Genomic DNA, 144,179 nt, shown 5'->3' on the forward strand with positions numbered 1-144,179 from the left:
TTTGGAGCTTCCCTTGCTCTTGGAGTCATTGTAAAATGTCTACCTTCATTTCGAGCATTATCAAATTGTGGTCTTCTTGGAGTTTCAATAATTTCACAATTATTTGGATAAAGCTTTGGAGTTTCATTTATTGGAGGTGCACTCGGTGAAGTTTCAGTAGAAACCACCGGAGTAGACCATGATCTAGGAGGTCTCAAAGGTTGATTCTTTCTAGCTGTAGTGTATATTTCTTCCATAACTGCATCTTCAGATTCGCTTTCTATAGATTTCCCAGCAGGAGTACCCATAACCATTTCCTGAATTAAATACAATCCTTCACTCATGTTTCCCTGCCTCCACATTCGCAACCTATCTTCATGAGTATCTCTTCTCCAAGCTGGAGTTTTAGTAGGTCTTTTAATTCCACTAGCTTCTCTTTGTAATTGATACATCTCATCTTCCCACTCAACTAAAGCTTCAAATTGAGTTGGTCTCGGTTTCGGAATAAGAGCATTCATTTTCTCTCGTAAATTTCTCAAGACTTTTACATTAAATGAACCATCATCAGGCCAAGTTAAAACACCGTCGTTCTTTGTATAGCGTTTCCAGCTATCAAACCATAAAACAGTATGATATCCATATTCACCTTCCATGTACGCTGCAGGTGTTTTATACTTATGAAGTAATTTACCACCTCGCGTTTCGATTTTCTTGTCAGGTGAAAATAAATTTTTAAACTTCTGAAATAATGTTGGCTTTTTCTCAACATGTTTAAAATGATAACTCATTTTTAAAAGTTAAATTTAATTTGTAAAATCGTTCGTAAAATATTTCCGGGATGTTCCGCAAAGCAACCAATCCGTGCGCGAAACACACCAACAAGCCAATGACAGTTGAGCTACGTCACTTTCCTGCTCAACGAATAAATTTGGAGTTTTTCTGAAGGACCAATCAGCTTACAGGTCGTCAGAGACTCAAGAGCCAATCAGAATATAGCTTGTGACGTAGGTCACCCAATCCTAGCGCGGCTCTGTGACGTACACAGCAGCTGCGGTTTCTCGCTTCTCACTCCTAGCGCTTACCCCTCCTTCACAAAATCTTTTCACAGCGCCATTTTAAGGGCACTTTTCAGTGTAAATTAATTCTTAAACAATGACAATAAGGACTCATCTGTTTGTTTCACTATTTAGGATAGTTTACATACATTCAAGTATCCACACTTCGGAATAGTCGGCGCTATTCACACTAAGGATAATTTTCAATTGTCAGTAGAGTAACTCTTACCCCACCCTTCTAACACGTAAAATTATGAACTCGTTTTCCTCTGAACGCACCGCGAAGTGACAGTTCTAAGAGTTCCACTTGAACATAAATTACAAATCAAATTCGCACTTTCACACGGAAAATTCCCTAATTTCAAACACACATGAAATCCGTACAGGACTCTCACCTGTTTATAGAAATCATGCACCGTTAGCAAAATAACGACGTTATCCGTACAGGACTCTAACCTGTTTATAGATATAAAACATGTACCCCTACAGGACTCTAACCTGTTTATAGATAATCATGCACCGACGCTACTCTGCCCTTCATTCAAGCTCGGATATAACTAATACTTTTATCACAGTGAGTTTTAATGAAGGCGCTTTGTCCCTATTCTCATGCTGCTCTAATTTCTTAGAAAACCCTCACTTTACAAGATTCACACCTAGCCCTAACACTGTGCTGCACGGCGACAACACTATGGTACACGGCGATACCACTTGTGATACTCGGCGATATCACTGCAAACAGAACAGATGACTTGCGTGACTAATTTCTCGCCACACAATCTATACCGGTATAGCTTACAGATAGCACTAAAAACAAACTCGACATGTGTTAAAACATCGATCCTATTTCCATACCATAACACTTTAGTAACCCTTAGCAACCAACATATTACCTTGGTTACCCTTAGCAACCATCAATTTCTGCTACCAGAGAATTGATCCAGCGGCCTATAGGAAATATATCATAAACAACGCTACCCAACTTCATAACCTATAAACAAAATTCTACACTAACTTATGGACCCATTTATAAACATGACATATTTGGGGCCTACTGAATCAGGTGGTCAGATTAAATCTATATACACATTATTTACAAAATATATACAATTTTATACATCTGCGGAAAGAATATTGTCATTAGAATAAATCCTAACCATTTAAACGACCACCATTGGCGATGGGATCTAGCTAATAGTAACCTACACTTCTGAATAACCAAGACCAGCTTGTTTGTCAAAAGTAAGATTTTATTTACTAAATTATGGTATTTCAAAATGTAATTTTATTATTGTAATTTAATTAACATTAAGATAAGCATGTTTGAAAAGCTTCATAAGAAAAATTAAGTTTAAGTAAGAAATTCAAAGTTTAAGTAAGATTTTAACAGTTTTGCATTTCTAAAGCCTAAGTCCCTAGCTAAGCTAAATAAATGAAATTAAAGTAAAGTTCTTTGAGGATTCTTACGTGCTCCACGCAAAGTCCAGCAGCACTTCACCCTCATCGGAAAGTCAGAAAGCAGCAGCCAGCCCATCCCTAAGGGCATGACTTTTTATAACTTTCTATGCTAGCTAAATTAAGCGAAGGAAAGTTTTCAAAAATCCACGAAGTCCCATTGGTTGAGAGTGACAAGTGACATGTCACCCACATTTCAAAAGTTCCATTAGGTCACGTTTCTTAAAGACCATTGTCTTTTCCGAATGCAACCAGGAGCTTCCTTGGTTTGCAACAATTGTAAATTAATGTTCTCACAGTGTTCATTTCATTTCCGCGGGTGCCAAGTTAGAGCTGACAAAATTGTCCTTTATCACTGACTTCCGACCTTGGCCACGTCCGACAAAATGGTGACAGCATGTCAGATTTGCTTAGTGAATGCAGCTTCGACGAACACTTTTTCAGAATGGGCATCTCGTGACTTGTGCAGAAGTAAAATTCAGTTTTAGTAAACTCGAGCAAACTAGGCCCAAAAGCAGGCAACTTATGCTTTCTAGTAATAAACAAACACAAGAAAAGTATTAATGTAAGAAATAATATTGATTCTGTATCCACCCTAGGTTTACTAATTAATTAACCCTCCCGATTAGTCTAATGTTACCTAGCAAAATGCAAACAAATAAAGCAGCGTTTATATCTACCAGTCTTCATGAATCCATGAAACTTATATGCACCTAGAATAGTAGAAATGACATCACATAGACAAGGGAAAGCAAAATAAGCACATGCTTCTTTTAAGTTTGCTGCAGTTAATAATGACAAAAACGAAAACAACAAATTATTTTTATTATTTTGCACAAACAAAAAGATGCAACATTTATGCACGTTTATGAGCACACATGTTAGTCCCCCCATGTGTAAAGTTTAATCTAGGTTGTATTAACACGATACATCACAAATCATTAATAATATTATTCATGTTATGGAAATGTGACTTTGCGAGTTTAAACAAAATTTTGTTTTCTATCTCGCTCCATCAAGTGGGACAGCCTCGGTGCTGAGTAAATGGAACTATGGACCCCGCAGACTGAAGCCTGATTTAGAGTTCAGCGGGCGGGTTACTTTGTCACAAGCGTGATGGATATCCCACCTGCAGTATAACAAGTGCCGTAGGCTATGAAGCACTTGTAGTACGGTGGACAGGATATCAGTCACTTTTGTGATGGAGTTACCGTCTCCAAACTCAGCGGGGCAGATTTACTACTTCTGGCGCATCTCTGCTAATCAGCAGGGATGTGCCAGAAGAGTTGCGACGCATCTGCCCACCTGTGCACCACCACTGATGCGCCGCATTTACAATGCGGCGCACAGTGGCGCACGGAGGGGCAGATGCGTGTCGCATCCCGGGGGAGTGGTAAAGACGACGCATTGCTGGAGTTGCATCGCAAGCGTGGGGCAGCTCCAGCCAGGCTTGGGGTGCCCCTATCCCTAACATGCCACGTCAATCCTTACGCCTGCTTCAAGCAGGCGCAGGGTTTTGACGCAGCATGGCCTTAAAAGTGACTGAGTGAAATCTTGTAGATTTCACTCAGCCACTTTTAGGAGGCGTTCCTGCGCCGGAACGACCCCCCCTGCGCAGGATCGCCCACATGTGGCGCAGGGCATTACAACGTGACACATCTCCCAGATGCGCCACGTTGAAAATAGCCCGCAGCATGGTGCGGGCTTTGCGCCGCCGCTGCATCACAAAAGTGATGCAATGGTGGCGCAAATCTGGCGTAAGGGGCTTGTAAATTTGCCCATGGATCAGGCCCTGAGTTTCTAATCCTTCGCGTATGTCATTGGACCTCCACTGTGGGAACCCCACACCACCACCTTAGTCTTCATCTGTTGTCCATTATAATATGTTAATCCTCTTTCAGTTGCAAACTTTCTATCATTCTCATGTAAATATTCTAGTGAAATCATGATTCATCCAAAATTGCACCCTCTGCATGATTTTATCATTGATCCTGATCATCGCGTCCCTGGTTGGGGCATTTGTGCAACTTTTATTTCACAGTTCCATTGATTTCTTTGGAGGTATTCCTGGTAAGAAGATGGATGATGGCCGTGGTCGGTTAATCGTAACCATCTGGGCTGTGACTGCTACACTGGGGCTGGTCAAGCAGTGGCATGACTCTGAAACACTGTGTCTACCCTCGTACCACTGGACAGCTGAGCCACTATCAATTCAGTGGCTGTTCCAGAACCAACTGGTCAGCCGCCCAGACCAGACTTTCTGTCTGAGGGGGATATACAAATCTTTGTGTTTGGCATCTTTGTATTATAAAGAGTCAACCAGGTGGAACTCTCCCTACACACCCCGGCCTTGAGGTGAGCATGGCAGAAGACTAACCTTTTGAAGAAAGCATAGAGCCTTGGACCTACTAAGCGGCCTCTGTTGCCTGGTTCTTTGTGCCTATTTTTCCTTGCTGTTAGCAGTACTCCCATGTGGGCACTTTGCAACAAATAAAATGAATAAATATATTGTATTTGGGCAGAACGTGCTTGTTCTCAGGTCTGAAATCTCCACCTCTGAGTTAGGCGGCTCTCCATGAGATTCACGCTCACATGGTTTAGCCTTGAGGTGGCTGCAGTGAACATACCTCTGGATTCTGGCGGTCAGTGGAGAGGACCTTGACAGCTGCCGGGTAAGCTCAGAGGTGGCTTCCATGGCTCTGATCAGATGAGACTGCAAAGCACTAGGTCGATCACGCTGATCACAGAGACCTGTAGGAATACATGAGTAAGCTCAAGTCTTAGTGCTTGTCCAGCGCATCTGATCTGCTGTTAGAATACGCTGCGCTTTGTCCATTTCTTCCTCCCAGCCCGGTTTCTTTTCTCCACGGTTTGATGTGTCTTTAGTTGCAAGCTTTGAAAACCATGTTTGTAGGCACCCCTTTGCTCAGAGCAAAAACTTCAACTCCTTGGGAAGTCAAGTAAGTGCTCCTGCCAGAGGTGAAACCCAGCCAGTAGGGGCCCCAGCCAACCATGGTTGCACAGACATACAGACAAAGCCCGACTGTTCTCATTCAGAACAGGCCATTGACCCTCACAAAACTGTCTTGGCATACCAAATGTGTATTACGAAGCCATTTCTATGATGGCATACACCCCATGTGGTTAAAACAGCGTAGTGCCTGATGTGTTTAGTCAATAGGCGGAACACCAGCAGACATCCCAAACCCACCATGATGAGGAGATGTTCCCAGGGACCACATCAACTCTCAGAAACGGAACCACACAGTGTGGTTATTGGGACTGAAATTCCAATGTGGCCCTGAAGAGCGTGCTCCCCTGCCTTATGTAATTAGGTTGAAGCATTCCAGACAGCACAACTGTCTGGTTGCGAAAAGATGTCTTGGGGACACTCTGAAAGATGACCTAGAAATGCATTGCACCCATTGCCCACCATGGGCTTTGTAACTCACATTTGCTTGCTCTCTATTTGCTGTCTTTATTTGTTTTTGGCAGCCCAGCATGTCTTTGTTCCTCACGTGGAGAATAGTCTGTTTACTATATTCTTCCATGAGTGCTTGCTTTCTGTAAACAGGCCTTTAAATTTTGTTCTTATCTTTTCACATTGGTTGTGCATTCAAAGACAGAGGTCAAATGTCAGGCTCGATCTCCAGAGGGAGCTTGATGTTTGCTTTTCTTTCTCTGACTTCAAAGTGAGAGGATTTATGTGACAATTTTGTTGGGTACTGGGGGTGGGAAAGGAAAGCTTTTTGTTTAGCACAAAAGAACATTGAAATGTCTGTAAATGAACTGTGAAAATATTTCAGAATATATTAGAATTAGGAAAGCACAAATGAAGCCATTTTTTTGTAAATCTGAAGAGTGGTGCAAAGAAATATTTGAATACAATCAAAACAAATTAATACACTAGGTGATACCATTTCCACATATTACTGTTTGTGCGCTGTATAGTTTTATCAGTACAACTGTGAGTGCAAATTTAATGGTAATTTCAATTAAAAATGTATTGTCTGTAATGGCATTAGCTACCACACTACTCCACTTTAATTCTCCAGAGCACAAGGCTTCTCTGCACAGTTGCTTGAAGATACCATGGACCTCCATCTGTCTGCATCACTCAGGAACCTTTGGGAAATGTTATTGCTTTCATTATCTGTTGGTGAACCCACTATGTCCCTGGCTCTGTCCTGCCGCACACACAGACCTAATGTGCCCTGGCTGCATCACCCACACTCATTTTAGGGGCCTTGCAACTTATATTACTTTATCAGACTTTGTCTAAGAGCGCAAGAGAAAAAGGCAAGAAAAGGAGAAAGATGGAGGAAAACAAACATAGGAATACAGTGACATAAGGAGCAGGCAGGTGCGAAAAAGAACCTCAGGAAGAGGAGAGTAGCGGAGGAAAGAAGCATGAGATAAAATCAAGATAAACTCCCAAGAATTTTTTTTAGCTGCTGGAGGCACTCTTCGAGGACGTCATCGGTTCCATCCTCTGATCTGAGCAAGTCAGAGGAGTGATGTGAGGCTACGCCGATTCAAGAACCAGTGACCTGGTGTCAATCTGTCAATTGGTTTCTGTGATAATAGCATTTAATCACAGGTGCATGCCACACGGACTGGACAGTTGTGGGCAGTCCATGGTCCAGTGGGCTCCCTGGCACTGTAAACATACAGCAGCAACAGTAGTACCTAATATAGAGTCCTGGGAAGGAACTGTGCCTGGGCATGGGAAATCCACCCGAACGCCAGTCAACATCTGTCTCCTTCAAGGCTAGTAGACTTCCATGGATTGTTCTCAGGGGGCGGGCACTATCCCCTGTAAACCTCCCACCCCAGAGAGAGTTTGGGATGCATACTTAAGTGCGGATTGTCAGCTTATTTTGGGAGGCATCATACCAGGCCAGAGCAGTACTGTAAGTTGTGCATTGAAACATCATGAAGACATTCTAACTTTGAATGGTGGCACAAATCTCAGAAGAGTAAACTAGGTACACGGTCCAGCTTTAAAGTCTAGCGGTCATCCCAGCTGGTTAATGAAGTGTCATGTTTTTAGTGCTGAGATTGTGCATTCTGCTTTTGACTATTGTAGCTGTGCTGGCAACCACTTTGTGTGAACCGTGCCAACTGGAGTAATGATCTGTAAGCTTAGGTTCCATTGGTGTGGTTCAACGTACACAAAGTCAAGAACTGATCACGAACCTCTCATTCGACTAGCATTGGGCACACACTCCAATCTTAAAGGAAACGATAGTGCTTAGAATGTAGCTACTGTAACATCTGGGGTCATATCTCTGGCTACGGAGGAGCTAGAGAGTTCAGATTTCCTTTTTGTATCCTTGTTTTATATATAAAATCTAGCTTGTGTGTATGAAAGTACTATCTGAAAAGGAAAGCGCCGACTGTACTTTCAGTTATTAATGGCAGTGTTGTTTTACTGTGTTCTGAGCGTCTAACCCCCAACACCTCATTGAGTAACTTTTGGACTGCCTGTCTAATTAGCAATGAGTCAAGTAGAAAGAGCAGCACTTGGTAATTAAATTTGGGGTTCAAAAGTATGGTGGTCCAAGGACATCAGTGGTTAACTACGCCAGTTGTCAAACTTCGTGCCCATTAACCTCTGATTGCCTCGGGATTACCCAAACTAGTTTTGACAGGAAGCACCAAGCCAGTCCCTTCTATGAGGAGTTCACATTTCGAAAATATCTGCATAGGAACAGCTGCATCGTTTACAAAGCCATCCCAACCAACATCCCCTCTTATCTTGAGGAGAAGCTCACCATATCTGGTGGTCCTCAGTGCACCTGCCTAGGACGCCATCAGAACGCTGATTAAGAAGTGTAAAAAAAGAAAAGAAAGACGGCATCCAGCCTTTTCAGTATCTTCCCTCAGGATCTGGAATAACATCCCAATATCACTCAGGAGCACCCTAATGCTGCTCTAATTTAGATTTGAAGACGTGCCTCTTTAAAGAAGACTTCATCACAATGCATTTTTCATCCGCAACACAGCCACCTCCTCTATCCCTTGTTGGATTTATGCCTGTCTTTGACCTTGTACAGCTCTCCTCTACCTTTTGTCTAGGTTTGTGCTATAGAAATGCCACATACATAATAGCAGATGTATGACATTACAACGCATGCTTTTACCACGCAAGCCTTTACAACGCTGTTTTTACAACGCATGCCTTTACAACGCATAGTGCTTTGGGGTGCTGGATAGTGAATAGTTTAATTTACTATTCCAACTCCAGTCCCCGTGGATAGTAGGGAAGGTGTTGGATAGTAAATTAAACCTATTCCCTATCCTAGAGCGCCCCCAGCGCAATGCGTTGTAATGGTTTGCGTTGAAAAAGTTGCGTCGTAAAGGCACTGCGTGGTAAAAGTTGCGTTGTAAAGGATGTTTCCCATAATAGCATACGGTAGGAGGACAAGAAATCAATTCTCCTGAGCCCTTTTCCCACTCACCAAGATGGAGAAGGATTACATTCTGTAATCTGTCTCCACCAGAGCTTTGCCAACAAGTGAATAAAACCACTGTTAATTGTGGTGACCAGTGATATTTGTTTCTTGTGGGCATTTGAGACTCACTTAAGACATTCGTTCCACACACGGGAAGAAAATCTGACTTTCCTCCAGGACAGCTGCCCACCAACTTTAATCGAGTCTGACTCCAGTCCATCACAACTAATCCCAAAGACTCTCCAAGAGTTTTACTCCTGTTTAGCTTCAGTCATCACAGAGGCAATGATACAGATTTGTATCTTTTAGCTACTCTCAAAGGCCCCAAGGACATGAATAAATACTCCTAACTAGCTTACTTCTATGGTCCAAAAGACTTTTAAGGAATCTTAAATCTAGCTAATTTTAAGGGTACAAATATAACCTAGCTATAAATCATGAGTAAGGTGAAGCAGCGCTAACTGCTAAATTACCTACTCTGCGCCCGGGAGGCGTTCCATGGGCATTGCAGTGGGTTTTCCCATGGAATCTGAGACTGCCCCAGATTTAAAAAGTGATTTAAACCTGGGGAAGCGTCAATTCCATAAGCCTTTATGAGAGCCCTACATCACGCATGTACTATTTATGGGGTGCAGAAGCGATGCAGGGCTCTCATAAATAAGTACCCTATATTGTACAGTGTGTAGGTAAATAAAGGCGTGACGACCTTTAGGGCTGTCGAATGCGATGATCATCATTTCTGATACAAATCCAATACTACTGTGTGTGGAGTTTGTCACGTGCGATAATTGTTACATATTCAGAGCTTTGGAACAATAACATGTGGATTGTTGGTGCTTACTGCAACAAAATCTGCATAGCCAAATAAATACTAGTCTTTTCCCCTTCTTAAATTCCAGCAAGTCTGACTTGTAATTGCGGGCGTTAGATTTGACTGATCCATCCTCTATGGTGGGATTTCAAACCTCCGCAGCGTTGGATATTGACGAATAATCAATTCAATTCACGATTGGCCAGTGTATGTGCGGGAGTTGTGTTGTGAGAGGAGGTGGGGAGTTAAATCTTAGTGACTTTTTCCACTTATTCTTTTGATTATCCTTATTCGTAATTGAATTCAATAATAAAAACGATTGAAAAGTAAACTATTTTTGCAGCACCTCTAAATGATCTCCCTTGACTTTCTCCCTTTATCTCCATCTTTGTGTCTGTCTCTCTCTCTTGCTCATTCTCCTTCTTTAAGTGTTTTCACAGGGATCACGGTTTAAAGGGCCACTTGTAATCAGACACTAAGTATTACAAAATCCATGGGCCATTACATTGTGATTACCTACACTCCTTGTCTGAAGTTTAGCAAGAGTGTTAGCAAAGGGCTACTTTTCTTTGCCCTGCCTAGAGCTCTGGGCCTCACAGTTCATTGTCCCCACCTAACACCTAATTGTCCATAGGCCTAAGAAGGCCAAATACCTGCCTTTAAAGGCTTGCTGGACTATGAGCTGCAAGAAAGAAGAACACTTCATTTCAACCACTCAGGCCGCACAAACGTGTAAAAGGTGGTACAATACTTGGGGCAATATTATCAAGAAAGGGCGATACATTATCGCTGCTTTTATCGGCAGGAAACTGCCACTAAAACAGCGATAGTGGGCTTGATAATATGCCCTTGTGAATTCCTATAGAAGCCCAGGTTCTGGTGTTAAGCTGGGCTTCTATGGGAATTCACAAGGGCGTATTATCAAGCCCATTATCACCGCTTTATTGGCAGTTTCCTGCCGATAAAAGCGGCGATAATGTATCGCCCTTTCTTGATAATATGGCCCTTGGTTCCTCTGTCTAAAGGGATTCACTCAGGTAAGCACAAACCTTCACACACTGGGACCGTAGCAGCTTGCACCTGGAGATCCTTGGGGGAGTTTGGAGAGAGATGGAGAGATGTAAAAGGGAGTCAGGGTGATGAAATATTGAAGGGACTCTGGGACATCATTGTAGTAAAGAATATGTCTGAAACAGTCCCTGCTGAAAATATTAGGCATTGAAACTGACAAATCTAGTTTGGTGAGCCCTTTTCATTTTTCCAAAGTACATTCATAAGTACTTTCAAATGCCTTCATTGTCTTCAGCAATAGTCAAATAAAATGGATTGGGAGTGCCTTTATTTGTTGTGAAACCACGAATAGCTCACATGCATAAGCATGAAAAAAATGAGTGTTGCAAATTATATTTTAAAGATCTTCCTTCACAACCCTCCAATAATACATCCCAGACATTGACAAACACTGGTGTCATCAGGACTATACCCACATATAATCCATTTACACTTTCCTTAATATGACATATCCGTTCATGAATGCTAATTTGGGTGTTCATTATGTAAGGACAGCACTGCACTCAGCACTCAGCACTTTGGTTCAATTGCAAAGAGACCGGTCCTAATGAGACAGCCCAGGCATTTGCCACTTCCTTTAAGATTTTAGCATTGTCATGTCTCGCTGATAGCTTGCTCTACTACATAAATGGGAAAGAGAATTGTAAAAAAACAGCTGGTTTCGGAAATCTCTTTGACAATATGAAAACTGAGCAGGGGTTTGACATATTGCAGGTACAACATAACCAGGAAAGTCCTGGACCAGCCCAGAGGCAACCAGAGTAACCTTGTTCACCTCAGTTAAAATGTATTCCATACTCTTTGTTGGGCTGTGGAAATACAGGACTCTTAAAACAAATTGAAAGTTATGCGGAGGCACATAGCCTGGGATCATATCAAGCACAATGTCTCGCTCAGTGGTCAGCCTACAAAGATATACAGAACATGCCACGCACACTGTAAGCAAGACAGTTAGCAGCAAGAATGACACGCGAATCAGGAAAATGGAAGCCATCTTGATGCACAGGTCTTTCTATAGGGAATTGGCCACATTACTCTATGCGATGCCCAGGAACGTAAAGTCAAGAGAAGCATCTTCTTTGCTCAAGGGTGCAGGAATCATTGGCAAGCCTCTTGAACAGAGGTGGGCAAATTAATGCATCTCGAACAAGAAGAAAGATTCAAACCTCATTGCCAGGTCTTGCCTTGGTAGACAACGCAGCAGTTTCGTAGATGGGCAGAAGGCAGAGTACAACAGCTTTGGACTCATGTGACCTCCCTCACTTTTAAAAGGTATGAGTCAGAGATCAAAAGGACAAGACTTGCTGCAAAGATGGACGGCCAGAACCACAGCGGGATCCGGTATCGGGACACCAGACAGTCATAGTGGACGAGGTCTATAATAGGGTCTGCAGTCATTGACAATAGAGGCTGCAAAGATTCAGATGCCATTCTGTGATTTTGATGCAGACAGGTTCAGAGGAGCAGGCCTGGCAGCTGGAGGCTGGTTGGCAGATGGAGTCACAATACAGGTAGCCAGAATGGAGTCTGGAGGGGCAGGTGATTGCCTGCAGTCGGAAGAATGTATCCAGGCGGGGAGACCTCAGCACTTAACAGTCGTGTTGGTAGTCAGCAGCCCTTGGTAATTTTCTTTCCAACATGGCTTAAGGGCAGATGTTTGGTGCTGCTCCTTCATAAAGATCAAATTGTGGAAGGCTTCCGTAGGTCAGTGAGTAAAACCTGAGAACAGAAACTGAAGAGACAGCAAATCAATGGCCTAAAATAAAAATAAGTCAGCCCACAAACACTTCGTAGGGGCTCAGCCTAGACCTTTGTGTGGGAATAGCTCGGATTGACCAGAGTGCCAAGGGTAGAGCATCGGGCCATTTAAGGTGTGTCTCCGAGCATCATTTGGCTATCTTATTCCTTGGCATTCAATTATAGCGTTCTATTTAGCCAGCAGATAGGGGGTAGGTGCATAGGAACTGCTGTTTAACCCCTCCCCTAGAGCTATTCATACTTCCTGAATTACAGAGGAGACAAAGTGGGTACCACAGTGACTGGAAATGCAGAGTGGCATCCCCGGCCTGAGTCTGAAGCCTCTCAATAGCTTTGTGGCCACAAAAACTGCATCAGCGCATGAATGAGCATGGGGATAGGAATAACATGTGGGCATCTGGATAAAGTGAATCTTCAAATGGAGAAAGGACCATCAAGAAGGTGGGTGGGCAGCAGGGTGATTTGAACCCTATGCCAATACTGCGGGCTTGGTAGATAACACAGGAGTGGCCATAGTTTTGGGCAACTGAAGGAGAGATGGATGTGCACCAATGGGTCACTGCCGTACGAATTACACCATCGTTTCTGACAAGGGCAATAGCATGATCCAGGCATGCCAGGTTTGGAAGCAAGAATTTCAGGGCCAACACTTCCCTAGTGTAGGTTTGCCACACCCCTTTGGGGTCCCTTCTATAGTTCTTTTTGATGCATTCCTGTTTTTCAGATGCATGCTTATATAACACACACAAAGTTTAATAATAAACACAGGAAATATATCAGTGTTCAAAACATACATTGTGGCATCTCCATTGAGAACAGCATTTTACGCAACTTGACCTGCGAGTGTCTTTCTTCGGGACACTTCATCATGGGTATATTGATGGGCAGTGCATTCCAGAGTGGCAACTTTAAGTGACAGCATGAGAGCATTGATCATATTTTGTAAATGCATTCCGTTTTTGATAGTGGCTCCTGCAGAAATTAGGAAGCCCTGCTGCATCCACAATGGCTCAAAATCATGGGCAACTCCAAATGCATACTTGAAATCTGTAACTACGAAAACAATTGTCTTAGTAGCAAGGATAGCGGTGCTATTCAAGACAACAAGCTCAGCTACCTGGACCATGTGAACCTGGTCTACTTTCAACAATTTCATGTAGGCCACACAGCACATCCTGTCACTAGGGCTCCAACATAATTTCTAAGACAAGAACGATCAATAAAATAGACAGATTTGCTGTTGGGCTTTGGTGAACCTCAATGCAAAGTTTGGTCAAATGTACAGTGGCTAGAAGGCAATCATATGGTTCGCCTTCTTGGAAGGTGGGCTTCAATGAGGCAGGATTCAAAGTAGGACACCATATCATAGTGAAGCAGAACATATTAACATCTCATGTCAGGATAATCTGGCAGTGGAAAGTGTTGTTTTGTAGTGAGCAGAAGGGTAGCTACAGCATGGGGAACTGTAACAAATAAGGTGGGACCTAACACAATGTTTTCTGGTGCTGCTACAAGTTGCAGCGATAGAATCCAGGCATAGTGAAAGCCTCCCAGCTACATGGTCAAGGACAGAGGAATAGTAATAGGTCTTCTCTGCTCAAAGTGATCTTACACCAATGTTCAGAGATCATACCCATTCCATTTGTGACAATACAATGTGAAAGGCTTACTGTAATTTGGGAGTCCCAGTGTGGGTGGAGAGGTTAATGCCCGCTTCACTCACACAAAAACGTACTCTGCTTCAGCAGTCCAATGCAAGGGCTCTGGGTGTTCTTTTTGATATCATTTTGCAAAGGTTACACTATGCCAGGAAATCCCAAAATACTTTGTCTGCAATATCCTGCCATTCCCATGAAAGTGCATACCTGAGAGACAGTCACAGGTAAAGGTAACTTACAAATAGACCACATTTGGTAAGTCGATAGATGGCACTCCTCAATTGATATTTCATGACATGTAGCTCTGTGAACCTTGCATTGTTCTAAGGTAGCAGATGCAAGTAATAAATCACCGACTTATTGTACTAAAAATGATATTCGGGGAAGACTACGGTATCTAGATCTCAGTTTAGAAAAAGATTGAAGGAGGCCCTGTGAAGCCTCGAGGAAGCACCTGCCGTGTTACCTGATATCCGCTGAATGAGAACACAAAGAGAAACTGACTCTCTTTGTGAATGAGATGGAGAAGAAGGGGAAACACACATCTACTACAGTGAACCATTGGGTATTAGCTGGGCTGCAAGGAAAGATGGTGGCAGAGCTGGGCACTACAGAGAAACTGGGAATCACCACACTACTGATGGCGTGACGATCTTGGACAAAGTGTTACACATTCGTCATTTTGATAGGAAGAATATGAGTAATAATTCCGCTTTCAGCAGTCACTATGACACTTTGGTTAATAAGATCAGCAGTAAGAAGTTGAACTCCAGCTTCTGTTTCAGGATGTAAAGGACACTGTACAATGCAGAGTAATTTCTTCATAGGATTTGCCTTAATCATATCAGGATTATTTCTGATGTTATTTGCATTGGCAGACCACAAAGCAGAGGGAAGTTTTCAGGCAACTCTATTCATTCTTCAGCTATTTGAGACTTACAAATGACATTGGGCCCGATTCACAAAAGTAATCTGGGAGAAATTCCTGATTTTACAACTAGGATTTTGTCTCAGTTAAACGTAAGTTTGTCTTAAATTTAACTTAAAACCAAAACTTAAGTTTGACTGAGACAAAATCCCAACTTTAGTACTCCTAAATGCCTTCTGTGAATACCGAAAGTCGTAAAGTTAGGATTTTGTCTCAGATTACTTTTGTGAATCGGGCCCATTCTGATTATATGATTTACATACCACTGATAAAACGTAATTTTTGTTAGTTTTCTGACTGTTTAGAAACACACTGGGCCAGATGAACGACCATTGTGATTTACGATTCTCTAATTGCGACTTGCGATTTGCGTGTCACAAATCACAATGTATAACAGTGTCTCAGACATTGTTAGCGATTCCCAATGGGGTCGCAAAATACGAGGCTCCTGAATATTAATGAGCCACTGCAATTTGCGACCCCATTGGGAATGACTGGTCCTCCCAGGGATGGTGGCCGGCTGGGCTCAGCAGACCACCATGTCTGGGACTGCTTTTCAATAAAGCAGGTTTTTTTTTTAAATCCAGCCCGTTTCCTTAAAGTGAAATGGAATGGATCTAAAAAAAAATGAATTGTTTTCATTTCATCTGCCAAATGCGATGCAGCACGTGCAACGAAATTCGTTTTATTTATTTGTTTGTGTACTTACCTCTGTGCGGCTGTATTCCGGAGTTTAATACCCCCCACCCTGCCCCTCCCTTGCCCCACGTCAGCGCCCGGCAGCACTCCACCACGGGCCGCTACTGCTGCATGGGGTGGTAGGTAGAGCCGCTACTATTAAGGAGGATGCGTTAGTGGTGTCGCTAGATGCACATATGGTGTTCGAGACGGTGCATTGGCCATTTTTATATGCAGTATTAGAGATACTGGGCTTTGGGACGAAATTTTTTAATTGGATTAAACTCTTGTATGCGGAGCCCTTGGCACAGTTCACGGTAAATGGAAATGTATCCAGAGTGTTTGAGCTCCGGAGGGTAACAAGGCAGGGATGCCCGCTGTCCCCCCTGTTGTTCGCATTGGTCCTAGAGCCCTTAGCGACCTGAATTCGGGGACATCCTATGATCCGCGGACTACGATGGACGCCAGAGTGGGAAAATTAAATTACCCTATATGCAGACGATATCCTTATGTATGAAGCAAACCTGAGGGCCCCGATTTATAGGATGCTGCATATATTTGAGCTGTTCCTTAAGTATTTGGGGTACACAATTAACTGGGGCAAATCAATGATATACACCATAGCAGGAAGTCAGCCTGCACTTCCCAGTGGATGTCAACTCCAAATAGATACAAAGGGGACATATGTTGTATCCCGAGCAATAAAAGTCCAGAGTATTAGGTATGATTCAACATGTGTCCACAAGTGTTCGTTTTCTTCTTCCTTTATTTCTCAAAAATCTTTCAATTGGGTCCTAGCCAACACGTGTTTCTTCTTAAAGCGAAGTACGCCACAGACTTCTTCAGGGCTACAATACGTAACAAAAAGCCAATGTTACAATCTCCACATGAAGTAGCAAAGCAACTTTAAAGAGTCAAAAACAACTACACCATGTTTGTATAAAGATTTAAGTGAAAACAAAGATGCCCTATTCCTCACAACATGCACAGATACAAAAAATAATTTTATAAACTCATCACAATGACATAACAGGCAAAAGCCCGCTATGTACCAAATGGAAATCACCAAAACTTGATAAAGATATAATGTGTAAAGCAGACATGAGAGGTTTTCTTTAAAGAGATCCCAAGATTGTTATTAAACAAAAGAAAATTATAAGAGAGCTAATAGGATATAAAGGCAAGAAGAGACCAATAAATAAGAAACCAAGGGAAGAACCAATGTCCAAAGCATAGCACAAAGAAAATGAACTGCAAGTACCACCATTGTAATAGTAGCTTGTTCAACCGCACTCACTAGAGATCTCACGATGTATTCCATAAACCATAACTCAATAACCGCACTGTACAGCAAAGTATATCATACAGAACTTCAAGTAAAAGTCAATGAAATCTAAAATCATGGAGACAATAAATGCATAGCAACCAATCAGTCTTCTCCTATGTCAAGAGCTTTCACAGACACATATTTAAGGATATACATTCCAATGTAACACTCACGTATTGATAGAAAAAACTCCAACACTAGTGACAGCAAACCTCCACAATCTCCTGTTCAACGTGTATTCACAGAAGACCTCCTCGTTTAGGAGTGTTTTAGTAGCTGTGGCATTGCCATTATGCTATGGATATAATTTTGACTATTATAGCGTAATATTGAATTGAAATATGTCGTTCTCAAGCTTGTGATTAGATCATGGCTTTACATTGAGGTCAGAATGTTAGCATGCAATAGTTTACACGGGTTGGTTTTATTGCAGGTCTTATGAGTGTGAGGTCAGTCCACCTATACGACAATATATATATCTTATTAGCTCTCTTATAATTTTCTTTTGTTTAATAACATTCTTGGGATCTCTTTAAGGAAATTCTCTCATTTCTGCTTTACACATTATATCTTTATCACGTTTTGGTGATTTCCGTTTGGTACATAGTGGGCTGTTGCTCGTTATGCCTTTGTGATGAATTTATAAAATGATTTTTTGTTTTTTGTATCTGTGCATGTTGTGAAGAATAGGGGATCTTTGTTTTCACTTAAATCTTTATACACACATGGTGTAGTTGTTTTTGCCTCTTTAAAGTTGCTTTGCTACTTCATGTGGAGGTTGTAACATTGGCTTTTTGTTACGTATTCTAGTCCTGAAGAAGTCTGTGGCGTACTTCGCTTTAAGACGAAACATGTGTTGGCTAGGATCCAATTGAAAGCTTTTTGAGCAATAAAAGAAGAAGAAAACGAACACTTGTGGACACATTTATTTTGAATCATACCTAATACTCTGGACTTTTATTGCTCGGGATACAACATACTTGTCTTTAATTGTGTTGACTTTGTCTACATATTTGGTGATGGTTGGATGGACATTACCTATATCCCTTTGAGCATCCTAATATTGTGAAACTTACTACCAACAACTCAGCGCATCGAATACCCAACCATCTCTTTTTTGTTGCTTCATTAGATACAAAGGGGTTTCGATGCTTGGGCATAAACATTACTAGAGACTCCACAAGTTTATACGAACAAAACTTGGCTCTCCCATTGAACCACCTGAAAAGTGATATTCAACACTGGCCCTCATTGCCGCTGTCCCTTTCGGGTAGAGCAGCACTTTTTAAATTGATGGCATTGCCCAGGTTTCTCTATGTGCTTCACAATATGCCTTACCCAGTACCCCCACGGTATTTCCAGCAAATAGTTGCAGCACTACGACAGCTGTTTTGGGACGGGGCATCACAAATCTCATTAGCAAAGCTGACCAGGGTATGGTACAATGGAGGTATAGCACTCCCTTCACTCCAACACTACCACTGGGCAACCTAACTCACAGTAATCAACCACTGGCTATATAAACCCCAGATTCAGCCTGCATACCGCATGGACCGTCATCATATGTGTTAGACCTGGCACCTTGGCGTGAGTTTCCCTCCCACTTTTTGCTGTTGTGCCTCCAATGTTTTGATGGTGTCTGCTACTCAGGGCACTGCGCCACGGCCAACCCGTGCCGCAGTGCAAGTGCTCCCTACTGTAAAGTGTACATGTGATTGATGTCCATGATTGGTTCATTGGATTTACTGTTAGTCCCTAGTAAGGTGCACTAGGAGTGCCAGGGCTTGTGAATGCCAATACTGCTAGTGGGCCTGCAGCGCTGGTTGCGCCACCCACAGAAGCAGCCTTAAAATGTGTCTAGGGTCTGCCATGGCAGAACCTGCGTGCAGTCTGGTACTGTCACCCTGGCTGGGCAAGTGCACACACTTGCCAGCCCCCAAACCTTCCCTTAAACTTCATATTAGTCACCCCTCTGGTAGGCCTGAGGGCAGGGTGCATTGTGAGTATAAGGTATGTGGCATGTGTGTGGCATGCTCTAATAGTGAATTACTGCCAAATTCGTTTTTCACTATTGTAAGGCTACCTGTTCCCTTCTAGGCCAGATGGGCTGCTGGAATTATTACACCCTATAATCCCAGCAGGCTCAGGGAACATGGTAGAAAGTCGTGTTTAGTATGCCTGGACTCAGAATAATAAAATACTTCTTTTAGTAAAGGTTATTTTAATATCCTGGGTTTGCAAATGCTACTTTTAGAAAGTTAGCATTTGCTGGCCTAACCATTTCAGCCCGCCTCTGCTTGGATGTGGATCTGACTGTCTGGTGTGTGTGAGTGACAGGGCTGGGAGTTGACAGGTAGTGATTAGCAGGAGGACCCCTTAATGGGTGGTGGGAGTTTCCCCTGAATGATGCATCAGGCTGTGCCCCTGCCACCACAATGCTGGCTCCGCCCTCCTGGGGAGCGACTGATGACTCAGCCTGCACCTGGCCCAGGAAGGACCGAAGCTTGTAAACAAAGTGCTCAGGCCACTCCTGCCCTCTCAATGCCGGCTCCGCCCCCCTGGGGAGCGGCTGATGTGCCTGCCCTCACACTGAATGCAGAAGTCATAAGTACCCACAACAAGTACTCAGAGACTGGAGCAGTTATGCAGAGGCCCCCCTGGCTTGCTAGAACAAAAGAAACTGGGTATAAAAGTAGGAGCCCTGCTCCTTGTAAATTAGATCCTGTTTGCGCTACAGAAGAAACTCTGCCCGAAGAGAAGGACCTGGAAGGACTACAAGGAGGAGTGCTGACTCTGGCCTGTGTCTGGTGCCTTGCTGCCAAAGGAGAGGAAAAGAAGAGACTACAAGAGACTTTTGCTTTTATTGAACTTTGTGCCAAACTCTGCTAAAGATCTCCAAGGGCTTGCCTGTGAACTTGCCCCCTGACCAGCGCTCCAGGAACAGTGAGCGCTACCCCCTGACAGCGGAACCACTACAAGACGCTGATTCCCTTTTGCGAGCCTCTCCAGGAAAAGCAGAGCGCGCTCTGATAATCGCGCTTTCTAGCACCACTCTGGGAGCTGCCCACGCTCTGAACAAAGTAACTGCCGCCTGCCTGGCCCAGAAGCAACGTGAGGACCAGCCCGGCTGATCTAAACACCGTGACTGGCCCCGAGCGGCAGCTCGCATCGTGAAGAGAGGGTGGCGCCCGGTGCCTGCTTGCACCCCTTCGAGTCTTGTGCCCCTGAACGCGCCGCCGCTGACACAGCTGTTGCGTGGGGTGCCTGATCGTCGCCTGGAACCAAAGAGGCCTGCCCCGAGGATCACCGCCCTCTGTGTGTGCCCTCCCGTCAGGAAATCCGGAGGCGCTTGTCCAGAGCAGCCCGGCCCGCGCCGCACCGCCAACCCCCGAGCCAGAGCCGAGCCGCCGCTCGCTCCTGACCTCGGACGGAAGACAAACGCAACGCGGACTACAGCGCTGACCTGCGCCCAGCCGACTCCCCAGCGAAGGTACTGTTTCTCTCCCTCTGTCCGCCCAGCCTCGGAGCTGCGTGTGGAGCGCTCCCAGGGCCCCCGCTCTCTCCCCCTGTCAGCCGCGCCGCCGCCCGGCGAGGCAGGCACTGATTCCCCGGCCGCCGCTCCCCGCCAGAAGCGTGAGAGGAGGCCGACCGGGCCCGTATGTTGATCACGGAGTAACGAAGGGGCACAGAGAGGCCACGGGCAGCTGGGGGAATCCTGGTTAACAATCAGAAAGGAGAAAAGTATCGTGAGGAGCCTGGAATCCCCGTTTTTGGGGAAATAAGCCGAATAAGAACTATTTGTAAGAAACCCTAAAGAAAGAACTGTGACATTGATAAAAGAGTAACTGGTACCTGCTTTGAAAAGTAACCAAGACTGTATTTACAAGCCTGCTTGAGATTTATATAAAGAGATATATTTTCACAAATACAGTTTGGTGTCATTGTGTGGTGGGTTGGTTGTGATGGTGTAATATTGCAAATGTTTAACCCTACATGCCCCAGAGATTAGCCTAAGACTGCTTAAGCCACACTACCTAGAGGGTAAGCAGAGGTTGTCTTGAAGGTAACCCTCAGCCCTGACGAGGAAGAGAGAGGCCCTGCTTGTCGCCAGTGTTGCACTGCGCCAACCAGAGACTCCCCCTTCCTACATTGGTGGCAGCGGTGGGATTCGCGAATTTACATTTGCAGTGTTTTACCTTAGCTACTGACCATTGCATAGTGATTACAGTCCAGTAACTTAGCCACAGACTTTTTGATTTTTTGATTTTGCTAAAGAAGAAGATCCCTAGTGTTGCAAACATGCCTGGCACAAACAGCATTGATGGAGGAGAGTCCATAGCCTCTAGTGCGCAGGGGCTAGAATGGGATGCATCAAAGCTGGATGACTACACAAAGAAGCAGTTGAGTTATTTTTGCAGGAAACTCAAGGTTCCACACGCAGGATGCAGAAACAAACCTGAGTTCTACAAGGCCATGAGAGCCTGGATTGAATCTAGGAAGGCACCTGAGGATCAGAATGCACCTGTGGATCCTGTGGGTCTGGAAAAACCAGACAGCGTTCTTAGCTTTGGCAGAGGCCTGTCGCCAGAGGAGCTGGCAGACAGACAGGCAACCAGGGATCATGAGATCAAGATGGCAGAATTGAATTTGAAGGGCCAAATGGAGCTTGAAAGCAAAAAAATGGCTCTGGAAGAAAGAAAACTCCAGTTTGAGTTTGATATGAAAATGAGGGAGATGAGTCTAAAAGAGAAAGCCTTGGATCGTCCTCCCTCTGGTGGCAGCACAACGCCGGTGCAGGTAGAGTCAAGAGTGCACATCCCCAAAGATGTAGTTAAAGAGTTCTTTAAGGGGGATGACATAGGACAGTGGTTTAGGGCATATGAGGTAGCCATGCTTTCCCACCGGGTCCCTGAGAAGGATTGGGGAGCGGGGTTATGGGGAAGGTTCCTTAGCGAAGGAAGGGACACCCTGCTAGATTTGCCCACTGAAGACCAGAGATCCTATCCCCATATGAAAGAAGCTTTAATGACCAGGTATGGGCTTACCCCTGAAATGTATAGGCAGAAGTTTAGGGGGTGTAATAAGCGGCCTGGGAATACGTATGTGGAGTTTGTGACTTTTTTTTGCAGAGCACTGGATGGTTGGGTGAAGGGTAACAAAGTGAATGATTTTCAAGGTCTCTTTGATTTAATTGCATGGGAGCACTTGTCTGATCAATGTTTTCCTGAGTTACGCCAGCACCTGATTGATAGCAAGTTGTCCAACCCGAGGAAACTTGCTGAGGAGGCGGACCGCTGGCTCAGCACCAGGGTCCACAAGGGTCCAGTGGGAGACTCCGCCAAGGGTGGGCAGGGTCCCCAGCAGAAGAGTGGGGGGGACAAGGGAAAACAGAAAGGGTTCCAAAAAGGCCCCCAAAGTAATCCCCAAGGGGACCAGCAGAAAGGTTCTCAGCCTCCCCCACCCCCTAAGCAGAATGGGGCCCCGACAGGTCGACCTGTTCCAAAGGGGCCCTTCAATTGTTACAAATGTGGTGACCCGGGGCACATAGCCAGTGACCCCAAGTGTCGCCTGTTTGGAAAACCAGCACCCACTGGTGCTCCGCCCCGACAAGTGACCAGTGTTCACTTAGGAGAAGAAGTGATGGTCCCGGGGGGTGGAGATCCTGTTCAGATGACCCTAGTCTCACTAGGAGACAGTGAGATGGTCCCTACAAGCTACCTGCCCTCTAACACTAAAAAGTATGGGCAGGTGGTTACCATCAATGGTAAGAAAGCTGAGGCTCTTAGAGACACAGGAGCCAGTGTGACTGCAGTGAGGCATCACCTGGTGTCTCAGGAGCAGGTTGTACCCCATGCCTACTGTAGGGTTGTCAACGCTGACAATTCAGAGAGTCAGTGTCCGATGGCTCAAGTTCCCTTCGAGTGGGGGGGGGTCTCTGGTACTCTGCAGGTCTGTGTGAGGAAAGCCATGCCTGTTGACTGTTTGCTAGGGAATGACTTGGAGGACTCCCCTTGGGAAAAGGTGGAGAAAACGACTCACCTGAGGATGGTGGGTCTACCTGACTGGGCGTGCGTGACCACCCGGTCAATGGCAGCCAGTAGGGGTGATCAAGAGGTCCTGGGGCCTGACGGAGAGGCCCAGGAACCGGCCTTAGGGAGAAGGCGCAGGGTGCGCGGGAAACCGGCCCCTGAAGTTCCCACGGTCCAGGAGGAAGCAGACCTTGAGGGGGATGCCCTGGAGCCTACTGGGGAACAGATTGCCGAACTGGGGGACCTGCCTGAGCTGACCCATTGGCAGCAAGAAGGAGGCCCCTCCAGGGAGGAATTCTGCAGGGAGCAGAAAGAATGCCCTTCTCTCGTGGGTATGCGGCAGCAGGCTGCAGACCAGGCCAATGGTGTTCAGGCCAAAACACATTATGTGTACTGGGAGAATGACCTCCTGTACTCAGAGCCTAAGGCTGCTGAACCTGGGTCAGCCCGTGTGCTGGTGGTACCCCAGAAGTTCAGAGCCTTCCTACTGGGACTGGCTCATGATGTGCCTTTAGCAGGACATTTGGGGATGGACAAGACCTATGACAGGCTTGTCACCCACTTCTACTGGCCCCAAATGCACAAGAGCTCAGATGCTCATTGTAGGACCTGTCCAACTTGCCAGGCAAGTGGGAAGAGCGGAGGGAAGAACAAGGCTCCCCTCCAACCCTTCCCTGTGGTCAGTACGCCATTCCAACGAGTGGGTATTGATATTGTTGGGCCTCTGGACCCCAAGACAGCCATGGGCAACAGGTTCATCCTGGTCTTGGTGGATCATGCCACCCGGTACCCTGAAGCCATCCCTCTGAGGACAGTGACGGCCCCCGTGGTGGGGCGTGCACTAATGGGAATTTTCTCCAGAGTGGGGTTCCCTCTAGAGGTGGTGAGCGACAGGGGGACCAACTTTATATCCAAGTATATGAAGTCCCTTTGGCAAGAGTGTGGTGTAACCTACAAGTTCACCACACCTTACCATCCCCAAGGAAATGGGTTGGTTGAAAGATTCAACCGAACCCTGAAGGGCATGATCATGGGCCTGGAAGGTCCAATGAGGCGTAAGTGGGACGTCCTCTTACCATGCCTGCTCTTTGCATACCGCGAGGTGCCACAGAAGTCTCTAGGGTTCAGCCCCTTTGAGCTGCTGTATGGCCACCCCGTGAGAGGACCACTGAGTTTGGTAAAGGAAGGCTGGGAGCAATCTCCCAGGAAACCTCCCCAGAATGTATATAGCTACATGCTGGCCTTCAGAAACCAAACCAGGCGCTTCAGACAACTTGCTGAGGCAAATCTGGAAGCAAGCCAGGAGGAGATGAAGCGGTGGTACGACCAGAATGCCACTCTGGTAGAGCTTCAGCCTGGACAGGAGGTGTATGTCTTGGCCCCAGTGGAACCCTGTGCACTTCAGGATAAGTGGACAGGCCCATTTGAGGTTGTGGAGCGCAAGAGCTCAGTGACATACTTGGTGGACATGAAGACGCCCAGGAATCCTTTAAGGGTCTTACATGTCAACCGCCTCAAGCCCCACTTGAAAAGGTCCGAAGTGGGCATGCTGTTGGCCACTGATGATGGAATGGAAGAGGAGTCTGAGCCTCTTCCTGACCTCTTGGTGGCCTGTGAGAAAGATGGGTCAGTGGATGGAGTTAACCTCTCACCCACCCTGACCCCTGAGCAACAGGAAGACTGCCGCCAGTTGCTGGGGCAGTTTCCAGACCTGTTCTCCCTGGTTCCTAGTGTCACAGATTGGTGCGTCCATGATGTGGACACAGGAGACAGCTTACCTGTGAAGCATAAGGCTTACAGGGTGACTGACAGGGTCCGGGCCTGCATCAAGGAGGAGGTCTCCAAGATGCTTGCTCTTAGGGTGGTTGAGTCTTCCAGCAGTCCTTGGTCCAGCCCCGTGGTCTTGGTCCCAAAGGCTGCTGCGCCGGGAGCCACACCTGAACTCCGGTTCTGTGTGGACTACAGAGGACTCAATTCAGTCACCAAGACTGACGCGCACCCTATCCCCAGAGCTGATGAGCTCATTGATCGGCTAGGGGCTGCCCGGTTCCTCAGCACGTTTGATTTAACGTCTGGGTACTGGCAGATCGCCTTGACCGATGGGGCAAAGGAGAGGTCAGCATTCTCCACACCAGATGGGCATTTCCAGTTCCGGGTTATGCCATTTGGGATGAAGAATGCCCCTGCCACCTTTCAGAGGTTGGTCAACCAGGTGTTGGTTGGGCTGGATGAGTTCAGTGCCGCCTACCTGGATGACATCGCAGTGTTCAGTGGCACCTGGCCAGAACACCTGCGGCACCTCTGGGAAGTGTTGATGGCGCTGCGCAAGGCAGGCCTCACAATCAAGGCAAGCAAGTGCCAGATTGGGCAGGGTTCAGTGGTGTACTTGGGACACCAAGTGGGGAGTGGCAAGGTGGCACCCTTGCAACCCAAAATTGAGACCATCCTGGCTTGGGAACCCCCCAAGACCCAGACTGCAGTGAGAGCCTTCCTGGGGCTCACTGGGTATTACCGGAGGTTTGTCAAGGGCTATGGCACTATTGTGACCCCCTTGACAGAACTGACTTCGAAGAAGCAGCCCAGGAATGTGATTTGGACTGACACCTGTCAGAAGGCTTTTGACACCCTGAAGACTGCCATGTGCACGGCGCCCGTGCTCCTGGCTCCTGATTTCTCCAAGGAATTCATAGTGCAAACAGACGCTTCAGAGCATGGTGTAGGGGCTGTTCTCTCACAGATGACTGAGGAGGGCTGGGACCAACCCGTAGCCTTCATCAGTAGGAGGTTACTTCCACGGGAAAGTAGGTGGAGTGCAATAGAGCGAGAAGCATTTGCTGTGGTCTGGGCGCTGAAGAAGCTAAGACCCTACTTGTTTGGGTCTCACTTCCGGGTTCAGACGGACCACAGGCCCCTCAGATGGTTGATGCAAATGAGGGGTGAGAACCCAAAACTGTTGAGGTGGTCCATCTCCCTACAGGGTATGGACTTCACGGTGGAACACCGCCCTGGCACAGATCACGCCAACGCTGATGGTCTGTCCAGATTTTTCCGCCTTAGTGATGAGGAACTCCCTGGGGAAGGGTAGTTCTCCCCACATTTCAGCTGGAGGGGACACGTGTTAGACCTGGCACCTTGGCGTGAGTTTCCCTCCCACTTTTTGCTGTTGTGCCTCCAATGTTTTGATGGTGTCTGCTACTCAGGGCACTGCGCCACGGCCAACCCGTGCCGCAGTGCAAGTGCTCCCTACTGTAAAGTGTACATGTGATTGATGTCCATGATTGGTTCATTGGATTTACTGTTAGTCCCTAGTAAGGTGCACTAGGAGTGCCAGGGCTTGTGAATGCCAATACTGCTAGTGGGCCTGCAGCGCTGGTTGCGCCACCCACAGAAGCAGCCTTAAAATGTGTCTAGGGTCTGCCATGGCAGAACCTGCGTGCAGTCTGGTACTGTCACCCTGGCTGGGCAAGTGCACACACTTGCCAGCCCCCAAACCTTCCCTTAAACTTCATATTAGTCACCCCTCTGGTAGGCCTGAGGGCAGGGTGCATTGTGAGTATAAGGTAGAACATGCCCTGATGTGTGTGGCATGCTCTAATAGTGAATTACTGCCAAATTCGTTTTTCACTATTGTAAGGCTACCTGTTCCCTTCTAGGCCAGATGGGCTGCTGGAATTATTACACCCTATAATCCCAGCAGGCTCAGGGAACATGGTAGAAAGTCGTGTTTAGTATGCCTGGACTCAGAATAATAAAATACTTCTTTTAGTAAAGGTTATTTTAATATCCTGGGTTTGCAAATGCTACTTTTAGAAAGTTAGCATTTGCTGGCCTAACCATTTCAGCCCGCCTCTGCTTGGATGTGGATCTGACTGTCTGGTGTGTGTGAGTGACAGGGCTGGGAGTTGACAGGTAGTGATTAGCAGGAGGACCCCTTAATGGGTGGTGGGAGTTTCCCCTGAATGATGCATCAGGCTGTGCCCCTGCCACCACAATGCTGGCTCCGCCCTCCTGGGGAGCGACTGATGACTCAGCCTGCACCTGGCCCAGGAAGGACCGAAGCTTGTAAACAAAGTGCTCAGGCCACTCCTGCCCTCTCAATGCCGGCTCCGCCCCCCTGGGGAGCGGCTGATGTGCCTGCCCTCACACTGAATGCAGAAGTCATAAGTACCCACAACAAGTACTCAGAGACTGGAGCAGTTATGCAGAGGCCCCCCTGGCTTGCTAGAACAAAAGAAACTGGGTATAAAAGTAGGAGCCCTGCTCCTTGTAAATTAGATCCTGTTTGCGCTACAGAAGAAACTCTGCCCGAAGAGAAGGACCTGGAAGGACTACAAGGAGGAGTGCTGACTCTGGCCTGTGTCTGGTGCCTTGCTGCCAAAGGAGAGGAAAAGAAGAGACTACAAGAGACTTTTGCTTTTATTGAACTTTGTGCCAAACTCTGCTAAAGATCTCCAAGGGCTTGCCTGTGAACTTGCCCCCTGACCAGCGCTCCAGGAACAGTGAGCGCTACCCCCTGACAGCGGAACCACTACAAGACGCTGATTCCCTTTTGCGAGCCTCTCCAGGAAAAGCAGAGCGCGCTCTGATAATCGCGCTTTCTAGCACCACTCTGGGAGCTGCCCACGCTCTGAACAAAGTAACTGCCGCCTGCCTGGCCCAGAAGCAACGTGAGGACCAGCCCGGCTGATCTAAACACCGTGACTGGCCCCGAGCGGCAGCTCGCATCGTGAAGAGAGGGTGGCGCCCGGTGCCTGCTTGCACCCCTTCGAGTCTTGTGCCCCTGAACGCGCCGCCGCTGACACAGCTGTTGCGTGGGGTGCCTGATCGTCGCCTGGAACCAAAGAGGCCTGCCCCGAGGATCACCGCCCTCTGTGTGTGCCCTCCCGTCAGGAAATCCGGAGGCGCTTGTCCAGAGCAGCCCGGCCCGCGCCGCACCGCCAACCCCCGAGCCAGAGCCGAGCCGCCGCTCGCTCCTGACCTCGGACGGAAGACAAACGCAACGCGGACTACAGCGCTGACCTGCGCCCAGCCGACTCCCCAGCGAAGGTACTGTTTCTCTCCCTCTGTCCGCCCAGCCTCGGAGCTGCGTGTGGAGCGCTCCCAGGGCCCCCGCTCTCTCCCCCTGTCAGCCGCGCCGCCGCCCGGCGAGGCAGGCACTGATTCCCCGGCCGCCGCTCCCCGCCAGAAGCGTGAGAGGAGGCCGACCGGGCCCGTATGTTGATCACGGAGTAACGAAGGGGCACAGAGAGGCCACGGGCAGCTGGGGGAATCCTGGTTAACAATCAGAAAGGAGAAAAGTATCGTGAGGAGCCTGGAATCCCCGTTTTTGGGGAAATAAGCCGAATAAGAACTATTTGTAAGAAACCCTAAAGAAAGAACTGTGACATTGATAAAAGAGTAACTGGTACCTGCTTTGAAAAGTAACCAAGACTGTATTTACAAGCCTGCTTGAGATTTATATAAAGAGATATATTTTCACAAATACAGTTTGGTGTCATTGTGTGGTGGGTTGGTTGTGATGGTGTAATATTGCAAATGTTTAACCCTACATGCCCCAGAGATTAGCCTAAGACTGCTTAAGCCACACTACCTAGAGGGTAAGCAGAGGTTGTCTTGAAGGTAACCCTCAGCCCTGACGAGGAAGAGAGAGGCCCTGCTTGTCGCCAGTGTTGCACTGCGCCAACCAGAGACTCCCCCTTCCTACAATATGCTACCAGGCAGATATCTTAGGGCACTATACGTGGGAGGTGCGGTTGATTCCTTCCACCCTCTGACTTCAACCACACTCTAAATTTGGCAAGAGGGTACCAGAGCACTGGGCTCGCACATCAGACTCATCTTGATGACTCCATTGTGGGACTCAAAGAGGCTGGGCCTGTTGATACACCAAGCAGGTTTCAACAGGTGGGACACGATTGGGATCTCGAGGGTGGGTGATCTTTGGGAGAGGGGGGACATCAAGACCTTCTCAGCTCTACATAAGGAATACCAGATGCCACAACCTGACATTTTTAGATACCTCCAAATTACCCAAGCACTAAGTGCAACAATATCCATGGGGACAAAATTGCCAGAGGCCTCCCCACTTGAGGATAGACTATTGATTATTTAACAACAAAAGCGACATCGCTGGTAACCGTAAACTTATAAACAATCCATCAATCCCCTTGACAATGCTTCGGAACAGGTGGGAGGGAGACCTGGGTGCTCTGTGTGATGAAGAATGGGTGGAGGCCATGGCATCCCCCAGAGAGGTGGCCATATGCCTGCTTTTCGAACTAATACAGATCAAGATCCTACACAGGGCCTACTGCACATGTTTCACCCAGGTGAAAATGGGGATGCTCACCTTGCCACTATGCCCTAGAGGGTGTGGACAGGAAAGTACCTTCTACCACCTGCTGTGGAAGTGCCCACCACTCCGAAAATACTGGGCAGCAATACTAACGAACATGAGGGAAGTTTGTAATGTAGAGGAGAATAAATTACAGAGATGGTGTCTGTTAAACATCTGGGAAGACGCGTACCTTTCAAACCCAGAGCGCTTGTGGGTAACACTGGGATTCATGATTGCAAAATGTAATATTGAAAGGAAATGGAGGGCTATAGATGCCCCGACGTTAATGGAATGAAAAACGGATTTTGATTGGTGTATGCAGGCAGAAAGGGTGGTATATGAGAGCAGGGAATGCCCACAAAAATTGACATAGGTTTGGGGGAAATGGAATACCTATCAGGGAATGTTGTGTAGTCCGATTACAAGACAGGATCAGGAGCAAGAGACATATAACTGTAGGTGAAAAAAGTGGTAGGGTGGGGGAGGGGCCGTACCTGGAAGTTGTCAACTATTATAAGAAGATTGTTATTGATTTATCAGTCTCTTTGAAAATTTGCCAGACTATAATGATATGTATCCTGTAAAGAGATGGCGTGTTTTTTTTTAATAAAAAGATGTTTTTAAGAAAATAGAGGAAACTGCATCCACCTTCTCAGACCCTGCTAACCAGTTGCAACTGAATATTTCTGCAGCCAGACCACATAAAACGTCTCCCATTGTTCTGGGAAGTGGAGACACCCCTGCAACCTAAGAGAGCTGATGCTGCTGCACAGGAGTCCCAGAAAGCAGATGTAACTAGACATTTTGTTATAGACCTAAACCTGAGTAATGCTGAATCCCCTTCCAAATTGAGAGCATGAACTAATGTCTGAGAAACCAACCCTGAAAATCTTTAACATAAACATTTGCTGCTGCAAGTGAGTACAACTGTTTTTAAAAGACATAGACTTTAGACAATAAGAAAACGTGTCTCTTTCTTAACTATATTTCAGTGTTGGTCAGTTTCCACATATACTACACACATTTCTCTGAGGTAAAGCATTTTTCTTGAACCCTCTACCAAGGGTGAGCCAGGTATCTAGTAGGAAAAATATTGGATGTTCTTTTAGAGGATACAGTCAAAGCTCACAACAGACTTTAACTCCCACCCCCCTTACCTATCAACCTATTTCTCTACATTCCTGATAAAGTCAACAATGTGGATTTTATACGCGCTGTAGTGGGGGATAGACTTCTCATCTGGGATACTGTGAGAAAGGTAGGGGTGGGCAAAACATTCCGTTCCGCCAGCGGAGTTCGCGGAGTTCTGCCCACTCCGCATTCCACTTGGATCGTGGAGTTCCAACAAAACTCTGCCAACCACTGTGTGGTGGAGTTTCTTCTCGAGCATGGCTCACCAACATTAAGGTGGTGAGCGCAAGCAAGAATTTGCATCCTTTAGCACGATTTCCATGCACTAGAATGCCTCCCAGCAAGATTTCTCAACATGGATAGTCGCTGCAGGTCTCGACCATTCGCGTTGAGAACACTGCTGCTCAGGCACACGTTAAAAAAACAGAATCCTGATCTCAGGGGGCAAGATGGCCGCTGGCAGTCTGTAGGGAGAGGACGCGCTCTCCCTTTGCTCCCTGAAGCGGATTACGGATGAAAAGGTGATACGGCCTTAGGGGATTGCTGACGGCGGTTTCTGTGCTTTATGCGGCGGATATGAGATAATAGGAGACGATAAAGGAAATGACAACGAGTGTGACGGATTTCTTCGTAACTCTACCTGTAACAGAGGTCAGGCTGTTTGCAAAGGCAGTAACCTCTCTGACTCTGGGACCGGCGCTGGCGTGGACACTGGTTCACACACATCAGCTGATGCTGAAAGTGCACGGTTGGAGGCGGGGTCGGAGGCAGCAGCAGTGGCAGCGTCATCGACAGCAGGGATCTGCAGCGGCTCCGTTAAGGCTTTGGAGCTCAATGGCCCCGAAAATTGCTAGAGCCCTGAGGGAGGAGAAAGGTGTTTGGAGCGAGACAGATGCTCCGGCTGCCAATCTGCGAGCGAAAAGGGTGATGCGGACTCAGGAGGAGCGCGAGGAGCAGCGCACCGCTGATCAGGGGAAGAAGGCAGCAACAAGAAGTAAGGAGACTGGGAATGCAGGGGAAAAAAGTAAGAAAAAGGAAACGAGCAAGGCACCTTCTACAAATAAAGGAAAATTGTTGGAGCAGGGAAATTTAAGGCAGCCCTCAGTCTCCGAGGCATTTTTTCCTGTTTCTGTCCCTGTTTCTGTCCCTGCTGTTCCTGTTGTTTCTGCTGCTAATCCTTGTGGGATGTCAGCTATCGCGGCGTCCCCCGCAGACCTCACAGACCTAGTTCATAACCCTGAGGTGTGTTCAGTAAATGTTGGCTTTCCTGCTGTTCAGGTCGTGGCGGAGAATCTCGAGTTAAATACGTCAGTACCTGTCAGCAAGAATGTCTATATGGGTACTGAGCCACTGGAAGGAGGAATGGCACAGGAGCAGGGGGAAGACTCTAGAGAGGCTGCTGCCCAGGTAAAACAGCCCAACAACGTGATAGACATTGATGTTGACACTGTTGAAAAGCTGGGTCAACAGGGACATGTAAATGAGAAGGAAATGATAAGCGACATTGGCAATGTTGACAATAGCAGCCTGCTGGCTGAGGAAAGGACCCCATCCGAGGAATCGGCCCCAGATAAGACTTTGGCGTTAACAGAGACATTAACACAGGCGCTAAGAAAGGAACAAAATACAGGCAATATGTATGAAGTCTCCCTTCCTAATCTGATCCCTACGACGGGGGAGGATATTATCGGTCCTATTGCGAACACTCTGGCTGAACTGGGTGTTAATGGAGGCATTAATGATAATTTAACTGGCCCACTGGCTTTACCTGGCTCTCCGACGGATGAATGTTTCTTTTCTGTAAATGAGGGGGAGGAGGAGGGCGAAGATGTGGGGGCGGAAGGAGGAAGGGGGAGAGAATTAGAGTCGGAGGACTCCTCTAATGTGGAGGAGGTGGAGGAGGTGGCGAGTGATCAAACGATGTCAGGTTTGGTAACAGAAACAGTAGCTACATCAGGCTCTGGAGAGGGGTCAGAGCAAGAGCAGTCTGCAAAACATAAATCTAAAGTTTTGACAAAAAAAAGGAAAAAACCAAAGGGCACTACGTGCCCTGCAATCACTAATGTTGCGAAGAGACTTGACTGGGATTACTCAGCCACGTCACAGATGTATCAAGAGGGGACTGGGGGACTAGGTGGAAATTTGGGTACTTCAGGGGTTTTTGAACAAAGACCTAGACAAAATCAATGCGAAAAACAGAATCAGAGTCAGAGTCAGGGCTGCTCACAGGGGGAAGCTTCACCAATGGGGTTTGGAACAATGTTCTCAATGTTGAAGCAAATTCAAACTGAGGCAAGGGTGGAAAGTCGTAGAGCCAGACAGGAAAGTAAAAAGATACAAGGTTCCCTTCGAAAAGTGAACAAAATGTATGCAGATTTGGCAGGGAGAGTTACGGAGGTGGAAGAAAGAACTGGGGTTCTGGAGGATGAAATGAAGGACTGGAAGGAATTTAAACAGGAGCAAGAGAAGACCAATAGCGAGGTGTTATGGAAGCTGGAAGATTTTGAGAACAGGCAGCGGAGAAACATTATTAGGCTTTTGGGTATTGCGGAAGGAAGAGAAGGGCAGGATGTTAGAGCCTATGTTATAGAGCTTCTCAAGGGTGCATTTCCTGATTCGAAAGGCTGGGATTGGGAATCAGAGATCCAACGCGCTCATAGATTTCCATTTACACAGAGGAAGGGCGATGTCTCAAATAAGCCTAGAGCAATACTAATATATGTGGGTAATTATCTACTGAGGGAGGAAATAATGGCGAAGGCAAAGCCGCAGGCTAAGTGTAGGTATACGGATGTTGAATTCTTTGCTAGGCCAGACTTCTGCCATACTACGGTAGAACGCAGGTGGAGATTGCGGGAGCTAATATCACCATTTCAAAAAATTGGCTGTGAGGCATATCTAATGTTCCCAAGCAGACTGAAGGTTGTAAAGGATGGGCAGTTCAAAATTTTCTATTCTGAGATTAAAGCGGCTGAGTTCCTGTCATGGTTAAGAGAAAGGAATCCGCAGAAACAAACAGAATCCCAGACACAGGGCGATAGGGATCAAGTGGTAGCCTTGGTAGCCAAAAGAAAATAAAAGAAAGTATGCATATGTCTGTATGAAATAGAGAAGAAGCACAAAGATTATGGAACTGTATTGTATGTACTGTATGGAAAATCTGAAAATGTGTATATAGGCATGATGTAAGGCCTTCACCTTGTTTGCTTAAAGTAGATTAAAGGCCAGGGGGGGGGGGGCGTGGTGGTCCCATGCAGATACAGCTGTCACACATAGGTCCTACGGACCTATTTGCCTGTAGGGGGGGTGGGATAGTCGGGGTGGGGGTTCAGGGGGGGGAAACGGGGGGGTGAGGAACATCAAATAAGCTGTAGTCATAGTAGAGGGGGAGTAATCTGTAATACATGGATCAATAAAATAGGAAAAATATATGAGTTATATATGGCTGTGAGTCCAATACGTAGTGCTAGGTATCAGTTTGGTATTTGCAAAGTGAACGGTAAATTACCTAAAAAACCAGGATGAATACTCGAATAATGACGTGGAATGTGTGTGGCCTCAATGACAGAACAAAAAGGCAGAAAGTGGCTGTTTTGATTAAAAGTCTAAGATTAGATTTCCTTATACTCCAGGAGACTCATATACAGGCATCCGAAATTAAGCTGCTTGACCAGTTAGGCCTTACTGTCATAGCATACTCTAGGCAGGGGGCTAGGAATAGGGGGGTTGCTGTAATGGCAAGACAAAGAAACATTACTACTAGGAAAAAATGGGAGGATGTTTGGGGTAGGTGGGCCTTAATAGAATGTTTGATAGGGGGACGATGGGTAACCCTTGGTTCTATTTATGGGTCTACAGGGGATGCCTCGGAAATCTTTGAGGAGATTGATATTGAATTGGCGACCTGGGCTCCATATGTGGTAATAGGAGGGGATTTTAATATCAATGGAGCAGGGGGGCTGGGTTTGGGGTTAGGACCTCCAGTTAAATATAAAGGAAGGAAGAGAAAAGTGTTTCAAGCAGTTTGTTCCTTAGCAAGGAATAATGGGCTATTGGACGTTTGGGATACTCTTAAGCCAGGTCAAGATGGCTATACTTACTACTCAGCACCACATAGAGTAAGCGCAAGATTAGATTACTTCTTAATCAGTAGCCAAGGCATTGATGCTGCAGATATTGAGAGACTGCCAAGAATATTAGCGGATCATAATCCCCTAATTGTCACCTTAAAGGGATTGGTTGGGGCAAGGAAGGTCTCAGAGTGGACATTTGAAAAGGCATTGTTAGAGGATGAGGCATATACTCAACACATGAAGAGCTGGATAATAGAATTTATGTCAATAAATAGGCATACAGTGCCTGTAGGGATAGTATGGGATTGCTTTAAGGCAGGAGTGAGGGGAGAGACTATCAGTTTTGGGGCTAGGAGAAGGAAACAGGAGAAAGAAAGAAATGATGCTTTGAGAAGGGAATTATTGCTAGCAGAGGAAGAATTAAGCAACAGATCAGACCAGACTATAGATCGAGGTGTAAATGATCCTGTATATATGAAGCTTGCGAAATTGAGAATGGAAGCAGAAGAATTTATAGCGGTGAAGGCGGCTAAACAATATGCGGTGAATAGGGAGAACTGCTATGAGATGAGCGAAAGGGTTGGTAAAATGCTAGCAATAAGAACAAGGCAAAAGATATCACTTGGAGAGATAAAGGCAATAAAAGATAGCTCAGGAGGGATTGTAACAAATGTCCAACAAATTAGAGAAGTCTTCAGGAGTTTTTATACGAATTTATACCATGAAAATGATATAAAAGATCCCGAAGATATTAAGGAGTATTTGAATCATTATGATGGGGGACAGTTGGATGAAACAGAGAAACATAGGATTGATAACCCATTAGATAAAGAGGAAATAAAAGGAGCTTTGAACAGTTTACCTCCTGGAAAGGCGGCCGGACCTGATAAGATTCCGCTAGAATTTTATAAAGTGTTCTGGGAGGAGATAGGGGAAGATATGGTACATATCATGATACAGACACAGAAGGGAATGTCAACACCAAGTACCTGGGCAGGGGCAGAAATAGTAGTTATCTTAAAGAAAGGGAAGATACCAACAGATCCGGGGTCGTATAGACCAATTACCCGTATGAACACTGACACAAAGGTCTATTCAAAGGCACTGGCAATAAGACTCGCCAGTGTAATAACACCTCTAGTCACTGTTAGTCAACATGGTTTTATACCTGGACGTGGGACCACGCATCATATACGGAAACTAATAACCCTTATGGATAAAACGGAGGTTAGTGGGGAGCCGTTCCCGGCATTATTTCTGGATGCTGAAAAAGCATTTGACCGCGTATCATGGATATATTTGTGGAGTGTTCTGGAAAAAATGGGGTTTGGAAAGGGCTTTCTTACAGCAATAAAGGCTCTGTATAGCGCTCCAGTTGCTACAATCAGAATTAATTCAGGAACAACAGAAAAAGTAGTAATCAATAGGGGGACTAGGCAGGGATGCCCGTGCTCCCCGCTACTTTTTGCAATATATTTAGATCCGTTAATTCGGAGGCTAGAAGTAAACGGGAGCATACCCCCAATTGCCACACCTAGGGGGGACTGTAAGATACTGGCTTATGCCGATGACGTGGCTGTCGTAACACCAGTACCCACAGAGGCTATAAGATATGTGGAACAGGAGGCTAAAGAATTTGGAAAAGTGTCAGGATATTCCTTGAATACTGGAAAAACACAAATTATAAAGAATAGTAATACTAATTGCCAGGATCCACGGGTGGTACAGAAAGGAACGTATTTGGGCATAACTATAACCTCAGAACTGGGAAAGCTAGTAGAGCTAAATATAGACCCCATCATACGAAAAGTGGGGATAGAGTTAGATAGACTGAACAATCTACATTTTACACTGGTAGGCAGAGTAAACATCATAAAAATGCTAATACTGCCGAAGTTCTTATATCTATTTAGGACAATCCCACTATGGTTTGATAACTTTTGGTTTAAAAAGATCGAACGAGTGATTAACAGCTTTATTTGGTCCAAAGGTAAAACCAGGAGAGCGGCAAGATTTATGGCACTTCCGCGAGAAAGAGGAGGATGGGCATTACCGGACTTAAAATCATACTATTGGGCTGCAGCCTTGCAATATATGGTAGGACTAATAGGTGGAGCAGAAGCGGAAGGAGAAGATCATTTGGGTTCATTAGCAATATATGGCATATTGATGGGAGAAGAAGTTAAAAATATTTTTTTGAAAAATTTTGATACAGCTTATTTTAAAAGAACACGTTTCAAGACTATTTTGGGTGCACATAACATTTGGAAGGTCTTCATTAAGAAATTTGGATTGGGGAAATTTAATAGATATACGAGGATGAAAGAGAATACGTTATTCCCTGAAGATATATTTTCTGACTCAGTGTATACAGAATGGCATCAAAAAGGGATAATAAAAGTTGGGGATTTGATGGCCCCACAGGGGATGAATCAATTTGCAAATCTACAGACGAAGTATGATTTGTCAACAAGACACTTCTTCAAATATTTACAAGTAAGAAGTTTCCTACAAAATAAAAGGGGGGATCGAGAGGATTTGAGAAAAACAATATACTAGAGATAATACATAATGGAGTAGACTGCACAATTAAAAGGTTTTACGCTGAGCTAATTGACTCTAAAATAGATGATATGGCTAAGTGGGGGGAAAGTTGGTCGGAGAAGTTGGGCATAGAGCAGGAATGCTTTAACATATCACTAGAGTTAGGAAAGAATATTCTATGCTCTGCGTCTTTACAGGCTCAGCATTATAAAACCATCTATCGGTTATACTATACTCCAGCGAAACTTGCACAATGGGGGGCGACTACTGGTATAAATTGCCCTAGGTGTAAAAGTTTAGAGGCAGATGTTATTCATATGTTTGCAACATGCCCATGTCTATTGACAACGTTGAATGAGATAGAAATGTTTTTACAAAGGGCATTGAAATTATCTACTAGTTTAACACCTGTTGCCATTTTGCTGGGGGTAGACTTGGGCAATGAACATGACGAGGGTAATTATTTTATCTTTGTCGCCATGGCAGTCTATAGATTATGTATTGCTTCAGCATGGTTAGAACAATCGGCACCAGTATTTCAGCAATGGTTAGCCAAGCTATTAAGTATATATAATCTAGAAAAAGCGATTTACTCAAGAAGAGGAAAGCGTGCAAGGAAACTAGGATTGGAAATTTGGGAGCGAATAATGAAATGGAAGGAAGAAGTGTAAACTGTATATATAATGTATATAATCTGTATATAATGTAAATAGTGTAGAAAATGGTACAAGAATCATCGGGATGTAAGGGGGCTGAAAGAGTCTTAATAAGAACTAAAACGATGTATAATATGTTTAATTACAATAAGTAAGATTAACGAATTGACGTTCTTGTGTTAAGTTTGGTTGTTGTAAATAATTAATATGAGGAAGGACTTTTTTTCTTTTTTATATTTTGATGGTTTAAGCATTATGGATGTATTTTAGTTAATTGTTCCTCGCCCCCTCTGGGTTCCAGTAGGGGGAATAAGTGTTAAAAATTGTCAATAAAAAGATTTAAAAAAAAAAAAAAAGAGAACACTGCTGCTCAAGTATAAAATCTACTCAAGCAGCAGAAAGAAGCAGCACCCTCTGGCGCACCACGTGGTGCTGTTCACACTGATTTTACAGTGCGTAACAGGTTCCCGGCACTAAAAATCAGCGCAACATGCCACATTCCACCCACTACCAGAATTCAACAAAATCTTGTTGAGTTTTTATGTAACTCTGCAGAATTTCACAGAGTGAAACTCAGTGAGTTCTGCCCACCCCTAGAAAAAGGCCATACTTTAGATACAAAAGAATTCCTCTAAACATGAGGTCTCCACTCAGAGAAGCAAAGGAAGTTACTCCCTTGCCATCATATTGCGGTGGCTGTCCTAAACAGCCAGGCCATATGGTCAGATAGTAAACACGTAGAAGAAGCACCTCTGTGGTCTCAGGTTCAAAACAAACAAAAGGACATGCAGGGTAGAATGACTGTAACAAACTGCTGCTGCCTTCCCTACATACCCTCTCTCGCTTATATACCCTCCCTTGCTTCTCTCTCAGACACGCATATTCTTTCTCTCCCTGTGTTTCTCTGTCTCTTGATGCTCTCTCTTTCTGGTGCTCTCTGTCCTTATCTTTCTGTTGCCACCTCTCTACCTTTGTCTCCCCATCTCACCACTTCTTTTATTATCCCACCACGCCAATACCTTTATCTCTCTCTCTCTCTTTCTATCTCTTTCGTTCCATCTCTCTGTTCTTTCTTCCTTGCTCGTCGTCCACCACCTCTTGCCATCAGTTTCCCACTCATTCCTCACACACATCTCCTCTTTTCTTTCCCTCTAGCTACCTCCCCCGCCCTATCCACTAACCAGTGCTTAATGTGAGCAGGTGGTTTCCGGTGATCGGCACCGGCAATTAATTGCAGGCACCCGCACTTATGACAGATGCCACATAGTGGCGCAGTTTGTTCAATTAAAAGATGAGAACAATCCCAATTTTTTATTAATTCAATACATATTAAAATTTAAAAACAACTAATAATATCTGCCCAAGTCATTCTTATACCTTTGGGAGGCTCGAACAGTCTGAAGTGTCACTCTTGTAAGCAGTGTGATGGTTCACAGTTGGGTAGGTACCGTCATTTGCAGCTCTGGCAGTGGCAATGGGTGGTGCACGCTAAAGTGGCCTCCTGACAAGGGCCCTGACACTTTTTTTTGTTTACAAATTAAGCACTGCCTACCTCTCATCATCGCTTCTCCCTTCCAATTTACTTCTACACATTAACGCTATCCTCAACTCTTCCCTTCTCTTCTATCCCTACCTCTGTGCAAGTCACCCTCTTCCTCCGTTTCCTTCCCCTCTCCCCAGTCTCCCCTCTGATGCTTCTCTCTATCCATCTTTGCCTGACAGCCCCATCCCTCTCCCCCTCTCCCCCCTCCTCGCCTCTGTCTCTGGGACAGCTCCGTGTCCCAGAACCACACTTAGAGTTCATTAAACTTTCATCATAGATCTGTGGGGGCCCCAGGAGGGACACCGGGAGAAAGATAAAGAGACACCGAATATTTTGTCAGCTAATTACAATGAACAATGTCTTGTGGCTAATTTGTCATTAGCGCTGTCTCCTCGCATTCAATTGATGCAGATGGGAGAGAGCGACCCGCGTGTGCTGCGAAAAGAAACACTACACCGTAGACATCTCCCGGCGTGTCGTGGCGCAGTGTGAAATATGAAGACGGGCGGGATCACAGGTACAGCAGCTCTGCGGGGCTGGGAATTACACCGAGCAGGGGGGGGGGGGGGGGGGGATTGAGCCAGAAGGAATATTACGGATTCCTGGGCAGACCTCTTCAATGAAAGCCCTTCCAGGCACGGGAGAGTCAGTAGCGTTAGACTTCTGCTGCCTCACTGGGACTGATTGTTCCTTAGTCCACCTGCCCTTCGGATCAGCAAGCAGCCCACAAATCACAAGATGTCCGAGCACCTCACCCACCTGTTCGACCAGTCCTTCTTCAGTCAGCTTTGTCTGATGTTACCTCAACTGATCGTATACCAAGGGAGTAGAGCAGCCAGAAAATTAAAATAAGCCCCACTTCGAACCAAAGCTTTTATGGCACCAAGGAAGCATCTATCCATTCATCCTTCCATCCAACCGCTGATATCCACCATTTCATCTTTACATTCTAGCATTCATTCAATCTTTCATCCGTCATTCAGTCTGTCACAATTCCGTCTGGCCATCCATCCATCTGTCCATCCATATCCAAGCCTATCCATCCTTCTTCAAACCTAACCCTTAAACATATCCATACATCCACCCTTTCACTCATTCATCCACCCTTTCACTCCATCCATCCATCTTTTCACTGCTCCATCCATCCTCCTTTTCACTCATTCATCTTTTTACTCATTCACCCACCCTTTGACCCATCCATCCATCCACTCATCCATTTACTCTTTCATCAAAAATCCATCAATCCTTTAATTCACCTGTCCATCAATTCACCCTTTCACTCTTCCATCCATCCCCTTATCCAGCCATTCATCTACCATCCTTTTCACTCAACCATCCATTCTGTCACTCAACGCCCATCCACCCTTTCAATATGTCCATCAATATGCCCATCATCCAGTGTTTCACTCATTCATCAATTCATTCATCGACCCATCTATTTACACTTTGAATCATCCGCCCATCTTTTCTCTCATCAGCCATCATTTTACTCGCCCATTCATTCACCCTTTTACTCATCCATCAACCCACCCTCCATTTTATTAATTAATTCATCCATTCAATCACTCATTCATCCATGTATCTATCCATCCTTCATTCCTTCCATCCATATGTCCATGCTCCGTCCATCCACTCACTCGCCCTCCCACCCTTTAACTGTTAATTATGGACAGAAGAGGCCCATCAAGAGCCTCGCTCCCGCTGTAGCTGCTAAAGCGGGGAAGCTGGGGGGGGGGGGGGGGGCTGCATACATTGCGCACTCGTTCAGCCCGAGGGTTGCTGCATGGCACAGCACAAGCCTGGCTCGTGGCCAACAGCCGTCCTCACAGACGAGCTTTCAAAATGTAGCCTGTATCTCTGGTGACTGTTCTGAGAGAGTTGCCCCCTCGCTTGCTCTTTTTCATGTCAGTGGCCGACCACTTAAGTCTCATTTTCGACACCATGTGACAGATAGGTTACATTACGTCACATCATACGATACGTTATGTTCTGCGCTATATGTTCTGATACATTTTTTGCTTTATGATTTTTTCTGTTTCAGTAACTGTTGCGTTAGGTTTAGGTATATAAAGCGGCTGGAGTCCTCTTCAGTGGACTTCAATGCGTGAAGAACACCCGGCGCATAGTCACGCGCACACCCTGTCAGAGCTAGAAATGTATATGGTGAGGCCGAATAAAAAGAACGCACATCTTGAACACCAGAACACGATGGCAGACACTGCCCTCTCTCCTGCCCATTACCTGCATTTCATTTCACACACGGAATTTCTCTCCAGCCTTCTTAGTACTATTGGGCGTCAGTTCTGTAGTGTTCTGATGTCCTCTATGCGGGAGGATGCACAGATATCCCTGGCAGGCAGGTAGGGTCTTCTTAAAGTGTTTGGTGGTCCTTTGCTGCAGGGTAAAGGCCTCCACCAAACTGAGGTGGCATGGTGCCCAAAATAGCAATGGACCGGAGGGGCAGCCCCAAGTACTTACCCGTGGCTGATAATAATTCAAGCATTCCAGCCATTACTTTTACGAATACTTCATGTGAGGCCCTAAGTGTAACGGGGATGTCCAGATGTGGGTCCCGTGCTCAATGCGCTACTGGAACCAAGCTACATCGTACGGTAGAGCCTCAACCAAGGCAACCCAGCCTTGGATTGCTTGTGTCCTTGTTCAGGGAGCACCTGACCTGGCAGTTTGGGCCAGACTGTTCCTAGTGGAGGAGGGTCAAAACTGATTTGCATATAACTGGGTCAAAACTGAGGTGGCATGGTGTGTAAAGTAACAATGAACTGGGGTACAGCCCCAGGTAGTTGCCAGCAACAAAGATTAATGCAAGCCTTCCTCCTACCACATGTTTGTATACTTTTGCGCGACGCCATAAGTGCAACAGGCAATCCCATTGTGTCACTGGAACCAACTTACTCCTAACTGCAGTCGCTCATTCAGGGCAAAACGGGTCATGTGTTACTTGCAGGGAAGATCTGGCGTGGAAGTCCATGCTGGACCGTTCCTATTGGAGCAGGGTCAAGACTGACTTGCATATGGCTGGAACCAAACTGAGATGGCATGGTGTGCAAAATATTGACGAGGAGCCGAGGAAGTTCAGTCAGTGAGATTAATTCAAGCATTTCACTCGCCACTTTTTTGCATACTTCTCTGGCTGTTACCTGTACTTTCCCGTTTAGGAAAAATCACTTTTCGCAAAACACCGTTTACAGTACTGCTCCCCTTAATTGCGACCCAGGACCGCAGATGTCTGCCACTTGCACCTGACTCTATGTCCTGATGCACACATTACTGTGAAGCATATTTATGTCCCCTGAAATTCCAAAAGTCATTCACAGTGCTCTTCAACCTTCTTCCAAACATAGGGAAACTTGCGAATACCTCTATGCTTTGCCACGGTGATAGTTTTGTCCACCGATATTGCATATGCTCAGTAGCAGCCGGTTTAGCTCGCATGTGGTGAGTCGGGTCCGTGGAGGGGCTGGGGGGGTCGCGCGGGAGGGGGGTCAATAATAAAAAAAATTAAACCTACCTTTCCGCCGGCCCGAGTTCCACGTCTTCACTGCTCCTGCTCTCCTCTCTCCTGCCTCCGAGAGGAACAGTAAGCAGGCAGCCAGGCTCCCTCCCCTAAGCCAATCACAAAGCTCCACTGGAGCGACGCCGCCCAGCAAGGAGCTGTAGGGGATGGAATGTTCTCCATGCACCTGCATGTAGAAGGACACAGTGATCATGAGTGGTTTGGGTGGCGCGAGAGGGCCGACCAAACAGTCTTTGCGCACTCAGGAGTGGGCAAACCACTCCTGCCCAGCCATGCTTGGAGAGCAGGGCAGCTCCGCCCACCCGCAATACGCAAAGAAATATAAAATGGTAATAACCAAAAGTTATTGCCATTTTATATTTTGGCTTTCTCACACTGCGAGATAGCAATGGAGCGACGCTCCTTTGCCCTGGTGGAGGAGCCGTCCCTGCAGTGGGCCTGCAAATTGTTACAGTTTCTGAGGGGCTGGTGTCAACAGAGTAAGGCCTCTGCTCTCAAAGCTTTCACAGCAGGGCTAGGCAGGCTGGGCTGTCCTGGTGCTGGAGGGTAACCACGGAAAAGAAGTGGCAAGATTCGAACAGAAACGTGTCTATACTTTTATCCGCAGAAGCAGCTCTGTCTACAAGTCCCTGTAGGTGTGAAATGCTTACATAACAACAATGTCACATGATCCCTTCCCTAGCCCATTCGGAAATATGCTGTAAAAAAACAGTGTTACTATTCACAAACATCCCATTTTAAAAAACTAATGAGCTTTTCTTTAATGCCTTTCAGTGTCTAATTGTATCCACAAATTCTGACCACATTTACGAGGGCACGTTTCATAAAGGTTTAATGAGTTAAGTATTTCACTTTTTACATTTTCTGTATGTATGCATGCAATATTAGATGGGCCATGTATTATAAGTAGGGCTCCCAGTTTTCCGTTTTTACTGATTTTTACAGATAAATACAGACAGAAAACTTTTTTTTCCTGTTTGTATTTATTTTTAAATACAGAAATATACGGAAAATATGTCTTCTTTGAATGTTTTTTTCTACTGTCAATCATGAGTGCCAGGTCAGTAGGTGTACAGATTGAGAGGTAGGGGAGGTTGAAAAACACAATACATTTCCAAATTGAGCTTAATTAAGTGCAGATATACAGTTATTTATGCTATTCTGCAATGCAAGTGTTTTCAGATAACACTATTGCACTGTATACTGCTGAAGCCTTTTGGGCATTCAAATGCAAACGTATATTTATCAGTCAAATAAATGTGGAAAAATACCCATGGCAGCTTCATTTATACAGAAAACACAGAATAGAAATGGATAAATACAGACAAAATTAGCAAAAAAGAAATATGGATAAATACAGACGGAAATGTAGAAAAAATAAATACCATAAAACCGGGAGCCCTAATTATAAGTGCTAAAATACCCACAAATATAGAAAATGGGATACTTCAAGTCACCTGGGAGGTCAAAGATCTTATGAAGTCTACAATCTCTAGATGGATATGGTCCCGGAATGCCTCGGTGTCTTTCTTGCAAGATCGTCCACACAACAGTCCTCTCTGGACGAAAGATATTGATAATAAGCCATAAAAGACGTTTTATGCGAGAAAACAAAAACATACTGAGCTGTTTAGCCACCTGGCACTCATGGCTAAGAGAGTGCTCATGACAAAGCCCCACACGTCATGCGCACACCTGGCATCGTATGTTACTCTTCGGTACCCTGGGGAATACCTTACTGCTCGTGCCAGAAGATCCATGCAACGACGATTGCGATTGACTAGGACCCAAAAACACAAGTTGAAAAACTCAGTTGATGCTGGCTGCTATACATCTTTCTCACATTTTGTTTGTTTCCATACCATAATATTTTGGATTTTTAAATTTAGTTGTGCTTCATTTTGACTTCCCCCTCATCACTTGCATCACCTTTGACCTGTCACTCTATGACCTATTGCTGGGTCATAGTAACAGCCCCAGTGGATGGGCACCTCCCCCATGACTGGTAGTATGGTTAAGGAAGGGGAGCCCTCGGGGTAACTTAAAATCAGTCAGTATGGTAAAGCTCTGATGGGTCAGCCACAGGCGTATACGCCCATGTCAATGCTACATACATGTTATACAAGAACCAATTAACATAATCCAAATCTGGTGTTTAAGCCCTCATAGAGAGTGGCTAGGTATCGTGTCCATCTAACCTCCTTCAGGATATCTTGGCACATCCATATACCTTATAGTAGGTTACAACCTCAAACGAAACAACACAGTGGAAATCCTATTAACAAAAAACCCTTTACCAGAACTTAGAGCAAATAATATTTTCCGAATGACTGAGCAAACCTTTAACTTGTCCTTACAATTTGTATACCAGTCCTGCTGCTCAATACTAATACCAGACACTACCAGTCCAGTAGGTAAACTGCGAGAATTCTAGACTTGTGGTAGGGTTAGGGCAAACTTAGTCAACCACCAGGCCACAAGTGCCTTTCTGTTCACACCAATGCATTAAATGGACCTTGTCTTAAAGATACTTCTTTCATTTGAAAGCTAGAGTACCTTCCCTTTAACGTAGCAAACAGGTACTTTGGGATACTGAATACTTTTATATTTCCATTTAAAGCCCTGCCTCACACTGGCACCTCCTGTCTTCCAGTTATCTAGTACAGGCCCCAGACCACCAGAAACATCTCCCAGCGTCCCTATAGTGCAGACCACTACTGTCTGTAGTACTCTTTTTACTAATCACTTATCTGAACTACACACTCACATCAGTCCAAACATGAAGTTAGACATGCTGTCAGAAAGAACACAAGAGCAGTAAGTATATCTTAAACACCACCATTTCAAAGTTAACGTGGCTTTGCAAAACAAGAGATGATCAGAAGGCGCTGAAAATAACCACCATGCAATCAAAGGAGCAGTTAAAGTAACGACTTAGTCTGCCAGGAAGACTATTGCACCAGTCATCAGTGCCCTATTGGCTGCTCTGTTGAAGCTGTAGCCCAATCAGAGGAGTCCGCCAAATTGAACTACTGTAGTTGCTGCCCAATCAGTAAGGTGCTCAGAGCTAATCTATTGATGCTGTTGCTCAAACAGGGAGGTACGCCACGCTGGCCTATTGCAGCTATAGCCCAATCAGTGAGATTTGTCAAGCCAGCCTATCGCAATAACAGTCTGGTCATTGAGATTCACTGGGCAAGCCTCCTGTAGCTGTTGTTCAAACAGTGAGTCCCGCCAGGGTGCCCAGCTTGTATCTGGTTTTATTTTTTATTTTTTATTTAATGCGATTTTATATAGCGCAAACTTTACCCGAAGATGTCAGAGCGCTTTACATAAGAACCAGTTGCAAAACATAAGGATTTAGGATTACATGCATCACATAAAAGATACAAACAGAAAAAATTGCAAATGTACAAGATGCAAAGTCACACAAGGAAGAGATACAAACAGAAAGAAAATTGCAGATGTAACAATAGTAGAGTCACTCAAGGTAGAGATACGGATGTATATACTCCAAGAGGCACATAGGAATGGTAGTGAGTACAAAGGTCTACTGCATATACTAGTGATTAGAGTTATCTCTATATACATAGGGAAGAGATACGGATGTATATACTCTAAGAGTCACATAGGAATGGTAGAGAGTACAAAGGTCTACTGCATAAACTAGTGATTAGAGTTATCTCTATATACATAGGGAAGGGATATGGATGGATATACTCTAAGAGTCACATAGGAATGGTAGAGAGTACAAAGGTCTACTGCATATACTAGTTATTAGAGCTGCAATCAGTGAGGTCAGCGAGCCCAGAGTATTGTAACTGATACCTTGTGCTCTGTCAAAGAGGGATGATAACTAATAATTTAGATTGTAGTGTGGGAGTTAAAAGATACAAAAGTAAATACGTAAAAATAAGTAAATACCAGAGCTGTAGTTTAAGACAGGATTCCCTGTGAACCCCAGTGCATGGACGTTGTTTCACCAAAATAGCAACGGTAGAGGAAGTGATATCATATGCCCTTTCATCCTTGATGACATCACAGGAAGCGATATAACAAGTTGTAGCCCATGGAGGGAGTGCTGCAGGGTGGTGGGGCGGGACAGGGCGGGGCGGTGGGGCAGGACAGGGGAGGAAAGCTAGAGTACCTCCCCTCGATGTAGCAAACAGGTACTTTGGGATACTGAATACTTTTATATTTTCATTTAAAGCCCTGCCTCACACTGGCACCTCCTGTCTTCCAGTTATCTAGTATAGGCCCCAGACCACCAGAAACATCTCCCAGTGACATTGTCCTAAAAGAAATCCTGGCGGGGAAACATGGCAGCTGGAAGCTAAGCAGCTGCGGACAAGCTCCCTTTTTAGGTTTCGCCTCGCCGAAAGCTGCGCAAACTTTTGTTTACATGTATGGGGCTTCGCCCCGCCTCTCTGTCCCATTGGCTAGCTCCATAAATAGAGGCTAGCCATTGGAACAGAGATGCGTCACTCATTCCCCCGAGCAGATTCGTGGGCGTTCCCGCGATTTTTACTCATCCCGCCCCTTAGCACTCGTCAGGTGGGCGGTGTTTTTTTTTTTTTTTTTAAGCTTTGTTTTCGCCACACTTCCAAAATGGCGTTTTTAGGGGTGGGGCGATGTCCCGCTGTCCGTTCCCGCCCCCCTCCCGCTGTCCGTGTGCCCATTCCTGCCCCCCCTCCCGCTGTCCGTGTGCCCGTTAACCCACCCCCTCCCACTCTCGTACCAGCGACCATGCAGTGTGTGTTTACAGAGGGGTGCACACATGGTCTCCGCGCTAGTGTAAATGCTTTTAGAGAGGGGTACACACTGCAGCCTCTGGGTATGTGCTCGCGTAAATGTGTTTTGGGAGGATCACGCACAGCCTGGGTCTCTGTACAGCTCACCACTTGTCTCGTTGCTTCTTTTGATGTATCTATGTAGATTGCTGCCCACAAACACTGGCTCTAGCTTCTGTGAACGCCCCACAGAGCCATTCTCGTGACTTAAGGGCTAGAACGGCCGACTCTGAAGGTGGGGATCCGCGTTCGAGTCTTGGCAGCCTCGACATCCTGTGTTTCTGGACAAATCACTTTATCTACCCCTGCCTAAAAATGAATGTGTCCGTCCGTAATGCAACTGGTGCTCGCGTACAGCGCACTGATACTTTCGGGTCGAGTTTGCGCTATATAAAACGGCAAAATAATCACGATGTGTACTCGTGTGCATAGTACAACCCTGCCCACCGCTTTTGTGGATGTCCATGATGACATGTCCGGCAGGTTTTCTATGTCTGCATTTTGCTCACACATAGATATGCCTCTTTCGTCTGCACCAGCCTATCAATGATGTGTGGTCATTTCTACATCACCTCGAACACCACCCCTCCCGAGTGTCATCTACCACGACCCCCTAAGCCCCTTTCACCCATCCCTTCACTCTTGTCTCGGCTCTATACTTGCCAAACCTTCATTCCAAGACGCCTTCCAGTTACCCCAATCTCTCAGTCCACCTCCCCTTCATTTCCTCCTCCCTGTCTGTCTCTCATGAGTCCGTCTTCTCCTCTGGTGCCCCTTCTTCCCACCATCAGTTCACAACCCTTCGCCTCACCTACCCCTCCATCACTCCACACAGACCCCCGCTGCATCCCGTCTGTTATTCAGCTCAAGCCCCTGCCGAGCCTCAGCCAGGCTCCCTTCCAACTCTCTCATCCTATCCTTCTCACATCTCCTTCACTTCGTCCCTCCTTCTCTCCACTACCCGGTTTCACTCAGCCATTCTTCCCTCTGCAGCCAGCTTGTCCGGCCCCCTTCCTTCAGCTCTCCTGCCGTTTCTTCTCTTCATCTCCTCCCTCGTCTCCCCCCTTCCATTCCGGCCCCTTCCCTTCGTACCCACTTCCTACGACCCTCCCTATCCCTACATCCAATAGCTCTATCCCTCCCTTGTCCTTGTATACCACGTCCACCATCCGTCCTTGGTGCCCCACCCCCCTCCCTACGACCCCCTCGTCCCTCCTTCACCCCATCTCTTTTTGCCCTCCATCCCCCATTCACAGCATAATCTGAAAAAGTGTGGGCAGAAGGTGAGGTGGGGAGCTAGAAGGGGGAAGGAAGGGAGAGAATTGGGTGCTAGAAAAGTGTACGCTATATAAAACTGCATTAAGTAAAATAAATACTTGCACCCATTCACAGCATAATCTGAAAAAGTGTGGGCAGAAGGTGAGGTGGGGAGCTAGAAGGGGGAAGGAAGGGAGAGAATCGGGTGCTAGAAAAACTCGAGGAAGATTACTTCATATAATTTTTTACACATCGTTTTATTTTATTTGAATTGTAACGGATCTTAGTGCAGAGTGAGTGTGTAGAGTGCAGGGTAGTGAGTGCAGAGTGCAGAGTCGTGAGTGTGCAGAGTAGTGAGTGTGCAGAGTAGTGAGTGCACAGTAGTGAGTGTGCAGACTAGTGAGTGCAGAGTAGAGAGTGCAGAGTAGAGAGTGCAGAGTAGAGAGTGCAGAGTAGTGAGTGCAAAGTAGTGAGTGCAGAGTAGTGAGTGCAGAGTAGGGAGTGCAGAGTGACTAGGGAGTGCAGAGTGACTAGGGAGTGCAGAGTGCTAGGGAGTGCAAAGTGCTAGGGAGTGCTAGGGAGTGCAGAGTGCTAGGGAGTGCAGAGTGCTAGGGAGTGCAGAGTGCTAGGGAGTGCTAGGGAGTGCAGAGTGCTAGGGAGTGCAGAGTGCTAGGGAGTGCAGAGTGCTAGGGAGTGCTAGGGAGTGCAGAGTGCTAGGGAGTGCAGAGTGCTAGGGAGTGCAAAGTGCTAGGGAGTGCAGAGTGCTAGGGAGTGCTAGGGAGTGCAGAGTGCTAGGGAGTGCTAGGGAGTGCTAGGGAGTGCAGAGTGCTAGGGAGTGCAGAGTGCTAGGGAGTGCTAGGGAGTGGGGAGTACTAGGGAGTGCAGAGTGCTAGGGAGTGCTAGGGAGTGCAGAGTGCTAGGGAGTGCTAGGGAGTGCAGAGTGCTAGGGAGTGCAGAGTGCTAGGGAGTGCAGAGTGCTAGGGAGTGCAGAGTGCTAGGGAGTGAAGAGTGCCAGGGAGTGCAGAGTGCTAGGGAGTGCTAAGGAGTGCAGAGTGCTAGGGAATGCAGAGTGCTAGGGAGTGCAGAGTGCAAGGGAGTGCAGAGTGCTAGGGAGTGCAAGGGAGTGCAGAGTGCTAGGGAGTGCAGAGTGCTAGGGAGTGCAAGGGAGTGCAGAGTGCTAGGGAGTGCAGAGTGCTAGGGAGTGCTAGGGAGTGCAGAGTGCTAGGGAGTGCTAGGGAGTGGGGAGTGCTAGGGAGTGCTAGGGAGTGGGGAGTGCTAGGGAGTGCTAGGGAGTGGGGAGTGCTAGGGAGTGCAGAGTGCTAGGGAGTGCAAAGTGCTAGGGAGTGCAGAGTGCTAGGGAGTGCTAGGGAGTGGGGAGTGCTAGGGAGTGCAGAGTGCTAGGGAGTGCTAGGGAGTGCAGAGTGCTAGGGAGTGCTAGGGAGTGCAGAGTGCTAGGGAGTGCAGAGTGCTAGGGAGTGCAGAGTGCTAGGGAGTGCAGAGTGCTAGGGGGTGCAGAGTGCTAGGGAGTGCAGAGTGCTAGGGAGTGCAAGGGAGTGCAGAGTGTTAGGGAGTGCAGAGTGCTAGGGAGTGCAGAGTGCTAGGGAGTGCAGAGTGCTAGGGAGTGCAGAGTGCTTGGGAGTGCAGAGTGCTTGGGAGTGCAGAGTGCTTGGGAGTGCAGAGTGCTAGGGAGTGCAGAGTGCTAGGGAGTGCTAGGGTGTGCAGAGTGCTAGGGAGTGCAGAGTGCTAGGGGGTGCAGAGTGCTAGGGAGTGCAGAGTGCTCGGGAGTGCGGAGTGCTAGGGAGTGCAGAGTGCTAGGGAGTGCAGAGTGCTAGGGAGTGCTAGGGAGTGCAGAGTGCTAGGGAGTGCAGAGTGCTAGGGAGTGCAGAGTGCTAGGGAGTGCAGAGTGCTAGGGAGTGCAGAGTGCTAGGGAGTGCAGAGTGCTTGGGAGTGCTTGGGAGTGCAGAGTGCTTGGGAGTGCAGAGTGCCAGGGAGTGCAGAGTGCTAGGGAGTGCAGAGTGCTAGGGAGTGCTAGGGTGTGCAGGGTGCTAGGGAGTGCAGAGTGCTAGGGAGTGCTAGGGTGTGCAGAGTACTAGGGAGTGCAGAGTGCTAGGGAGTGCAGAGTGCTAGGGAGTGCAGAGTGCTAGGGAGTGCTAGGGAGTGCTAGGGAGTGCAGAGTGACTGCAGAGTGACTCCAGAGTGCTAGGGAGTGCAGAGTGACTGCAGAGTGCTAGGGTGTGCAGTGTGACTGCAGAGTGACTGCAGAGTGCTAGGGAGTGCAGAGTGACTGCAGAGTGCTAGGGAGTGCAGAGTGACTGCAGAGTGACTGCAGAGTGCTAGGGAGTGCAGAGTGACTGCAGAGTGCTAGGGTGTGCAGAGTGACTGCAGAGTGACTGCAGAGTGACTAGGGAGTGCAGAGTGACTAGGGAGTGCTAGGGAGTGCAGAGTGCTAGGGAGTGCAGAGTGCTAGGGAGTGCAGAGTGCTAAGGAGTGCAGAGTGCTAGGGGGTGCAGAGTGCTAGGGAGTGCAGAGTGCTAGGGAGTGCAAGGGAGTGCAGAGTGTTAGGGAGTGCAGAGTGCTAGGGAGTGCAGAGTGCTAGGGAGTGCAGAGTGCTAGGGAGTGCAGAGTGCTAGGGAGTGCAGAGTGCTAGGGAGTGCAGAGTGCTTGGGAGTGCAGAGTGCTTGGGAGTGTAGAGTGTTTGGGAGTGCAGAGTGCTAGGGAGTGCAGAGTGCTAGGGAGTGCTAGGATGTGCAGAGTGCTAGGGAGTGCAGAGTGCTAGGGGGTGCAGAGTGCTAGGGAGTGCAGAGTGCTAGGGAGTGCGGAGTGCTAGGGAGTGCAGAGTGCTAGGGAGTGCAGAGTGCTAGGGAGTGCTAGGGAGTGCAGAGTGCTAGGGAGTGCAGAGTGCTAGGGAGTGCAGAGTGCTAGGGAGTGCAGAGTGCTAGGGAGTGCTAGGGAGTGCAGAGTGCTAGGGAGTGCAGAGTGCTAGGGAGTGCAGAGTGCCAGGGAGTGCAGAGTGCTAGGGAGTGCTTGGGAGTGCAGAGTGCTTGGGAGTGCAGAGTGCCAGGTAGTGCAGAGTGCTAGGGAGTGCAGAGTGCTAGGGAGTGCTAGGGTGTGCAGGGTGCTAGGGAGTGCAGAGTGCTAGGGAGTGCTAGGGTGTGCAGAGTACTAGGGAGTGCAGAGTGCTAGGGAGTGCAGAGTGCTAGGGAGTGCAGAGTGCTAGGGAGTGCTAGGGAGTGCTAGGGAGTGCAGAGTGACTGCAGAGTGACTCCAGAGTGCTAGGGAGTGCAGAGTGACTGCAGAGTGCTAGGGTGTGCAGAGTGACTGCAGAGTGACTGCAGAGTGCTAGGGAGTGCAGAGTGACTGCAGAGTGCTAGGGAGTGCAGAGTGACTGCAGAGTGACTGCAGAGTGCTAGGGAGTGCAGAGTGACTGCAGAGTGCTAGGGTGTGCAGAGTGACTGCAGAGTGACTGCAGAGTGACTAGGGAGTGCAGAGTGACTAGGGAGTGCTAGGGAGTGCAGAGTGCTAGGGAGTGCAGAGTGCTAGGGAGTGCAGAGTGCTAGGGAGTGCAGAGTGACTAGGGAGGGCTAGGGAGTGCAGAGTGACTAGGGAGTGCTATGGAGTGCTAGGGACTGCAGAGTGACTGCAGAGATTAAGCTAATGGCAATGTAAATGACAATGCCATTTATTTATCTGTTTTCAAAACCAACACATAAATACAAATTGTGTCATTTACAATGCCATTAGGTCTAACTTTTCCAAAGGCGAAACCATTGCATTGTAAATGCTTGTTATGTGTGCCTTGGGAGCCTCCACGGGACCCTGCGACTGCTTTTAGGCGGCTGAAAATGGAAGTTTGCAACCCCGATCTCCGTTCTTAACTTTTCTTCTTTGTGTGCTTTAATGCCATAGCTCCCATAACTGTTTTCTTTTCCCTCTCGCGTCTCCAAGTAGGACTGTGAGAGGCGACTACTCACTGTAGTGTCCTGCGGGACACAGTCTAGTTGCTTAAATGATGTAACCCACACTTTACACCCACCCACCACTGGTGTCACGAATCACGTGACCCAGTCAATAAAGGGGGCGGAGCGCACGTGCTCTTGGCCCATTTACCAGCCCACCATCATGGTGTCCGTGTCTCCCTTCCTTACCAAAATGCGGTCCTAGGGCCCAACATTACACTTGCATTTTTTTTCTTTTTGATTTTACGCGCGTCTGTTTCTGCGCACGAATGGTGTTTGATCAGAAGAGTGGCATCCTGCTGTTGAAGCTCTCCCCGCCGGGGGCCGTTGGCATGGCACAGGTGTGGAGGAGGCGGATTCCCTGCCTCCAGTTCTGGGCGCTGCACGGCAGAGTCGGCGCCTGTGAGGACGGCGCGGATGGTAGTGAGCGGTTGGGTCTGAGAGAGCCTGGGAGCTGCTATAAGGTAGGAAATCACAGTTTCTTCAGTACTGAGTATGTTCTGAAGCACAATCTAGGTAAGTCATTCAAGGTCCTGGGGTCTCATCGGAACGAACCAGGACTGTCAGGACTGTTGGCAGAGGCGTAACACAGGTCCCTGCAGACCCCACGGTGCGGGTGGGCCTCAAGCTCCATGGGGCCCCCTCGGCACTGCACTCTGGCCGGAAAGCTCCTGATTGAGCTCGGAGGGGACCCCTCTACTGAACGTGCAGGGAGGCCCCCTCACTTTTCATTACGCCAGTGACTGTTGGGTTCGGGGGTGGACCCATTTAGCAGCGCAGTTTATGCCCCTGCTGCTCAGCTGAATCTGAGCGTTTCAAGAAAGACGGCGTGGGCTGACTGGCAGGGGGGCCTCAAAGCTGTATGGAAGATAATGTTAGCAGTCTCCCGCGCAGTGCCCCCTCCAGTTTACAACGAAGTCTCAAAACAACAGTGTGCAGGTACACTCTCCTCAACTGGGTTGCTAAATTCAACGCAGATATTGATACCACCTCACGCATTTCACCTCCAGTTGTGGAGGTAAGAGCTACATCTAAGCAGCGTAAAGGGGAATAACACAACAGACTTTACACCAACGGGAGGTGAAAGGAAGGGAAGGGCTAAGAAAGTCCTAATCACAAAAGTTAGAGTAACTCCCTCCCTGAAGACCTTTTATAAGGTAATATCTACTTCCTCTGATAAAGGATCAAATATAAAAACCAGCATGGCCTCCCTCAGTGTACAGATCACCCTGCTGCAGACTCCACTGGGCCAAGGACGCGATTCTCCCCCTTTGCCATCTGAGCCTTTGCCATCTGAGTTGGGGATAACGGAGGGGTTTAATACACGGGAAGAGCAACTAGTGGTTATCCATCCCGCCATTGACATATCCAATAGGTTTTAGGTCCTAGAGAATCAGGGCAATCGAGACAACAGGTAGGATTCTCTACAAGATATGTCATCAGCTGTGGTGGTTGCTCCGATTTTCTCTATTCCTCCTGCTTTACTGGGTCCTGCAGATATCCCAGGTACTTCAGATCTTTCCGGAAGGGATTCATCCTCCATTATGGGGGCCGGATCTTTGGCAGATATTTTGATGGCCTTAAGATACGATATAGAGAAAAGATGTACTATTTCTGAAACCAACCAAGCCACTAGTCAGTCCTCATGTGAAGTATTAGCTCACAAAGTTGAAGAAAAAAACAGAGAACTGACATCCTGGAACTTGAAATCCCAAAAATTAAGGAAGCACTGCACAGTTCCTCGGTGGTAGTTGATTAGTTAGCTATTCAGAACAGGGAATTGAAGGATGACATTGAGCGTCCTGAAAATCACGCCCGAAAAAACAATCTAAGAATACTAAAAGTGCCTGAAGACCTGGAGGGGGGGATATCAAAAAATTTGTGATCTCTCTCTTAAAGGACACAATCTTAAAGGATTCCCAGGAAATTGATTTAGCACTGGACATTCAGCGAGTCCATCGGGACCCATATAAAAGGAATCCTGCTAAATCTAAGCCAAGAAAGATCTTGGTAAATTTGTTAACATACTCCCTAAAGGAAAAAAAACTATCCTCCCCTCTGAAAGCTGGCACAGTTAAATGTAGCTCTTTTTCTAGTTCATTTTCATTTCTATCAGGTCCGATATATCTCATATTACCGCCACGAAACAGTGGGAGCTGGGTAAAAGAATGACGATCTTTACTTCACTAGGGGTTAAGGCCCAATTAAGGTTCCCGGCATCCCTCCGAATTATGTGGAACAATCACATGTATATTATGCGGCAGATTGAGGAGGTGGATGCCTTTATTGAGAAAATCAGAGGTGGGAGTGAAGGTTTTATCTCAGTTCAGCAATTACTATAATGGTTATCTCGTAGGCACTCTGGAGAGCCCAGGATTATGGTTGATACAATTAGGCTTTTTTTCGATAGCATCAAGGGACCTCGCCCACAGGGCTTATGCCCGGAAGATCAGGGGGGGTTTCCCAGGAGTATAAGGGGGGCAAAAAAAAAAAGAAACATCTCCCAGTGCCCTTATAGTGCAGACCACTACCGTCTGTAGTACTATTTTTACTAATCACTTATCTGAACTACACACTCACATAAGTCCAATAGATGAAGTTAGACATGCTGTCAGAAAGAACACAAGAGCAGTAAGTATATCTTAAACACCACCATTTCAAAGTAATCATGGCTTTGCAAAATAAGAGATGATCAGAAGGCGCTGAAAATAACAACCATGCAATCAAAGGAGCAGTTAAAGAAACTACGTAGTCTGCCAGGAAGACTATTGCACCAGTCATCAGTGCCCTATTGGCTGCTCTGTTGAAGCTGTAGCCCAATCAGAGAAGTCCGCCAAATTGAACTACTGTAGTTGTTGCCCAATCAGTAAGGTGCTCAGACCTAATCTATTGATGCTGTTGCTCAAACAGGGAGGTCCGCCACGCTGGCCTATTGCAGCTATAGCACAATCAGTGAGATTTGTCAAGCCAGCCTATCGCAATAACAGTCTGGTCATTGAGATTCACTGGGCAAGCCTCCTGTAGCTGTTGTTCAAACACTGAGTCCCGCCAGGGTGCCCAGCCTGTATCTGGTTGCTGCAATCAGTGAGGTCATCGAGCCCAGAGTATTGTAACTGATACCTTGTGCTCTTGCAAAGAGGGATGACAACTAATAATATAGATTGTAGTGTGGGAGTTAAAAGATACAAAAGTAAATACGTAAAAATAAGTTAATACCAGAGCTGTAGTTTAAGACAGGATTCCCTGTGAACCCCAGTGCATGGCCGTCATTTCACCAAAATATCAAGGGTAGAGGAAGTGATGTCACATGCCCTTTCACCCATGATGACATCACAGGAAGTGATATAACAAGTTGTGGCCCCTGGAGGGACTGCCGCAGGGTGGTGGGGCAGGACAGGGCGGGTGTAGGGCAGGCGAGGGGCAGGGTGGGGGGGGGTAGTAAACTTCGGCTCACGGCCGACTGGAGTAATGTAATTAAATAAATAAATATAACAGATTTCATTGCACGTACCAAAATTATTGGGTAACTGTTGATATGCAGCAATCATTGCCCGCACCACATCTTCAACAAAGCCAGCCCCATCATCGCACCCCATCTCCGCAAAATCAACAACTCCTTCGAGACCGCCACCTTCCTGGAGAGCTAGAAGCACGCCAAGATCAACGACCTACTCAAAAAACCTAAGACGGACCCCAAGGACCTCAAGAAATCCGGTCCATCTCCCTTCTACCGTTCCCGGCGAAAGTAATCGAGAAGATTGTCAACAGACAACTGACCTTCTTCCTCGAAGAGAACAACATCCTGGACACATCCCAATCCGGATTCTGCAGCAGTCACAGCACCAAAACAGCCCTCATCGCCGCCACCGACGTCATCAGGGCCCTGCTGGACAACGGAGAAACCCCGGCCCTCATCCTCCTGGACCTTTCGAATGCCGTTGACACCATTTGCCACCACACCCTACGCACATGCATCCACAACGCAGGGATACATGGGAAAGCACTTGACTGGACCTACTCCTTCCTCACCGGCAGAACACAGAATGTCTGCCTCCATCCATTCTGATCCAGAGACACCAAGATCAACTGCGGAGTACCCCAAGGATCGTCACTCAGTCCAACACTCTTCAACGTCTACATGGTACAGCTCGCCAAGATCGTCTGATCACACGACCTCAACATCATCTCTTACGCCGACAACACCCAGCTCATCCTCTCCCTCACCAAGGCCCCCACCACCACCAAAACCAACCTCCACGAAGGTATGAAGGCCATCGCTGCATGGATGAAGAACAGCCGCCTGAAACTGAACTCGGACAAGACGGAGGTCCTCATCATCGGATCCAGTCCCTCCGCCTGGGACGACTCATGGTGGCCGGCCGCACTTGGAGCAGCACCGATGCCAACCGACCACACACGCACCTGGGTTTCATCCTGGACTCTTCGCGGTCTATGACCCAGCAAGTCAACGCCGTCTCCTCCTCCAGCTTCAACACCCTCTGCATGCTCCTCAAAATCTACAGATGGATCCCCACCGAAACCAGAAGGACTGTCACCCAGGCCCTCGTCAGCCTCAGACTCGACTACGGCTACGCCCTCTATGCTGGAATCCCAGCCAAACTCCAGAAACAACTACAACGCATACAGAACGCCTTGGCACGCCTCATCCTCAACATCCCTCACCACAGCCACATCACAACTCACCTGAAAGGCCTGCACTGGCTCCCCGTCAACAAGAGGATCACCTTTAAGCTCCTCACCCACGCTCACAAAGTACTCCACAACGCCGGACCAGCATACCTCAACGAACAACTCACCTTCTACATCCCGAATCGCCAGCTGTGCCCTGCCGACCTCGCCGACGTCCCCCACATCCGACGAACGACCACCGGCAGCAGAGTTTTTCCCACCTCGCCGCCAAGACTTGGAACACCCTCCCCCTCCAACTACCACAGACCCAGGACCTGCTAACCTTCAGGAGACTCCTCAAGACCTGGCTGTTCGAGCAGTAGTAGCACCCCGGCTCCTCCCCCCCAGTGCCTTGAGACCCTCACGGATGAGTAGGGCGCTCTACAAATGGACTGATTGATTGATTGATTGATTGATTGATTGATTGCACACTACATTTCAGTCAAAGGTAAATAAATTATTAAAATGATCCTTTACAAGAATACTTTGCAATAGAAAATCCAAACATCGATTTTAAATATTTTCTCCCCACCTGAAGAGTAGTCATAGGTGCACATACGAACACTGACATTTTGGATGCTCTTTTTCATTTTCAGAAGGAATGCATGCTCTGAAACCCACAAACCTGTAGTATACAGGGGCAGGATTTTGATATCTGACCGAGATGTAGGCCGGGACACTTATAAAAGAAAATAAACATGCATCCTTAAGTCCTGTCTGTGTGCTCGTCCTGCTCCTGCACCCCTTGAGGCCAGTTTTACAAGGAAAGTGGCAGGGTACGAAAGGATAATCCAGGGGTGTCAGCTGCTAGACCTGGGGACTCCCAATTAATGTCCATTGCAGCATCCACCCATTGGTCTTACAGTACGAGGACACAAACATAGCTCTACCATACTCCTCATTATTGACATGAAAAACCCTCCTACTGTTCCACCATAAACTGGGGGCAGTAGCAGGTCTAGAGTGTGCCGCCTTAATCCTGGCCTGCTCACTTCGTCCCATTCCATTTCCTATTCCATTGCTTCTTAGACCCACGAACACATATACAGCACATCTGACACGTAGCACATTCCCAATGCTACTGCAATGCACCCCACTCCCAGTGTTGAACTGGCCTTTCAGGCAGTTGGCACATCCAGATGAGACAGCTTGGAAGGGCCAATATGAGAGCCATTTATTTTTGTCCTGTCATTTGTGACAGGGCCAAAACACAGACCACACATTAACACTTAAAGACTGGCCCATCTGGGAGTGCCAGGCTGACTGAAAGCCTATCCAACACTGCCCAGTACTGCTACTCCTATATTAGAAACCATAAACTGCTCTGCCACAAACTTTAGTCATGAACTTCAGCACCCACCACTGTGTACAAGGACCCACATTCAGCTCTGCCATACACTACAGAGCCAGTTGCGGCTGGCATGGCTCGTTGGTAGTGGGTGCGGGGGGGTTGTACGGGGAGGTCGTGCAGGGGTGATTTAATAAAAAATTAAACTTACTGTGTCTTCTCTGCTCCTGCTCTCCTGCTCACAGGAACCGGATGCAGAAGTAAGCAGCCAGGCTCCCTCCCCTAAGCCAATCACAATGCTGCAAGCAGAATTGTGATTGGTCGGAACGCCGCCCAGCCAGTGGCTTATGGGGAGGCCAGCTTCTCCATGAAGGCTGCAATGCAGCCTACATGGAGAAGGGCAGAGTGCGCATGACTGGTTTGGGCAGCCTCAGGGGGCCGACCAAACAGTCTTTTCGCACTCTGTATTGGGCAGGCAAACCACTCCACCCCTGCCTGCTCACAGAGCAGCTCCACGCACTCGCCCGCCCTCAACCAAACATAAAATGGTAATAACTGAAAGGTATTACCATTTTATGTTCCTACTTCTCACACTGCGAGAAAGCAGTGCAACGACACTCCTCCGCCCTAGTGGAGGAGCCGCCCCTGTACAAAGCTTACTCAGTTTACTTTCTATGCACTGATATTTGAGTATCAGAACCACATTCACCTCTGCCAAACACCTCAGTCATTACCTGTAGCTCCCACCTCCTGCTTTTCTAGTACAGGTACATTCATGCAGATATGCCATACCTGTATTTTTTCTGACCTGTCGTTGGTGGTTTTATGGCTCTGGGCACTTTATCACTGCTGGTCAGTGCTAAAGTGCATGTGCTCTCTGTGGTAAACTTGGTAAGATTGGTCACACCTGTTTGGCATCTTTAATTTACCTATCAGTCCCTTGTACAGTGATATCCCATGTACCCAAGGCCTGTAAATTAAATGCTATTGGTAGGCTTGCAGCACTGCTTGCACCACCCACCGAATCTCAGGCCTCTGCCACTGCAGGGCCTGCACGCGCAGTTTACTGCCGCTGTGATGTGGCACATAAAGTGAATGCCACGTCTGCAGCTCCTCCTTTTACTACATATCAGTCACCCCTAGGTAGGATCTAGCTAGCCCTACGGGCAGGGTGAGATGTAGGTAAAAGATAGGACATGTGCCTTAACTGTGTGGCATGTCCTTGTAGTGACAAACAGCCTATTTAGTTTCTCACTGCTGAGAGGCTGCCCTGTCATAGGGATGCATTGGGGAATCCCTTACATGTGCTTCAGTGGTAATTCATGACATGAGAGGGGTAGCGTGATCACGTTTGGTATGTTTGGAATAGTGATGTTAAATGCTGCTTATTGCTGGTAGCAGATTTATTATTACTATTTTAGAAATGCCGCTTTTAGACGTAGGCATTTCTGTGTGCTATGTGTCTTTGTGCCTGCCTGATGTGTATTGACCGTCTGGTTCTGACTGACAGGGGGAGAGGGTATGTGCATTCACTCCAGCCAGTCCCTGTGGAGGTTGAGGTGTGTCCTGCCCTGCCTGGGTGACTCAACGCTTGGCTGAACAGACCTTGGCTGAATTTAGAGTAGCGGGAGGAGTTTCCCCTGGCACCTGAATAGGCCTGGTCTGCATTTGGAATGGTGGGAGAAGTAGCACCTGCACCTGAATAGGGCTGTACCTGCCTTTCACAACGATGGGTCTGCCCCCTGGTGATGTGTCTGGAGCCAGGGCTTACACTTTGAATGGGGAGTGCTGTGCACTGTAATTATTTCTTTAGAGTGCCCCCAGAACTGGTTTAAACTGGGCTCAGAGCCCTGTGCCTGGGCAGAACAAAGACCTTTTTTACTATAAGTACTGGGGCTGTGACCCCATGTCGGTGGTACTTCTTGAACTTGCTTGGAACTTGGAACTAAGACACTGCGTGGACGGCAGTGCACCAGGAGGAACCACCATTTGGGACTGGCCTGCTGGGTGGCTGAAAGGACTTCCGCTCTGCTGAGCGACCCTGGTTGCTGGCCTGCCTGTGCCCAGCTCTGCCCTGTGTGACTCTTGGGCTCAGCACCAGGCAAGTGTTTTATCTTTTTTCCATGAGAGCATGGTGAGCGTGATTCACTTCAAGAACCTGAGAGGAGCACCTTACGCTCTGTTCCCTGAGCAGTGCGTGTTAAGAGCGCTGTTGTCGTTGCTGGAGTGAGCTGCGGTGCTGGTTGCCTGTCCAGTACCGTGTGGCGTGCAGCAATTAAAGTTCAGTAGGGAGCTCTGCCGAAGTGGCCTGTACTGCTGGACCCCAATGGAGATGCCGCAGACCCAAAAGGCGGGGCAGGAGTCTACCCCAGTGTACTGTGCCAGGAGGAGTGTTGCTTTACACCCTCGATGGAGTGGGGAAGAGTTCCAGCTCGTTGTCAAAACAGGAAGTCAGGGGGAAGAAGCCTGGTCGTACGCTGGGCTGGCAGGAGCAAGACTGCTGCGTCATCAGTGGCCACCAGAGGGGATCTCGCAATGAGAAGCGGGACCGGTGGAGACTCCGCTTGAAGTCCAGCCGCTGGAGGTGGGGTGCAGGCACATGAGCATCACGGGCCCCATGAAACCGCCCCAGTGGAAGAGGAGAGGGGCCGTGGACAGACATCACCCAAGGATATGACTGCGGCCGGTGGAGGGTGATTGTCGTTCCCCCCCACCGCCTACCTGAAGTCACCCATTGTGGAGCAGGCTGAACACGGGCCGCTGCGAGCTTCCTTGTCTCCCAGTGGGGAGAGACCTCCTATTGCGGACCTGAGAGGACCATTGTTTTCATACCTCGGCGCTCCGCGCAGTTGCGGATCTCTGCCACCCCCGTGTTTCTGGCGGCAGGCCCGAGGGTTACGGCACCCTGACTGCACCAAAGGGCTAATTTGTGTTGGTGGGGGTCAAAAGGGATCAACGCTACCCTTATAGGTGAGTGCCTGCACAGCCAGGAGGGGTCCTGGTCATTCGGAACTACTGGACATTGCTGATTATTATTAGGATGCCCTGTGGATTACGTGCATGCCTAATGTGTTATGCTCTGATGTAATTGGACTATGGATTGCATTCACAGTGAGGGGGAGTTCCTAATATGTGCACTAGGGTGCCCTGATGATTATGATGTATGCATAATATGTGATGCCATGAACCCTCCCTGCCATTAGTGACTGGGTTGTGCTAATTGTGATGATTTTGACAATGGCCCAATTGGCCCCGTGATGTATGTGATCTACAGAGATCACATAAATCACAGGGCCAATTGGGCCATGACGAGTGCCTGGTGGCACAGTATAATATATGTGATTGTATTCTAATGTGTTTTTATGATTGATACAAAGGATATTTTATATAACCTTGTGTGGAGTTTCTTTTGTGGTGTGCCCAGTGTGTCGCTGCTGTGTGAGTGTGTTGCGCAAACGCTTTACAAATTGCCTCTGGGCTAAGTCTGACTATCTGACAGGCTCCCAAGGGGGTGAGAAGGGGTTATCTTCAGCGTGTAACTCCCTTGCCCTGACTAGAGTGGTGGGTTCTGCCAGGCTTAGGTGCATGGCCTAGCCAACCAGAAACCCCATTTCTAACAATACTCTATTTTAATGGGGGTGTTAACTGCTTCCCCTGTCTTTAAAGCAGGCCTATTTCAATATATTTCAGGAGAAGCTCAACGCCTTCAGTGAAGGCAATTGCGCACATTAGCAAAACAAAGGTCTGAGAGAGCAAATAGAGTTCACATGACAAAAGCTAGTTGTAGAGCTCAGCTGCTGACAGACTTTCACACAGACCCTAAACCACGCAGGCGTTTTTAATTACTCCCACAAGTGGGAGCAGCAGTTCAGATAGGTGATCATGAAGACCCTGCTGAGTGTTGAGAAAATGCTTGGAAAAAATCATTAGTATGTGTCCATTTTTTATCACTTTTACAGCACTCAGCAAACTCTTTGCTATCAACCCATCCATTAAACGAGCACAGCGCATTGCTGGGCAGCACCTCCTCTATTGCAGGAGTGACAATAGTGAGAGGCTTGATGATTGAGATAAGATGTTGAATGGCAGTAGCCATGTGACAACTCAGCTCGTTCCGTTGTAGTCTACCAGACAGACTTGGGGACTTTCAGTAAGTTGACCTAGGAATGCAATCTGAAAATTGATTACCATTGGCTTTGCAACTCACATTTTCTGGCTATTTGCTGACTTTACTTGTTTTAGGCTCTCCAGCTTTAGTATACCCCCACCCCTTGCATAAAGCGTATCTACTGTATTTTTCCACAAACTCCCTTTCTGTAAACAGGCCTTTAATCTCGTTCTTATCTTGTCACATTTGTTGTGCATTCAAAGACGGAGGTCAAATGTCAGGTGCTGTCTTACAAAGCACTTGTTTACTTTTCTTTCTCTGACTTCAAAGTGAGAGGATTTATGTGACAATCTTGCTGGATACTGAGGATAGGAAAGAGTTTTATTGTAGCACACAACATTTAAATGAACTGTGTAAATATTTAAGAATATATTAGAATTACAAACACAAATGAAGCGCATTTGTGTTATTTCTGAAGTGTATTGGAAACAAATTCTTTAATATGAGAAAAACAAATCATTACACCAGGTGATGCAATTTTCACACATTTTCGTTTGTGCACTGTATCGTTGTATTAGTAAGACTCTATGTCTGTGCAAATGTAAAGATCATTTCAATTGAAAACGTGTTCTCTGTAATGGAAGTGTGCTACCATGCAATGCATACTCTGCTCTATGCCACTCCACTCTACTCTGCACCACAACACTGCACTCTACTCTGCACCACTCCACTTTACACCACTCCAGGCCACTGCTGTGTGCACCACTGCACTATATGCCACTTCACGCTATGCCTCTCTACTCTACCCTGTAGCACTCTACTCTATGTCATTGCACTATTTGCCACTCTAGTCTTCGCCACTGCACTCTGCACCACTCCAGTCTAGGCCACACCATGGACCCTGCATAACTCCACTATACCCCACTGTACTCTACGCCACTCTGCAACACTGCACTCTACACCACTGCACTCTATGCCAATACATTATATGCCAATACACTCTATGCCACTTCACATTACACCTCTCTACTCTACCCTATCCCACTCTACTCTATGCCAATGCACTCTTCACCACTGCACTCTACGCCACTCTGCAACACTGCACTCTACACCACTGCGCTCTATGCCAATACATCTATGCCAATGCACTTTACTCTGTAACAGTCAACTCTATGCCCCTGCACTCTACATCAATCCACTGTCCACCACTCTGCAACACTGCACTCTATACCACTGCACTCTATATAACTTTACTCTATGCCATTACACTCTATGGCACTCTACGCAACTGCACTCTACCCCTGCACTACTCTACTCTACTCTACGTCACTTAACTGTACTCTGAAACAATCAACTCTGTGCTACTCCACTCTACGCCACTTCACTCTATGCCACTCTACTCTTAACCACTGCACTCTGTGAATGACCTCTACACAACTGCACTCTATGTAACTGCACTCTATGCCACTGCATTCACTCTACTCTGCACCCCTGAACTCTGCATCACTGTACTCTATGGTACTGCTCTCTACGCCATTCTACTACCCTCTACATCCTGCACTCTGACACTCTACTCTGCCACACCACACTCTTCACCAACGAACTCACACCACTCTACTCTGCCCTTCTCCACTCTACGCTACTGCACTCTACACCACTGCACTCTATGCCACCGTACGCCACTGCACTTTACTCTACTCTTCACAACTCTATGTTACTATACTCTGCGCCACTCTACGCCACTGCACTCTATGCCACTCAACCAGGGTCGGATTGGGATCACAATTCGGCCCGGGCACTGACGAAAAAAGTGGCCCACATTCAAGAGGCGTGGCCCATATTTAAGGGGCGTGGCCCACATTCAAGTGGCGTGCCCTTTCATGAAACACCATTTGCACAGACAAGGAATGAAAGTGGGAGGATACTGTTCTTGCACAGGACACAGGGCCAAGGTGACAATGGCCTACATGCTGAGCAACTAAAAAAATAGCAAGGCCCCTTTCTGTCACAAAATTATTTCAGCCCTCCAGCACAGGATCACCTGAAAAGCAGCATAGCCCCTGCTATTACTAACCTACTTAGCCCTCCCCAGACCTTCAGCCCAGGAGCACATGAACAGAGGTAAGGCCCCTGCAATTAGTAACTTAATCAGCCCTCCAGGCCTCGGGAAAATGTCCTGGCAGGGGAGCACAAAACACTGCTTTCTGGGTCATCCAAGGTAGCCAGGTAGCCAGGGGGAGGCTGAGGTGAAGCTGGAGCATGGGAAGTGCCTTCCCAGTGTGTTCTGGCAGTTTGAGTGTTTACCATTTACTGTAGTATTACCCTTTTACCTGTGTATGGTACCCTTTTGTAACTTGCACACGTCACTTTTCTCTGGTATCACACTGTATGCTACCTATCACTTTTGTTTGCTCTAGATACTTGCACAAGTGCCACCATTGCCTACGTAATGTTTGTTCTTGTGCTGGAGTGTCTGCCATTTATTGCAGTATTATACCTCTACTTGTACTTTGTACGCTTTAGTAACCTGCACACATATCACTTTTTCCTCCTGTAATGTACCGATTGCTACCTCATGTATTTTGGTTGCTCACTATTTTCACTTTTGATTCATGTAACTTAACGTTTGCTTTTGTAATTTGTCCACTTGTCATTTTTCTCCTCATGTATTATTGCTGTTCCTAGTGTGAAGCGCTCTGACACCTTCGGGTAAAGTCCGCGCTATATAAAATCGCATACATAAATAAATAAAATAAAAAAATTCCAAACATCACCTGGCCCCCACAGCAAGACCCATTCTTCCTCGCCCACTATGCCCTGAATGTGAAGGGCTGTGGGCGAGGTGTTAAGACAAACACCGTTTCTGGGCTGCATGGGCCCCAGGGGGGCCGAGGTGAAAATGGCTCAAAGGCCTGAGAAACACCTAGCCCCCAGGGAGGCCGATTCTTGCAAACAATCACCCCTCCCCAGCCCAGCATCAGCTTGATTGCTTGGCAGGGCAGGGGTGAAGGAGAGGCCACACAGCTGACAATTGCTGTCCGGCCGCACAGCGAGGCTGCTTTCATTTTCTCTGTCTGTCTCCGTGCACTCTGTGGGCCGTTATTTTTCTCCCCTTTTCCTAGTCCACTCTCTGTGGGCTGGGACAGGGGAGAAAAAAATGGCCCACAGAGGACACTGGGGCACCGGCCCTTCGGCTAATGCCCGAATGCCCGCCTTGCCAATCCGCCCCTGCACTCAACTCTACTCTGCACCACTACTCTCTGGATCACTCAACTGTACACCACTCCATTGTGCACCACTCTATGACACTTTACTCTACGCCACTGCACTCTGCACCACTTTACTCAATGCCACTCCACTCTGCACCGCTCCAATCAGTGCCATTCTAATCTATGCCACTACATTCTACGAGGCTACTTTGTATGCCACTGAATTCAATTCCACTGTACTCAATGCCACTGCACTTTATGCCACCAAACTCTGCAACACTGTATGCCAGTCATCTCTACTCTATGCCACTACATTACGTGCCACTCTACACTACTCCACACTAGGCCACTCCAATACACAACACTCTCTGCCACTCCACACTCTACAACACTCTACTTCACTCTTCGCCATTCCACTCTGACACTCCACATGACGCTCCTCTATGTCACTAACTTTTACCCATGCTGAACAGCAGCCACGCTGGTCTACAACATGGCTAAAATACATTGGAAAAACCTATAGTTCTTGCATAAGCGAGAAGTGTTGGCTTTGCCAATGCTTGTTTTTAAGTCTCGCCTGCGAAGGCGCATGCACTGCTTGCTCATGCTCTATCACTTGCAAGAGGCATTGTGTACAGCAGGGGGTTTGCAGCCTGCCCATTACTTACCATGTGTTGGCTTCTTTGTCACTCCTATTTGCTGCCTTGCAATTGGGCGGCATGTGTGACAGCAAGTACAGATTGCTTCAGCTTGATAGCTATCTTTCCAGTGATTGAGGTACTATTATTATTGTGTTTTATGTATTCTTCATTTTGTTCCTTCCACCTTTCTTCGTGCCATCTGTGTTGTTAATTACTCCTTCCCTCCTCCCGCCGTCCGCGGTCTTCTTTCCTCCCACTTGTGTTGCTTGCCCGTCCTTTCCTCTCTCCTTCCACTGTCCATGATGTTACTTACTCTCTCTCTTCTTCCGCAATCCATGGTGTAACTTGCTCCCCCGTCCGACCGAGGTCTTTCTTGCCCCCCACTGTCCTGCCCTCCTCCCATTGTCAGTCATTGTGTGTCCCCCCATCCTGTCCCACAGTGTTTGCCTCTCTCATCCTGTCACGCAAAAAATAAAAAGCCAAATTGCTCTCACTTACCAGAGAGCTAGTTGGGTTTGTCAATTTTAAGGGTTGAGCCTGCGAGAGCATGCGTTAGTGCATGCATCTCACTTGCAAGGCACAGTTGTATACATAAAAGGGCTTAAAGCCCACCAGTTGCTTACCATTTGTTGGCTTGCATGGCACTCTTCTTTACAGCCTCGTAATTTGTCAAGACAGTCCTAACATAATTTCCGTTCCTCTCTGTGGATCAGGGGTCAAGCACTGATTGATTCAACTTAATCAGTGACCGTCCGCTGCTCCCTATGTTGTTCAGGAACTATTTTGTTCTGTTTAACTTTTAGTGCCCTGTAAACAAAATGCATGTGTCTGGCAAAAACGTGCCCAGCAGGACAAACAAAATTGCAAAGATTTATTTTCAATTGTTGTTTCTTTTATTTTGCCAAGTCTTCTTTTATCACTTTGCACTCATGTTTTTTTTGTTTTGTTTGTGAGCGCTATTCTCAAAAGATGATGATTCTTTTACTGAAAAGTGACATTGTTTCTTTCTTATGTGTGATTTCTGAAATTATGCTTTAACACATAATCGTGTAGTAGCCCCCAATCCACCCCACTCCAATCATCCCACTCCAATTAATGCCAATCCACCCCACAAGATTCCGCCCCACTCAATCCATTTGACCCCAGATCAATCCAATCCACCCCACTCCAATCCAATCCAAACAACTCACCTCAATCCAATTCACCACACTCCAATACTTCCATCCAACCCCACTCCAATCTGCCCCACTCCAATTCACCCCACACCAATCCAAAACAATCTGCCCCAATACAAAACAATCTGCCCTACTCCAATCTTCCACACTCCAATCTGATCTACTCCAATCTAAAACATTCTGCCCCATTCCAAAACAATCTGCCCCACTCCAATTTCCTCCACTCCAAACCAGTCTACCCTACTCCAGTCCAAACGTATCTGCTCCAATTCAATCCAAAACAATCTGCCCCACTCCAATACAAAGCAATCTGCCCTACTCCAATCTTCCACACTCCAATCTGCCCCACTGCGATTCAAAACAATCTGCCCTACTCCAATCTTCCATACTCTAATCTGCCCCACTCCAATCCAAAACCATCCGCCTGACTCCAATACACCCCCTTCCAATCCAAAACAATCTGCTCCTATACAAAACAATCTACCCACCTCAAATCTTCCACACTCCAATCTGCCCCCTCCCATCCAAAACAATTTGCCCACTCCAAAACATTCCGCCCCACTCCAATCTGCCCTACTCCAGTCCAAACCAGTCTGCCCTACTCCAGTCCAAAGCAATATGCCCCACTTCAATCCAAACAATCTGCCCCACTCCAATCTAAAACGATCTGTCCCACTTCAAACTGCCCCACTCTAATCTGCCTCACTCCAACCCAAAGCAGTCTGCCCCACTCCAATCCAAAACAAGTTGCCCCACTCCAATCTACCCCACGCTAATTCAAAACAATCTGCCCAACTCAATCCAAAACAATCTGCTCCAATCCAATCTGCTCCATTCCAATCCAAAACAATCTGGCCAACTCTAATCTGCTTTGCTCCAATCTGCCACACTCCAATCTGTCCTACTCCAATTTGCCCCACTCCAATTCAATCCATCTCACCCCAATCCACCCACTCCATCCAAATTCAATCCACTCCAGTCCAGCCTCTCCAACCCAATCCATCCCAATTCAGCCCAATCAAATCCAACCCAATCCAATTCACCTCACCCAATCCAATCCACCCACTCCCTCCCCAATCCACCCCACTACAATCCAAAGCAATATGCCCCACTGCAATCTGTCCCACAACAATTTACTCCACTCAATCTGAAACAATCTGCCTGAATCCAATCCAAAACAATCTGCTCCACTCTATTCCAAAACAATCTGCTAAACTCAGATCAGCCCCACTCCAATCCAAAACAAATTGCCTCACTCTGATCAGCTCCAATCGAAACCATTCTGCCCCACTCCAATCTGCACCACTCCAGTCTGCCCCACTCCTATCCCAAACAATTCGCCCCACTCCAATCCACTACGATCCTCCTCACCCCAAGCCAATCCACCTCTCCTCAATACAACCCACCTAACCCAATCTAGCCAAATTGAATCTATCCTACTCCAATCCACCCAATCCAATCCATCTTAATCCAGTCCACCCCATCCCAATCCAGTTCACCCAACCCAATCCAATCCAGCTCACTTCAATCCATCCCAATCCAATTCACCCACTCAAACCAATCCACCTCACTCCCATCCAATTCACCCCACTGCAATCCAATCTACACCACTCCAATCCACCCCACACCAATCCGACACACCCCACTCAATTCCATTCCACTCCACTCCACTCCATCCCACTCCAGTCCACCTCACTCCACTCCAATCCATCTCACCCCAATCCAATCCAACCCCCATTTTAATCCGCCCATTCCAATCTTATCCACCCCATCCAGTCATCCCCACTTCAATCAACCCCAACCCACTCCAGTCAAATCCACCCACTCTACTCCAATCCACCCCACTCTACCCCAATCGAATCCTCCTCATCCCAGTTCAATCCACCCCACTAAATCCAATGAATCCAGTCCACCCCACTCCAATCTACCCCACTCCAATCTAATCCACCCCTCCACTCTACTCTAATTCATCCCTCTCCCCACCACTCTAAATCACTCCAAACCATCCTACCCTAATCCAATCCACCCCAATCCAATCAACCCCACCGCAAACCAACCTAATCCACCTGCTCCAGTCCACTCCAATCCAATCCACCTCACCCATTTCAGTCAACCCCACTCCAATCCAAGTCACCCCATCCAGTCCACCTACTCCAATCCACCCCACCCAATACAACCCACTCTACCCCAGTCCAATCCATCCCACTACCTCAATCCACTTTGACCCACTCCACCCTATTCTACCCCACTCCACTCTACTCTACGGCACTCCACTCTATGCCATTCCACTCTAGGACACTACATTGTATGGCACTGAACTCTATGACACTCTCTGCTACTGAACCACTGTACTCTACTCCCCCAACTCCACTGTACGACACTCTACTCCAAAAAATCCAGTTCATGATACTCTACTCCTCCCACTCCACACTAGGACACTCCACGGCTCTAACTTTTAGCCATGCTTAACAGCAGCCACACTGATGTACAACATCAAAAAACACATTGCCAAAACCAATAACTGTTGTAAAAGCGAGACCTATTGGCTGTGACAATGATTGTTTTTTAGCCATGTTTTACAGCAGCACAGCTGTAGAGAAATCTGACTGAAAGTAAAGAACAAGCATTGGTAAATGCATTAAGATTCGCCTATGTGATTAATATTAACCGCTTAACCGCGGCGGCAATTCCGCCGCGGTGCGGCAGTTTAATTGAGTGGGCGGGCCGCGTCGGCCAACGATGTGTGCAGCACTATGGAGGTAGTGCTCACGACGACCATTGGCCGATGGGAGCATCTAAAATGTTAAGATGTTTTTTGTTGTAAGTTGTAGCTTGCTGAGTATTTGTACAAGATAAGTTACAGAAAGTGTTAAAGTGTTATGACTTGTTTAAGTACAAAAAGGCAATATAATGTGCTCTTATAAGTGTTTAGTGCAGGTAAGTAATAGCAACATTTTGAAAAATTAAATGGAAGAGGGAAATAATAGCATTAATTGATTTAATAACAACATTAAATGTTTAGTGGAGTTTGACAAATTTTGGGCCCGGTGCTACTGCACCATTCAAATCATGCCCCTGGAGCTGCAAGATAACTACATTTGAGACTACCTGTTTAGTCGTAAAATATAGCAATATTTGGTGTTTAGAGGAGTTTTGACAACTTTTGGCCCGGTGCCACTTCACCATTCAAATCATGACCCCATTCCCTGTAAGAGAACTGCAATTGTGACTGCCTGTTCTGTAGTAAAATACGGAAATATTTAGTGTTTTGAGGTGTTTGTAGAGCTTTGCGCCCCGGTGTTACTGCACCTGCTGTACTGTTGAAATCATGACCCTGGTGTTTGCAAGGTAACTAGACTTGTGACTGCTTATTTAGTAGTTAAATGAAGCAATATTTGGAGTTTATAGGAGTTCAGACAAGTTTTGGCCCCATTACCACTGCGCCTGCAGCACCATTGATATCATGGTCCTAGTGCCTGCCAGATAACTGCACTTGTGACTGCTAGTAAAGTTTAGCACTATTCAGCATTAATGTGTGGTCCCTAGAGCTTTTGGCCCCGGTGCCACTGCTCCTGCTGCACCATTCACATCAATCCCCTTTTACTTGCAAGATAAATGCAATTGTGTCTACCTGTATAGTAGTAAAGTGTAGCAATATTAGGAGTTTAGAAGATGCCATGACAAATTTTGGGCCTGGTGCCACTGCACCTGCTGTACCTTTTAAATCATGACCCTGTTGTCTGCAAGGTAACTGCAAGTGACTGCCTGTTTAGTAGTAAAATATAGCAATATTAGGTGTTTAGTGGGATGCCTAAAACTTTTGGTCCTGTGCTATTGAAAAGGGGGGCCCTCGGCCCCCCCGCACGCATGGCGGCGCGGCGACCGTCGCCCCCCTTACTCCAGTGTGTCTCTCGGTGGTGGGGGCGGGCCCTGGGGGCGCGACCCACCACCGATTGGCCGGCGGCCTCCCTGACCCGGATACAAGGTAGAAGGTCCGGGTCAGGGGGGGCGGGCTACAGGAGGGGCGGGCCGGGGGGGCGTGCCCCCCCCGCCTGGCCCCTCGGGAATAAAGAGGCGGGGAGCGCCCAGGAGACCCCCTTGTCCCTGGACGCTCCCCCGCATTACGGTGTGCCCCGCGCTCGGGGCTTCTTTGTTTTACTATCATGTTTAGTAGTCAAATTTAGCAATAATCTGGGTTTAGTGGGGGCCCTAGAGCTTTTGGCCGCAGCGCCACTTCTCCTGCTACACCAATCAAATCAAGTCCCTTTTAACGGCACGGTATCTGCCATTGTGACTGCCTGGTTAGTGGTCAAATATAGCGATATTATCTGTTTAGAAGAGTTCTGACAACTTTTGGGCCCGCTGTTGCTGCACCATTCAAATCATGACCTTATTGTCTCCAAGGTACCTGCACTTGTGGCTGCCTATTTAGTAGTAACATTTAGCATAGCTCTTGTATATTAACTTTATTTTTAACATGCAGTGTTTATTACATTATGTTGAAAAACCTCACTCTGATTATGCCTACAGTACGGTACTGAGGAATGAATAGGATGCCACAAACGTTCTAAGACTAAAGCATCTGCTTTACACAAATAAGTAATTATAAAAATAAGACATTCCAGCAAACTGTTAGTCGCTGACTGGCTTTTCCTGGTAAGAGATCTTATCTAGACATTGAATGGGGCTTAAACAGTGTGAACAGTTTTAGTAGAAGCCAGGGGAAATTAACAAAATTAAATTTCCACACAAAAGCGAATTAACATAGAAATTCATCAATGGGAACTGATAAGAGACCCCTTTTAAGATATAATAAATACAAGCGATTTCACAAGCACAGCGCAAGGACTGTGCAGGGGAAAACTAAAAAAAACACTATGACACACGGTCAGCGTTGACTGCGTCGTAGCGCTTTTTAAAAAATTTCAACCCAAGCGCTGCAATAGTGACGTTTCCTTCTACCACAACGTGTTCTTTTAAACTGCTTCAATATTTGTTAGTGTAAACTTTATGAGGGAAGAAATGACACTGCAGCAAAAGTGACTAGAGAGATACGTAAGTATTGTGCAGGTGACCTGTTTGTAGAAGGTGGCTCGTCTGTCATTCAGCTCGGATCAGAGCCAGGCTCCTTGCGAGTCAGGTGAATGGGACAGTTGGCAGAGAGCTCTTTCTGACTGCTAAGGGAAGCCAAAGGTGTTTCAGGGCTTTTAACTCCGAGCATATAAATATGTGTTCACTACCGAGCGGGGCTGGCCTGTCTCCTAAGTGTAGCTTGTAAAGGCGAACCTATTTAACACGAATACCCACTGGCCCACTGATGGCAGATCTATGCTAAGCCACTTGCAGGCAGTGTTTGGAAAGAAAGTAAAGCAGTATTCATCCGAGCTGAGAATCGCTAGTGCGCACATATTACTACTGTTACAACCCAGCGGAGAAGTTCCACTGCTCGTATTTAACCAGTATTCAATGCAGCCGAGAAGTGCTCATGTGCATATATTACCAGCATTACTACCCAGACGAGAAGTGCCACTCCTCCTATATGACTTCACATTCTCGAAGGGGCAGTGCTTGTATATTATCAATCTTACAACCCAGGCGAGAAGCGTTACTGCTTCTCTATTATCAGCACTACCAACCAGCTGAGCAGTGCCGTTGTAACTATATTGTCAGTATAGCGAACCAGCCGAGAAGCGTCAGTGTTCGTGTATTACAGTATTTCCCAGGCCAGCAGTGCCAGCACTCGTATATTATCAGTATTAAAACCCAGGAGAGTAGTGCAGGTGCTCACATAGAATCAGCATTGCCAAACAGCTGAGAAATGGTTCTGCCAATATGTTATCAATCTTTTAGACCAGCAGAAAAATGCAGGGATTTTCAATATGGCCTGGTATTGCCGAGTCCCCTCCCAGGGAATGATCAGTTACACCCTACCCCTGAACCCTATCTCCCCAGAGGCATCAATAGTAAAACATCCAACACAATTCTTTTGGGTTAGGGGTCGGATAACCCCGGCCGTATTTTATTAAACTAATAAAACATAATAAAATTTCATAAAAAAATAAAAAATTGAAAATATACGCAGAAAACCACAACATATTAAATCACATTTTTTAATACAGTTTTTGGACACGATTTATGGCTAACCTTAACATGGATCCAACACATAGCCATACCTAACTTAAAACTGGAACATGTACATTTGTTTCCTGCGTATCCTGGATCAGCCTCCGTGCAAGGTCATGAATGTTCCCCACTAATTGCCAGGTCCCCCTTTATCAGAGTGACCTTGCACAGGAGGCCTGTGTGCCCAGCGGATTCTTTTCGCGGGTAACCCCTACGTCCTTCCATCCTACCTACCAGGGGCTGATATTATGCCCTGTTGGCGCCCAATGGGCCTGCACAGGGGTTGGCCCAAGCGGCCTACCAGAAGCGGAACTCCCTACCCCCTGCATCTTTCAGCGTACCACCTCCCCCTGGAGTGTGATGATGGATCATCCCCCCCCCCCCAGGCGTAACCGTTAAACAATGGGATGCCTACTAAGAGATGTAAAATTTGACCTAGCAATCATGACCTTACCGCCACAGGCCAGTATAGTTGACCGATTATCTGGCCCCCCATCAACTGCTGACACAAAGGTCATACCCTGTGTGTTGTCCCTACCATCCGGGCTAGCATGTTCTCCGGGAACAAGTCATTACCCAATTTAGAAAGGTGAACCCCATCCTGTAAAAAGAACCGTTCCCCCCGGATGCACCCATGTGGAATTGTCCGCAGCTTAGGAGTCCTGAAAAAGCTGTCAATCCTGTTATTAATCCTCTTTACGGAGTGATTCAAATCCTAGCCAGATCCCCCCCCCCCTCCATTGGAACCTCGGGATCATGTGCGACTATACTAAAACAGACTGAGGGCATTGCCTGGCCAACCATTCCACTTGCATGATTACAGCCTCCACCACTCCCTTCCTACCCAGGTGCACCAAGTCATTGCCACCCAGATGTATTATCACCGCGGCAGTTGCCACTGGGGACTTAAGCAACAGAGGACCAATGAGTTTTTAAAATTGATCCAACCTCAATCTCCCTTGACCATGCATTGATACCTTCCAACCCACATGGCGGGCCCTGTCCGCAAAATTGACTGCGAAAAAATGTTGCTTCAACATGTTCACTTATGAATGGCGTATGCTCCAGACTTCTCTGTGGTACCTGGAGTGGGCGAGGAGTAGTTGACCGGCAGGTGACGACAAGTTCCCCTCCTGCGGGACAGGAAGTAGAAACTGCAGAAAAATGGAACAAAACCAAACTCTAGCAATGCCACCTAAAGTAAATGCAACCGCACATAGCGCTTGTAACAGTCCGAAGATCAACGCCCTATTCTTTGTACCTCCTGCCCAGTCAGGCCCCAAGCCATGGCTTCGGTGGCTTCCCCGATCCTGAAAGAATGGGTACCAAATTTGGATGCATCCAGGCCTGCTGCCCCTAGTGCCAATACCAAAACCTTCCCAAACTGAAACCCCCTGAGGGGGCTCCTGTCCTGGTGGAGCTATAATGGCCCCCCTGTGCCCCGTGGCCTGCAGGCCATATATGTCTCCAGGTTGCCTACCAGACAGCATGCCCCGGAGCTCTTTGCAAGATAGCGTGATGCCCCCTCCCGCTCTGATTCATTTTTGAGCGGGGGATTGATAAGGATACTGACCCTGCCTGTAGTTGAACATGGGCAAATTGCATCCCACCCTGCCAGTCGTGTTTATTAATGCCACCAATTCCCCAACCCTGAAGGCGCCGTAGATGGCAAGGAAAAAACCACACCTGAATAGTTGGACCTCACTGGCGGAACGACATACTTTCCCCAGTGCCTCCATGATGGATGAGAGCCCTTCAATGCTAATCAGATGTCTAATGTCTGGCGGGACCCCTTGCAGGCGTTGCCACACCTTCAGAGCTCTTTGAACCAAAAATGAGCTTGTGGGATACCCTATGCCCCATCATCTTTGCAAAAAAGGCCATTGCAGTCATGTGGCACTTTGCGCATGCCGCAAAATGCCCTCCAACCCTCAATTCCCTTATGAATGATATAACAAATGCTGGGTCGCGCCATGTCCCTTTCCAGCCTTGCCCTAAGGAAGAGCAGTATGCGGAAAATGCCCCCTCATATGCCCGCCTAGTCCTGGGTGCTAGGCTAGCTGCCACGAGGTCTGGTAGGTTGGGGCACCAAGCTGCCAGAGATGCTCTGGAAAAGGCGTGGGACTGTCGGCTGCTTCTGGGTGATAAGACCTGAAAACCTGCATCTTGAAATGAGACAATGCGTCAGCCGCATGGTTGAGAATCCACAGGACATGCCTAGCTCTAAACATCACACTTAATCTCATACATTGCAGCACAATTTCTTTAAGCAAGCAAAGCATCATCTTACACTTGGCAGATTGCTGGTTGATGCACTCCACCACGACCATATTGTCTGACCAAAAAAAACACAGACTGATTACGAAACTGGTGTGGTTAGATGGTCACAGCCACCAAAATGGGGGATAGTTCCAGAAATGAAATGTTATTTGTTACACCAGTGCCAATCCACCGTGCGGGCCAATGCTTTGCTGCCCACTGCAAACCCAGGTTGGCTCCAAACCCCTCACTCCCTGCAGCATCCGTCATGAGGCCTAGCTCAGGACTGGACCTGGCTGGGCTGGGCCACACTACCGCGCCATTGAAGTCAAGCAGGAATGCCTCCAAATCCGCATATCCTACTTAACCTCGCTGGACAACTGCGTGTTGTGATGCTTTTCTTTCAGCCCTGACATTGCCTGTGCAATGGAACGAGAGATGGGGCGGGCCATAGGGATGATTCTTAAGGCAAAGTTCAGCATACCCACTGCATTCTGTAGTTAATGCAAAGTCACTTTTTCCTTGCGCAAACAGTCTGCTAATGCCAGCGTGAATCCTTCCACCTTGCTCAATGGCAAGCGTGTCACACCCTCAATGGAATCCAATTCAATGCCTAGAAACTCAATTTGTGTGGCAGGCCCCACTGTTTTTCCTTGTGTCAGGGGGACACCAAGGTCCCTCATGAGTCCACAAAATGCTTCCAAAGCCCTGCCACACTCCTGTGACTGTGGCACCCCTAACAACAAGAAGTCATCCAAGTAGTGCAATACCCAGTGGTGCCTGGTGACCTGCCTGAAAACCCACTCTGAAAAGGAGCTGAATTTCTCAAAATTTGAGCAAGAGACCGAGCACCCCTTTGGCATGCACTTTTCCGTGTAAAACTTCCTCTCTAGAATAAACCCCTAGAGGTGGAAATCCTGTGGATGGACAGGCAGTGGGCGGAAAGCAGACTCTATGTCGGATTTTGCTAGTAAAGTGCCTGAGCCCAGCGACTGCAGCATTGTAATTGCTTGATCCAATGATGCATATCTCACTGAGCACAGAGCTTCATCAATGGCATCATTCAGTGACTGACCCCTGGGAGCCGATAGGTTATGGATCAAGCAGAACTCCCCTGGTCCTTTGTGGGTACCACCCCCAGCGGTGAGCACACAAAATTCTTCTCATGAACTGAATCAAAGGGACCTGCCAGTCTCCCCAAATGCAGTTTATTCAGCTCCTTGTCTCTTGCCACAGACATGTTATCCCTCACTGACTGCTAATTGCGGCAGTAAGAAACCCCAGAATAGCCGGGGGCAGGAATCCTGAACCCATCCCTGAAACCTTTCAGCAAAATCTGGGCCATGTTTGGGCAGCAGTACTCAGCCACCGCCGGTAGTGGGAGTACCTGCAGGGCGGTGACGTGGGGAGGGAGAGAGGCAGGGTGGGGGGTAGTAATGTATGGATTAAGGAGTTTTACAGGTAAGTAAACATTTAAAGGATATTCTGCTGCATAACTAAATACTTATAGGGTACAAAAGGCGACACCTATTGGCTATGCCAATGCTTGTTTGTTTTTGGTTGTTGTTTTGTTCAAGTTGCCAGATCTACAATAGCTGGACATGGTTTTTGTTAACAGTTCTTTGCATCAAATGAACTTGTTTTTAATGCTCTGAATGTTGTTTCCATTCTGGTTGTAGGAAGCAGTCATTCCCGGGGGTGTGGGGGCTACCTAGCTGTGCGCATGCGCAGAACTTTGCAAATGAGAAAAAGCCTGGTGCAGGCATAAGTTACAAGTGTGGAGTGAGTGAGCTCCAGGCAGCATGACTCACTCACACAGGAGTTAATTCACAGCACCTGCATACTCAGCATGGTTTAAGGAAACTCGACCCACTCCCTCCGAGGCATCGAACACATATTTACCAAGAAACTCTGAGAAGAGCCTGTCTGCTGCACTGACGGTTGGTGGTGTGTGTGCCTGGTGGAAGAGTGCACTGACGGCTGGTGGTGTGTGTGCCTGGTGGAAGCGTGCACTGACGGCTGGTGGTGTGTGTGCCTGGTGGAAGCGTGCACTGACGGCTGGTGGTGTGTGTGCCTGGTGAAAGCGTGCACTGATGGCTGGTGGTGTGTGTGCCTGGTGGAAGCGTGCACTGAAGGCTGGTGGTGGGTGTGCCTGGTGGAAGCGTGCACTGATGGCTGGTTGTGTGTGTGCCTGGTGAAAGCGTGCACTGATGACTGGTGGTGCGTGTGCCCTGTGAAACCATGCTCCGATGGCTGGTGGTGTGTGTGTGCCTGGTGAAAGCGTGCACTGACGGCTGCTGGTGTGTGCCTGGTGTAACCGTGCACCGATGGCTGGTAGTGTGTGATGGCTGGTAGTGTGTGTGCCTGGTGAAAGTGTGCACTGACGGTTGGTGGTGTGTGTGTCTGGTGGAAGCGTGCACTGATGGCTGGTGGTGTGAGTGCCAGGGGAAGCATGCACCGACGGCTGGTGGTGTGTGTGCCTGGGCGAAGCGTGCACTGACGGCTGGTGTGGTGTGTGCCTGGTGGAAGCGTGCACTGTCGGCTGGTGGTGTGTGTGCCTGGTGGAAGCGTGCACTGACGGCTGGTGGTGTGTGTGCCTGGTGGAAGCGTGCACTGGCGGCTGGTGGTGTGTGCCTTGTGGAAGCGTGCACTGACAGCTGGTGGTGTGTGTGCCTGGTGGAAGCGTGCACTGACAGCCGGTGGTGTGTGTGCCTTGTGGAAGTATGCACTGACAGCAGGTGGTGAGTGTGCCTAGTGGAAGCGTGCACTGATGGCTGGTGGTGTGTGCCTGGTGGAAGCGTGCACTGACGGCTGGTGTTGTGTGTGCCTGATGGAAGCGTGCACCAACTGCTGGTAGTGTGTGTGCCCGGTGAAAGTGTGTACTGACGGCTGGGTGTGTGTGCCCGGTGGAAGCGTGCACTGACGGCTGGTGGTGTGTGTGCCTGGTGGAAGCGTGCACTGACGGCTGGTGGTGTGTGTGCCTGGTGGAAGTGTGCACTGACGGCTGGTGGTGTGTGTGCCTGGTGAAAGCATGCACTGACGGCTAGGGATGTGTGTGCCTGGTGGAAGCGTACACTGATGGCTGGTGGTGTGTGTGCCTGGTGGAAGCGTGCACTGACAGCTGGTGGTGTGTGTGCCTGGTGGAAGTGAGCACTGGCGGCTGGTGGTGCGTGTGCCTGGTGGAGGCGTGCACTGACGGCTGGTGGTGTGCATGCCAGGTGGAAGCGTGCACTGATGGCTGGTGGTTTGTGTGCCTGGTGGAAGCAGGAGCATTCACAGTGATAGAAGACAGAAATTAAACTGACGAGCAGAGGAGCATGATTCACAGCTAGAAGACACAAATGAAGCTGACCAGGAGGGAGGGGGAAAAGGGAGGGGGGTGCAAGCAAACGGTGGCCGATAAATGGCTAAAACCCCAAGAACGAACAAAAGAAGAGATAATGTCCTCAATTTATCCTGAAAAGTTCTTGGAGGCCCTGCCCTTCCCTACTCAGAGATGGCTCAAACAACATACTCACATCTCTGTAGAAGAAGCCGTAGAAATGGCCACTACCTATTCCAGAGCCCAACCCAAACCATCTCCTTGGGAGACAGAGAGAAAACAACTCTCTGGACCCGGGAAAACTGAAAAGAAAATCAGCAGGACCCAGGCGGAGACCTCAAAAACCCGCCCACCAAAACCTGAGCCCTTACCAATAAAAGGACCTCAATGTTTTGAATGTGGTAGTTGGGGTTCACATTGCTCACTTTTGCCCCCAGAAAAGGAACACTGAAGAGCCAATGGACGACAGTTACCTCCCAAGAGATGTCCTATATACTGAGGAAATGGGTACAGCATTTTATGTAAGTTTAGTTATTGAGGGGGTTTGTATAAAAACACTACTGGATTCAGGGTGTAGGCAATCGGTGATTCAGAGCTCCCTAGTTAGAACAGAAAATATAACAGAGCACCGACAAATACCCATCAGGTGCGTAAACAGAGATGTTAAGACCTATCCAGCCGCCTGCTCCCCGAGGAGTGTGGTTGTCAGAGGTACGTACCCCCCTATATACGGGTGGTTCTCGAAGGGGGACGTGGCTGACAATAAGCCGCTCTGCACACGTAGAGAGGAGGGGGGATCATATAGGGGTAACTGAGATGCTCAGAGGCTCCCGACTGGGGCTTTAATTCGCGTGGTGAGGGTTGCGTTTTTGCGATTCCTTATTTTGCAGCCAAAATGTTTCATACATACCATTTAGCAAATTAGCATTCGCAAAGGCCGAAATTCTGCGAATTTTGGCCTTTGCGAATGCGAATTTGCTTGATACATATTAATGAGAGAGGAAAAGAGAACGAGGGAAGAAGAAGAAGAGAATCAGACTTTTTACCAATCCCTACCTACAAGAGTAAAGAGACTCTCAATACCAATACACAAGGATTTTTATTTATGGGTGCTCCGCGGAGCGTGTACTATCAGCATTGCAACCGTGCCATAAAATGCTTTTAGAAACTTAATGACAAATACCCGTAATCATCTAAATGTATTACAGACACAGAACATGGGCGGCAATATCATACAAAAAACATTTCAGCCCAGATTAAAAATGCCAGTACAAGGGCCGTTTCTACCATTAGGCAAGACTAGGCGGCCGCCTAGGGCGCCAAAAGGGAGGGGGCGGCAAAAGGGGGATTTATTTATTTATTTGAACCTACGAAAGTAAAGCTAGGTGGCCGCCTAGTCTTGCCTAATGGTAGAAACGTCCGTGCTCCTCCTGCAATACTTCACTGCGGAGATGAATGAAAACCTGCTTTGTCTTTCCGCCCCACACCTCCCTTTGTTTAGCCCCTAGACTGCGACCTCAGCACAACAATGAGCACATCCCCGGGGTCTAGAAATGATGCCAAGCCGCCCGTGCCCTTCGGGGCATCGTTTGCTCTTTGCAGTACTGTCAGTTTAACTGGCTCCTTTATTGCTGATAAAAGCGCAATTAAATAAGGGGTGGGAGGAATCTGCCAACCAAACTTTGCTCTCTTCTTTCTCTGCTGGGCGGTAGTTCCCACTTTCAGTTATTCTAATATTTCGGATTTCCTTGGCTCCTTTCACGAAGTGCCCTGTTGGGCTTTGTGGCGCTCGAGACGTGCCATTACCGGTGTGAGAACTTTCAATTTGTTTTCACCAAGGAGCTGAAATAAAATGGATTTGGTCAACTTGGTTTAAAAAGTTATGGGGGAACTTCTCATCATCTCTGCGCAGAGTTCCAACCCGGAGGAGAGGGCGAGCACCTCCTCATGCTTGGCTACTCACGTGTGGAAGTTATCACGGTGCTAGGTCTGCGCCGGAGCTATTTCTGAACCGGTATTCATATTTTTCTTTAATCACTCAGTACCTTTTTGAAGACAGTTTTAGAAGGTTGAGCAGAGTAACTGCGTGCCGATTGCCTCTTATCCTGTAACTTTTACGCATTTCATTACTGGTAACTGGTTAATGGCTTAACAACTGAATGATTAGAGATTTGCACTTAAGTTGGCTTCATCTTTAACATGCCTTGTACTATTCAAAGGGGTTATTTTTCTCTTTCGGAATTCTGGGTTGAAATATTGGCAGCTCAGGGAACTTTGCGCCTGTTGTCATAATAATAGGCTGTTCGTGCCTGATAAAAATGAATCTGTCCTCATGATGTAACGTAACTTGTGCTTGTGTAAAGCGCTCTGGTACCCGATACTTTTGGGTCAAGTTAGCGCTATATAAAACTCTGTAAAAAAAAAAAAAAAGAACTGACCACTAGCCTAGTGTCATGCCCGATACCGTCATCCGGTAGTGACTGTTTAGGCCAACGTCAATGTCCACGCTGGTATTTTTGAACCAGTGCTTACCCTGTTAAAAGTTAGACTACAAATCCCAGAATGCAGTTCGTAGGTGGCCGCAAACCCGGGATTGGTTAAAGGTGTTCCGCCACATGGAACCACTTGTAAACTATGGTGAAGTGTGCATTCTGCCTTGCACCGGCTCAAATTCTGGTCAGGATTACTCTTATAGCGGTACCACGCACAAGCTTGTCAATAACTTCAATTCACAGCTCCAAAAACCAGTTCATTCTGTGTTGTACGCCAAACTTTTTTAACGTCTTGCCATAGTCTCTGATGAGCGCAGATTTGAGCATTATGAACTATAATCTCCCTGACGTGGAAATCTTAATTGTTGTGATCAGCCTCTATTAAATGGATACAATGGTAGATGATAACTATTTTAGGTACCTCAGTGAAAGAAAAAAAACAAGTGTGGCAAAACCACTAGGTCTGGCCTTGGAAGATGGAGCAAGTTATTATTTTTGTTGTTTCTGGTTTTGAAAAAGAGGTGCACTGGACGCCTCATGGTATTTAAACACAAGGCTCTATTGGGCATCGGTGTACATAGTTCTGTGAGTGTATGGCTACCGTAACGGTCTGTCCTGGGCCTTTCATTGAGGTCGTTTGCTGGACTGACTGTTGTGATCGTGTTTCCTGATAGTAAATGAGAGTAACATAGAAGGGTTTGGCAGTAGAGGGTGTGCCTCTCTAGCCTGGATGACAGGGGGAGAGAGTGATGGTAGTAAAAGGGAGGGGGCGGCATTTTTCAATTCTCGCCTAGTGTGGCAAATCACCTAGAAACGGCCCTGGCCAGTACTCATATATTATCACTGCAACACGGCTGAAAACGGAGACAAGTGCTTGCACTCATATCAAGTATTGCAACCTGACTGAGACGTGCCCTAATGTCAACGTGTCAGCATGCATGTATGTAAATATGGCAGCCTGGTGGAGAATTAATAAGGCTGATATTTAGGAACGTATTGAAACTTGCCTGATAAGTATCTGTGGATACTCGTCTACCAAAGTATTGCAGTTTGCAAGCTATCTCTGATGGGCCAGTATTTTAGTACTGCCTCCCGGTTGAAAAGCCTGGCCGAGAGGAGCAGATGTTTGCCTGTTAAAGGTGGTTTAGTCAGGCTGTGACGTGCCGCTTCTCTCAGATACAAGTGTTGCAAACTTCATGAAAGGTGCACGTGCTCCTCCGACAGACATTGCAGCTGCTGCTCTCAGACGGTGACAGTGCATTTCCACTAAAAGCAATGCTTGTTTTCAGATGAAGTCTGCTGGCCCAATCCGCTAGTATTGGAGATATTCATTCTAAGTAGCTCACTGATCTCTTCAAAATCCCTCGGTTATAACTTAGGGATGGTTGCAGGTCTGTTGAACAAGTTTCACATATTTCAGCCACCTGTGCTGTATAGTGCTGCTTCAGTACTGTGTGGCATGAAGGCGCTATTATTATCTTTGCTATTTCAGTTCTGTGTAGCGCGAACTTGGGCCAAGGACAATACTGTGAATTGCATGATGCATTACAATTTTCTAGGCACTGGGAGGTTAAGCGATTTCCCAATAACCACAGGGTATTGAGCCTGGCTTGGGAGCTCTTGCCACTAAGCCACTTATTCTCTTAAACAGGGAGCAAAGCACTCAGGTCTTTTGAAGGATTCCCCTTCTAAAACTATATGGTCTGGTATGTCCTAGACCACCTCCTCCCATCTCAGTACCGTTCCCCAAAATAGTAACACATTTACCAGAATTGGGATTTTTTGGATTAGGGAGTCGGGAAACCCCCTGGCCGTATTTATTAACATGCATTTAAAACAAAATTTCAAAAAATTTCTAATATTTACATAATACGCCGAAAACATACAATTACATGGATTACATTGGAAAGTACAGATGTCATATTGCTAACCTTATCATATCCCTAATACAAAGGTATTCCTATCCGAATCTAACATACGTTAATCCAAATAATCATACTAGCATTATCTTTTCTGCGTATCCCTATTTGAGACTACGGCAAGGTCAATAACTGGCGTCAAATCCTCTTCAAAATATGCCCGCCCTCCAAAACGAAGTGCGCATGCGCAGAGGGCCTGTTCACCATAAGGGTACTTCCCCCCCCCCGCCGGTCACCCCCGTAAGCGCTGTATATTATCTCCATAAGCAGCCCCTTCACGTGCTGGGTGGCCAACCAGTCTACTGGAAAACGTAACTCCCACGCACCCATTCAGCCAACCGGCTGTAACTGCCCTTGGAGTTCTATTTGAGAGCACTTGTCCCTCCCCCTTGGGCGACCCCATACAAGAATGGTGCCGCCCTCTAAGGACCTTAAATTTACTGATCACCAATCAGGACCTTACCGCCTGACCAAGTAATAGCACAAAATACGACAAAACGCACCTGTAAAAGAAAACATTCCTGTAAAAGAACTCCATTTCCTGTCATCTTTGGGAAGAAAATTACTACTTACTTTATAATTTTAACAATGACATGACAACCTGAAAATAAGGCAATACTACAAATACACCTTGTTTAATCCTGCTTTTAAGGGACGGAGGGTGGGGAAATCCAAAAAAACAGCCTCCTAGCGAGGCTGGGTCTGCTATGGCGTGCTGGGGAGCAAAGAGGCAGATTCCTCTGCCCCCAGCCTTTTAACTATCCCGCCAGGCCAATTCTAACCGGCCTGGCGTTGTTCCTACGTGCGACCTGGAAGTGACTGGGATCACTTCCGGGGCGCGCACCAGGAACCCCCTGAAATGGAAAAGGGGGCGAGCTTGCCGCATCACTACAGTGCGCGACGAGCCCGCCCATGTTTGGCCCTCGCGGAGGCGGCAAGTCCAGTGGGTCGCTCACTACTTATCCTACCAGCGTGTAGCCCCGATGCGTTGTGGTCCTTGTAGTCAGCATCAGCGGGTGCGCCTCTGCCTGGGTCTTGAGGAAAAATCAGTCGCGTTGGCCATCCCTGGACACCGGTGTTTCGAGGTTGTTGCCTCTCGTCAGCAGGGAGTAGGAAAGTGTGAAGGGGTGCTGCGTAGGCTGCCAAAAATATTTTCAGGTTTGGTACCGCTCGTGGCACGTAGGAGCGCAACCCGGGCTCGTCAGCCCCACCGGCTCAAGGGAGCCTGAATGTACAAGTAAGTCCAGTGGGTCGCTCACTACTTATCCTACCAGCGTGTAGCCCCGATGCGTTGTGGTCCTTGTAGTCAGCATCAGCGGGTGCGCCTCTGCCTGGGTCTTGAGGAAAAATCAGTCGCGTTGGCCATCCCTGGACACCGGTGTTTCGAGGTTGTTGCCTCTCGTCAGCAGGGAGTAGGAAAGTGTGAAGGGGTGCTGCGTAGGCTGCCAAAAATATTTTCAGGTTTGGTACCGCTCGTGGCACGTAGGAGCGCAACCCGGGCTCGTCAGCCCCACCGGCTCAAGGGAGCCTGAATGTACAAGTAAGTCCAGTGGGTCGCTCACTACTTATCCTACCAGCGTGTAGCCCCGATGCGTTGTGGTCCTTGTAGTCAGCATCAGCGGGTGCGCCTCTGCCTGGGTCTTGAGGAAAAATCAGTCGCGTTGGCCATCCCTGGACACCGGTGTTTCGAGGTTGTTGCCTCTCGTCAGCAGGGAGTAGGAAAGTGTGAAGGGGTGCTGCGTAGGCTGCCAAAAATATTTTCAGGTTTGGTACCGCTCGTGGCACGTAGGAGCGCAACCCGGGCTCGTCAGCCCCACCGGCTCAAGGGAGCCTGAATGTACAAGTAAGTCCAGTGGGTCGCTCACTACTTATCCTACCAGCGTGTAGCCCCGATGCGTTGTGGTCCTTGTAGTCAGCATCAGCGGGTGCGCCTCTGCCTGGGTCTTGAGGAAAAATCAGTCGCGTTGGCCATCCCTGGACACCGGTGTTTCGAGGTTGTTGCCTCTCGTCAGCAGGGAGTAGGAAAGTGTGAAGGGGTGCTGCGTAGGCTGCCAAAAATATTTTCAGGTTTGGTACCGCTCGTGGCACGTAGGAGCGCAACCCGGGCTCGTCAGCCCCACCGGCTCAAGGGAGCCTGAATGTACAAGTAAGTCCAGTGGGTCGCTCACTACTTATCCTACCAGCGTGTAGCCCCGATGCGTTGTGGTCCTTGTAGTCAGCATCAGCGGGTGCGCCTCTGCCTGGGTCTTGAGGAAAAATCAGTCGCGTTGGCCATCCCTGGACACCGGTGTTTCGAGGTTGTTGCCTCTCGTCAGCAGGGAGTAGGAAAGTGTGAAGGGGTGCTGCGTAGGCTGCCAAAAATATTTTCAGGTTTGGTACCGCTCGTGGCACGTAGGAGCGCAACCCGGGCTCGTCAGCCCCACCGGCTCAAGGGAGCCTGAATGTACAAGTAAGTCCAGTGGGTCGCTCACTACTTATCCTACCAGCGTGTAGCCCCGATGCGTTGTGGTCCTTGTAGTCAGCATCAGCGGGTGCGCCTCTGCCTGGGTCTTGAGGAAAAATCAGTCGCGTTGGCCATCCCTGGACACCGGTGTTTCGAGGTTGTTGCCTCTCGTCAGCAGGGAGTAGGAAAGTGTGAAGGGGTGCTGCGTAGGCTGCCAAAAATATTTTCAGGTTTGGTACCGCTCGTGGCACGTAGGAGCGCAACCCGGGCTCGTCAGCCCCACCGGCTCAAGGGAGCCTGAATGTACAAGTAAGTCCAGTGGGTCGCTCACTACTTATCCTACCAGCGTGTAGCCCCGATGCGTTGTGGTCCTTGTAGTCAGCATCAGCGGGTGCGCCTCTGCCTGGGTCTTGAGGAAAAATCAGTCGCGTTGGCCATCCTGGACACCGGTGTTTCGAGGTTGTTGCCTCTCGTCAGCAGGGAGTAGGAAAGTGTGAAGGGGTGCTGCGTAGGCTGCCAAAAATATTTTCAGGTTTGGTACCGCTCGTGGCACGTAGGAGCGCAACCCGGGCTCGTCAGCCCCACCGGCTCAAGGGAGCCTGAATGTACAAGTAAGTCCAGTGGGTCGCTCACTACTTATCCTACCAGCGTGTAGCCCCGATGCGTTGTGGTCCTTGTAGTCAGCATCAGCGGGTGCGCCTCTGCCTGGGTCTTGAGGAAAAATCAGTCGCGTTGGCCATCCCTGGACACCGGTGTTTCGAGGTTGTTGCCTCTCGTCAGCAGGGAGTAGGAAAGTGTGAAGGGGTGCTGCGTAGGCTGCCAAAAATATTTTCAGGTTTGGTACCGCTCGTGGCACGTAGGAGCGCAACCCGGGCTCGTCAGCCCCATCGGCTCAAGGGAGCCTGAATGTACAAGTAAGTCCAGTGGGTCGCTCACTACTTATCCTACCAGCGTGTAGCCCCGATGCGTTGTGGTCCTTGTAGTCAGCATCAGCGGGTGCGCCTCTGCCTGGGTCTTGAGGAAAAATCAGTCGCGTTGGCCATCCCTGGACACCGGTGTTTCGAGGTTGTTGCCTCTCGTCAGCAGGGAGTAGGAAAGTGTGAAGGGGTGCTGCGTAGGCTGCCAAAAATATTTTCAGGTTTGGTACCGCTCGTGGCACGTAGGAGCGCAACCCGGGCTCGTCAGCCCCACCGGCTCAAGGGAGCCTGAATGTACAAGTAAGTCCAGTGGGTCGCTCACTACTTATCCTACCAGCGTGTAGCCCCGATGCGTTGTGGTCCTTGTAGTCAGCATCAGCGGGTGCGCCTCTGCCTGGGTCTTGAGGAAAAATCAGTCGCGTTGGCCATCCCTGGACACCGGTGTTTCGAGGTTGTTGCCTCTCGTCAGCAGGGAGTAGGAAAGTGTGAAGGGGTGCTGCGTAGGCTGCCAAAAATATTTTCAGGTTTGGTACCGCTCGTGGCACGTAGGAGCGCAACCCGGGCTCGTCAGCCCCACCGGCTCAAGGGAGCCTGAATGTACAAGTAAGTCCAGTGGGTCGCTCACTACTTATCCTACCAGCGTGTAGCCCCGATGCGTTGTGGTCCTTGTAGTCAGCATCAGCGGGTGCGCCTCTGCCTGGGTCTTGAGGAAAAATCAGTCGCGTTGGCCATCCCTGGACACCGGTGTTTCGAGGTTGTTGCCTCTCGTCAGCAGGGAGTAGGAAAGTGTGAAGGGGTGCTGCCCCTGAAATGGAAAAGGGGGCGAGCTTGCCGCATCACTACAGTGCGCGACGAGCCCGCCCATGTTTGGCCCTCGCGGAGGCGGCCGACCGCCATACCTTGTGGCGTGTCGGATGCCGGCCCCGTCTTTCTATATGGTCTGGTACGTCCTAGACCCCCCTCCCATCTTAGTACCATTCCCCAAAATAGTAACACATTTACCAGAATTGGGATTTTTTGGATTAGGGGGTCGTGAAACTCCCCGGCTGTATTTATTAGCATACATATTTAAAACAAAATTTCTAATATTTGGATAAAACGCAGAAAACATACAATTACATGGATTACATTGGAAAGTACAGATGTCAGATTGCCAACCTTAACATATCTCTAATACAAAGGTATTCCCATCCGAATCTAACATATGTTAATCCAAATAATTATACTAGCTGCGTATCCCTATTTGAGCCTACGGCAAGGTCAATAACTGGTGTCAAATCCTTTTCAAATTATGCCTGCCCTCCATACCGGAGTGCACATGCACAGAGGGCCCGTTCACCTTGAGGGTACTTCCCCCCCCCCGGTCACCCCCGTACGCTCTGTACATTATCTCCATTAGGGGCCCTTTCACGTGCGGGGTGGCCAACCAGCCTACTGGAAAGCGTAACTCCCACTCCCCCGCAACCATCCAGCCAACTGGCTGTAACTGCCCATGGAGTTCTTTGAGAGACCAGTTGTCCCTCCCCCTTGGGCGACCCCATTCAAGAATAGCGCTACCCTCTAAGGACCTTAAATTTACTGATCACCAATCATGACCTTACCGCCACAGGCCTGTATAGTTAACCGACTAGCAGGCCCCCCTATGCTACCTGACTGAAAGGTCATGCCTTCCTACCTAGCCCCACCCAACCATGCAAACAGATTTTCCATGATAATTTGATTACCTAATTTTGACAGATGGACGCCATCTTTTAAGAAGCATGGCTCCCCCCTGATGCACCCTTGGGCAATTGTTTGCAAATGCGGGGCCATGAACAGTCTCCCTATCTTATTATTAATTCTCCTGACTGAATGATTCTATGCCTTCGCAGACCCTCCCCCGCCACTGAAACCTTGGCACCATTTGTGACCAGACTATAGTGTACCCCAGGCATGTCCTTGCTAACCATCCTACTTCAGTAAGTATAGTCTCAACCAGCCTTCTTCTACCTAAGTGTACCAGGTCATTCCCTCCTAAATGTAGGATAATAATGCTGGGGAGACTGTCCCTTTTGTCTAACAGGTCCGATATAAACTTCCGACATGAAACGTAGACCTCCCTGAAATGACACCCTAAAACCAGCTAACCTTGACCTGAACTCGTAATTGCCCTTGCGGGCGTGTGCTTGCGCCCCTGCTGATTGATGTTGCTGCGCCGTCATCGGTTTCCACCCTGTGTGACAGGTTTGAGAAACTGAAATTTGAGCAGAAAAGAGGAACAAGTATCAGAAACTCCGTACGGTGTTGTGCTTATAATATATGTAGCCGCACATAGCGTTTGTAGCAATTGGAAGACCATCTGCCAATTCTTTACATATCATTTTTATGGAAACCCCTTGCTGCTGCCTCATTTGCAGCCCCTATCCTGAATGAATGAGTGCCAAAAATCTCAGGGCCCAGTCCTGCTCTTTGTACTGCCATCTCCATGACTCTTTTGAACAGGAATTTTGTGTGCTGGGTACCATCAGTATGCATTAACAATGGCCCCCTCTTTTCTCCAGGTCTCCCTTTCAAAGAGGCTTTGAGATTTGTGATAGGGCAGCAAGGATTACCCTGCGCCCGTTGTAACACCACCCCTTCCCCTCGTCCGTTCTGATCAGTTTTGGAATTCTTAATAGATATCAAAAAGGAGTCACCTTTGATCTGAACCCGGTCATACTGCAACCCCCCCTGTCTATCCGGTAAACAACCTTTACAACAAAACTTTTACAACGCACTACCATTACAACGCGGTCATTACAACGCAAACCATTACAACGCATTGCGCTGGGGGCGCTCTAGGATAGGGAATAAGTTTAATTTACTATCCAACACCTTCCCTAGTGTCCACGGGGACTGGAGTTGGAATAGTAAATTAAACTATTCACTATCCAACACCCAAAAGCACTATGCGTTGTAATGGATTGCGATGTAAAAACCGCGTTGTAAAGGCAGGCGTTGTAATAGCCTGCGTTGTAACATCATACATCCTGTCTATCCTGTTTGTTCTTTGCTGTCAATTCCCCAATTCTAGGCGCGCCATAGAATGCCAGTCTAAAGGCGGCGCTGAATAACTGAGCTTCCTCAGTGGAGTGACAAATATGGCGTAGGGACTCAAGTAAAGATACTAAAATATCCACCCCTATCGGCCGCCTTGAGTCTGGTTCAGCTCCTTGTAGGCACTGCCACCCCTTCAAAGCTTTCCTGACTATAAAGATACTAGTGGGATCCTTTTGACCTTTAGTTTGTGCAAAGAAGCAGAAAGCTGACATATGTTGCTTAGCCGGAGCCGCTGACCGCCCTTCCCTACTCATAAACTCAAGGCAATCGAGCACCGCCCCGTATCATGCCATCTCTTAAAGCCGTCTGCCCCCAAAAATGTACTGTATGACCCCAATGCCCCTTTGTATGCCTTTGGGAGGTGAGCCCTGAAAACCTGCATCTTGAAGCGAGAAAGTGCATCAGCAGCATGATTCAGCACCCCAGGAACATGTTTAGCCCTAAATTGCATATTCAATCTCATCCATAACAACACTATTTCTTTCAACAAATGGAGGGTCATTTTACAGCGTGCTGCTTGCTGATTTATGTATTCCACAATGGTCATGTTATCAAACCAAAAGACAACCCGTTGATTATGCAGTTGTTCCGGCCAGACTGACAAATGGGGAATAACTCCAAGGAACCGAAGCTTTCTGTCAAACCGCTCTACACCCACCATGCCGGCCATTACGGTGCTACCCACTCAGTTCCGAGTATAGCTCCAAATCCCTCACTACCAGCAGCGTCTGTCATCAAACCCAACTCTGCTGAAGTGGTGATCAGACCGGGCCACACTACCATGCCAATGAAATCCTGCAGGAATGCTAACCATATCCACATGTCCTGCCGAACCTCAGCTGACAACCAGGTGTGATGGCTTTTTTCTTTCAGACCTGACATGGCTTGTGAGATGGATCTTGAGCATGAGCGCGCCATAGGGATGATACGCAGGGCAAAATTCAGTTGCCCCACCACCTGCTGTAGCTGATGCAAGGTGACCTTATCCTTCCCTAAGCATTGCTGCAACCCTGCCTGGAATTTCTGGACCTTCTCTTCTAGTAACCGAAAACAACTTTCAACGGAGTCCAAATCGAACTCTAAGAACTCCAACTTTGTAGTTGGCCCCACAGTTTTTCCTGGTGCCAATGGGACCCCAAAAGCCTGCATGAGCGTGCAAAATTCCTGCAGCGCCCATCCACACTCCAGGGAAGCCGGTGACCCCAGGAAAAGGAAATCATCCAGGTAATGCAAAACACCATGGTGTCCCGTCACCTGTCTGAAAACCCATTCCAGAAAAGAACTACATTTCTCAAAATAGGCGCAGGAGACTGAGCACCCCATGGGCATACAGATATCCATATAGATTTTTCCCTGGAACTGGAAACCCAGGAGGTGGAAGTCAGACGGGTGAACCAGCAACAAGCAAAAGGCTGACTCCATATCTGATTTTGCCAGCAATGTCCCTGGCCCCAAGGATCTGAGCAGCTCTACTGCCTGGTCAAAAGATGCATACTTTACACAACACAAATCTTCACTAATAGCGTCATTCAAGGATTTACCCCTAGGTACAAATAGGTTATGAATTAGCCTGAATTCCCCCTTTTCTTTTTTGGGAACCACACCCAGAGGGGAACAAACAAAATGACTGACTGGGATGCAATCAAAGGGCCCTGCCACTCTACCCAAGCGCAACTCCTTTTCAATCTTTTTTGCCGCCACACTAGGATTGTTCCTAACAGAGAGTTGATTTTTGCATTCCATGGTCCCCACATAATCAGGCGCTGGGATCCTAAAACCAGAGCTGAAACCATATCGCAGCAACTTTGCACTTGTATGATAGGGATATCTATTTAACCATGGTGTCAATGCCGTAACCTTAATGGGCGTGCATGTCATCTGTGATGTCAGACCTTCACTCCTGCTTCTTTCTCCCTTTATCCCCCTTTGATTTCTTGGGACATCTGGGCTCAGGGTCAGAGGGGTGGGCACAGAAAGAGCATGCATGTTTGAATTTACAAGTGCCGGGGGTTCTGGCAAATGTATGCCTGTTGAAATCCCAACATGTCCCTTTTCTCCCCTCCCGCACGGCTGGAACTAGCAGGGAAACCCCCAGGAGAGTGCGACCGAAAGGGATGAAAGGACTGTGGGGTCTGGACTTTGGGACTTTTCTGAAACCCACGACCAAAATTGTCTAACCAGGCAATCATATCAACTTTATTCCAAGAGAGTGATGGATCAGATGCCTTTGCCCTCCTGAAATTTTTGTCATACTCCTTCCAACCTTCACCCCCATATTTATCATGTGCGCCTGTGCTCCTACTCTGATAGCATGCCATTTCTGCCTGTAAATTGGGAAAACGCTCTGCCATGATTGCCATATAGACTGGAAAACCTCTGACCCAGTTAATCAAATTCTCTTCAATTCTATATTTCATTAATTCATTGGCCCATTCCCTCGGGAGCATCCAGTCTTTCTGCTTGTTTGCCTCCTCTCTTTCAGTCTCATCAAGCAACAAAGAAAACATACTAATATAGCTTCCTTTCCATACTCTTTCTTTCACCTCTTGAGTGACATGCGCGCCAAATGGTTGTTGGTGCGAGCCTCCCCCATACCTAACAATGGCAATGTTGTTTGCTTACCTACTGGCACTGCCCCAGCTGGCTCAATTGTTTTCTTCTCCTCTTTGTTAGTTTCCACAGGGGTAGTTCCTCCCGCCGGTATGAGCGGTGACGGTGAGCCTGTAGCTCCTTGTCCACCGCCCAGCTGATCTACTATCTGCTTCGCCTTAGAGAGAAAATCTTCACCACTAAGTGATGCCCCAGCTGCTGGAGAACAATTTCCCTCTTTTCCTAACCAAGGGAGAACTGCAGCCAGGCTGGAAACCAAATCAGGGGGGTTGATCTGTTACCATCCAAAATTCCCCCTCGCGGGGCAACTGGGGGCTCTAGGACTACACTGTTTTGAGCCTCCCCCCCCCCGTAGAGTGCGAGCTATTATCCCCCGGGGTCCCAGGGGGGCCACCGGGGCCCGTGGGCTCCCCTTTCCGGTTTCTGACGGCCCACTTGTCCCCAGAGAAAGGAGAATCCCTGATGTGCAGGGCCCAACCCCTTCATCCCTGGGACCCGGTGTTAGACCCTGACCCACAGGCACAACTGGTTCATTAGCTGGTCTTTTCTTGTTTCCGCTTTTCTTTGCAACCTTTTTAGAGCTGTTTTAGTACACCTTGGCCTTTCTTCCACCCCCTCCTGTCCGTCTAGTTTCTCTTTGAGGTCTGCGAGCGCTTCACCCATCTCATCTACCCTCTTTAATTTATCTTCCATATTGACCATTTTTCCCATCATGGTCTGCATCAGCCTCTCCATACGAGAAGGCTTCTTGCCTCGTTTTGCCTTACTGGCCATTACCCTTCCCACAGAATTGTCAATACTACCAGGTGATCCTATTGACACTCCCTATTGCGTTTGACCTGGCTGGATCCCTGTCCACGCCTTTACCTTGCACACGTTGGAGGCACACAAACGGCCACTGTCACCCACGCTACCAGAGCCACTCCACACCAGCTAGTCCGGCGGGGTCAGGGAGTATTCTCTACCCGTGTGGCTCCCGGCAGCATCCGATGGCAGGCCTGGTTGTGTCCCCTTCGAGGACCTCCTATGTACTGCACCATGGAGAAGACTCTTGCTTAAATTGTAGTTGGTGGATATCTGTCTGAAATACAAAAAACAGTGAAAGTGATGCCTCCAATTGACGCTAAAACAAACTGCTTCTGGTGTCCACACACAGGAAAAACACAATGCACCACACACTTTGTTAGTCCCCAAACCCTAGTACCCTTATCCTTTTATAGTTTCAAACAACAGCCCAGCCACCACACTATAACAATTTTCATGGACCAGTCTGGATTTACAGGATGCCTCTAAAGACCTTATCAAAAATGCGATGTGGAAAATTAATCACAATTTCCTTCTCCTTTAACCCAGCAATTCACTTTGCCTCCCCTGCACCGCTGATTCAATATTACCGCTTAGTTATAATTAGTTGGGCCGCCTTCCATGCCACTGCCCCCTTAGCACTGTTACCGCGTTAGAGCATTCTTCAGAAACAGCTACTCCCTTGTACTGGCGCGCTGCCCGTACTGTTTACCCGGCGAGCGCTCACCAGTTAACTGCCCCCATGCGCCCGCTCCCTGTAACGGCTGAGCAACTCTAACGCGAGCAAGCAAGCGCTCCCTCCTCGGCAACCCGCTTCTATCTTACCGCGCCTTGAGGCTCGAAGCTGCTTTCTCGTCACGAAAGTCGGAAGCTCTAAACTAATGCCACAACCCCTCGCACTCCGAATCAGTAAAAGCGGGCAAGCAAGTGTTTCCTCGCTCAACAAACTGCTCCTATTTTACCACGCCTCAGGTCTGGAAAGCAGGCAACATTGATCCCGGGTCGCCGCCAAGCCGAAACCATGTCATCCCGCTTCGTATAACGGGCCAAAATCGCCTTGCGCCGATGTCCAAAAGCTCTGAAATACAAAAGAGAGAAATCTGAAAAAACAGCCTCCTAGCGGGGCTGGGTTTGCTATGGCAAGCTGGGGAGCAAAGAGGCAGATTCCTCTGCTCCCCAGCCTTTTAACTATCCCGCCAGGCCAGTTCTAACTGGCCTGGCGTTGTTCCTACTTGCGACCCAGAAGTGATTGGGATCACTTCCGGGGCACGCACCAGAAACCCCCTGAAATGGAAAATGGGGCAAGCTGGCCACGTCACTACAGTGCGCGACGAGCCCGCCCCTGTTTGGCCCTCGTGGGGCCGGCCGACCGCCATACCTTGTGGCGTGTCAGATGCCAGTCCTGCCTTTCTATTGAGATGGTTGCTGGCTACAGACAAAGTCACAGGTTTAAATCTCAACAAATCCACATCAGTCTTTCATCTTTGCGTTGCTGATATATACACCTTTTATTAAGATTGGTCTGTTCACTGCATTGTTTATTAATGGTTCATCTTGGTTTTAGGGATGAATGTGATGTGACCAGTTCTACCATGGATATTAGTAGGTTAGACTGAAAATTACCCGCACCAAGGTACATATATCAATATTGTATTGACAAAATTCTATAAGTCACAATATTAATTGAAAATTCATTTGAAAACTTCCCACAGATAAACAATTTCAAATTCTTGATTGAAGGTTTCAAATTTTCTCAATTCAATATTCCATTAAAAGATTACAGAATTGCCTGTTACCTACATCGTCGATAAAATCACAGCCTGGTACGGGAACGGATGACGACGAATTGCTCAAATGTTTGCTACTGGATAACAGGACCACTAGAAGCTGGTCCGCAGGAGGCACTTTCCCTGTCACGCACTATTGGATATAATGGTACAAACCACAATTACCTATTGACAAGCTTGTCAATAACTTCAATTCACAGCGCCAAAAACCAGTTCATTCTGTGTTGTACGCCAAACTTTTTTAACGTCTTGCCATAGTCTCTGATGAGCGCAGATTTGAGCATTATGAACTATAATCTCCCTGACGTGGAAATCTTAATTGTTGTGATCAGCCTCTATTAAATGGATACAATGGTAGATGATAACTATTTTAGGTACCTCAGTGAAAGAAAAAAAACAAGTGTGGCAAAACCACTAGGTCTGGCCTTGGAAGATGGAGCAAGTTATTATTTTTGTTGTTTCTGGTTTTGAAAAAGAGGTGCACTGGACGCCTCATGGTATTTAAACACAAGGCTCTATTGGGCATCGGTGTACATAGTTCTGTGAGTGTATGGCTACCGTAACGGTCTGTCCTGGGCCTTTCATTGAGGTCGTTTGCTGGACTGACTGTTGTGATCGTGTTTCCTGATAGTAAATGAGAGTAACATAGAAGGGTTTGGCAGTAGAGGGTGTGCCTCTCTAGCCTGGATGACAGGGGGAGAGAGTGGTGGTAGTAAAAGGGAGGGGGCGGCATTTTTCAATTCTCGCCTAGTGTGGCAAATCACCTAGAAACGGCCCTGGCCAGTACTCATATATTATCACTGCAACACGGCTGAAAACGGAGACAAGTGCTTGCACTCATATCAAGTATTGCAACCTGACTGAGACGTGCCCTAATGTCAACGTGTCAGCATGCATGTATGTAAATATGGCAGCCTGGTGGAGAATTAATAAGGCTGATATTTAGGAACGTATTGAAACTTGCCTGATAAGTATCTGTGGATACTCGTCTACCAAAGTATTGCAGTTTGCAAGCTATCTCTGATGGGCCAGTATTTTAGTACTGCCTCCCGGTTGAAAAGCCTGGCCGAGAGGAGCAGATGTTTGCCTGTTAAAGGTGGTTTAGTCAGGCTGTGACGTGCCGCTTCTCTCAGATACAAGTGTTGCAAACTTCATGAAAGGTGCACGTGCTCCTCCGACAGACATTGCAGCTGCTGCTCTCAGACGGTGACAGTGCATTTCCACTAAAAGCAATGCTTGTTTTCAGATGAAGTCTGCTGGCCCAATCCGCTAGTATTGGAGATATTCATTCTAAGTAGCTCACTGATCTCTTCAAAATCCCTCGGTTATAACTTAGGGATGGTTGCAGGTCTGTTGAACAAGTTTCACATATTTCAGCCACCTGTGCTGTATAGTGCTGCTTCAGTACTGTGTGGCATGAAGGCGCTATTATTATCTTTGCTATTTCAGTTCTGTGTAGTGCGAACTTGGGCCAAGGACAATACTGTGAATTGCATGATGCATTACAATTTTCTAGGCACTGGGAGGTTAAGCGATTTCCCAATAACCACAGGGTATTGAGCCTGGCTTGGGAGCTCTTGCCACTAAGCCACTTATTCTCTTAAACAGGGAGCAAAGCACTCAGGTCTTTTGAAGGATTCCCCTTCTAAAACTATATGGTCTGGTATGTCCTAGACCACCTCCTCCCATCTCAGTACCGTTCCCCAAAATAGTAACACATTTACCAGAATTGGGATTTTTTGGATTAGGGAGTCGGGAAACCCCCTGGCCGTATTCATTAACATGCATTTAAAACAAAATTTCAAAAAATTTCTAATATTTACATAATACGCCGAAAACATACAATTACATGGATTACATTGGAAAGTACAGATGTCATATTGCTAACCTTATCATATCCCTAATACAAAGGTATTCCTATCCGAATATAACATACGTTAATCCAAATAATCATACTAGCATTATCTTTTCTGCGTATCCCTATTTGAGACTACGGCAAGGTCAATAACTGGCGTCAAATCCTCTTCAAAATATGCCCGCCCTCCAAAACGAAGTGCGCATGCGCAGAGGGCCTGTTCACCATAAGGGTACTTCCCCCCCCCCCGGTCACCCCCGTAAGCGCTGTATATTATCTCCATAAGCAGCCCTTTCACGTGCTGGGTGGCCAACCAGTCTACTGGAAAACGTAACTCCCACGCACCCATCCAGCCAACCGGCTGTAACTGCCCTTGGAGTTCTATTTGAGAGCACTTGTCCCTCCCCCTTGGGCGACCCCATACAAGAATGGTGCCGCCCTCTAAGGACCTTAAATTTACTGATCACCAATCAGGACCTTACCGCCTGACCAAGTAATAGCACAAAATACGACAAAACGCACCTGTAAAAGAAAACATTCCTGTAAAAGAACTCCATTTCCTGTCATCTTTGGGAAGAAAATTACTACTTACTTTATAATTTTAACAATGACATGACAACCTGAAAATAAGGCAATACTACAAATACACCTTGTTTAATCCTGCTTTTAAGGGACGGAGGGTGGGGAAATCCAAAAAAACAGCCTCCTAGCGAGGCTGGGTCTGCTATGGCGTGCTGGGGAGCAAAGAGGCAGATTCCTCTGCCCCCAGCCTTTTAACTATCCCGCCAGGCCAATTCTAACCGGCCTGGCGTTGTTCCTACGTGCGACCTGGAAGTGACTGGGATCACTTCCGGGGCGCGCACCAGGAACCCCCTGAAATGGAAAAGGGGGCGAGCTTGCCGCATCACTACAGTGCGCGACGAGCCCGCCCATGTTTGGCCCTCGCGGAGGCGGCCGACCGCCATACCTTGTGGCGTGTCGGATGCCGGCCCCGTCTTTCTATATGGTCTGGTACGTCCTAGACCCCCCTCCCATCTTAGTACCATTCCCCAAAATAGTAACACATTTACCAGAATTGGGATTTTTTGGATTAGGGGGTCGTGAAACTCCCCGGCCGTATTTATTAGCATACATATTTAAAACAAAATTTCTAATATTTGGATAAAACGCAGAAAACATACAATTACATGGATTACATTGGAAAGTACAGATGTCAGATTGCCAACCTTAACATATCTCTAATACAAAGGTATTCCCATCCGAATCTAACATATGTTAATCCAAATAATTATACTAGCTGCGTATCCCTATTTGAGCCTACGGCAAGGTCAATAACTGGTGTCAAATCCTTTTCAAATTATGCCTGCCCTCCATACCGGAGTGCACATGCACAGAGGGCCCGTTCACCTTGAGGGTACTTCCCCCCCCCGGTCACCCCCGTACGCTCTGTACATTATCTCCATTAGGGGCCCTTTCACGTGCGGGGTGGCCAACCAGCCTACTGGAAAGCGTAACTCCCACTCCCCCGCAACCATCCAGCCAACTGGCTGTAACTGCCCATGGAGTTCTTTGAGAGACCACTTGTCCCTCCCCCTTGGGCGACCCCATTCAAGAATAGCGCTACCCTCTAAGGACCTTAAATTTACTGATCACCAATCATGACCTTACCGCCACAGGCCTGTATAGTTAACCGACTAGCAGGCCCCCCTATGCTACCTGACTGAAAGGTCATGCCTTCCTACCTAGCCCCACCCAACCATGCAAACAGATTTTCCATGATAATTTGATTACCTAATTTTGACAGATGGACGCCATCTTTTAAGAAGCATGGCTCCCCCCTGATGCACCCTTGGGCAATTGTTTGCAAATGCGGGGCCATGAACAGTCTCCCTATCTTATTATTAATTCTCCTGACTGAATGATTCTATGCCTTCGCAGACCCTCCCCCGCCACTGAAACCTTGGCACCATTTGTGACCAGACTATAGTGTACCCCAGGCATGTCCTTGCTAACCATCCTACTTCAGTAAGTATAGTCTCAACCAGCCTTCTTCTACCTAAGTGTACCAGGTCATTCCCTCCTAAATGTAGGATAATAATGCTGGGGAGACTGTCCCTTTTGTCTAACAGGTCCGATATAAACTTCCGACATGAAACGTAGACCTCCCTGAAATGACACCCTAAAACCAGCTAACCTTGACCTGAACTCGTAATTGCCCTTGCGGGCGTGTGCTTGCGCCCCTGCTGATTGATGTTGCTGCGCCGTCATCGGTTTCCACCCTGTGTGACAGGTTTGAGAAACTGAAATTTGAGCAGAAAAGAGGAACAAGTATCAGAAACTCCGTACGGTGTTGTGCTTATAATATATGTAGCCGCACATAGCGTTTGTAGCAATTGGAAGACCATCTGCCAATTCTTTGCATATCATTTTTATGGAAACCCCTTGCTGCTGCCTCATTTGCAGCCCCTATCCTGAATGAATGAGTGCCAAAAATCTCAGGGCCCAGTCCTGCTCTTTGTACTGCCATCTCCATGACTCTTTTGAACAGGAATTTTGTGTGCTGGGTACCATCAGTATGCATTAACAATGGCCCCCTCTTTTCTCCAGGTCTCCCTTTCAAAGAGGCTTTGAGATTTGTGATAGGGCAGCAAGGATTACCCTGCGCCCGTTGTAACACCACCCCTTCCCCTCGTCCGTTCTGATCAGTTTTGGAATTCTTAATAGATATCAAAAAGGAGTCCCCTTTGATCTGAACCCGGTCATACTGCAACCCCCCCTGTCTATCCGGTAAACAACCTTTACAACAAAACTTTTACAACGCACTACCATTACAACGCGGTCATTACAACGCAAACCATTACAACGCATTGCGCTGGGGGGCGCTCTAGGATAGGGAATAAGTTTAATTTACTATCCAACACCTTCCCTAGTGTCCACGGGGACTGGAGTTGGAATAGTAAATTAAACTATTCACTATCCAACACCCAAAAGCACTATGCGTTGTAATGGATTGCGATGTAAAAACCGCATTGTAAAGGCAGGCGTTGTAATAGCCTACGTTGTAACGTCATACATCCTGTCTATCCTGTTTGTTCTTTGCTGTCAATTCCCCAATTCTAGGCGCGCCATAGAATGCCAGTCTAAAGGCGGCGCTGAATAACTGAGCTTCCTCAGTGGAGTGACAAATATGGCGTAGGGACTCAAGTAAAGATACTAAAATATCCACCCCTATCGGCCGCCTTGAGTCTGGTTCAGCTCCTTGTAGGCACTGCCACCCCTTCAAAGCTTTCCTGACTATAAAGATACTAGTGGGATCCTTTTGACCTTTAGTTTGTGCAAAGAAGCAGAAAGCTGACATATGTTGCTTAGCCGGAGCCGCTGACCGCCCTTCCCTACGCATAAACTCAAGGCAATCGAGCACCGCCCCGTATCCTGCCATCTCTTAAAGCCGTCTGCCCCCAAAAATGTACTGTATGACCCCAATGCCCCTTTGTATGCCTTTGGGAGGTGAGCCCTGAAAACCTGCATCTTGAAGCGAGAAAGTGCATCAGCAGCATGATTCAGCACCCCAGGAACATGTTTAGCCCTAAATTGCATATTCAATCTCATCCATAACAACACTATTTCTTTCAACAAATGGAGGGTCATTTTACAGCGTGCTGCTTGCTGATTTATGTATTCCACAATGGTCATGTTATCAAACCAAAAGACAACCCGTTGATTATGCAGTTGTTCCGGCCAGACTGACAAATGGGGAATAACTCCAAGGAACCGAAGCTTTCTGTCAAACCGCTCTACACCCACCATGCCGGCCATTACGGTGCTACCCACTCAGTTCCGAGTATAGCTCTGTCATCAAACCCAACTCTGCTGAAGTGGTGATCAGACCGGGCCACACTACCATGCCAATGAAATCCTGCAGAAATGCTAACCATATCCACATGTCCTGCCGAACCTCAGCTGACAACCAGGTGTGATGTTTTTTCTTTCAGACCTGACATGGCTTGTGAGATGGATCTTGAGCATGAGCGCGCCATAGGGATGATACGCAGGGCAAAATTCAGTTGCCCCACCACCTGCTGTAGCTGATGCAAGGTGACCTTATCCTTCCCTAAGCATTGCTGCAACCCTGCCTGGAATTTCTGGACCTTCTCTTCTAGTAACCGAAAACAACTTTCAACGGAGTCCAAATCGATCTCTAAGAACTCCAACTTTGTAGTTGGCCCCACAGTTTTTCCTGGTGCCAATGGGACCCCAAAAGCCTGCATGAGCGTGCAAAATTCCTGCAGCGCCCATCCACACTCCAGGGAAGCCGGTGACCCCAGGAAAAGGAAATCATCCAGGTAATGCAAAACACCATGGTGTCCCGTCACCTGTCTGAAAACCCATTCCAGAAAAGAACTACATTTCTCAAAATAGGCGCAGGAGACTGAGCACCCCATGGGCATACAGATATCCATATAGATTTTTCCCTGGAACTGGAAACCCAGGAGGTGGAAGTCAGACGGGTGAACCAGCAACAAGCAAAAGGCTGACTCCATATCTGATTTTGCCAGCAATGTCCCTGGCCCCAAGGATCTGAGCAGCTCTACTGCCTGGTCAAAAGATGCATACTTTACACAACACAAATCTTCACTAATAGCGTCATTCAAGGATTTACCCCTAGGTACAAATAGGTTATGAATTAGCCTGAATTCCCCCTTTTCTTTTTTGGGAACCACACCCAGAGGGGAACAAACAAAATGACTGACTGGGATGCAATCAAAGGGCCCTGCCACTCTACCCAAGCGCAACTCCTTTTCAATCTTTTTTGCCGCCACACTAGGATTGTTCCTAACAGAGAGTTGATTTTTGCATTCCATGGTCCCCACATAATCAGGCGCTGGGATCCTAAAACCAGAGCTGAAACCATATCGCAGCAACTTTGCACTTGTATGATAGGGATATCTATTTAACCATGGTGTCAATGCCGTAACCTTAATGGGCGTGCATGTCATCTGTGATGTCAGACCTTCACTCCTGCTTCTTTCTCCCTTTATCCCCCTTTGATTTCTTGGGACATCTGGGCTCAGGGTCAGAGGGGTGGGCACAGAAAGAGCATGCATGTTTGAATTTACAAGTGCCGGGGGTTCTGGCAAATGTATGCCTGTTGAAATCCCAACATGTCCCTTTTCTCCCCTCCCCCACGGCTGGAACTAGCAGGGAAACCCCCAGGAGAGTGCGACCGAAAGGGATGAAAGGACTGTGGGGTCTGGACTTTGGGACTTTTCTGAAACCCACGACCAAAATTGTCTAACCAGGCAATCATATCAACTTTATTCCAAGAGAGTGATGGATCAGATGCCTTTGCCCTCCTGAAATTTTTGTCATACTCCTTCCAACCTTCACCCCCATATTTATCATGTGCGCCTGTGCTCCTACTCTGATATCATGCCATTTCTGCCTGTAAATTGGGAAAACGCTCTGCCATGATTGCCATATAGACTGGAAAACCTCTGACCCAGTTAATCAAATTCTCTTCAATTCTATATTTCATTAATTCATTGGCCCATTCCCTCGGGAGCATCCAGTCTTTCTGCTTGTTTGCCTCCTCTCTTTCAGTCTCATCAAGCAACAAAGAAAACATACTAATATAGCTTCCTTTCCATACTCTTTCTTTCACCTCTTGAGTGACATGCGCGCCAAATGGTTGTTGGTGCGAGCCTCCCCCATACCTAACAATGGCAATGTTGTTTGCTTACCTACTGGCACTGCCCCAGCTGGCTCAATTGTTTTCTTCTCCTCTTTGTTAGTTTCCACAGGGGTAGTTCCTCCCGCCGGTATGAGCGGTGACGGTGAGCCTGTAGCTCCTTGTCCACCGCCCAGCTGATCTACTATCTGCTTCGCCTTAGAGAGAAAATCTTCACCACTAAGTGATGCCCCAGCTGCTGGAGAACAATTTCCCTCTTTTCCTAACCAAGGGAGAACTGCAGCCAGGCTGGAAACCAAATCAGGGGGGTTGATCTGTTACCATCCAAAATTCCCCCTCGCGGGGCAACTGGGGGCTCTAGGACTACACTGTTTTGAGCCTCCCCCCCCCCGTAGAGTGCGAGCTATTATCCCCCGGGGTCCCAGGGGGGCCACCGGGGCCCGTGGGCTCCCCTTTCCGGTTTCTGACGGCCCACTTGTCCCCAGAGAAAGGAGAATCCCTGATGTGCAGGGCCCAACCCCTTCATCCCTGGGACCCGGTGTTAGACCCTGACCCACAGGCACAACTGGTTCATTAGCTGGTCTTTTCTTGTTTCCGCTTTTCTTTGCAACCTTTTTAGAGCTGTTTTAGTACACCTTGGCCTTTCTTCCACCCCCTCCTGTCCGTCTAGTTTCTCTTTGAGGTCTGCGAGCGCTTCACCCATCTCATCTACCCTCTTTAATTTATCTTCCATATTGACCATTTTTCCCATCATGGTCTGCATCAGCCTCTCCATACGAGAAGGCTTCTTGCCTCGTTTTGCCTTACTGGCCATTACCCTTCCCACAGAATTGTCAATACTACCAGGTGTTCCTATTGACACTCCCTATTGCGTTTGACCTGGCTGGATCCCTGTCCACGCCTTTACCTTGCACACGTTGGAGGCACACAAACGGCCACTGTCACCCACGCTACCAGAGCCACTCCACACCAGCTAGTCCGGCGGGGTCAGGGAGTATTCTCTACCCGTGTGGCTCCCGGCAGCATCCGATGGCAGGCCTGGTTGTGTCCCCTTCGAGGACCTCCTATGTACTGCACCATGGAGAAGACTCTTGCTTAAATTGTAGTTGGTGGATATCTGTCTGAAATACAAAAAACAGTGAAAGTGATGCCTCCAGTTGACGCTAAAACAAACTGCTTCTGGTGTCCACACACAGGAAAAACACAATGCACCACACACTTTGTTAGTCCCCAAACCCTAGTACCCTTATCCTTTTATAGTTTCAAACAACAGCCCAGCCACCACACTATAACAATTTTCATGGACCAGTCTGGATTTACAGGATGCCTCTAAAGACCTTATCAAAAATGCGATGTGGAAAATTAATCACAATTTCCTTCTCCTTTAACCCAGCAATTCACTTTGCCTCCCCTGCACCGCTGATTCAATATTACCGCTTAGTTATAATTAGTTGGGCCGCCTTCCATGCCACTGCCCCCTTAGCACTGTTACCGCGTTAGAGCATTCTTCAGAAACAGCTACTCCCTTGTACTGGCGCGCTGCCCGTACTGTTTACCCGGCGAGCGCTCACCAGTTAACTGCCCCCATGCGCCCGCTCCCTGTAACGGCTGAGCAACTCTAACGCGAGCAAGCAAGCGCTCCCTCCTCGGCAACCCGCTTCTATCTTACCGCGCCTTGAGGCTCGAAGCTGCTTTCTCGTCACGAAAGTCGGAAGCTCTAAACTAATGCCACAACCCCTCGCACTCCGAATCAGTAAAAGCGGGCAAGCAAGTGTTTCCTCGCTCAACAAACTGCTCCTATTTTACCACGCCTCAGGTCTGGAAAGCAGGCAACATTGATCCCGGGTCGCCGCCAAGCCGAAACCATGTCATCCCGCTTCGTATAACGGGACAAAATCGCCTTGCGCCGATGTCCAAAAGCTCTGAAATACAAAAGAGAGAAATCTGAAAAAACAGCCTCCTAGCGGGGCTGGGTTTGCTATGGCAAGCTGGGGAGCAAAGAGTCAGATTCCTCTGCTCCCCAGCCTTTTAACTATCCCGCCAGGCCAGTTCTAACTGGCCTGGCGTTGTTCCTACTTGCGACCCAGAAGTGATTGGGATCACTTCCGGGGCACGCACCAGAAACCCCCTGAAATGGAAAATGGGGCAAGCTGGCCACGTCACTACAGTGCGCGACGAGCCCGCCCCTGTTTGGCCCTCGTGGGGCCGGCCGACCGCCATACCTTGTGGCGTGTCAGATGCCAGTCCTGCCTTTCTATTGAGATGGTTGCTGGCTACAGACAAAGTCACAGGTTTAAATCTCAACAAATCCACATCAGTCTTTCATCTTTGCGTTGCTGATATATACACCTTTTATTAAGATTGGTCTGTTCACTGCATTGTTTATTAATGGTTCATCTTGGTTTTAGGGATGAATGTGATGTGACCAGTTCTACCAGGGATATTAGTAGGTTAGACTGAAAATTACCCGCACCAAGGTACATATATCAATATTGTATTGACAAAATTCTATAAGTCACAATATTAATTGAAAATTCATTTGGAAACTTCCCACAGATAAACAATTTCAAATTCTTGATTGAAGGTTTCAAATTTTCTCAATTCAATATTCCATTAAAAGATTACAGAATTGCCTGTTGCCTACATCGTCGATAAAATCACAGCCTGGTACGGGAACGGATGACGACGAATTGCTCAAATGTTTGCTACTGGATAACAGGACCACTAGAAGCTGGTCCGCAGGAGGCACTTTCCCTGTCACGCACTATTGGATATAATGGTACAAACCACAATTACCTATTGAGAATTTAAAACATTGTCGATATAGACATTACACAAAGGTTGATGCGACTCTTGTCAAGAAAATTACGTGTTGAGCCATGAAGAAGTCACGGATGTGACGAAACGCGTTGGCAACAGGCAATTCTGTAATCTTTTAATGGAATATTGAATAAAGAAAATTTGAAACCTTCAATCAAGACTTTGAAATTGTTTATCTGTGGGAAGTTTCCAAATGAATTTTCAATTAATATTGTGACTTATAGAATTTTGTCAATACAATATTGATATATGTACCTTGGTGCGGGTCATTTTCTGTCAAGTGTTAAAGTGATTTTTTAATCACGGTTAGGGGGTGTAAATGGGTCACATCCCTGACTTTGTCGCACAAGGAATCAAATATCAGATAAGCGTTATAAACAGTGAAAATCTGTGCTGGTCTAGTATAGCTCTGACCCTTGTGAGTGCTTTGTGGATATTAGTAGGTTACATAATATGCAGTTGTGCATCCTGTAGGATGTTGCCGTTCACAGGGGGAATGGTTTTAATTTCAGAGGTGTCTGTGCTGCTTTACTTCATCATGGACACCTATATTTATACCTTTGGTGCTGTGTTAGGCACATGTGGTACAGTTTAGCTAAGGTGGTCTTTTGGCACTGGGAGCTAGGTTGTGTGAAGTGTGTTGATGCAGTTACTAACCTATCCACCACTCAAATTACTTTCACATTTCACTATACTAATTAACCACTAATCCTTTATAGGTTCCGGAGTAGCGTGCTACTCACCGAAAAAACGCTTCGACGTCTCGTCAGGGGTAGTAAGCGCTATATAAATGCAATTACAATACAATATAGTTACATACCTGCCAACTCATACGGTGCCACTGTGTAACGCACGATCACACGATCTCCGGTGAGGAGCCGATATCACACGATGGCAGGGAAAACGAAGTAACAACCACTGTAAATAGTGATTTTCCAGCTTGTTTTCTGAGGCTTGAACTGCCAAAGTCCATTAAGGGGCGGGAAAACACCCCAGGACATCAGCACCAGCCTCAGCAATGCACCGTGGGAAGGGGGACTTGGGGGCGGATAGAGTTCAAAAGTGCCCCTTAAGTGTTTCTCAGCACGAGGCCCCAACCCTGCCTCACACAGTAACATTGTTCTTCAAGTTGGCAGGTATGTAGTTCTGGTACCATGTTGCGCATATGACACTGTTGTGAGGTCTAACTAAGACGCTAGGCAGTCTCTGCAAGACAAGGGGACATGAGGAGATAGATGAGTTGTTGGCATTGCTATGCAATCTATATGTATTTGGTCCCACGTTGGGTGTGCAATGCTTTTCTCTTGGGGTGGAAAGATGCTGAACAGTGTCAGCAAAAAGCATTGGTAATGCCACAAGGCGAGACCTATTGGCTTTGCCATTGCTTCTGGCTTTCAGGGTCCAAGAGCATCTCAAGCTGAGCCAGGGAAATGGTTCGAGCTTTCAGTGTCTCACCCACCTCTAAATGAAAAGCAGAGCACGAGTGATTCGTACAAAACTGTGTCAAGATCCTCCTCTCGAGTTGCACCCACTCCTACCTCTTTGCCTCTCTCCTGTCTTTTCTCTCCTTCCTCTCACTTTCTTCGCCTCACTGGCACGTGTCTAACTCCTGATTCTTGCCAGTGTTTTGGAATGAGTTGCATGCTGCTTCTGATATGTCCAAGATAGCTGAGATGTAGCCTCAGCGCATGAAGCTCATCCATCCCACTTTCAGACTGGTTCAGATTCCTCTAGGGGACCTGTGTGTGTCCTCCACCAGGTGGGCCTTGTGCTTGAGGGCTTAGTCTGATGGATCCATGTCCTGCTTCTTACACTTCATTCTGCTCCTCCCTCCCGCCTCCCCTTCTTATGGCGGCCTCTACGTGACAGTGAGAGCAACCCTTGACCCTGCACCCAGGCAGGTCGCTCCCCTCGTCGCGTAGCTCCATCGATCTGCGCCCGTGCTTCCACCTAACTGCTGCCGAGTTTGAAGACCGCCTGGTAGGCACCGATCTGCTCTGTCCCTCTCTGCTTTTGTATCCTGTGCCCGTTAATACTGTCTAATTCTCTCTTTAATTACTGGTTTTGTGCTCTGTCCCCCACTGTTTTGTTTTGTATCTTGTGCCCATCAACATTGTCTTATTCACCCTCTAATTACTGTTTTTTGCGCTCTGTCCCTCGCTGTTTTGCATCCTGTGCCCGTTAAAATTGTTTAATTCTCTCCTCAATTACTGTTTTTTGTGCCCTGTGCCCCGGGCTGTGCCTGCCTTCTCCTGCGCCCGATCACCCCCTGCCCCCTCGCCAGTCCCGCTTCCCCCCACTGCGTCCCCTATGGCCCGCCCCCCGCTCCCATTCGCCCGTCCCCCCCACCCAGCTGCTCCTCCATCCCACCTCCTCTTCTTATGGCAGCCGCTACACGGTCGCGCAGCTGGTGTACCGAAGGTGCGCCCAAAGGCAAGCCTGTCTGCGCCTGTCCGTGCCTGGACCGCGCCCAGCACCAGAACCCCTGGACCCCGAAGACACCACAACATCCGACTGCACTACGATGCCAGCACCCTCCACGCACTCAACCCCAGACGAGAACACACCTGCTATCGGGCCACCCCGAAGCGCACCCAAGGACCCTTCACCTGCCAGAACTGCAGCTTTACCAGCATCCGACCCGCAAAACCACCTACCAATGAACCCAACTACCTGAAATGCAGCCTCCTCAACACTCGCTCCGCCCGCAAAAAAAAAACCACGCTGTCGAACTCTGGGACCTCCTCGACTCAACCGCCCCAGACATCGCCTTCCTGACGGAGACCTGGCTGAACCCCGCCTCTGCACCCGACATTGCCATAGCCATCCCGGAATGCTACAAGATCTCCAGAAGAGACAGCACCAACGGAGTAGGAGGTGGAATTGCCATCATACCCAAGAACACCCTCAGAGTCTCGACCAACACCGACGACACCCTCAGCACCGCCGAACACCTGCACTTCCAGATCCACACCGACCCCAACACCACCCTCAGAGGAACCCTCATCTACCGACCCCCTGGACCCAGACCACAGTTCAGCGACTCCATCGCCGACCTCATCAGCATCCACGCCCTGGCCTCCACAGACTACATCCTCCTCGGGGACCTGAACTTCCACCTCGAGAACAACAACAACGTCACTTCCGCCTCCCTGATCGACAACCTCGCCAACCTCGGATCCAGACAGCTTGTGACAACACCCACCCACGCCGCCCGTCACATGCTTGACCCCATCTTCTCTGCAGGCCCCCACGTCTCCTTCAACCACACCACCGAACCCCACTGGACCGACCACCACTGCGTCCATTTCACCTTCAGGAAGCCCACCACACACCACCGCACCCAACAGATGCCTTGTCGCTGCTGGGGCAAAGTCACCGAAGAGCAGCTAATCACCACCCTCGCCGAGTCCACCAGCCGACCCCACCGAACCCAACACCGCCGCCCTCAACCTCCGACAGTGGATCGACGACTGTGCCAACACTCTCGCTCCGCTCAAGACGTCCTCCAACAGCCACACCAGCAAGAAAGCCACCTGGTTCACTGAAGACTTCCAGGCCTCCAAACGTACATGCCGGAAATTGGAGAAGAACTGGCTCCGCGAACGATCACCAGACAAATGCACAGCCCTCAAGAACGCCACCCGCAGACACCATCAACTCATCAGAACCTCCAAGAGGACCGCTTTCAAGGACCGCCTGGATAACAATGCACACAACAGCAAAGAGCTCTTCAGCATCGTGAAGGAACTCTCCAACCCCAGCTCCAACACCAACGACATCTCCCCTTCGCAGCACCTGTGCGATTCACTTGCCACCTTCTTCCACCTTCTTCCACTGCAAGATCGCCGACATCCACGACAGCTTCAACGCCACGACTCCCCGCCAACCAACGAGACCTTCACCCCCGCGACCACCAGCCGCCTGATCGCCTGGTCCAACATCAACTACGATGACACCATCAAGATCATGAACTCCGTCCGTTCCAGATCCCCGTCTGACCCATGCCCACACCACGTCTTCAACAAAGCCAGCACCATCATCGCTCCCCATCTCCGGAAAGCTATCAACATCTCCTTCAAGACAGCAACCTTCTAGGAGAGCTGGAAGCATGCCGAGATCAACGCTTTACTCAAGAAGCCTAAGGTGGACCCCAAGGACCTTCCGTCCCATCTCCCTGCTCCCGTTCCCGGCAAAGGTCACCGAGAAAATCGCCAACAAACAACTGACCCGCTACCTTGAGGACAACAACATCCTGGACCCATCCCAGTCCGGTTTCCGCAGCAACCACAGCACCAAAACCGCCCTCATCGCCGCCACCGACGACATCAGGACCCTGCTCGACAACAAGGAAACAGCAGCCCTCATCCTCCTGGACCTGTCCGCCTCCTTCGACACGGTCTGCCACTGCACACTACGAACACGCCTACACAGCGCCGGGATCCAAGAAAAGGTCCTGGACTGGACCACATCCTTCCTCTCCAGCAGAACGCAGTGCGTCCGCCTCCCACCCTTCCGCTCCACCGCCACCAAGATCTTCTGCGGCATACCCCAGGGCTCTTCCCTAAGCCCAACATTGTTCAACATTTACATGGCACCCCTCGCCCACGTCGCCAGACAGCAAGACCTCAACATCATCTCCTACGTCGACGACACCCAGCTGATCATCTCCCTCACCAAAGAACCTCACACCACCAAAACCAACCTCCACGAACAAATGAAGGCCGTCCCCGAATGAATGAAGAACAGCCGACTGAAGCTGAACCCCGAAAACACGGAGATCCTCATCCTCGGCTCCACCCCTTCAGCCTGGGACAACTCCTGGTGGCCGACATCTCTGGGAACAGCCATGACACCCACCGACCACGCATGCAACCTGGGGGTCATCCTCAACTCCACCCTCTCCATGTCTAAACAGGTCAACGCCGTCTCCGCCTCGAATGCGACACAGGATCTTCAAGTGGATCCCCACCGAAACGAGAAGAACAGTCACCCAGGCCCTCGTCACCAACAGGCTGGACTACGGAAACGCCCTCTACGCAGGAACGTCTACCAAGCTCCTGAGAAGGCTGCAACGCATCCAGAACGCCTCGGCGCGACTGATCCTCGACATCCCCCGCCACAGCCTCACCATACCCCACCTGAGAGACCTACACAGGCTCCCCGTCAACAAGAGGATAACCTTCAAGCTCCTCATCCACGCACACAAGGCCCTCCACAACACCGGCCCAGCGTACCTCAACAGACGACTCAGCTTCTACACCCCTACCCGCAAGCTCCACTCCACTGGCCTCGCCCTCGCCACAGTCCCTCGCATCCGAAGAATGACCGCCGGCGGCAGATCCTTCTCCCACCTCGCTGCCAAGACCTGGAACACCCTCCCCACAAACCTACAGCAGACCCAAGATCTACTGGCCTTCAGAAGACTTCTCAAGACCTGGCTCTTCGATCAGTAGCAGCACTGCTCCCTTCCCCCAGAGCCTTGAGACCCTCACGGGTATGTAGCGCGCTTAACAAATGTCCTGATTGATTGATTGATTTGCAACATGAAAGGGGCGATAGCCTGTACTCTGTAGAGCTCTGTTTCCGCACCGAGGAAAGAGAAGCGGTGCTTCTTCCAGGGGTGTGCCACTCAACTGTCCCTTTCTGCATGGACAAGCAATAAGGTCTGAAGAAAAGGATGGTGTCAAAATCATTGGCGGGAAAATTGGTCTGTGGTTCGTGATCTTAAATTGGAGAAATGCTCGACTGCTGACGGAGGACAAGGCCCTTGAACAAGCATTGTCAATCCAGCAGGTCTGGGGTTAATGAGCTAATGCATTCAAGCACATGCCCTGCACAAATGCTGCTCGCAGGTGTTAGCGCATTACAGCTAGATTTACTGGCTTTGCCAAAGCTTATTTTATCGTGCAACAAGATCCCCAGCTTCTGCGCCATTGCAGGTCAGGTAGAACTGACCCTTCCGCGAAGCCTCAATCTTATAGGCCTACGCATTTGTAATTTGTGCAAAGTAATTTGTGCAGGGTAATGCGCAGTGACCTTCTTTGGGTTTTTAATGACTGGGACTGTGGGTGTGGGCCTTTTGGGGAGGGCGAAGGCGGAGAGGTTGCATGTAATTGTGTTTGCCTGACTTGCCACTGCTGTTAATGAGCTCTTACCTTCGCTTTCCAGCCCTTATGCCCTCCCTATGCAGCCTGGCGTGATTTGCAGTGCAACCTTTATGAGCTGTAATCTTATATTTTCTCCCTGGTGGAGAGCGTTCTTTGGACTCGGCCCAGCTCGTTGGCACCGAGGTTCTGCGCTGTCTGGCACTGTGTATAATGGCGATGTTACACACCTCTGAGAGGAGGCCACAGCCACTCAAGAAATAAATAAGTTATTTTTAAGGTGAGTCCCAGGAATTATCCCATACACTGGGTAAACAGTCACAGTCACACAAGAAAATGGGAGATGGTGTAGATCTCAAAGGCACCACGGCCTGCAGCCACCTCCAAATATTCTGTCAGGCAGTACAACTGAAAAATGAGTATATTTAATGTCGGGCTAGCAAATGATATGAAAGACAGGCAATATCCATGTGCCGCATTGTTTCACATGTTTTTGCAAGGTATTTGCTAGCAATTTTCTTACATCTGTTTGGTTCATATGGGTATAAGATTAGTACACTTATTTTCAATCCCCCTCATCGGTGTTCGGACAAAAAATCGTTTTTATTTATATCAGGAGACAGAAATATCGGATTCAAAAATATTGTGATTCAAGAATATTGTGATGCAGAAATAGCGTTGAAAAAATATCGTTCGTAAGTAATATCGATAAGAATATAGTTGTTAATATCGTTTTCAATAACATAGTTGTACAAAATATAATTTTTTTACTTATCTTAATGTGTTTTCGTTTATTTTTTATTTTTATGTGTTATTATATAGTTTGTAATTTTAAGTGATCTAGATTTTTTAATTTCATTCCTAATAGTAATTTATAGTGTGGTAGTGGGATGTTGGGTTTGTGGAAGGATAGGGTGGGAGATTAATTAATCATTAAATATTTATTAATATTTTTTATGTAAGTATTTGATTGATATTAATTGTGCACATTATTTAGAACTGATTCGTTTTAGTATTATTTTAGGTTGCGGTTGTAGGTTTGTAGGGGTATTTGGTGGGAATTTAATTAAGTAATAATGAATTATAATTAGTTATTGATGTTTATTAATATTTTTGTTAATTAATAATTATATATATTGTGTAATATTTAAATATTGTAATTATATTTTAGTGGTGGCTGCTGGGTCTGTAGGGGTATATGGTGGGAATTACATTAAGTAATACTCAACAATGAATTATTAATTAATTATTTAAGTGATTATTATGTAAGTTGTGTTATACTTATTCATTTCAGGTATATTTTAGGTGTGGGCTGCTGGATGTGCAGAAGTATAGGGTGGGAAATGAATTAAGTATACATTAAATAACAATTATGTTTAATTTATTAGTATATTGTATATATATATATATATATATATATATATATATATATATATATATATATGTTCTCTTGTCTCTCCCATTCTGGACAGAATTGAGCCGCACTCGCTACACGTATGCTGCAGGCATTTTATTCGAGTATCATGGAGCACTCCTGACGCATTTCGTTTAACACCTTAAACTTCTTCAGAGGTCAGCCCCAGCAGGTAAGAACTGTTCGTGAGCCACAGGTGGTGTCCTTTTCAAACATTACCGGCCCTCTAGTGGACACCCAAGGTTTAATTTGGCACGGCATGATGGTTCTCGTAGTCCACAATTACCGTTCTTTGCAATCCTGCCAGATGATTATGCCACATTGCTTGTTATCTCGCTGGAAAACAGTTTCCAGTCGTGTAGCTCCACCTGCAATCTCTTTTTTCTAGAGATTTCTGAGGAACCATACCTAACTCCAGTGTTTGGCGGCAGCCGCTATCCACTTAATTCGTTTTACCGAGTTTGTCAAAGTAGGTCCGGTGTCGGGGAAGTCTGGCGCTCTGACTGGCGGTGCGTGGCTCTGCGATGGGACCCCCGTCGCTCTAAATGTTCTCTTGTCTCTCCCATTCTGGACAGAATTGAGCCGCACTCGCTACACGTATGCTGCAGGCATTTTATTCGAGTATCATGGAGCACTCCTGACGCATTTCGTTTAACACCTTAAACTTCTTCAGAGGTCAGCCCCAGCAGGTAAGAACTGTTCGTGAGCCACAGGTGGGGTCCTTTTCAAACATTACCGGCCCTCTGGTGGACACCCAAGGTTTAATTTGGCACGGCAGGATGGTTCTCGTAGTCCACGATTACCGTTCTTTGCAATCCTGCCAGACTATTATGCCACATTGCTTGTTATCTCGCTGGAAAACACTTCCCAGTCGTGCAGCTCCACCTGCAATCTATTTTTTCTAGAGATTGCTGAGGGACCATACCTAACTCCAGTGTTTGGCGACAGCCGCTATCCCCTAATTCGTTTTACCGAGTTTGTCAAATTAGGTCCGTTGTCGGGGAAGTCTGGCGCTCTGACTGGCGGTGCGTGGCTCTGCGATGGGACCCCCCTCGCTGTAAATGTTCTCTTGTCTCTCCCATTCTGGACAGAATTGAGCCGCACTCGCTACACGTATGCTGCAGGCATTTTATTCGAGTATCATGGAGCACTCCTGACGCGTTTGGTTTAACACCTTAAACTTCTTCAGAGGTCAGCCCCAGCAGGTAAGAACTGTTCATGAGCCACAGGTGGTGTCCTTTTCAAACATTACCGGCCCTCTGGTGGACACCCAAGGTTTAATTTGGCACGGCATGATGGATCTCGTAGTCCACGATTACCGTTCTTTGCAATCCTGCCAGACTATTATGCCACATTGCTTGTTATCTCGCTGGAAAACACTTCCCAGTCGTGTAGCTCCACCTGCAATCTATTTTTTCTAGAGATTGCTGAGGAACCATACCTATATATATATATATAAAATGTTGATTAATATTGTTTACATTAACAGTTTTAACCGGTTATTCAGATATGTAGAGGGATTGAAATGAAGTTCTTTCCCTACTGTGAATCATACTGGAGTGAGAATAGTACATTTAATCCTTCCAAAGTCCAACACTATGCCTACTATTGCACAGCCTGGAGCAGGAATAGACCTTTTGCTTTGTACGCTGTTGACTAACACTCTCCCTGACTGATTCTATAAGTATCAGAGCAGCCAACTCTCTTATCAGCTTACAGGGGACTGGACAGCAATCTTCTGGGTCCTGATTGGCTCACAGAGCATTTAACAGCAATGGCCTTGGTCCTTCTTGGTGCATGTCACTGCTGAAAATTGGAAGAATACAAAAATACTCGAGGATCTCATAAATTGGGGTCAAGATGTGTCAATAGAATGAAAGTGGAATCCCAAGGGATGGAGTCATTAGGAGCGCTTTATACATTTATTTTCCTCAAACTCTGCCCCAAAGAAATATATAACAAGAACAAGGGTGACATTAAATATGTTCTTGTTCACTTAATTGGTCACAATCTGTCTTTTAAAGCATCTTATGATTTCAAGGCACCTGCTCATGCACCCAACAGTTTCCAGGGTATAGTAATCGTAAAATAACTGCTTGGTAATACGCATGCTATGGTATAGTTATCGGAAAATAACTGATGGGTAATACACATGCTAAAGAGATATGTATGAACCCTCGTCACAGGTTTGACTGCATAAAATAACATAAAGAGTTATTGTGCCTTCTGAAAAGTACATGCAGCATTCAGGTCACTGATTTGTATTTTGTGTAAATAACTCAATGAGTTACTGCTTTTGTTGCAGATATCATTTTTACCATCAGGTCTCAAGCTTCAGTCCTCGCCATACAGCACAGTGGGTTATGCCAGGCATCAATTAGGCGCCAGACTTATCGCTGGTAACGGTTCCATCTTTGACTCCGCAGAGTAACAAAGATCCCATCATCAACATCTCTGACCACATTCTCAGCAAAGCAGAACATGACATTCTAGCCAAGGGGTTATCATTCTTCCCTACCACTCCACCCAACACATTTAACATAAAACTGAAGTTACAGTATTTTTTCCGGAAAATACGCCTCAAATACTTCTATGTGAAGAATGACGAATATTCCAAAAAATCTGCAGCTACTGACTTTCGACCTACATCCACATTCACTCCAGCCACATACCTCATGAGTGAAAAGACCCTTGCCAGCGAAAAGATCGTAATGCCAGAAGTAATGGACTTACTTGAAAACAACACAAAATATACTAAACATAACATCTCCAAAGAAGAAAGAGAAGCCTTGCATTCCCTAAGCAACAATCAAAGCATTGTAATAAAGACAGCGGACAAAGGAGGAGCAGTGGTTGTACAAAATACAGAAGACTATGTAAAGGGAAGTCTTCAACACTGAGCTGTGAGGCTAGCTATAAGAAGATCAATGGGGACCCTACCAAGGGAATATCGAAACTAATACAAGAACTTACCACCAAGGGTCTCACAGAAGGTTTTCTTTCCGAACCAGAGTACAAGTTTCTGAACAAAGTTAACGCCAGGATACCTACCATATACACCATCCCTAAGATACATAAGAACTTACAAAACCCGCCTGGAAGACCGATCATTTCAGGTTGCGGCTCGATCTTAGAGCCTCTCAACGAATTCATAGATAGCTTACTACAACCCATGGTATTGGAGACTCGTTCCTACCTCCGTGACACAATGTATACGATCCAATTGATTGAGAATCAACCATTTGACAAGACTCTACAGTAGCTAGTGACCCTGGATGTCTGTTCATTATACACCAGCATCCCACAAGATGAGGCGATGGAGGTCTTGAGGAAAGTACTTGAAAAACGTCCATCACCGTGTTGGATCCCAAATTACTTTATATTACAACTACCTGAAATTGCCATGACAAAAAATTACTTCATCTTTCAGGACATATTTTACTATCAATGTAAGGGAATGGCAATGGGAGCTGGATTCGCATCGAGTCTGGCGAATTTGTACATGGACCACTTTGAAGATCAAAACATTTATAGTGACTCAAATCCATACCTAGACAACATAACAATATGGAAACACTACATAGATGACATCTTGATGGTATGGACTGGAACGTAAGAAGCTTTGATCAAGCTTAATACCTGGCTCAACACACGATCGACTGATATCCAGTTCACCATGTCCCACAACAAGGACTCAATACCCTTTCTGGACCTTACACTAGAAATTGAAGATGGGAGGATTGTGATGAACCTGTACAAAAAAACCATCAGACCGTAACACCCTTCTGAAATACGACTCGCATCACCCAAGAAACCTAAGAGACAATCTGCCCTACGGGCAATTCTTAAGACTGCGCCACAACTGTTCAAGACGCACTGATTTCTTTAAAGAGATGGACACCCTGATATCCAAACTGAGGGATAGAGGATACCCGAAAGCACTTCTAAACAGAGCGAGAAAACGAGCATGGTACAGACCACGTGAAACTCTTCTCGAAGTACAGTCTAAGGATGTGAAGATGGACAAACTCATTTGCGTAACCAACACCAGGATATTAAAAAGGTCATCAGAATATACTGGAACCTTGTGGGCAGCGAAATTAACATGGCAGATGAGCCCATGTTTTCTATCAAACATGCCAAAAACATTAAAGACTTTGTGATATCTTCCTACTTAGAAACACCCAAGGCACCAGACATCAGGCAACAACTGTGCTTACCTCCAGTAATGGGCCACCACAGATACGGCCACTTTAAGGCATGTAAATTCTCCTTTGTTGGTACTACATTCACACACTCAGGGAAAACATGCCATCTCACGCAATTCACCAACTGCAATAGCCAGAACTTGATTTATGCCATTAGATGTCCTTGTCAAAAAATCTACGTGGGCTAGACAACACAGAAAATAAAAAATAGGATCTTACAACACTCTAGTAGAATCAAATGCAAGGTCCAAGGAGCACCTCTTGTGGAACATTTTTAACAACCGACAACCTTGTATGGTGGGTACTAAAAAAGATCACATTGCACCCTAGGGGGAGCAGTATTGCCACTACTCTTAATTCCAAGGAGTGTTGTTAGATTCACAATCTAGACTCTGTAAACCTCAGCCTCAATGAGCATGAGGAAACATACAAACAGATGGTTAGACTGTAAATGTAGGACACTCGCCATGGCTTTCACAGTGTTAGGCCCTACTGAATACATTGATTCTCCCTAAATTCACACATATAGCATATATACAATCTATGCTGTTCATAAGGAAATTGGCCACTAACTGTAACGAGGTACACAGCCTCTATATGGAGGTTAACATGTGTAAATTGACGTTCCCGACAATGAACTGAAAATATGTTTATTGCCAGAAGATATTGTTAATGTCCAGAAAGAGGCATATATTAACATTTATCATGACACTAAATATGGTAGCATTTTTGCCTTTTGTAATTTTCATAATGAACTGTATTAATGATATGTTTTCAGATATATTCATGTTTCAACATGCATTATGTTCCAAACAGTTAATAGCTCTTAAAGAAAGATCATTGTTAAACTACAAACTCCTAACTATGCTGTTGGCTAAAGTCTGTTTGTTCACCACTCAGAGGAAGTAAAGAATTGTTACCTGGTGTTATACGCCTTATTTGCTATACTTTGCAATTTCATTCTATCTGCCTGCCTTCCCGGTGAGATTTCCCAGCCAAATCCACTCCGGATTTTAGTTCCTTACATGATCACACATAGCTGCTGCACCCCGCAGCACGCTGAAATTGACACGTCCGCCCCACGTCATTACAGTCATTAGATCGAGACCTGCGTAGGCTGCGCTTGCGCAGTCGCAGGGAGAGATCTTATGTTGACAGTGTGGGGGCTTGAACCCGCCCCTCTTCTCCATTGGCTGGCTTCCTAAACGGAGGCCAGCCACTGGAGGAGTGGGGCGTCACTCAGTTCAAGACGGGATTCGGGGGGGTGTTTTTTCTCTCCCTGACATCATCGGCAGAGAGCAGCCCCTCATCACGCTGCCTGCACGCTCAAGTCAGCTCTCTGATTGGTGTTCCTTATTAACCAATCAGAGGGCCGACTGGCGCGTGCAGGCAGCGTGAGCAGACTCTGCCTCCTCTCCACACAGCACAGCCCGGCCCAGGTACAGCGGGGGAACTTGAGTTTCTTTGGCAGTGCAGTGCTTGTAATTATTTTCCCCACCGTTCGTTTTATTAATGTTGAGCCTCAGCGTGGTCTCACTCACGGCAGCACGTGCTGTGCCGGTCTTTCTGGAGCTGCTCGGCTCCGCTCACCTCGCCCCCTTCCCGCAGCCCTCCTCCGTCCCGCTCTCGCCTCCCCCTTACCGCAGCCCTCTTCCTTCCCGCTCTTGCCTCCCCCCCTCCTGCAGCCCTCTTCTTTCCCGCTCTCGCCCTCCTGCTGGGGTGTGGCAGCCGAGGAGCCCCCCAGGGCAGCCCGCGCCCCGCCACCAGCCCCGAGCTGCTGCTACACAGCGGGGGCGCAGGGGACAAGGTAAGCGATGCTGCGGGCGGGTGGGAGTGTGCGGTGAATCTTGCTCCTGCCCCCACAGTCCTCTCACAGGGCGCCTCTGTTGTCCCCCCCACGACTGTTTCTAACCCCAGACCCGTTGATGAAGAATTCTTCACAGCTCTAAGTGTGTCTGTTATAATAGAAGTGAGCAAGGAGCGCCCTGCAGCAACTTTAAATTTCATTTGAAAGCTTTTTAAAATTGGGGTATAGTTCAAGCAGCCGAGCTCTTGCTGCTGGACAAAAAAAATCATAACTGTGTGCTTTCTTATGTTAAATATTTTAAAAACGACAGTAGTTAAAGGACGCCGAGGTAACATTTCTAATATCGAACATGTGGACCACAATACAGTAGCCATGTTCAATTAAATGGCCGTGTTCAAATGGGAAAACAATCATCAATGTGTTAGAAGAAAGAAAGTGCCGATAAAAATAAGGATATTTCTGTTCAGGGGGTTATTCAAGCAAGGGCCGGCAAATGAAAGCAATGTGAGGTAAATAAGGGGACAGAGAACTATCTGCTTCGACCATCACATCCCTCTGACTGAAGCCTAAAAAAACACTCCCCTTCCTTTATGGAAGTTTCCCATCGTTTTTCGCCCCCAATGTCATTCACGCAGATGTGTCTGACATAGAATCCTTTGACTCAAAGCAGGCCACGAAGCAATTACGGAGACCTCACTTGTGCTAGCCTCAAAATTTGACTTTTCACATATTGTGAAGAATTCACAGACTTGTATTGTATTTTATTGTGCTTTGCATTTATATAGCGCCTACCAACTCTGAAAATGCGTACATATTACCTATGCCTAATAACATAAGAAATGTAATCTGTCACAAGACAGACTAAAGAACTCAAAAGTGTACCTTTCCCGCCTGGCAGCCAGAGCGGTTGCACACATCACAGGTAGATCTGTTTGTAAAGTTCTAACAAGCATTTACAATGCAACGGTCTCGCCTTTGCAAAACGTAGAGCTATTGGCATTGTTAATGACAACATTTTCATTTATGTGTTGGGCTTGAAAAATGGCATTGTCATTTACAATGCCAATAGCTTAATCTCTCACAAGATTAAGCTATTGGCCACACAGCGCCACACACACACACACACACACACACAGAGCACCACACACACACACACACACAGCGGGGGCGCCATGGATAAGGTAAGCGATGCTGCGGGCGGCTGGGAGTGTGCGGTGAATCTTGCTCCTGCCCCCACAGTCCTCGCACATCTTTCCGGAGCTGCTCGGCTCCGCTCGCCTCCCCCCCTTCCCTCTGCCCGCAGCCCTCCTCCATCCCGCTCTTGCCTACCCCCTTCCCGCAGCCCTCCTCCGTCCTGCTCTCGCCCTCCTCCTGGGGTGTGGCGGCCGAGGAGCCCCCCGAGGGCAGCCTGCGCCCCGCCACGAGCCCCGAGCTGCTGCTGCACAGCAGGGGCGCCGGGGACAAGGTAAGCGATGCTGCGGGCAGGTGGGAGTGTGCGGGGAATCTTGCTCCTGCCCCCACAGTCCTCGCACAGGGCACCTCCGTTGTCCCCCTCGACTGTTTCTAACCCCAGACCCGTTGATGGACCACATTTTCCAGCCCCCTCTCCCACGACTGTCTTCACTCATTCCTGAATTTCCTCCCAACGCTCTAGCTGTTCCTCACCCCCTGTATCCCGCTCATAGGTCTCCACTCCACCCTGCACCCCCTACCAGTCCCCTGTCACTCGCTCTGCGGGGTCCCCATATAAATCCACTTGGTTGCACAGCTTGAAGGGCGACATCTGTTTTACAAAAAGGGGGTGGTGATGGACAGAGTATCTGAGTTAATCAGAACACTCCTACCCAGTCAACAGATCAGGGCTTGATCCATCACCGTTTTTTAGCTCACTGCACCATCCCAGTTCAGAACCTGGCTATATGCAAATTAGTCTGTCCCTGGCCCAGTGCATCATGGGAACAGGGTTTTAAACACTTGTTTTCCTTATTTCTGCCTTTACAAGCTAGCTCAATTTCGCAATCGGGTATTTTAAAGTGAGGCCTTCCTTACCAGCAGCATATTTTGTTTCCTACTTTATGTTGAACCGCCGAGGCCGCAGGTTGATCACGTGAAAGGCATGCCTTTGTATAGTGCTTGGAGTTTCAACTTTCCAATTCGAAGCGCTGTAAATAGCAGCTGTTGCTATTGCCTAACTTGTTTGTGCTGGTTTAATCGACCTCTAGAACATGATAAGCCGAGTGAGCCAGGAGGTTGAACGGATTTCTGTTTGAGTGGATGTTTTATTTCACACTTCGAGCTGGACAGCCGATGGTGTTAAACATCATTCTCTTTTGGCTTTAACGGCATACTTGTTTGGTCTTGTGTTTTGTCCTTTAAAAATCATTTCCATTTGGCTTTCAACTCCAATACTATGTACTGTACGAAGAAAGCGACTGCTGCCCCATAAGGCCCACCTTGTAAGCTTCGTTTGGTGTAGTTTGCGCTTTTCTCTTTGCTGATATAAGTAGGCGAGAGCTGAGCACTAAAATACTTTTCCAACTTTGTTGTGTGTGGCGCTCTGTGTGTGTGTGTGTGTGTGTGGTGCTCTGTGTGTGTGTGTGGAGCTCTGTGTGTGTGTGTGGTGCTCTGTGTGTGTGTGTGTGGCGCTCTGTGTGTGTGTGGCGCTCTGTGTGTGTGTGTGGCGCCTTGTGTGGCTCTCTGTGTGGGTGTGGTGCTCTGTGTGGGTGTGGCACTCTGTGTGTGGGTGGGTGCTGTGTGTGGCGCTCTGTGTGGGTGTGGCGCTCTGTGTGTGTGTGGTGCTCTGTGTGTGTGTGTGTGGCGCTCTGTGTGTGTGTGTGTGTGGCGCTCTGTGTGTGTGTGGCGCTCTGTGTGTGTGTGTGTGTGGGGCGCTGTGTGTGTGGCGCTCTGTGTGTGTGGCGCTCTGTGTGGGTCTGTGTGTTTGTGTGTGGCATTTGTGAGAGATTACGCTATTGGCATTGTAAATGGCAATGCCATTTTTCAAGCCCAACACATAAATGAAAATGTTGTCATTAACAATGCCAATAGCTCTAACTTTTGCAAAGGCGAGACCGTTGCATTGTAAATGCTTGTTTATACAGACTTAATCGTGGTCGGCAGCTTCAGAAAGAAATCGAGCCAGACGGAGTTGGATGTCTTTTCTCAAGTAAGCAAGATCACGCCGCTGCCTTCCTCATCTTCTGCCACCCTTAGTAATCTGTGGTTACCCCATATCTTTTAACGAATGGCACACGCTCGTGCTTACCCCTAACACTGATATCAGTAGTCAGTAACCCCCACGTCTAATGACTCTTTAGTGATATCGTTCCAACAATAGCGCTGACGCATGCCTTCTTATCACCTCTTCCTGTTGTATTTAGTATCTACATGCCGATTAATTGCCAAATGACTCCTGAGGGTTGATGTTCAAACAAATAGCCCTGACGCATGCCTTTCTCTCCCGGTTGCATTTATTTTCCATAGGACCGCTTAACACCAGGGGCACTTATGAGCTACAGACCCCGGCACTTTTTAGATTAGTCACATCCATAACATGTTCACTTTTCTGAACGGGCACCTCCTACTTCAACAAGGCACCTTGGCAATACGTGATGATTAATACTACCATCACTTTTTCACCACAATGATTGTGTCCTGACGTTCTTTTCCTTAAAGAGTACAGGATCGCCTTGGCGGCCACCTCTTACTTCTACTTCAACCGGCTGGTGAAGTTAGCACAATCAAGGTACTTTGGCTCCTCGATGAGCTGCTGATCCATCGCGGTGGGCACGATGCCTAGCTCGATGCTCACTGCGCTCTCCCCCTTTTTTTTAAATTGTCCTTTCACGATTTCCCTTTCAGACCACAACCTACCGGTGTGAGTCTGAGTTGTCGGGTGACACCTCAATACACTTGGGTTCCAGCAGGATTACGAATTATTAGGATCCACTACTAGCAGTAAGCCTACAATTGCTACCAATCCTTTGCTACAACTGATTACACTATTTACACACCATCTTGATTTTAGTTTGAATTTTACTCAACAGGCTGTCATCCCTCCCCCACCCCCAGTCCTGATGAAGACCCGCTCTGGATGCACACTAATCCGCACCACTTTCCAGGGTCGAAACGTCGACGTTACCGTCATTATCAGTCCACGCAATCCCCTGAACTGAACAGGAAATCATTATCCCTGTCCGAGGGTTATGCTTGTAGTTTGGACTTGACCATAAAGAGCCCTCCCCCCTTTGTATTCACATGTAATTTTTGTTGCTACTTGTACAGCACAACTGTCAATCTTCATCACAATAAGTCACTCATTGTACACTGTAGTTTTGTGTAATTGTTTTATTTTTGTGTAGTGTGTCACTCGACAGCCATTCCAATATATGTTAAAAAGTAAAGATTGCCATTTACTGCTTATTCGAGGTTTGTTCTTTTGGTGTGTTTATTGAAAATGTTTTTAAGGTATTGAATACTGTGTACAAATTGTTTGTCCTACCCAACAGAACCGCTTTTTCTTTATTAGGCATCAATTAGCTGCATGCAAACTTTAAGGCTTTAGTTTAGCAACTTATTGGAGTTTATACATTTTTCATTAATCTAAGGTTGTTTGGTAAAAAGGGTCTCTTTGGTTAATAAAATTCACTTGTTAGTCCAGACAATCTAACTACTCCCTGCTGTTGACCCCCACCTACATGCATTTTACCTGGGAATAAAAGCAATCAGCAAGAATGCATACAACAGGCGGTCTGGCAAAGGAACAGTCAGAGCATCAACCACCCGGCCCTGTTCTGGTGGGAGAGAGAACAAAACCTGGGAACCTCTACTTTGTGCCAGGAAGCAAATCGGTGCAGGAAAGGCACATCTACCTCTTGTACACCTGACAAAAGACCTCCCGGGTAAGAGCTATCTCATTAGAGGGAGGGAAAAACTGAGGAGGGCATCCGCCACCCCATTGTTCACTTCTCAGATACGCACCGCAACCAGAGACTGAAGGTATCTCTCTCCCCACTGGAGCAAAGGCAGAACCACCACATTGAGAGACCCGCAACAGATCCCTTCCTGATTCTTCAGCTGTGCCACAGTCACCATGTTGTCGGACCAGACCACCAGGTAATGACTAGGGCCAGACTGGGAACCAAAACTGGCCCTGGTAAAGTGCTCGGCCGCCCCCCCCCCCCCCCCCGAGGGGTTGGGGGTGAGGCCGAGCTGCTTGCCAGGGCCGGTTTTGGCTGATTTTGTTACAGGGGCCGATTTTGCAGCTGTGCTGAAAAATCTCCCTGTATCAAAAACAGCCCCCCAGGGGCCCTAAACCGGCACCCACCCTGGCGGCCCACTGGGGAAATGCCTGGTGCCCGCTACGGCCAGTCTGTCCCAGTTGTAACACCCCCCCAAAAGATGACACACCCTGTGGACTGCCATTAGTTCCCTCCAATTGATAAATTGTCTCCTTCCTGAAGAGACCAACATGCTTGCAGGGATCTGTCCCCCAGAGCTGCACCCCAAGCAAACACTCTGGCATCCGTCGTCAGTACCCGCAGCGCATCTGGCTTCAATGGCATCCCTCGCGTCAGATTGTCCAGCATAGTCCACCACTCCAGATCCGGGTGTTTGATTGGTTCTGATGCTCTGTCCATCACCACCCCCTTTTGTACCGCTTTGGCCGCCATAAGTGTGGCAGGTTATGCTCAGACATGAGTCCCTTGCTCACTTTGCCACTGGATTCAAGCAAGCCGGGCTGAAGACGGCTGTAATGCCAGAAACCGGTCCTCGGAAGCTTGTTTCCGGTCCAGAGAAGGCATGGCTTGGCAGTTCGGGCTGGACTGTTCCCATGAGGCACAGGGTCAGACTGATTTGCATATAGCCATGTCTGAACTGGGATGGCAGAGTGGGCTAAAGAACGGTGATGGATCAAACCCAGATCTTTTGACTGGGTGTGAGTGTTTGATTGGTTCTGATGCTCCGTCCATCACCACCCCCTTTTGTACCCCTGGAGATACCAGCACCACTTGAGCGAAGTTGTTGGAGGGCAGATCACACACGGACAGTAGATAAATCCACAGAGGACTGTGGTGAAACCATGTCCAAGGGTCCGTGAACACTGCACCTGTCATGTAACCCAACAGGGATAACCACTGACACACAGGCAAGAAGGCCCTGTCCATCACCTCCTGGTCCATTGGCCCAACATTCGAGCTCTGGGAGGATGAAGGAACACCCTGTTGAGGTCGGTTCAAAACCGAGCCCCAATAAAAGTCAGATCCTGCGTGGGAGCCAACTGACACTTCTCCAAGTTCAGCAGAAACCCATGAGCCTTGAGGGATGCACACACCACCTTCAAATTGGAAAGAAGCTGCTCTTCAGATGGTGCATTGAGCAGCCAATCATCCAGCTCGGTGTATAGGGGAATCCCCTGGAGATGAAGGGATGCAACCAGTGGAGCCAGTTCCTGCGTAAACACTCTCGGACTAACCGAAGTCCAAATGTCAGTACCTGAAACTGATAAAGAGTCCCTTTTATGCAGAACCTCAGAAACTGCTGGAAATGAGGATGGATTGGCCCATGCCCCTGTAGTACCAACTGAATCGCCCTCTGCAGTGTCTTCATTTTGAAGGGAAGATGCAGTACATACTCATTCAGAGACTTCAAATCCAAAACCGACCGGAAGCCTCCCGTAGCCTTTGGCACTAGAAATATATTAGATTAGAACCCCTTGCATTTCTCCATCAGAGTAACTTCCTGAATGGCCTTCTTCTGCAACAACCTCCCCAAATGATAGTCAGTAACCATGCCTCACAATGCCCAATAATCATGAGTCTGAAGTAGATTCCTCCCCGGCCAGCAGGAAGTGCTGGAGGCGTCCACCTACCACAAATTCCTGCCCATCATATGGATGTATGACATTACAACGCATGCATTTACCACGCATGCTTTTACATCGCAGTTTTTACAACGCATACCATTACAACGCATAGAGCTTTGGGGTGCTGGATAGTGAATAGTTTAATTTACTATTCCAACTCCAGTCCCCGTGGATAGTAGGGAAGGTGTTGGACAGTAAATTAAATCTATTCCCTATCCTAGACCGCCCCCCAGCGCAATGCGCTGTAATGGTTTGCGTTGTAAAAGTTGCGATGTAAAAGCACTGCGTGGTAAAAGTTGCGTTGTAAAGGATGTTTCCCCATCATATAGTTAAGAGTGAGGCCTCAGAGGGGGGGGGGGATTGGCATTAATATCACAACCCCTTCCCACAGAGAACCTCTCCTGAGAACGGGGAAGCTGCCTTCCAGAAGATTGGCAGAAAAGGGATTTAGGTTTCAACTACAGCTTATCCGTCGCAGCAACTTTCATGGAGAATAAATGCTTCTTCTCCTTGAACAATTTGTGAAGTGTATCCTCCAGCTTAGCCCCAAACAAAACAGTCCCCTAAAAGAGCAGCCGGAAGGCTGATGTTTTATGTGCAGAATCTGTCCCCCAGTCCTTCAGAACCAAATTCAGGCGAGCAGCCACACATGCTCCACCTGATAGAGCTGAAGCCCACACCACATCAAAGGACACATCTGGAAGATATTCCACCTGATGCTCTATATGTTACAGCAATCCAGAGCAATCGGAAGAATAATCTAAGACCTTATATTGGCCCTTAATATCCGTAATCTGAGACTGTGCTACAGAAGTACCAAAGATCCCTGCTCGAAAGGACCAGATGTGAGCTAGAGTACACCTTCCGGAGGGAGGCATCGATTTTCTTATCCACACAATCCTTAATCACCACATCCTCAGCAATGGATGTCCTCCCCACTAAGCTGGCCACAAAAGAATCAATGGGGATAGCATCCTGTAAATATTTTTGCCTATCCAGCAAGGGGTACAATTTGGCCATAAAGCGCGGTAACATTGTTTTGTCTGGATCTATTCATTCACACTTAATATCCTCCGACCCTGAGGACTGCGAAGACTTCACAGGAACAGCACCCTCATGTTCACCAGGGTACCCCATCTCCAGTAAAGTCTCCCTAATCAACCTCTTCAGTCTAGAGTCCTCACTCTCTCTGCGTCGTTTACATTCAGGCGTTGAATGGGAAGAGGATGAAGAACATGGTGAGGAAGGGGAAGATTCAGCGGCATGCTTCCATTTTACATGAGAGCTTCCCCATGGCCTCAACAGAGCACTCAGCCCCAGGAACTCACAGCCGGTTTCAAGAAAATTTCACAGTATAGCCATAAGCCCAGCATTGCTGCCAAAAACCACTATGCAGTACTTACCCCTGGGGTCAGCATAAATAGGCGTCCTAACCCATCCACAAGCCGAAGGAACGCAGCAATCACAGCCCAGTTGCACACTCAGCCTGCCGCGCACCTGAGAAGAAGATTTACATCCAAACAGGAAAACAGGCACAACAGGAAGCTCGCCCCAGTCACATGATTCCCTGCACCTTAACAAGGGGCCCAGGAACAATGTCCCCCTTCCAGCCTGGCAGGCAGGGGCATGCGCACCACGACCCCAGAACCACACCAGCCGCCAATAGCCGGCAAATCCACATGCTACTCCCAGTAGGCCTGGCAGAGAGAGAGACAGGCCATTAACCACCGTCACCACCACCCAACTGGCAAGACGGGACACTCACCAACACTGCCACTCCTGACCAACAGGAGCAGCGCACCACACTTTTCGTCCCATTGTGTCGGCAGACAGACAAAGAACAGAGCAAATGCATGTATGTAAGTACTCCGATGGGAAGGGGTGGGGTAGAGGTGCAGGCAGTCCTTTTGTTCTTTTTCCTGTCTGGGAGACAAGGTATCTCCATTATTAATGAATGGGACGAGGACTAGAGGGACCTGGGGGTAATAGCTGTTGGATCCAGGGCTTGGTTGGATTCCCCTCATTTTCTGCGCTGCTGGATGTGATGCTCATTTGTTAATAGGACATTGGCTTACAATTTCTCTGATCCTGATTGGTTCCTTGGTCATGTTTTAGCAATCTCCCTCGTCTCGACTCATTACCATGGCATTTTCTAGCAAGCTTCCATGCCTTGAAAGACCACTATACTTCGCAAGAGCGAGCTAGATCACACTGCATATGTTATAGCTGTCTCACTCATTTGTACAATAGTTCAGCCATACTCAGTAATACGTTAAAAAAAAAAATAGACAAGTGATGCTGTCACAAAATGTGCTGCATTATGCCAAACAATTTGTATTTTCCGCTGGTCCTTTATTGCCACATAAATACATTGATCCTGCTTGGCCACATGGACACAGTAAGAAGTATTTTTGAATGTTCTCAAAATAATGTTAATATTGATTCTATTTTGACAATAATAATTTACGTCTGCAAATGTGTTTCAGCGCCTCGCCATGGGTAAGAAGAACGACATACATGCAACTACTATACAATGAAATGTTAACGATTTAAATAATGGCAATGAAAGATTGAAGAGACATAAACAGTGCCCAGAAATGTGTATGTGGGGTGAGACGCCTCCCTTCAGCAGCTCGAGCTTTCGGTGCTTTACAACAACACTAACTAGCAGCGCTCGCCCCTGCCTCTGAGAGAAGCACGGTGCTTTATGTTCCATACATTTAACAGATCGTTAGCAAGTACGACAATTAGCGAGAGGAGCAAATGATGCTGATTGCTTTTGTTCCACCTTCGAAGCACGGCGAGCCCGCGCCAGCTGTGGACAGGTTGCCATATGCCGCTGAACAAATTCCGCAGGATTGGAGTGCGCCGGGATCACCGCCGGGGATACCTCCCCGGCGCCGGGGAGGCGCTGGTGCAGGGACCATCAGTTTGCTAATGCGCGGATGGGCCTCTGGAGCGTCCTGGGCCATCGAATGTTCCTTCCTGTGCGCGAGCTGGAGGCGGGGTCACGGAGCCATCATCTCCCCATCAAGGGCCAATGGACCGTCTTGCGCTAAACGGGTTCGGCTGAGTAGGCCTCAGTGCCCGGGCATCGAGGCACCGAGCCTCCGAGCATTATTCTCACAGTAGCCAAGGTCTTCAGTCTAGGCCTCAGACCTGCGCAGAAAGCAAAAGTACTGCAGAGTGTCAATGTGCACCATGTTAGATCATGATGACAGAAACACTATTCACGGACGGGGCAGATTTATGTCGGACTTGCGCCACGTTTACGCCGCCGTTGCGTGACGCAACGGCGCGGAAACGTGACGCATCCCTGTGACCTATTTACAACATGACGCATCTAGGCAGATGCGTCACGTTGTAAAGCCCTGCGCCACATGAAACCTGCGTCAGGTTTCATGTGGGCGTTCTGTCGCAGGGTGGGCGTTCCCTCGTAGGAAAGCCCCGTAAAACTGACGCAGTGAAATCTACAAGATTTCACTGAGTCAGTTTTACGACGCTGCTGGGTCAAATCCTCACGCCTGCTTGAAGCAGCCGTAAGGAGTGACGCACCACGTTATGTACGGGTGGCCTCTGTACATTGCAGGAGTTGCGTCGCACTTGCGACGCTACTCCAGCAATGCGCCGCCCGTACACCACAAGATACGTCACGCATCTGCCCTTCCTTGCACCATGGTGCGCCGCATTGTAAATGCGGCGCATCTGTGGTGCCGCAAGGAGGGAATTGCGTGACGCATCAGTTCTGGCGCATCCCTGCTGTTTTGCAGAGATGCGCCAGTACTCATAAATCTGCCCCTAAGTGCTGTTTTTTACGTCTTCAGTTCATTAGAGGAGATTCAGAGGGCTTTCATTCTTACACATAAGGGGATCAGTACACCTAAATGCAGACACAAAACGAACTGTTTTTTTAAAAGAAATGATTTTATGTGAACTCGGCAGTTTGCCTCCATTTGAAACCATAAGGTAACTGTACATTCCTGGTAGGGACAATATGGCTGGCACAATAGCCACCAATTGAAAACATTAGCTTCCTTTGATCAATTTCTGCTTCTCCTACCTGGGTACAATGTACCCACCTTTCAAAAGTGCCATCCTGCATCAGACGGTGTCACTGGCAAGAGGGTAGCAAGACGTGCTTTTGGAAGAGGGTTGGCGTGTGGCTGGAAGGATGGTAGGGTAATGCCAGGAGGGTGACTCTCCCCCGGGTTTATCCCCGTATTCAGTGTTGGTCATTCACAAACATCGACGTTCTGAACGTCCAGTGCACCACTCCAAGGTGGCGGGTCAATCTTGGGAGACTCTAAAGAGTTAGCAAGCCGAGATGGTGCACCAACCTGCTTCTAACAGGAGTGTTCGGCTAGAAGTCATAACTCTTTCAACCGTAGAACGGTCCAACTGAGATAGGACTTACTTTGTTGCTAGTTCGACTCTGGCAGGGCTGCTGCTGCTTTCCTTTTTGATGTTTAATTGCTTGTTTCTGCGGCATCCCAATTTATTTTCCAGCGTGGGTAGAATGTTTGCGTGCTCCAGGGTTAATCTTAATGCTTCCTATTTTTGTTGTTTCTTTAGAGTGGCCGTTTTAACTGTGAACATCATTGTAATTTGCTCTTTTGTTTCCTTGCAGTCTAATGTTGGACAGTGGTGACTGGGGATCTTTGAAATAGTTGGGGAGTAATACATGCCCCAAATTTGTCATGGGTCCCTCTACATGCCAATGATGCACCCTTATACCAAGATTTAAAATTACTGTATGTCAGGGCCAGCCTTTTGTCGTTGTTTCTAGCTCCCAACCTCTCAAATACCTTGGTTGTCCACCCTTATTGCAAGTATTTCCTCCAATATGGCCACATCAGCATTTTGCTACAAATGCCCCATATGCCAAATAGTTATCTCCAGTATGCTAGTCCTAGCATTTTGCCACAGGTGTCCCATATACCAAATAGTACCTGTAGTATGCCAATGCTACATTCTGCTATGGGTGCCCAATGTGACAAGTGTTACCTGCGGTACTCCAGGGCCTGCATTTTGCCATGCACCCCTCTTGCCCAAAATTATAGCAGAGTCAACGGCAGACTCAAAAGCAATAGGCATTCATACGCACAAACTATTTCTTATGTTCACTTACATTTACTCATTCACACTCATGCTCAATTCCATATACCCATACTCGCTCATCTCACTCCTTTGCACTCTCACTCCCTCATACTCATTCCCACTAATTCATTCTTCCTCATTCACTCTCACGCACACTCACTTGCACATGCTTATTTTCACCCAATCACACTCGCTCATTCTCTCTGTCTTATGCATCCTCACTTCCCTATTACTCACTCTCACCCACCCACACACGCACACTGCTAGTTGACCGCTAGGAGTATACATGTTTGTTATACTAGTAGTAAACAAAGTTTATTATTCACTATTAGCTCAGTGGAAAAAAGGTGTGGGCAACAGGAAGGGCAGAGCCCCAGTGCCCATAAGGATGGGCTACCCATGTTGTAGGGTGCCCTCTTTGTTGGCACCCTTACTCGTGGTAGGCATGTCCTCTTTGTCACTTTCTCTTGTGGGATTTTTCCATTGTGGGTGTGGTTGAACACTTAATCAGTGGAATATGAATCAGTGTACTGGCACAATTGCTAATTTCTAGCAGCATTAATACCAGCAAAATAATTATATGTTGGGCACATGCTTGATAGCATGATAGGCAGTTGTAGGGATATGATTTGGGGCATAACGACTCACTGGTTTGGTTATGAATGCTTGAGCAATAACTATCTTATAGGGGTATGATTAGTAGGGTAGTCCTCCTATAGGCCAGGTACATTGGCACAATTCATCTCTCATGGGCATATTTCTGATTCCTGACATGGTAATCGTCTGGCCAGGGAACTAGTACAAGCACAATAATTATGTGATGAGTTAGACATAAGAGTTAGTGCGTATGTCGTCACATGAGTCCCAAAGTCCTGATGATGACAGATATTGCTCCTGCTGTGTGCTGTAAGCGCTGCAAATGGGGTTAGCTTAATCCAGCCACAACCAATGCTTGTGGCCGCTTGAGGTGAGAGGTGATTTTGTAGTCACATAGGGTGCAATAAAGTCAGCTTTCACAGTGGCTGCAGCGTGTGAATTAATAGAGTGGTGCCGTACAGAAACCCATATTTAGGTCGAGCCTATCCCATTCCGCAGCAATGGATAGGGGAGAATTTTAGAGGCCAAAATAGGTTCTCAAACCAACGGCCGGATTTCCAACAGTTCACGTGAAGACAAGCACCCGCATTTCCCCACATCAAAGCAATCCGCCTCCCTCCCACAGGCTTCCCCAGCGTGCGCAGTGCGTGCTGGCCGCAATTCTCCTCCCCCCTAATTGCTTTCACGGCCACATCAAAGGGATCCTTTCCCGGCCGCTTTGCTTCAGGCATTTCTCCTCCCCTAATTATTCACTGCCTTCACTTTCACGGCCGCCAGGCCGTGTCTCGCATTTCTCCTCTCCTTCCCCACAGCAATGCCAAGAGCTTGTACTACAGAGCGGGCACACGGTGAGCAGGCACAGGTTAAGTGCGAGCACTACATCCCTCCCAGACCCAGCACAGACAGAGTAGGTTCAAGATCAGTACAACATACAACGTCTCGAGTTAATGTAGAGTACGCAGAATAGGTTCCTGTGCTACATCATCACTCATTAGCCCAGCACTGGCAGTACAGAGTTATGTGAGCAGCATACTCTCAATGATGAATACTGGGTTTGGGAAGGTGCGAGAAGACCCATCGGGATGTGTGTTTAGAATGGCCACTTGCCATTGAGTCTGTTGAGGTTGAATGGAGCAAGCGCCGAACATTGACTGTTAGCACTTGGCGTGATGTGGAGGCAAGCAGATCAGAGCAATCTGAGGTAATCAATGACATTGGGAGGCGCGCCTGCATGGCGAGTGTCCTAGGCTACCCCAGAGGAAAATCATAATTGTAATCACAATTCTATGAAAGGGACGTGAACTGTGCTTTTGAGACGGCAGCCACATGTGTCCACTGCTCTGGAAAAGCCTGGGCACCGCCAGGTTTTGCAAGCTTGCTCCCTCATTGCACCCTGCCTCGCAGGGCGCTGTCCGACCTCGAGGTGCTGAACTCCGCGCTCTGCACACTGTTGCTGGCAGGTCTGCTCAGTCTGCCGGGAGCGGTCCCAAGTCCTCCCGCAGTGGGATTGGTAGCCAATATGCACTATGCAGGCTTTGCTTCTGGGCTGCTCAGGGTAAAGTTCTGCCTGCGTTGCGGCGGGGACTTTACGAATGGGTCCTGCCTTTGTTGTAGGGGCTGGGCTTTGCTGTCATTCTGTTTCGGCCCCTGCTGTTCCGAGGTAAGCAGCTCTAGGTGCATTCGTGTTCTGCACGTCACCTGTGTGGGATGTCTTTATTTGCTCTATAATATGTGTAGTTCGGTTGTCCTGCCTAAGTATGGTTGTCTCGTATAGTACTTCCAGAGGGAGGCCTGGATGTGCAGTGACCCAGAGCCGTTTTATAGTCAGCTGTTCTGTGTTATGTAAAGGTTTGACCATTGTCTCTGCTGTGACGTTTTCACAAGGCACCTCGGCTGTTCCAGGCTGCGCTGTCATCTACCCACACCTACTTAGTTCCTACGTGCACTGACGCTTTCACTGTAGTCCAGAAGTATTTTAATATACGATGTGTGTTGCCAGGTTGGACCTGTCATGAATTTTCTCAGAAAACCGTATCTGATTTTTGTTGACCTGTCCATGAGTGTGCCAAAGCGTACTGGCGTATGGTTGCTCACAGTGCTCTGTCCTCTACTGACCTGATTTGATTGTCCTTGCTCATCAAGTGCATGACCCTTCCTGGCTTCGCTACTGTTGGACCCGGTCCTTTGGGCAGGTTTACCCCGTGACTTTTTTTGCTTTTTCCTAGCCTGTTTTTGGAACCTGGATTGGTGATTGTAGGCCTCTGCGCACTTTTTCACTGTGGTACAGTGTAAAGTGCGTGTGCTTTCTGTGTATGGATGGTGAGTGACCTGCCCTCCCATAGGAATGAATGGGGAATATGTATGCCCATGGTAGATTCCTGATGCATGGGGAGTGCAGGGGCGAGTTTGATATGTATGAACTCGTGAGAATGAATGCTGCAGAATGGTGTATGCGGCATGGCTGTGTGTAGTCTAGAAGCGCCACTTTTAGAAGTTGGCATAATTGTGTAGTGAGTCTGCTAGCACGTGATTGGCTGATGGGCCTGGCCCAGGCATGCCTGGGCCTGTTGGTAGATGGACTGTCTGGAGGAGGGGGTCTGAGTCAAGCCGTAGATGAAAGGCCCCCCATCTGCTGTTAGGGGGGAGTGGAAAGAGCTCTGGTGGTGCCAGGCTGTGTCTGTCGGCCCACCCTGGATGACTCTCCCTCCCGATGGCCCCCTGTCACCTCTGACCTGAGGCTGACAGGCGAGGGAAACCAGATACTCCCAGAGCTTAGGGCTCGCTTACACAACGACTTCAAAGGGCTTCAAAGCTTTTTCTGTGTATAAGAAGGGGCTCTGCCCCTTCCAAAAGGTTCTTGTTTTCAACTTGAATCTGCCAGGGGCTGCTGCTGCTTGGGCTCGGGGAAGATCCCTGGGTTCTGCCCAGCCCTGGGCACCTGATGGACCTTCCTGGACTCCTGGGGGACCCTCTGCCTCGCCTGGGCTGATGGGGGGACTTTGCTTAGCCCGCTGAGACTCTCTGGGACCTTTGTGCAGCATGGTGGAGCTGCATTGCTGGAAGGACCTTGGGACTTTGTGATCTAGCGCCTTGGGGGCGCCTTGGTGCTCGCAGTCCCGGAAGAGCGCGTTATTTTGATTATAGCGCTGAGGCGCGCTTTGCCCGCCCTGGCGAGTGCCCACCTCGCTTATTTTTAGTTTTATTTAACTTCGGCTGCCCACGCCGTGATTGCCGCTGCCCGGGGGCTTAAAGGTGTCCAGGAGCCTCCGTTCGCCGGTGCACGGCCGTGCACGAAGCCACGAAAGGGCCGCGACCTGATTGGCCGTCCCTCGGCAGGAGCCGCGCTCCGATTGGCCGAAGAAGCTACGCGTCACTGGGGGCTCGCCGAAGGAGCCGCGATGGGATTGGCCCATCGCTCGTGACCTGCTGGAGATGAGCAAGTCGATGGAGGAGCATGGCGGCGCCGGTGTAAGCAGGGCTCCCGTGTCTTGAGGAGAGCCCTGCTGGTGAACTGGAGGGTGTCGCCGGTCTCCCGTGATTGAGAGGGAGACCGGAGAAGATGAGAATGAGAGGGCGGCCTGCCGAGAAGAGCCCCCGCCGATGACAGCCGGTGAGTGCAAGCGGCTGGGGGGGGCTCCGCGAGGCTGTGGTGGTGCCGATGCGAGGCGCCAGCTGTGGGCCGGAAGATTGGGCGGCCCGTATGGCAGTGGACCGCCCCAACGTGATGTACAGCTGAGAGGCTCGTGGGGGCCATGTCGCGAGGGGCTCTTGAGGGCCCGCATTGCTTCGTGTTGGTGCCGGTTTAGAGGCACTGCTTCAGGGCGGCCCCGGATGGCAGCGGGCCGCCCCAACGGTGTGTAGAGCCTGTTGAGGCTCGTGGGGGCCATGTTAGATAAGTAGGGGCGTCGGGGCATATTGTCGGTGCCCGTCCCCTCCTGCCTGGGAGAAGCTCGTGTCCAGGGAGGCTCCAGGGGGCATGTTGCTTTAGAGCCAGGGTGGCTCCAACGTTTGACCCGTGTTGGCCAGGGCCTGTGTGGCTCCAACGTGCGCAGTGTCTGTTGTAGAGCCTGTGTGGCTCAGGTGGCGCAGATTTGTTCTAGGGGCTACTGAGAGCCCTGCCACAGCTTCTGGTACACAGTTGCCCAGCACTTCGTGGGCAGCTGCCACGTTTAGGCTTTTTGTACTTTGAGACTGGCGCTGCATGGCAGCGCACCCTGACACTGAGACTCAGGGCGTCTGAGCCCCAACAAGGCCAGTTGGCCTAGGGACTGCCACAGGTGGTGGCTTATGTGAGGCTTTGCGCAATAATATGGTTATTGCACCTCTGAATGTGTTCTCTTGCATCATGTGTTATTCCTGCACCCCTGAATGTTTTTAAACATCATGTGATTCTTGCGCTATTGTATTGCTCTGGCACCTCTGAATGTTTTTATGTATTGCGTGTCTTTCTTTTCCTGCGCTGCACCTCTGAATGTTTAGTCATCATGTGTCTTCTTGCGCTGCACCCCTGAATGTATTTTATTGCATCATGTGCCTTATTCTTAACCCCGCTGAATGTGTAGGTTTATGCATTATGTGTTTTTCTTTACTACTCCTCTGAATGTGTTTCATACATCATGGGTAATGTGTTCTTTCTTAGACCCCTAAATGCTGTGTGATACTTAGGTGGTTGTTCTTTTTAGTACAGGTGTCCTAGTAAGGTCCTGGTCCCCTGCGTGACAGTCTCCCAAGGAGTTTAGGGTTGCGTAGGTGGTACTTTCCTGTCCCCAGTAGTTACTGGACGTGATCTATGACTGTTACTTTGTGTTACAGTGAAGTTTATATACTTTTATTCTAATTTCTGACAAGTATTTCTATATCTGCAAAGTGTTGATTCAGACAGTGGCCCATGTGGCCCTGTCTTGTAAATAATCCCTTGTGAATATTGTCGTGCCAGTTGGCACAATGTACATGTGTGATTTCTATCTGATATGTTTTGACAATACAAAAGTTATTTTAATATAACCTTGTGTGGAGTCTCTTTTGTGGTGTGCCTAGTATGTTGTTGCTGTCGTGCGCTGACGCAAATGCTTTACACATCGCCTCCGAGTTTAGCCTAGACTGCCCGCGCCATGCTACCTAGAGGGCGAGCAGGGGTTATCTTGGCGTGTGACTTCCTTGCCCTGACTGGAATGGTGGTTTCTGCCTGGCTTTGGCATAAGCCTTAGCCTACCAGAAATAGCCGGTTTCCAACATTGGTGGGTCAGCGGTGCGGATTTGGACTTGCGTTTGCCCAGTGCCATAGCGACAACTGGCTACATTACAAAAACTCTGCGTTTTTCAGATAGTCACATATTTGGGATTATTGTTTCTGATTTTGTTTTTCCTCAAAAGTGTCATTTTCAGATGGTGTTCCTGCGCTTTATGTTAAGTGGCAGATGAGAGAAAATGACAGGGCGGGACGCCAGTAGATAGGGGAGGTTCCCATAGGTTAGGAATCCCTTGCTGGGTCCAGTGTCCAAGCCTATTCCTGTCCCTGTGTGGGTAGATGGAAGAGAGGGAGGGTGGAGGAGAAATTGCTTGCTCAGGAGGGTGGTTATTCCCTGAGTGTAGTGTGTGTGTCTGGATTCCCCAGTGTGGTAGGATCCAGTGGTGGCAGCTTAAATGTGTCCAGTGCGTGAATTCCCATTCCCAGTTCCCAGAGTATGGTGCCTGGTGCTCAGTAAGAGAGTGACAGGTTGAGAGTCAGAGGCAGTGAGGAACTGTCTCACCAGTCTGGAGGGGGAGTGTGTGGATGAGTGGTGTCTTGAACTGGAGGAGTTGGTGTGAGTTTTTTTTTAAGGAGCTTGCACGTGAGGTGTACCTCTGGTGGTGTGCAGGAGAGCCTGCAGAGGCATTGGACAAGAAGGTGGATGTCTGGCGGTGTGCTGGATGTCGTGCAGAGACATTAGAAAGTGATTCTAAAAGTAGTGGCTTGTGTATCTGATGATCCTGTGTAGGTGAAGAGGTTCATGTGTAGCCCAGCTATGTCCCATTAGGATGATAGGGGTGTAGGGGCTCACGTCCTGTCTCAGTGGAGGCGGAGTGAGTGTGGGACGGTGTGTCCCACGTTAGCCCGAAACCTTGTCTCAGGGCCTGGAGGGTTCCCTAAGGGAGCGCCAGGTCAGGGGCCTAGGCTGTACTTATAAGTCATTTGAGGAGGATCTTCCTGTGTCAAGAGGACGGGGAGTTTCTGTAACCAGAACTCCGGCGGTCCTAGTGTTGGTAGTACCGCTCCTAAGTGGAGGGTGCAGAAGTCCTGGTTCGCTGGGCATTTGACCATCTAGGGTGCTCGACCATTTTTGGGGCCTCTGGAGGTCATTCCCCGAGGAGGGGGGAGGCCAGGTTCAGGTTCAGCCTGACCTGGAGGGAAGGGCGTCGGTAATCAGTGTCCTGACCGGTTGTTGGCTTCCAGGGGTACCGCTCCCAGGTCGGAGGGTGCAGGACTCTGGAGGGGGGTGCAGAGGGACGGTGTCCTTACTTCTGACCCCGGTGGGAGGAGAGTGTGTCGCTGCTACGCCGCTGGCGTGTGCTCTGTCTAGCCTGAGACATACTGTGCCTGTGATAGTGGAACTGGAAGGGGGTGCAGAAGGACGGTGTACTTCTGACCCCGGTGCAACTTAAGGGTGTAAATCCTAGGTTAGGAGATTAGGAAACTTCTAGGTCAAGAGGAGTCTCTACTAAGATGGATCAACTGAAGAGACTGAGGAGGCGGCCCTTGCTGTGTGTTCTGGGGCCCACCTGCAGTTTGTTGTTTCCACTAAGGTAGAGGAAAGGGGGCTTTGCTGTGTGCTGTGTCCCCCCACCTGCTTGAAGAGGGACTGTGCTGTGTGCTTTGTACCTCAGAAGTGGAATCGTTTCCAGGTGGTAGACCAGTGACGGAGTGAGGTCCTGATCTGGTAGGAGAGTTGTGTTCTGGTGAGTGCTTCCCTGTGAGGGTTATTCCTTCACCCTGACTGGAAGCAAGGGTCCCTACTTGGTCTAAGGTACTTACCTCTGCCAACTAGAGACCCCCAGTGCTAACATTGGTGGGGTAGAGGTAGGATGGGGCATGCTTGCCCGTGACCTCTAGTCAGCCTGAGGGTGTGGTCCCTAGGTTGTAGGATCAGTGGTAGTGTAGCTACCCTGAGAGAGAGAGTGGAGATTGGCTATTGTGTGCCAGGGGCTTCTGCCCCCACTCTGTGGATTGGTTAGGACCTGTGATCTTTGGATGGCCTAGGGCCTGGTCCTGGCTGTGGATGACTAGTGTGTACCAGTGGGGTATCCTAGTTGTGTCAGAGAGCTTTTGTTGAGGGAAATCCCTGTGGGTTCAGAGTGGCGAAAAACTGTAAGGTGGCCCTGCCCTGCAGGCCCGTCTCCGTGGTTTTGTCGCCCAAAGCATTGAAGACCATCAGTGTAGTGATTGGTCTACCCTGCGTTTTGGCTGGAAGGGGGATGTATTGGACCCGGTCCTTTGGGCAGGTTTACCCCGTGACTTTTTTGCTTTTTCCTAGCCTGTTTTTGGAACCTGGATTGGTGATTGTAGGCCTCTGCGCACTTTTTCACTGTGGTACAGTGTAAAGTGCGTGTGCTTTCTGTGTATGGATGGTGAGTGACCTGCCCTCCCATAGGAATGAATGGGGAATATGTATGCCCATGGTAGATTCCTGATGCATGGGGAGTGCAGGGGCGAGTTTGATATGTATGAACTCATGAGAATGAATGCTGCAGAATGGTGTAGGCGGCATGGCTGTGTGTAGTCTAGAAGCGCCACCTTTAGAAGTTGGCATAATTGTGTAGTGAGTCTGCTAGCACGTGATTGGCTGATGGGCCTGGCCCAGGCATGCCTGGGCCTGTTGGTAGATGGACTGTCTGGAGGAGGGGGTCTGAGTCAAGCCGTAGATGAAAGGCCCCCCATCTGCTGTTAGGGGGGAGTGGAAAGAGCTCTGGTGGTGCCAGGCTGTGTCTGTCGGCCCACCCTGGATGACTCTCCCTCCCGATGGCCCCCTGTCACCTCTGACCTGAGGCTGACAGGCGAGGGAAACCAGATACTCCCAGAGCTTAGGGCTCGCTTACACAACGACTTCAAAGGGCTTCAAAGCTTTTTCTGTGTATAAGAAGGGGCTCTGCCCCTTCCAAAAGGTTCTTGTTTTCAACTTGAATCTGCCAGGGGCTGCTGCTGCTTGGGCTCGGGGAAGATCCCTGGGTTCTGCCCAGCCCTGGGCACCTGATGGACCTTCCTGGACTCCTGGGGGACCCTCTGCCTCGCCTGGGCTGATGGGGGGACTTTGCTTAGCCCGCTGAGACTCTCTGGGACCTTTGTGCAGCATGGTGGAGCTGCATTGCTGGAAGGACCTTGGGACTTTGTGATCTAGCGCCTTGGGGGCGCCTTGGTGCTCGCAGTCCTGGAAGAGCGCGTTATTTTGATTATAGCGCTGAGGCGCGCTTTGCCCGCCCTGGCGAGTGCCCACCTCGCTTATTTTTAGTTTTATTTAACTTCGGCTGCCCACGCCGTGATTGCCGCTGCCCGGGGGCTTAAAGGTGTCCAGGAGCCGCCGTTCGCCGGTGCACGGCCGTGGACGAAGCCACGAAGGGGCCGCGACCTGATTGGCCGTCCCTCGGCAGGAGCCGCGCTCCGATTGGCCGAAGAAGCTACGCGTCACTGGGGGCTCGCCGAAGGAGCCGCGATGGGATTGGCCCATCGCTCGTGACCTGCTGGAGATGAGCAAGTCGATGGAGGAGCATGGCGGCGCCGGTGTAAGCAGGGCTCCCGTGTCTTGAGGAGAGCCCTGCTGGTGAACTGGAGGGTGTCGCCGGTCTCCCGTGATTGAGAGGGAGACCGGAGAAGATGAGAATGAGAGGGCGGCCTGCCGAGAAGAGCCCCCGCCGATGACAGCCGGTGAGTGCAAGCGGCTGGGGGGGGCTCCGCGAGGCTGTGGTGGTGCCGATGCGAGGCGCCAGCTGTGGGCCGGAAGATTGGGCGGCCCCGTATGGCAGTGGACCGCCCCAACGTGATGTACAGCTGAGAGGCTCGTGGGGGCCATGTCGCGAGGGGCTCTTGAGGGCCCGCATTGCTTCGTGTTGGTGCCGGTTTAGAGGCACTGCTTCAGGGCGGCCCCGGATGGCAGCGGGCCGCCCCAACGGTGTGTAGAGCCTGTTGAGGCTCGTGGGGGCCATGTTAGATAAGTAGGGGCGTCGGGGCATATTGTCGGTGCCCGTCCCCTCCTGCCTGGGAGAAGCTCGTGTCCAGGGAGGCTCCAGGGGGCATGTTGCTTTAGAGCCAGGGTGGCTCCAACGTTTGACCCGTGTTGGCCAGGGCCTGTGTGGCTCCAACGTGCGCAGTGTCTGTTGTAGAGCCTGTGTGGCTCAGGTGGCGCAGATTTGTTCTAGGGGCTACTGAGAGCCCTGCCACAGCTTCTGGTACACAGTTGCCCAGCACTTCGTGGGCAGCTGCCACGTTTAGGCTTTTTGTACTTTGAGACTGGCGCTGCATGGCAGCGCACCCTGACACTGAGACTCAGGGCGTCTGAGCCCCAACAAGGCCAGTTGGCCTAGGGACTGCCACAGGTGGTGGCTTATGTGAGGCTTTGCGCAATAATATGGTTATTGCACCTCTGAATGTGTTCTCTTGCATCATGTGTTATTCCTGCACCCCTGAATGTTTTTAAACATCATGTGATTCTTGCGCTATTGTATTGCTCTGGCACCTCTGAATGTTTTTATGCATTACGTGTCTTTCTTTTCCTGCGCTGCACCTCTGAATGTTTAGTCATCATGTGTCTTCTTGCGCTGCACCCCTGAATGTATTTTATTGCATCATGTGCCTTATTCTTAACCCCGCTGAATGTGTAGGTTTATGCATTATGTGTTTTTCTTTACTACTCCTCTGAATGTGTTTCATACATCATGGGTAATGTGTTCTTTCTTAGACCCCTAAATGCTGTGTGATACTTAGGTGGTTGTTCTTTTTAGTACAGGTGGTCCTAGTAAGGTCCTGGTCCCCTGCGTGACAGTCTCCCAAGGAGTTTAGGGTTGCGTAGGTGGTACTTTCCTGTCCCCAGTAGTTACTGGACGTGATCTATGACTGTTACTTTGTGTTACAGTGAAGTTTATATACTTTTATTCTAATTTCTGACAAGTATTTCTATATCTGCAAAGTGTTGATTCAGACAGTGGCCCATGTGGCCCTGTCTTGTAAATAATCCCTTGTGAATATTGTCGTGCCAGTTGGCACAATGTACATGTGTGATTTCTATCTGATATGTTTTGACAATACAAAAGTTATTTTAATATAACCTTGTGTGGAGTCTCTTTTGTGGTGTGCCTAGTATGTTGTTGCTGTCGTGCGCTGACGCAAATGCTTTACACATCGCCTCCGAGTTTAGCCTAGACTGCCCGCGCCATGCTACCTAGAGGGCGAGCAGGGGTTATCTTGGCGTGTGACTTCCTTGCCCTGACTGGAATGGTGGTTTCTGCCTGGCTTTGGCATAAGCCTTAGCCTACCAGAAATAGCCGGTTTCCAACAGCTACAGACAATGCTTCCGACTTCGTCTCAGCGATATCCTCTAGACCCTTTGTTTTGTCACATTCACAGCACATGGACTCCCTCTCCTTGGTCCTGCCGGTCCAGCACTCTGTCGAAGTGCATTATTCTGTATTTACTGCTTTGCCCTCTTTTGCCTCTTCTTAGATTACCATCTATGTTTTGCCTATTCTTGGGATACCCTGCTTTTGACACTTTTTAGGATGCCCAGTCTTGCCTTTTGCTTCGTGCCTTCGTTTGCTCTTTGGTGGGCATCTTCTCTTGTTATCTGCTGAGCTACCTCGTCTGTGGTCTGCTGTACTGCTTCTCCTGTCGTAGGCTAGACTGACCTCTCTTGTGGTCTGCTGGGCGGCCCAATCATGTGCTCTCCTGGGCTGACCTCTCTGCTGGCCATCCCTTTCTTGTGATCTGCTAAGCTTGCATTTTCTAAAATCTGCTGGGTCTGCCTGGTGTTTTCTGAGCCTCCCTGTCAAGTTATTTTCCGAGCCGCCCTCTGCTGCTATGTCTTGAGCTGAACTTTAGTGTTATTAGCTGGGCCGCTCACTCCACTGATCCATCTGGCGGCTCTTGTCTGGTATGCCAAGCCTTGCCCGTGTCTACCAACCTCACTACTCCGGCATGCCTGGGCATGTTTTGCCGTCATTGCTTTTAGCAAGTGGGCAGTGGGGTTTCCCCTGTTTCCTGATAACCTCATTCCTTCAGTGAGTGCTTCACGCAGGCTCACATAACCACAGGGCTTGGTACACGGGAAGGAAGTATTGTGCTGAATGCTTCTTAATGGTCTGCAGACCGGCACCTACCTCTGGGACGGATGGCACACGTCGGCCGGACCTCCATATGGTCCACTGGGGCGGAAAGTGACGTTCTAGGGGCCAGAGTTGCTGGCAGAGGAAAAGAAGGGACAAAGATTCTTGACTTTTCCATGACAGGAAATGGGATAGTTCGTATTCATACTGGCGGAATTGTTTACCATGAGACCCATGGTCGCAGGGTCTCTACGACAGGGCTGCTGAAACATTCCTAAATCTGGAGGGGAAGAGGCTGTAAGGTTACCCTGGCTGTGTAGCTTCTGACACTCTCTTATTTCTGGAGAAATTGCAGAAAGTGGCTTTAATACCTCATTGTTTAGAGGATCGTATGGCTTATGGAAAACATCATACCTGGAGGGGAAAGCGGCTCTGATATTCCAATTTCTAGAAGGCTGGGGTGGAGGGGGTAGGGGGGGGGGGGGGTTTGCAGCATCCTCTATTTCTGTAGGGTAAAGAGGCTATCATGACTCAACGTCTAGTT

This window comes from Lissotriton helveticus, chromosome 7, assembly GCF_964261635.1.
Source record: "Lissotriton helveticus chromosome 7, aLisHel1.1, whole genome shotgun sequence".
Lineage (NCBI taxonomy): Eukaryota > Metazoa > Chordata > Amphibia > Caudata > Salamandridae > Lissotriton > Lissotriton helveticus.